Raw genomic sequence first — 119,951 nt, forward strand, 5'->3', positions numbered from 1 at the left:
CCCAATATTCACCCTGGACCCTCGTGTGCAGCTTCAAGACCATCACCTCTCATCTCCAGCTCACCAAGCAGCAGGGGGATGAAACTGTTTTAGGGAACTGCTGGCTGCATCCCACCTGTTCTCATCTCATGGGACTGTAATTGGGGATAGGAGGTGCGTTTGGGATCCCAGAAATGGAGATACAGACACTGCTGATGGGAACAGGCAAACCCAAGGGGAGAAGCCTGCAAGCATTAAACAGCACTGAGGCTTCCCCCATGGCTTAGGAGCTCCTTCCACTGCCAAGATGGTTGGAGGGAAGGTTGGGAGCAGGTTGTGGAGGAGCTACAAGCACTGCATGTGGGAAGATGTGTGACTGGTGGGCTCATGGAGGTTGTGCCATGCTGCTGCTTGCTATGTGAGTACTGTTCCTGCTGCAGTATCTGCAGATATCTAAAAACCCAAACTAACCCTGCTCCTGGGGCTGTTCCCCTGCTCCACATGACCTGGGCTGATCTTCCTAGTACAGCTCAGGTCATGTTTCTCGTTCCCAGCAGGTCTCTGGTTGTACATTTATTGCTTAAGAAGGTGGAAAAAGAGAGATTGTTGCTTCAGGGACTGAAGTGCGATGCTGCACCTGCATCCCTGCTCATTGGGTGTGGGGTGAACCTGGGCAAGCTGCAAAGCTTGGAAGGAACTGAACAATTTCTTTGTAACAGTAATTATTGACCGGGAGCCCCTGGGGCACAGGACCAGAGTGTTCAAAGCAAATGAAAAATGGAAAGGCAGTACAGCTCTGCAGCTCTCCTTGAAAGCCAGGGTTAGCAGAGTGCTGGCGAGGTGTGTGTGCCCCAGGGATGTGCTAATGGACTTGGACAAGGTGTGGAGCTGTGGTATGGGGGAGTCAACTGGGGTGGTAGGATGGCGTGATGGAAACATGGGGGCTCCTGGCTGAGACCCTGGGAGTGGGGCTGCACCCCAAAACCTGGATCTGGGGGTACTGGGGTGGCACTGCTATTTCAGAGAGCTGAAGTATTCCAGCTCTGCTTCCTCCATCCGCTTTCCTGTGTGCCTTTGGGTTGCCCTATGCTTCACAAAGTGGAGCTGATCCAGCAAGTCAGTTTGGCTTTAAAAAAATGAAATGCTCCTAATGCCAAAACCGTTCTCTTTTTTATTTTTAGGTGTTTTGTTGTTTTTTTTTCCAGTGGAAATGGAATCGTTGCATGGTTTAGGGAAGGTAAAGCTGCACTCAAGGCTGCTTCACATTGCTTCACTTGACCCGTGAGTAAGTGCTTTTCTTTCCTCTGACCTGGAAGGATTTCTTTTTCTTTCCATTTAGCAAGAAAAAGGGAAAAAAGCACATTCACAGCACAGGTCACTGCAGAATGAGGTCTTGAGCCAGAACTGCCTTTTCAGCCCCTGCACAGTGTCAGAACCCATCAGTGCTTCCCTTCCCCAGCATATGCGCTGTCTGCAGGGCTCCCTGTGCTCAGGGGCAAACTGGAACTCCTTGCTCCTATTAGCTGGTGCTGAGCAGCTGCAGGGGTGGCTTTGGAATGAGCGCGGTGTGGGCAGTGCTGAGGAGCTGATAGCTTTTTGAAGGTGACCAAGCAGAATGAACGAACTGCACTGCTTCTGCTGAAGCATTACAAGTTGTCTGGGGTCATTCTTGTGCTGAGATGTTCCTACCTGAGGGGCGTGGAAGACTCAGAGAGCAGAGCTTCTGGGGCATCCCTTGGGGAAATGTGGGTTCAGTTGGTGCAGGGCTGTGCTGTGCTGTTGCTCAGTGCTGGTGCTGGGGCTCTGGGCACTGCACCCCGAGGATATATAGTCTCTGGGTGTCCTGCTGAGCACTTGTTTGCAGCCAGATGGGTCCTCCTGGCTCTGCTGATCCATGCCCAGCAGCCTGGGTGTTCTCTGCCATTCTTGCTCCCAGCAGTGAGGAAGAGGAGGGGTTCCTGTGGGCGCTGCACAGTGCTGGAGCTGCTCCCCAGGGCAGCAGCCTATGTGCATGCGTGCGCGCTCCCTCCCAGTACCCTGCTGCCAGGAGCTCTCCTTTCTGGTTCAGCTCTTTAAAGGCAGGAGCTGATTGCAGAGGGGTTGCGATCTCACCCGTGCTTTTAATCCCACTGCTGTCAAACTCCATTAGGAGGTTCAACATCATCTTGCTACCTCTGGGGCTGGACCGTCTCTTGCCCAGCCTGAAATGAGGCCAAGGCTGGGCTCTGTGGGGTGGGCAGGGCCTGCAGTGGAAGGGTCTGAGCTGCATTGGAGGCTCTCAGCCATGCGCTGGGCTCAGGGTTAGGATTGGGGTCATGTTGGCACCTCCACATCCCCTCTTTGTTGGCCCCCAGTGCGGCACTGCCTGTCCCTGCTGGACCATTACAAGCTCCTGCAAGGTGCAGCCGTGCCATGTGAGTGGCTCCCCACTCACTGTGTGCCCCAGTCCATGTGATTTGGCAGGTGAGACAACCTGCAACAGCAACTGGCAGCTGGCAGCCCCACGGGGTGGTTTCCTTGGGAGGCAGAGAGCCTGGGATTGCTCAACCCCAGCAGAATCCCCTGCGTATCCCAGTGCCTATGGCACTGTGCTGGCACCAGGAGGAGACAGCAGGGAGAGAGGGCAGAGAGGATGAACCATAGCACAGTGGGAGGGGGGGGTCATAGAAAGGGGGGTCATAGAGAGGGGCTCATGGCTCTGCTCTGCCGCATTGAGCTGCGTTTCCTTCCTGCACCGGAAAAAAGCTTCTAGGCTTCATCAAATATTGAGGCTGAGGACTCGTGGGGGCTGGGAGCAGTACTTCTCCTGGTGCAGGGGGGAGGTTTGGGGGGGAGAATCCTTCTTGGGCTGGAAGTGAATGTGTTTTTGTTATTTTTTTTTTAAACTTCTTGAGGGTTTTTTTTTTTTCTTTTCCCAGCTGTTCCCAGGAGGAGAAGACACATGGGGCTCCTGGGCTGGGGCTGTGTGCTGCTGAACTGCATCCACCACCCAGGAGGGGAATACACAGCCTTGGGTTGTACAGCATGCAGGGGCTGTCTTCAACATCAATCCCTATTTGGGCAGGAGGTGGCATTTCTGTCACCCAGCAGCATTGCTCCATGCTCCTGAGCACCCCTGGGTGCGTTGGGATGCGTGCAGGACAGAGAGGTGTCTGTGTTCACAAGTGTCCCAGCAAACACACAGCTGAAGAGCCAATGCTGGGAGTGGAGTCCGAGCTCTAATTTTTGCCAGAGAGCACGGGCAGGACTGGAAGCATTTTCTGGTTTCAGTTTAAAACTCTTCAGCAAATTCTCTTGCGGAAGCAGGCAGAGGGGATCCTACACCGCTTCTACGAGTTGGGTTGCAACGTCTGCATGCTGTAAGGGTGACTGCACTGGAGCCCTGGGATGTCTGAGGATGAGGGGGAGTGAGATTTCCCCCAAACTGTAATAAATAGGAAGCATGCTCAGCTTGTGCAGTGCATTGGATCAGGCTGCTGCCGTCGACCCTAAAACATGCTGGTGGGGCTCCCCGACCCACGTGCTTCATGTAAAACTCCATGGGTTGGAAAGCACAGCGCTGTTCCCCACCTCCTTCCTTGTTCCCAAAGGAACTCCTTCCCAGAGAAATGGAAAAAAGGAGCCCTGACCCTGCTGCCATCCGAGCGAAGGTTTCCTTCCCTGCAGCCTTATGGCCAAGGCAGCGCTGTGGGACGGGTGATGGAGACGAATGGCTCCGTTCCAGAGCTTCTCTATAGGGGGGGGACACCCCGAGGTTGGGGCCGGGGGCGGTGCGGGGCCGGGGGCGGCTCCACGCAATCGGGCAAACTCCTCCCCGCTGCCTCCACCCCCGGGCGGACACACGGCGCCTCCCGGGTTTCGGTGCGCGCTCCTCTGCCTCTCCTCCTCCTCTTCTTCCTCCTCCTCCCCCTCCTGCCCGCGCCCGGCGGCGCTGCTCCACTCCGATCCCGCTGTGTGCCGGCTCCCAGGTAAGGGTCAAGGATTTGGGATAAAGGATCTGGGATAAGGGAAAGAGGATTGAGATGAAGCGCTTGGAACCCCCCCCCCCCCCCGGGCAGGGGATGCTCTACGGGGGGCTCCGGAACCACAGGACCCCAGTTCATCTCCTTGGGTTCGCACTGCCCAACTTTGTGGTGTTGACTCTTTGGGGTGCGGATGGTGCCCGGCCCCTTTGTTTATCCCTGAGGATCTCTGGTTTGTCTCTGGCTGAGCTTCAGTAATTGAAGGAGACCCGTGCTTGAGTTATGGGTCTGCCTTTTGTTTTCTCCTAAGGTTATCCTGGAGGGTTTGGTTCCCCACAAAAGGGCATGTGGAAGCACCTAGCGTTTCCAGCCACTTTTCGTTGTGTGCTATTGATTGCCTCTGCAGCGGAGAGGGTTTCTGATAGGCCGTGGAATATTCCACCCAATGGAGCGCTGTGTCGTGGGGGCTTCTATTCTTCTTCCCCACGTTGGTCCTCGTGCATCCGAGGTGTGGAGCTGCTGTGTGATGCTGTTTGTGGTGCCTTTGGGCTGCTCATTCACATCGAGCATCATCCCATTGGGGTCCTGTGGACTCAGAGCTGGGCTTGGGGGGAAATTCTCCATCTGAGAGGGCTTCACTTGTTGAGCAGCTATCCAAGGCATGTAAGAACCACAGAATCATAGCATCGTTTGAGTTGGACTGTGATTCTATGAAGATGCCATTCCCAAGGGGGAATGATTCCACTCTACTGGGACATGGGATGTGCTCCCACACCTCTCCAAAGCGCTGTGTTTCAGCCCCATTGTTCCACCCTGCGATCCCAGGTGGAGCACCCTGTGGCCATTGCACATGGAGTGGTTTGGATGGACTCACCTGGGTTTTGGGTGCTGGGCACGGTGCTGTCAGAAGGGACAGCTGAATGCTTTGTGGCCAAATTGCTGCCGTGGGATTGGATCTGGGGGCCCAACTGCTGTGCTTTGGCTATGATCATCCCCAACCTTGCCTGGAAGGCGGTGTTTGGAACGGCCAAATGTGGTAGAGGCCTTTCCAGAAATGGAGATGCTACTTCAGCTTGAGCAGCACCGCTGAGCTTGGCCATGGGCAGGATCAGCTCTACAAGCACTGCTCCTTTGTGGGTCCGCTAGGGCTGCACCCAAACCCAGCAGCAAAGCATTAGAGAGGTCGGAGCGCTCCCTGCTCTGCTGCCTCTTTTTCCCTGCAGCCGCATCACCCCACACCGCATCCCAGCTAGGTGAAATATTCATCGGGGCTCTGTTACCCGTGTTCTTTTGAAAGCACATTTCATGCTTCATTTGTGGCGAGGCTGAGAGGCTTCCTGATGTGATTCCCCTGTGACGGCCCTGAAAAGTGACCGTGGATAGGGCTGGTGGAGTCTCCCTTAAAGAGAGTGAGGGGAGAGGTCAGAGGGCCTTAATGCTGCAGGGTGGAGGCTCTGTTGTGATGCTGATGCTCTGGCAATGGGTATCCAGGTGCCGGCTTCCCCCTGGAGCTCAACATCCCCCACGAGGAATAGAAGGAAGCGCAGACCCGATGCTGCTCTGGGGTTTTGGGCTCCCGTTGTTCTGGGGATGGATGGCAGCGTCGCTCTGTCTGCCCCGCGCTTTTGGGGAGGGGATGGTGCCCGGCTGCTGGCTGTAGTACTGCTGCACGTGGGAGGCTGCTTCCCTGTATTGCTGGGGGAATGCAATTAGATCTTAATGAGTCATTACAACAAACCTCTGTTTATGCTCCCAGCAAAGATGCTGGGAGCTGCTGACAGCCGGGCAGCAGCGGTTGCATCATGCACAGGGGAGAGGCTGTGCGCCCTTCGCAGCCCTTTCTCCATGCAGAAGGGCCATGGGTGTTACAGTGGGGTTATAGCTGCTGCCAGCCCTTGGAGTGCTTCTGGGAGGTGGCAGCAGTCAGAGAGTTACCTGCTGCCTGCTGCAGCCCTGGCCTGGGCTGCTGGTTCCTTCCAGATGGTGGCTTATGGATGTGGTGCCCTCTTCTAATCCGTGCCCCAAGTGAGTGGGCAGAGGTCCCACACCTCCCTGAGCTCCCTGCTCAAAGGCTTTGCCCCACAGCCCCCCCTTTCCTTGCCCCACCCAACTGTGCAATTCTCCATTTCGTTATCCCTTAACGATCTCTGCTAATTGAATCCCACTGGCTCCCTGGCATGTTGTAGGGCAGGAAGGTGTCTGGGGACATCTGGGACATCCCTGTTCCCCAGCCATTTTGCCCTGTAGGATGCACACCGGTTGTTCTGGCTCAGAGGGTGAGAAATAAACCTGAGGCTGAGCTTCTTTTGGTAGAAGTGGTGAGAAAGTTGGACGGGAGCTGAGATCACAGGAGGATGGAATGTGCCTGCAGACACAGCGCACAGGTCCTCCTGCGCTCCAATGCTCTGGTGCTGGAGGCCACTCTGCTTTGTTGGAGCCTTCTAAGCTTTTCCTACTCTATGGTTTTCTATGTTGCTCGTTTCTTCTGGTATTTGCAATTGATCCATTCAGCCATGTGCTGCGTGTGCTCAGGAATTGTTCCCTTCCCACCGAAACTCTGGGACATTTGGGAACTGCCCAGTCCCAGCAGACACCAGTGGGTCCCTACAGCTGCTTCCCATCCCTGTGCCCATCACATCCCTCCTGCGAGGCCATGCAGGGCAGCCCTGATGGGACAGGGAGAGGCACTGGGGTCTCTCCTATCAGGGTTATCTTTGGGCTCCCACCCACTGCCGCGGCCCCTCAGGGTGCTCAGCCCATCCCGGCGCTGTTCTGTTCCAATTAGGCCCTGTGAGAGGATGGATGCTGGTGAGGCCACGGCAGCTAATTCACCAGGCAGACAGCTCATTGAATTAGCCCAGGCTGCAGAGCGGGGCTGAGCCACCCGCACACAGCCCCACGTCTGTCCGTCTGCCCCACATGGGGTTGATCCACAGCTGCTGCCCTGCGGGTGCAGGGATGGGTGTGCGACAAAACAGACTGGGGCTGTCCAGACAGGAGAAAGCACTGGCACGCATTGACCCACACCAGCAAAGGGAATGTGCTGCCCTGCTAGCTGTGCGCGTCCGGCACGGACGTCATTGAAGGGAAATAAATATAGCAGCCGCTCGCTCCAGAGCCGCTGCTCAGGCTGTAAGTTTGTGCTGCCGCACGGCATCAATTAAAGAAAATGGATCTCTGCGCCAAGCAGCCCCACGCCTGCCCGCAGGGTCAGCCTGCTTCGTCCCCACTGGGGACAGTGGGATGGCATGGGGCAGGGAGGGCCCCAGGGGTGCCGACAGATGTGTCCCCGTCTCTCTGCATGAAGCACTTGGTGGCTCTGTGGGGTGTCCCCGAGCCATCCAGGGTGCGGTGTGGCTGTCACAGAGCGTGCTGTCCCTGTTGTTAGCTCCGTGCTGGCGTGCTGATGGATGGCCCTATCAGCTGGCTGGTGGGCATATCGATTTCTTGAGGTTTTTTTCATTTTTTTCCTGTTTTGTGTGTGAGAGTGGCTTGAGAAAGGAAGTAAATCCAAACCATCCTTCTGGCTTTGCAGTGTGCCTTTCTGAGTGCTGGAAATCAATGCGTGGCTGCTGGCAAACCACGCTGAGATGAGTTTTTGGGGCTTTTCCCGCGGTTCGGGCACAGGAGCAGGTTGGCAGCTGTGATCTGGAAGCTGCCACCTCCCCGCATCAATTAGGGTCGTGTGACTGAAGGGTAATTAGATCTGCTCAGCTGCGAGCTGCCAGAGCTTGGGTCCTATCAATTAGCGGCTCACAGAGGGCCGCTGATGGGACACGATGGCAACGGGGATGATGGCAGGGATAGGGCTGAGCTGATGGCTTCTTCTCCTCCTTGTCTCTGCTCCCAGAGCCGCAGGCATCTCCCTAGAGCCATGCAGAGCTGCCAGCCCCCCCCAGCCATCCCGGGGCCGGCGTGACCGCCAGCGGCCACCGCATCCCTGGGTAAGTGCCAATGGGGGACGTGGGGTCAGAACGATGATGCTTTGGTGGTGACTGTCCCCATGTTCTGCCTTTCAGAGTTTGATGGAGAATCGGTCGGATGACAGCGGGAACTGTTGTCATCACCGGGGGAATCCTAGCGACAGTGATCCTACTGTGCATCATCGCTGTGCTCTGCTACTGTAGGCTACAGGTGAGTGTGGGGACATCCATCGTGCCGGGGTGCAGGAGGGGCTTGGGGGGCTTTGTGCCCGTGCTGGGCAGGGTGAGGCTGCCCGACTGCCTCCCGCAGGAATCTGAGGAGCTGCAGTGCTTGCTCACTTAGGTGTAGGCTTGGCTGGATTTACAATACCAGATGAAGAGCTTTTGGGTTGTTTTTTTTTTTTTCCCCTGTAAATTAGACGAGGAAGCTTTCAACGGCGGCTGGCTACAACCTCTTTAAAAGTTAATGCTGAGTCTGTGCCATGCAGCAACGTGCTGGAAAGCACAGAGGCTACTGGGAGGGTGGCATCCCCAAATCCCTTCCCCATGCAGATCTCACTGTGAAGGGAGGGGACACATTCCCCTGCTAGCCCCCATCTGCTCCTGGCTGGGTCTCACCCTCAGGTCCCAGTCTGATGGAGCCAAGCAGGCAGCTCCAGCAGTGGGGAACTCCAGCATCTCCTGCCACGGGGCTGAGAAAAGCTGCCCCACTCCTGCTCCAGCACTTTTCTCACTTCTTTAATTTGTATTAATTTGTTAGTAGAGTCAACATTGGTTTTGCTCAAACTGGAATTATAGAATCATAGAGTCATTAAGATTGAGGAGGACCGCTGAGATCACCAGGTCCGAGCCCAACCCATCCCCACCACTGACCGTGTCCCTCAGTGCCACATCTACCCTTAAGTTATGTGTCCCAGGTGGGTGCCTGGGGCTGCCCCGTGCTCACCTACCCCATCCATCTCCGCAGTACTACTGCTGCAAGAAAGATGACCCCAATGACGAAGAGGAGGAGGAGGAGGAGGAAGAGGAAGAGTCCGACCTTCCCACGCACCCGCACCCTGGCACGTGCAACGCCTGCAGCTCCCGCATGGCGGACGGGCAGGGCAGTCCCACTCCCATCCCCGAGCTCAACCAGCACGGGGCCCATCCCCGCTGCCCCACCTGCTCCCCGTACGGCTCCCCGTTCTACATACGGACCCCCGACATGGTGCGCAATGGGGGTGAGCGCGTGGCCTACGCGCCCGCCTGCTACCCCGAGATGGGGCCGCCTGTCGGACTGCAGGGCTTCCCGCTGAGCCGGCACAGCTTCCGCGAGGGCTTCCCCCCATCCAGGGCCATCAGCACAGATGTGTGACCCCCACCGTGCACCCCGCTCGAGGGATGGGGCTGTCAGCTTGCAGACAGTGGGGGTCGTGCAGGGAGAGCCCGAGGGCGACGTGGCCCTCCTGATGGAGGGGAGTGGCGGAGCCTCACGGGTCACCGTGGAGGAGGTTATCCGGACGGCGACCTCTGCACCTACAAGTGTAATTATTTCTCTATCTCCTGAAGGAACTTGTCTAATGAGGGCTATGTACAGTACAGACTAACTTTGTTGCTCCCCGGAGCAGCGCCTTTGGTGTCCTCCATCTCCAGCTGAGGCTGTGCCCACGTCCCCTGCACACAGGATGGGGATGGGAAGCACAGTGCAGTGGGAATGGGAGTCTGGGGGCATCCTGCTCCCCCTGGCCGCAGCACCGCTGTCAGCAGCTCAGGTTGTGCTGGGGACTAACACAGGGCTCGGCTCGGGCTGCTTCACCCACTGCAGCCTACTGTGCTGCAGTTGTAGGAGAGGATCTGGATCACTGCGAGGGGACGTGAAGACCGTTCACCCGTGGCAATGAGCACAGGCAGATCTCTCTGCGGCCAAAGCCCCCACTTTGACTGCTCACAAGCTTTCTTAGGAGCGATTTTAACTTGGGCCCATAAGTGACCGAGGTTTTGCTTACAAGAGTTGCACCGCCAGATGACTGCAGTGTGATCACCTCAAAGCCCTGCCCAGACCCCATCCAGAAGGATGCTGGTTTAGAATCGCTTTGGCTTGCAGCAGCAGAGCCCACCAGGTTGCATCCCCTCCTTTGTGAGGAGCTCCAATGGAGCACGATTTCCCCCTTTGCCTTGGGAAGAAGACCCGAGCCAGACCCAGCAGTTGTGTGGCTGTGACGACAGCTCAGCCAACAGCTCCATCTGCGGAATGAAGATGGGAAAGTTCCTTCCTCCTTCACAAATCCAATTAGGTGAAAAATGACCAAAAGGACATCTCCATCATCCATGGGCACTTCCATAGCAACAGCGCAGCACTGCTCCCCGCTTGCAGCAGGGAGGAGGGATGCAGCCAGCCCACAGGTGCTGCCAGGAGCAATAGCAGGAACTGCTTGCCTTGCCCTTGCAATACTGGGTAGAACTGCTCTGAAGTACAAGTGGGGTGTTCTTTCACCACCACCATTTGGAGATTGGCCACCTGAAGGATTTGGACCAAGTCTTGGTTTCCCCACTTAAGCATGGGTGAAGGAGGTCTTGTGAAGGCAAACGCTGTGTCAGCCTCAGATGTCTTGGTTAGCAGGCAGTAGGCTGACTGACACTCTGGACCTGCTGTTGGTTTGGCACCTCTGCTCAAACAACCCAAAGGAAAGGAGCCGGATGAATGCCAAAAATGATGATGGTCCTTGCAATCCAGACACCGTGCCCCAGCATGCATCTTACACAGAGTATGAGCAAACATTATTCACCGTCTCCCCCATCTCTGGGCCAGAAAGACCTTGTGTTTCCATTATGCTGAGACTCAGTCTAGCTGCACCTCTTTTACAGTCTCCTTCCATTCTCCAGACAGCGATAGGAGGTCTTTTCGTGTCCTTTCACAATAAGGGCAGGCAGGACGAAAGAAGAAAGTTAGCAGCAGCAACGCTCTGTGGATCCCACTGGCTGATAGCACCTGGCTCCCATCCAATTCTCTTCCCTGATAATATCATCTCTCTGTTTTTCTTGGCTAACTCAGCAAATGCTGTCCTTTCCCACTAGAGCATCTGCTCAGCTTGGTCTCCATCCTGCTTGGAGCCACACAAAGTTAATGTCACAGCATGACTGCCGTAGGCATGGCCATTCCCACTACCCAACTCTACCTCTTGGCATGAAGCAAGGCTTCCCACCTTGCAGTCCCCAGGTGGGGAGAGAATATGGGGTTCTGCTTCTACAGGTCACCCCTCTGATGTGAGGAAAGCAACCATTATCATCATGTGCAAATGAAATATGACCTGTCACCAGCTGATGAGGTGAGGCAGCTCCGAGGTAGATGGATGGCCAAAGGTGAGCGTCACCCTCACAGCCAGCACAAAACCCTGGGCCTGGCAGCTGCAGATGGATGGGTGAGTCCGAAAGGGCAGGGAACAGAGATACAGCTGTGGGTTGTAAGGTTTGGAGGAACGGGACAGGGTAGGGGCAAGCATCTCAGATTTTTTCCACTTCAGATTTCCTCTGTTGTTATTCTCTGTCTTTGTTGCTCAGCTATGGGTCCAAATTCCATGTCAGAAATAAATGAGGACTTTGAAATACAAAACAGGAGTGATTTCTGTTCTTTTGGTAGGCAACACAAAATGGGGTTCAATCAGAGCTGCCCTGGAAGCTGTCCTGATGCTAAGATTTCTCCCTGCCCCCCCCCCCGGCCTAGGCACGTGCATCCCCAAAACACAGTTGACAGTTTAGCTCTTTATTGTGACACAGAATTTTTTGGCTGTGTTTGGAAATCGCCCATGTAGCAGAACAATCTGCAGGGCAGGACGGGGTGACTGCAGCCTGTGCCCTGCTGCGGGCTGGCTCTGTGCCCCACTGCCTCCAACCAGAGCTCTCTGGAGGCGACTGACAGCAGGGACAGGCTCTCCCAACTCACTTCTCAGCTTTCTAGGAACTGGTGGTTTGTCTTCAGTAAAATCCTCTTGGTGGAAAGGGAACGGTGATGACTAAGCCCTAGGAGTCCTTTCTTGCTGAGCAGGCTGCTCTACAGGGACTGGCTCCACGGCCAAGCCAAGTGAGGTGGCTTTAAGTGGTAAAGTCTGGCTCAGGGGGCCCTGAACTTGGAAGGGAACTACAGCCTGGCAGCAGTCACAGTGACTTGAGGCGACACGACCAGCAGCAAGCCTTCCTGTAGTACCAGTGAGAGCACAGCTTCACCTTCAGCACAAGCACACAGTTGGCTGTCGCTTTGTCTTCACAGTCTTCTTCTGGGGAGCAGAAGCAACCACAGAAGGGGTTACAAAGCAGCCACGCTTCTCCAAGCTGAGAGCTGGAGGGAGTGAAGGCTTCCCAGGGCTCCTCCTCCCTGCCCTCCCAGTCTCACCTGGGGCCTCTGTGGGGCACGGCTGGAGCTGACACGTCTGCCTGCCTTCTGGTTTGGAAGTGGGGTCACAGCCCTGGGCCAGTGCTTCCCCCTGGTAGCACTTCACCTCGCGCAGTCGCACGCCAGCACCACACGTCTTGCTGCACTGTCGGGATCAAGGGAGAGGAGAGAGAGCATGAGAGGTGGGTTGTTATTGAGCTGTAGGTCCCGAGCCCTTTCCTCCACTGAGACCTGGCGGTCTGTGCTTTGGAGACTGCTCTTGAGGAGGTTTGGGTCAGATCTCACACTAAGCCCAAACTCAGGCTCTCCTCCGGTTGCTTGAAAAGAGCCTCTCTAAGCTGGGGCAGGAGGTTGCTTTCTGCTTCTTAATGCAGCTCAGAGTTGGCTCTGCTTTGAAAGCTGGTGCTGTTTTAGAAGATGGACAAAATGGCAGCTTCGCCTCCCCCCCCATTCACTAAATGCTAACTAAAGCAATCAAGAGGACAGAACATCAGCTCCTGGCAGAGGAGACCTGATTGCATCACCTGCAGTGTGGTGCATGCTTCTGCCTGAGGCAATAATCCACGAGCTCTGAGGTTTTCTCCACCTGCTGTGGGCCAGTCCTTCCTTTTGCTGCCTGGTCTGCTAAAAAGCAGAGCTCGTGGTCCCACCCAGACCCAACGGAACCCTCAGCAGACAGAACTGCTGGAAATCCTCACTGCAGGTCATGCTTTACCACCCAGGGTTAGCTCTTCTCCCACTTCCCTGCCACACTGAGCCGTACCTGAGACCAGGAGGTAGTGAACCAGGTTGAACACGGCCTCATGAAGCAGGCAGCTTGCTCCTCAGGCTTTTGTGCAGCCTCACAGCGTTTCTCAGGGTACTCCCTGTACACCCCGTTCTCCAGCCCTGCACACAGGACAACCCGGCTCTTCGTCCCTCGTCCGCAGCTGGCATCACACTGGGAAGGAGAACATAAACTGCTGCTCTGCTGTAGAGCTTCAGGTAAGGTGGCATCCTGCTCAGAACGTGCTGAATGCATGTGCTAACACTAGGCTGATGGAGGTAGTGCTGCCCGGGTCATGGGGGTGCCTGAAAGGGAGCTGGATTCCACTGGAATGGGGACAGGAGATGGTTATGTGTTCAGCTAGCATGGAGGATGCTGAATTGAGCCTGGCTGGCCTGAGAGCAGTTCCCACAAGGGACCTGGAGCAGCCAAGGTAAGACTGTAAGAGGATGTTTCTGTCTTATTTTATATATCTCTATGCCCTAAAAGACCACGTAGCGTGTTTGTGCAGTAATCTACATCTTGGAGTACTGACAAGCTCTGTGAAGGCTCGAGGGGACCAAGCTGGTGCACTGCAGGAGATTGCATGGACAAATACCCAAGCTCAGCCCAAAGCTATGCAGATACAGATGGGAGGGATCGACCTCTCAGGACAACACCGAGAGAAGCAGGCAGTGGGAGGCAGAATCTCATTCTAGTTGTGTTCCCTGGTGTCCTGGGCAGCACTTAGCAGCGTGAGACTTCACTGCTCAGTGCCCATCTTCACAGTGCCAGGGCCAGCACAGCTGGCTCACATCCCTCCTGAGTCATCCTGCAAACAGCTCACCCGCAGCTGAACAGCTGAGAGAGCACAGCAAAGAAGCTGGCACAGGCAAAAGTGGGGAGCCCAGCTGGCCTTTCAGAGTTCAGGTGAGTTTAATCACTCAGGCACAGCTCAAAAACTGCACTGCAGCATTGGGTGTGACCTACACCACAGGACAGAGCAGGAAAGAGCTACAGGAGTGCCATGGGTCCCCAGTTGTAAATGATTTCTGCTCGTTATTTGTGCTGGAGGGACTCTCAACTGAATGCTGTCAGCAGCTAGGAAGGCTAGAAAAAGGATTCCTTAGAAGCCCTCCTTCGTGCTCCGTGAATGCCTGTTTTTCTCAGGACTTTACAAGGCAAAGCCCAGACCCCACAGGTCTGTCACAATGTTCTCTCTGGGTGCTCTGGGATTTGGACTGGCTTGTAATGGAAGCTCATAATAGCCTCTCTAGCAACAGAAGGCAAGCTGGCAGGCAGCAATTGCTGGCTTAATAGAACAGGGCCCCTGGGCTATGTTTATTGCACCTGGGGCAAGTAAATGCTCTTGGGCTGGAGGTGACTCCCAGGGCAGGAACCTAGGCTGAGGCCTTACCTCTGGCTCTTATTAACTGGAGATGCAGTTGTTTTTTGTAGGGCTTTCTCTTTGGCAGCAAGACCCAAATCTTGGGGGTGTAGTTGCAGATTCTGGATGGGGCTCTGCTGAGGTCCCTGCAACTGCCAGCTGGGAGCCAGAAGTGGGAGAGGAGGAGGACTTCTATAGGACACTACTGCCTTCCCTGCGACCTCTATTGGAGGGCCACAAGTGCCACAGACTGGGGTATGGAGGGGACAAGCTGGGGTATTTTCCTCTGCCCTCGTTTTGGAAGGAGCAACGATGCAGCTGGTGGTGACACTGTACAACTTTGCTCCACCAACGGAGCCAAAAGTGCCCATCATCTCCTGTGGGATGCAGTGGGAAGGAGGGCTGAGGACGGAGGGCTGGGTTTGGCTTTACCTGGTCCCACTCCTGCTCCACCCAGTGTGCAGGGCAGTCCTTGTCTCCACACGGATGGACGGCCAGGGGCTTGGCAGCTGGGTCACACTGTGTGTCAGAGATCACCTTGCCCTCCAGGTTGCGACAGGCGACGAAACGGCTTATGCGTCCTTCTCCACATGAACCTGAGCACTTGGAGGAATAAAGGGCATTTAGACACACCAGGGGGGTGGAGGGGCTACGGTCAGCAGCGTGAGCCTGGAGACCTGGATCTGGGGCTGTGGTACTTGATCCCAAGGGTCCTTAGAGGTGTTGGAGAAATGTGGAAATGTGGCAGTGAGGGACGTGGTTTGGTGGGCGTGGATGATGGGTTGATGCTTGGATTAGATGATCACAGAGATCATTTTCCAACCTTAATGATTCTATGATTCTAAGTTCCAGTTAGGTCTGAATGAGCTCCATTCAATAATTTGAGGAGCTCTTGGCACCTGGAGAATGGAGCTCTCTGACCAAATGCTCCTCCAAAGACCCTTGGGCTCCACCACTCCCACTGGCACAGTCTGTGCCAGTGCCTCCCCACTGTTACTGAGGAGAAATGTTTCCTAATACCCAACCTGACCCTCCCTTGGTGCTGAGGCCATTCCATCCCATTCTGTCACTGTTACCCGGGAGCAGAGGCCGATCCCCCCTCAGCACAGCCTCCTTTCAGGCAGTTACAGAGAGCAGTGAGGTCTCCCCTGAGCTCCTCTTCTCCATACTGCCCCATCCCATTCCCTCAGCTGCTCCCCATCATACTGTGCTCCAGACCCCACACAGCTCCCTGCCCTTCTCTGGACATGCTCCAGCAACTCAACGTCTTTCTTGTGAAAGGCCCAAAATTGAACACAGAACTCAAGTGCTGAGTACAGGGGGATGATCCCCTCCCTACTACTGCTGGCTGATGCAAGCCAGGATGCTGCTGGCCTTCTTGGCCACCTGGGCACACCGTTGGCTCAAAAATGTACATTATCACTATTTCTCTAGCCTCTGCCAGAGGAAAGCCAACAGTGAGCAGCAGCATGACTGCTCATCTGCTCCCTCTTGCCAGCCCTGTGCCCTCAGAAGTAGGGATGTGGAGGAGCAGCCCCTCTGCACTCACCGGGCCCCAGTCCGAAGCGGTCCAGCGGCGGTCGCAGGGCGGCCCTGTGCACTCCTTCTCACTGCTGGGCTTCTGGGACTCATTGCAGAGGGCTGCTTCCACCGAGCAGCGCACCTCCCTCTTCATCGTTCCCTGGCTGCCACATCGGGCTGAGCACTGCAATGACACCGAGTTGGATTCCAAAGCAGAGCACAAGAGGAACAAGCAAAGGCGTTTTCCTCCTGCTGCACTGATGGAGAGGGGAAGGGTCCCAGCAGGGAAGGAGAAAAGTGAGTAAAGGTGAGCGTGCAGCCGGGCAGGGCTTCCTCAGCGCTCACCAGAGGGAAGCACCCAACATCTGTCATTTTCCTTCAGGCCCCAGCTCATCCTTGGATGCAAAGCTCCCCCAGTGCCTACCTCAGACCACTCTGAAAGCTCCCACTGGGGTCCGCAGGCCTTGTTCTTGCAGGCTTTTCTCTCTATGGGCCTGGCCAGCCCAGCTGACTCGCAGAGGTCATTGTAAACAGAGCTGTCGAAGCCTGGAGCCAGCATCTTCCAGCAGCGCACGGTGCGGTACTGGTAGCCCTCACCACAGGTCCTGGAGCACTCACTCCAACGGCTCGTTTCCCACCTCCACAAGCAGCCCCCAGGAGAGAAAGAGAGAAAACACAAAGCAAAGCACAGGTAAGTGATCCGGGGATGGAGGGTGGCTGGGGAGTGTTCGTGTGCCTGGGACTCCCTGACCCACTAACTGCTGCTGTGAATCTGCTCATCAGGTGTAGGTCTGTGGTCTTGAAAAACAACTTTGTGCTTAGTGGGTAATTTAAACACAGAAAATTTCTTCCCTCTTTTCACTTGCATGAGGATGCACAGGTTTAGCTGTTTAAGTACGTCTTCCAGACCAGAAATGGTTGCATACTGTGAGCAGGAGATGATCCTTACAAAGATGTGTATTCCCCAGGGGGAGCAGATGTCATTTCCACTCACCTAGGCTGGCAGTCTCTCCCTGTACAAAATTCATGTGTAGGTTCTGGTCGGGTCAGGGCATCGCAGTACGCTTCGTCCACTTCCACTCCGTCGTACCGTACACACATTGCATAGGAGGCACTGATACCTGCTGGACAACCAAGATCTTGTCTAGGTCAGGCTCCACCAGAACCAAAAGCCTCCCCCAGCTAATAGAAAATCACTGAAGAGCATTCACTGCCTCTGAAAACCTACCTGTAATTTAAAAATACCAGTGGCCTAAAAGGTCCTGCCAAGATCAGTTGCCCTTGAAAAGGCTTGAACTGAAAAAAGCCTCCAGACAAAAGTCAGCCAGATGCTCTGAATAGCTCTGCTTCTCTTCCTGGACTCCGAGTGTTGGCATATAAACCTCTCCTAAACTCTCATATAAACTGATGCTAAAACTCACTCTACAAGCTACATAAATGTATGATTGCACCACTGCTACAAAAGTCAGTAGCTTCAAGATGCCACTGTAAGACCAATGGAATTTGAAAATGTGTTTTCATGGGAAAAGAGCACATCTGTCCTCTTTAGATACCAAAAAAAAAGGGAACCAAATAGCAAAGAAAGTGGAGGCTGCCAGGTGGATTCCAACTACAGAAGTCACCAGGACAAAAGCAGTCTTGAAAATAAGCACTGGGTCTTTACCTACCTGAAGTGCAGGTGGAGCTGCAGGGGGCATAAGCTGAGACCTTCCACCGATACATGTCAGCCAAGCTGATGTCATCGTGGCCCACGGGGCTCACATCAAACTCATTGCTGCAGAGAGAGGAGGGGGCAGGAAATAAAGACATAAAATTGCTGTGAATGTAAAATATACTGCATTTCCTCCTTTCCTTCTTGGAAAACGGGAAGAAACTCACTGTTTCTGTGCTCCGTCCCTACCTCCCCCATCATGGGCAAGATGCACACTGTTAAGCAGAGCGTGAAGCCTTCACAGAATCATAGAACGGCCCGGGTTGAAAAGGAGCACAATGCTCATCCAGTTCCAACCCCCTGCTATGTGCAGGGTCGCCAACCACCAGACCAGGCTGCCCAGAGCCACATCCAGCCTGGCCTTGAATGCCTCCAGGGATGGAACATCCACCTTCTGTATTCAGCTAGTAAGACTGTGAACAGCCATAGCCCCACAGGTCCTTCAGAACACATTTAAATGGATCTCTCTGAGGCAAAGGAACACAACGCATGTTCCAGAAGCTCTGTGTTGGACCACGAGCTGAGCCAAACATCTGGAAGACACATCATTGCTCAAGCATCTATAACAGATACCATGGAGAGTCGCTGGCAAATGGGGACATCAAGGACAGCGGTGAGACAACTAGATTGGTTCAACCCTCCCTCCCCAGCCAACCATGCTCCTGTTTTGCCCAGGAAACCAAGTGCCACCTTTCAGTGCCGGGGGCCCGCAGAGGCTCTGCCTGGCTGACGTCCACCGCCGTGCTGGCACCCAGCAGAGAGCTCTCCATCACACTGTAGTTGCTCGCTTTCCCCTGTCTCCCAGCAAACATCTCCACCTTCAAGTCCTGCAGCGAGTTCTTACGGGACGGAGCTTTGTGGAGGCCCTGTGGCCACCGGGCGGCTGTTTCAGCCCATAGTCCTGCTGTGGTGTTCCTCTGGGCCAGCCTGGCAGCCAGGTACTGTAGCTCCCTGCAGAAGGCAGCGTGGTGCTGGTCCTGGTGGCACAACCTCCTGAAGAGCCGAAGCCTGGAGGATGCGACGCGGCTGTTCTCCGACAGCTCAGACCTCCTCATGCTGTAGGGTACAGCTGTGCTGATGGAAATCTGGTTGAATTTGAGGGCTGCAGGAAGAATATTGGGATGCGATAACTATCTTGCACAGCTTATGCTTCAGCGTGTGGTTTAGTGGTGTCTGGTAAGGCAAAAAAACACTGAATATTTGGCCTCAAAACCCTAAGTTGCCATCAGGGTGCATCAACAGGCTTTAATTATCCTGAGCAGCCTCACGTGAGATCCCCACACCTGCCCGTGGCCCAGGAGCTGCATTAAAGCTCAGACCTATGCTGTAAGTGCACTTCACTCCTAGTCCTGCCCCTTAACTGTTTGGCTTTCCCAGACAGACTCAGATTTGCTCCCCTTCTCACAAGGAGCAACCAGCTGCACTCTGATGGTCTCCACCCCTGCTATGAACCATCCTTTTTCCCTGTCTACCCGATGGAAAAGCCACCCTACATTTCAAGCAAACCAACGTGGAATGTCCCAATGCCCCTTTTCAATGAACTAAGGCTTGGGAGAAAAGGAAAAACAAAGCAACCAACCCAATTCTGTTTCTCCACCAATTGCTGCTCCTTCCTCTCCTTCTTCCTCTCCTGCTGCGTTTGCGTGGTAGACCTGTCTTATGTGGAAGTCATACTTCTCCTTTTCTTCACCTTGTTCCCAGCCCCAGTCCCGATTAGTGGAGTTGGTGTGGAAGAAGTGTGGATGGCTGAAGCCTAAATCTTCGTGCCTATCTTTTAGAGGAAGCTGTTTGTTGGTGTCATCTGGTGACAGGGAAAGCAGTGTGGCATTGGGGTCCTTGGCAGCTCTGAAGTTGGCTGGAACAGGATGGCTCTGGCTGGTCTCTATTGGGTGATGATAACGAGGTCTGTCTACAGCAGGGGCTGCGGTTCGGAGAGGTGGTGGTGTCCGTGGTACAGTGTAGTCATAAGTAATATGGGGCATTTTCCCATTAAAGTTATAGTACTGGAGGAAACAGGGAAGGAAAACAGAACCTCTTTCATTCTAAGGGCATGTGTTTCTTCTAGTCGCTTTGTGGCAGATGTTAAGAGAAGATAGCATCCTCTTAAACCCAAGAGGAAACCCCACAAAGCAATATCTGGCTTCCTCAGCCACGGGGTTGGCATGAGAACAAAATTAGGAAGCAGTTTGTCTGAGGGAGGCTCACAGTTTGGGACAGGCAAGACAGGAAGGGCTAAAAGTACCTCTTGACATACCATGGCATTCAGAGACTGGTTAGTGGGCCCGTGAGCTATGATATACTCCAGCCCATCTGAATTCAGACTCGAAGGCCGCCTGTACTTGAAGATCGTGCCAGCTACCCTGAAGTTCTGGGGGTTGTCAATGGCAGAGTTGCCGTTGAAGAAGAAATGCCCATATTCATCAGCGAGTGCTTCAAAGGAAAAAAGAGACAGATGTGATGCTCCGTGCAGAGTGCTGAGGCTGTGCTGGCACTAAGGAAAGCAAACCCTGTGCTACCCAGGAGGAAATGCTCACAGGGACGACTCAGGGACCTCCACACCCAGCCAGACCCCCTGCTTACCCAGGATGTTTTCTGTCTTCCTGCGCTCCATGATGAGGATGTCCATGGCACCGGCAGGGATGCTGGTGATGAACACGTAACCTGAGGAGCAGGAACAGGAGGTGAAGAAAATCCGAGGATGGAACAGAAAAGTGCTCACAGGCAAAGCATCTCATGGGATAGGTGTGCATGTAGGAGGGCAGCGCTACCCCTAGCAGGATGTTAAGGACCTAAACATGCTGTGCCAAGCTGTGAGCTCTAATCCCAGCTCCCTTCTGAAACCCCTCTGCCAATGACCATTGCAGGTCTCTAAGTTTGACCAGTGCTGGGTTTGAAGTCAGAAAGGAATTGCGTGAGCTTAACAGCGTGGCTGTAGGTGCATGAATGAATGTGCTGTCAGGCTTTTCCTCACAAGAGCACATAAAAAGCTTACTATTGATCAGCACTGGTGCTGAAGGGTGCAGGGAGAAGACTGTAGGTCCCCACAGCTCCCGACTCAACAGAATTTGTCTCAAGAGGAGCATAAAGATTGACCTTTAAATGGGTAGGAAGTAAAAGGCTCTTAACGTTGTGGGGCTTTGCCAGCTTGCCTTTCCTGTTAGAAAGTCTGTTGATTGTTTTTTTCCATCCTGTAAGATTTTATGAGGCCTGGAATGGAAGGCCAAGACTGTCTGTGTGCTTCTAGAGAGGTTAGCACTATTACCACACCCTGGAAAGGAGCCAGAATACTTCTCTGGTCCGGCGTCTGTGGAGAATGAGGTAGACTAGTGGAACAATAGCAGTGTAAAACGATGTTCCAAAACATCCTCAAACCACAGTTAATTAATTACTAATGAGTATACCACAGTCTGTTCCTTCTTGGTGGAGGAATGGGCCATGAGGTTGCAAGAGATGAACCATTAATCTCAGCCCAGTTTCAGAGGGACTGTCCCTCAGCTGCATCAGCCACAGGACTGGGGAAAGCTGGAGACGAAGTGCAGGCTGAAACAAATGCTGTGACCCTCATCAGAGGAGCCTAATCTTCCAGTGAACACCTAGCACAAATAAAAGAAGATTCATTGACCTTTTCACATCATCTGAGGTGCGCGAGATGCCAAAATCAATAGGAACAAAGAGATCCCCAGCTGCCTCCTACAGTGAAGATGTGAAAGAAAACCTTGCTGGCCTAATTTACAACATATCATCCCCAATCTCCTCTGACTGATTGATCCAAAAGGATAAAATGTCGGTATTTAAGCAGAGGTGGCACTCTTCAGCTTTTTCCACCAAGCAGCTGGGAAACTCCTACCCTCATTCAAGCCAGTCACCCTTCGTGCCAGTTAGTGGTAAGAAGTAGCAGGTGAAGTCTCTGAACTGTGGTAGCAGGGAGTACCTATCTGTGAGATTGCCTTTCGGAAGCTGCCTGAGACACGGTGACAAGTGCTGCCGTCCCCTCCACACACCCTGCATCTGTCCATCGTCCGGGCTGAATACAGGCTCCCATCACACCCCACTGGCTGCAAGGAAGAGTAAAAATAAAGAGTGTCTCTTAGGGGACAGTGTCTTTTCAAGGCAATGTTACCTTATTCTTTAGGTGAGCTCCTGGGTGTGGATGTGGGGTAGTTTGTGAGCATGTGCACTGTGGCCCTGAACCTGGGGCAGGGTTGCACGTGTAGGTGCAGGAAATAAGATTCAGCAAGTCTGCTTCCATTTATTCAGTCTCCCATCTTTTGGCCAATCCTTCTCACTGTAGTAGTGATGTACAGCATCATCTTCCAGGAGATGCTGCATCAAAGGCAGGCAGGCTGCTTGAGGTTTTAAGACACCTCTCTCTAACAACTCCACACACACATCCTTTACCCTTGTTCTACAAGGGAAAAAATATCCAATCTTTTTCAGTTTGGCTATGAACACAGACCTTCAATCCTAGCCTTCTCTGTGCTGGGAGAAAAGTTCTGTTACCCACTGTGAATGCGGATGTATCTAACTCCTTTTGTGCGAGTCTCTCTGCTCTGCTCTAGCCCACAGGCACTCAAAAGTGAATGTAATCATTCTTGCCAGGCCTTGGTTTCACCTCTCTGCTGGGACCCTTGGCTTCACAGTGACTAGGCAGCTCAACAAGGCATTTATACCCCTGGTTTCTGTACTATTTCCTTCCAGAGCCTCACCTCGCACTTCCCATTGATGCAGACCCCTTGGTAGGTCCTGTCCTTGCAGGAGGTACCATCCTGGGCTCGGGCCATCAGTTGCCTCTCTCCATTCCGCGTGGTGCACTGGAGGTCACACGGCTTGTTGGAGATGCTGGTGTAGTCATCTAAAGGGACAGAGGCAGACCAAGGGGATGGGCAGTGAGGGAGGGGACTTTCCCTTTATGCACGCTGCTGGTTTGATGTCATCTTAGATGTTCTTGCTTCTCAAGATGAACTGCAAGGCTACAGACCTTGTGGTAGTAAAGGGATCATGGTATGAGGCTGCACATGGGGCCATACATAGAAGTGCTTCTTGATGGCAAAACCTCTCCCCTTTGCAGTGCCATCCCCTGTGCCAGATATGGGAATCCACATCAGCAGATCCCAGGCCACACATAAGTACACAGGAGCAAGTATGACCCGCAAGAGAGGTACTGACAGTGGGGCTGTGGCCAGCTGCACCCCTTCCAGCTGAGCAATGGGAGTTAGAGGTGCAGATGTTCTGTGTTCCCTTAGCAGCTAATGGAAAAACAGGCAGGTCCAGAAAGGCAGTCATATCTCAGGGGAGCTGAATCTGGGCCTCAAGGGCCATCTGGCAACCCGTGTGAAGCAATTTATCTCTTCTATGCAGGAAATGGATGGCCATCCTGTTCAGAATAACCCACCGCCATCCCAGTGGGAAGCATGCTGGATGACAGAGGTGGCTGAAATGTTAGGAGGCACACACAGACCGAACACCCCATCTGCCAAGGTGACTGTAGGTGAGTCAAGACACCTGGCTGTGTCCCCTGTCTGCTCACCAGCACGTTCTCACATAGGATCCAAGCCAGTGTGAGAAGAGGCCTGGCTGGCTGGGGTGGTTCTGTGAAGAGAGGGGACTTGCCCCTGGGTTCTCCTCCTGTGTCTGAGAAAATCCTGCAGGTGTTTTCTCACCCTGAAGCTGTGAAAACCCACCTGGATAGAGGGGCATCCAGTGGTAGTACCGCTTCCCAAAGGCTTTGGCATTGAAACTGGAGCACTGCTGTTGTTTGAAGCTTGCTGTGTTGGCTGGGCAGGGCTACGGAGGGAATAAATGTGATCAAAAGCTCCCTATGTCGCAGCCATGGTTGTGACAGCTGCTTGGCCCTGCTGCATCCTTGGGGGATGAAAATGCCCTGTCCACCCTGGAAGGAATCAGTGATGGACTCTGATGTGCAGTAATACAGGCAGAAAGGCCAGGCTTCCATCGCCTCAGCCAGCTGTATTTAACAGAACTGCAAAATCTACTTCCAGCAAAAGGAAAAACATACCAGGAAAACTTCTTCCTTCCCCCCACCCCACAACAAATGTGTTTTATATCCTTCTCCCCCACCTTTCAGACCCAGAGAGGAGAGCCCAACTCCCATGTTTTCAAAGGCAAGCTGGCAACTCCCCCAAGAGTGCACCGTGCCTCTTATCTGCACTCCTCTGCCAGACCCTCACTGCTGGTGCTCCTGCATTTGCTGGTCCAACCTCACATCCCCCAGAAAGGACCAGTGAGTGCTGGAAGCAGTTCTCACCTGCTGCTGGCACAGTTGGTAGTGCTTGGCTTGGCCAACACACATGGTGCTGTTTGTTCCCTGGGGCATCTGGAGCCTGCAAAACAGAATGTGTGAAAGCAGAAATAAGCTAGAGGTCTGCAAAGCACTAAGAAATCACGGATAATAGAGAAGTCAGGGTGGGATTTTATCAGAGTAAGGTTTTCAGGGTTTACACTAGTCAATGTCTCCTCTGAAAGGCATTTTCAGTGCTGTTAGCTTTGGAGTGTGATTTTAGGCTACTCTCATTACGGAGCAGTACAAGTGGATGGGAAACAACTGAAGTATTTCCATGGCTGGGTCTGCCCAGACATCTCTGAGCTGCAAAAGGGTTGGTGTGACAAAAGGGCAATGGGGCCTGATGATCCACCATTTCCACGGAAGCACCTACAATTTGGAAGTGAGCTGGGGAACTGATTTCAGAATTCACTGAGCAGCATGCAGAGAGATGGCACCTCTTGTGAGTACTGAATGCCTTTCAAGAGAGGTTTGGTGATGAACAAAAACCATGGGGATTTCTCAGCAAGTGATGCTTTACCTCTGGCCAGCAGCACTCGTCCAAGAGATACTGAAGTTCTCGACTAATGCAAAAGCTAAAAAAAATTCCTGAAAGCTGGGAAGATGCAGGGAGAATGGTCAAGGTTACAGATGGGAACTTCACTGTGTAATGAAGAACCACATTCAAGCTGGACTGCTCAGATGCACTGCAGCTATTCCTGCAGAGCAACAATTTACACAATGTTGGTAGAGCCTAAATTCACATCATAAGGCTTCCAAATTGCCATCTCTTTCAGCTGAAGCAGGGGCAGCCTGCAGACTCCAGCAAAAACTGTTTCACAGGGCATGGCTGGCTCACACTTAAGCTGCCCTGCTGGAAGCTGCAGGAGCCTTTTGGCTGGGTTTGATGTCAAGCAGAGGCAGAGACATTGGCAAGCCTCGTTAGTGGGGAGGCGGTGTCCAGACGGACAACGTGTCACCACATCTGATGGTATGCTGCCAACCAGCCCACATAAAAGAAATTTTCTTCTGGAGGAGGCAGAGCAGGTGGGGGGCCCTTGTCTGAGCTTCCTGCCCTCAGGAGTGCAGTCACGCAGAAGGGAAAGAGGCTGAGCAGCCCCTATGCCGTGCTGTGCAGTACGATGCTGGCTCTTGTTAGCAGCTCAGGCTGGCGAGGTGCCTGATGAGGGCTGGCTGGTGAGGTGATCGAGAGGGAACAGCTGGGTCCCCGCGAACCCTGTTTGACCAATTCCAGGACTGTGGTAGCTGCAGGGGATAAATGGAGGTTGGGGCACTGTGGAGGACGCATGCTGGGACCCACCGCTGCCGCAGGCAGTGCCGCTCCCGGGACATCACGCCTCCCCCGCAGGATCGCGAGCAGGTGGACCACGAGCTCCACTCTCCCCACCACTTGGTAACTTCTTCATCCCAGGGGCCAGCTCCATCTGCTGCCTCACTACTGTCCTGACAGAAACAGAGAACGGTTAGCTGGGGAACCTGGCGGCCTAACTCCAGACAATGGATGGATGGATGGATGGATGGATGGATGGATGGATGGATGCCTCTGGGATCTCGTGGCATGGGCATGACATGCGTGGCACTCAGTGTGGCTGCAGCCCAAGCTGCGAGTTCACTACCAGCCCAGCTCAGCCACATCAGCAGCACACAGCCCCAGCTGCCAACCAGCACGGAGCAGCAGGAAGGCTGCGGCGTCTGGCTGCAGGGAAGGGGGGTGGGGGGAGACGCATCTGTCCTTTGGCAGAGCTGTATCACAAGGAATAAACTCCTCTTTGTGCATAAGTCGGCTCAGGTCCAAGTTCCTCACCCTGCGTCTGTCACAAAAGTCATTTTCAAGAGTGCTTCAGAACCGGAGCCTCTTGCAGGCTGTCTCAGCACAGCTTTGCTGGCCTCTCCGTGCTCAGCAGAGGACTTTCTCCCTCACCCAGCATGCTTTGCTGGGGCCAATCCTTTAAATTTGGCAAACCTGAGCTCTCCCAGCCCTACCTGTTCATGACAGCAGGCTGCTGTCGACTGCACCTCTGAGATTCCCAGCAGGTAAGTGAGCATACGTTTCAGCAAGATCATCTCTTGCAATGTTTTTCCTGCTCTGTGATGCCCTAAAAGCTCCAAGGACTTTTGCAAATTGTGTGCAGGAGCGAAATTGCTGCTTACTGCAACACAGCTGTGAGCAGAGAGTTAAATGCAGCAATGAGCTTACCATGGGGCAGTGACTAGAAGTGATTTAGCCAGCTGAAAATGCTGACAGTGTATCAGGAGCAGCAGATGAGAACAAATAATTTGTGTGTATTGTCTGTGTGGCATCTCTTATGTTACACTGAGGGCATGGAGAGGCTGTACCTGTGCTACTCATAGCAAAACCTGCTGATCGTGGCAGTGCTGATAGTCCTGGTGGGAAGAACTGGTCTGCAAAACGTAATTGATGGATGTGAAAGAAAGCTCAGCAGTCTGCTGAGCTCAGTTCACTATTTTGGTTGGCTGCCTCTTGGCTTGATGCTCTTTTATGGTGTAATAAAGCCAAAGTGTTCTTCATCTTGCAGTGTAATTCCTGCCTGAGCATTTGTTTCTATAGCACCTGCCAATAGCATCCTCTGGGCAGAGGAGATGCAGAGGAGCTGATTTTGGGTTAGAACTCAGCATGGTCGAGGTGCACATAGTGACCATACTGCCCACGGAGTGTGTTGAAAGTAACCTGCTCTGCTGCAAAAAAAGCACCACACCACCTGATGCTGTACAACAGTACAGCTGGTGGCGAAAACATTGCAACCAAATTCCTTGCAACATAGGTGTGCTGGCTGCATGTGCTTCTCTGACAGAGAGCAAGTGCTGTGTAAAAACGAAGCATAAAAGAAACAAGCAGGTTTTCAGCAAGACCTTTCCTTCTGCTGCCAGATGCTCATTTCAACCTGCGTCCTTCGATGGTTTCTGTCCGACTGCACACGATCAGACTGCAGGTGGAAATGCTGGCTGTGCAGCTTCCGTGGTTACAAAGACAGACACGAAAGGCTGTCTTTTCAGTTCAGATCTCCCCCTGACCCCTGCGATAAGCATCTCCAGGCCTGCGGAGGAAGCTCCCTTCACAGCTGCTGGGAAGGAGAGGACAATGATTTATCTGTCTGTGCAAAGAGCTCAGTGCAAAGCAAGTCTCTCAAGAGCTGGAGCATCAATCACAGCTGGCCCCTTTCCACGTGACTGAGTGGCCACAGAGCACCAAGGGCTGCACAGACTGCCCAGGGGGAGGCGTGTGGGCCAGAAGTAGCAATATTTACCCAGCCTTTCCCCAGGCTTTGCCCCACTCCATCCCTGAGAGCTCTGCTGCAGCAGTGACAGCAGTTTTCAAATGAAACGTGTTCCTCTACCTCTGTAAGCCCCTGCTTCCTCAATCAATCACACATTAAATAGATTGATTTGGCTCTCAGGTTTTCCATGACCAAGCACTCTTGCCAGCCCTTGCCCAGCAGCACTTATTTATCTGTGTAAGCAAGGACAGTGCTGAGCTGCAGCCTTTGCAAGCGAGGCTCACGGTGTGACAGCAGCTGAGTCCTCAGCCCTGAGATGTGGAGGTGAAACTCAGGTGGGTGCAGCTGGTTCCAATCTGGGCTGAGTTTGCTGTGTTGTCAGAAATAAATCTGTGCTAACCATGACACACAAATGGCTCTTGTTTGTAATTTTCCAAATTTCCAGATAATAAATGAAGGCCTGTGAGATAGACTCCAGATTAGATAAGCTCCCAGCTTCAGTTTCCCAAGCCCCTCGGCAGACCCTAAGGGTTACTTCTGGCCAAGCAGATTTCCACCCCCCATTCCTTGGAGAAAGAGAAGCCAAGGAGCTTTAAAACAACACCTCTGCACTCTCCTGGTTGTGGGAGATGCTGAACTGCTCTAACTTGTGCCATGCTGCAGAACCGTGCATGGAGCAGACTAAAACTGTGGGGCAGGAGGTGGGTGCAGGTGCAGGATCTGTAAAGCTGGCTCTGCCCGGGCTTGGATATGGGAGGAGGATCAGGTGCAGTTCCTCAGCTGATGAGAAATGTTAAAGGCTAGAAATCACATCAGCAGAAAAGACAGGCCACCGTGCAGCGCAGCCAGGTGCTCTCCTCAAGAATTCCCCTGGAGGCACTTGTGGCTTGGCACGCAGGCTGTACAGCTGCAGCTCTTCCTCTCTGAGGCTAACCACGGTATTCCTGTGCCTCAACACCTACAGGGAGGCTGTGCACACGCTCCGGTGAGGGCTGCCCTCCTGTCCTCTTGCTCGGGGCTGAGCAGAGCCTCCAGTGATGCTGGGGAACTTTTCCAGGATTTTCCAATATTGCTGTCTCTAAGCCAGCATCACTGAAAGCTTTTCCTGCCTACCCAAAGGCTCAGCAGCTGTTTCCCTTCTACCCCCCACCAGAGCCAGACAAAGGCTGCCACAAACTGCCTCAACCCCACGAGGGAGGGAGGATCCAGGCTGACATCCTATCAGTTTTCCAGGCGGTCTTTCTGAAGAACAGAAAGGGATCAAATAAACCCTCTAATGATTCTCTGCTGCGTGTCAGATCAACTCTAAGCTACAATGGGTTTCCCAGAAACCTGGGAATAATGGCAATTAGTGTGTCATTGGCTCAGTGTCCCACACTGCGCACTGGGTCCTGGGACTCATTAAGCCCAGTGTCTCAGGGGTTTGAAATCTTTCTAGGAAGAGAAAACAAATCCCTGTTAGTTGCCCTTAGTGGAGAAGCTTGCAGGGGTATGCTATGTTGCAGTGTGACGTGCCTTAGGGCCCTGTGCAGCACTGCAGGGCACAGGGAGCCCTCAGAGGACAAAAACAGCAGCTGAAAAAGAACTAAATTCTGAACAGCCCTTTTCTGAGGTCATTAACTCCATGTCCTCCACAGAAATCCACAATCCTTTACCTAAGGGCTTCTCTCTATGGCAAACTGTGCTACTTGCTTGAGATACTGAACAGCTTCAGATGTCCTAATGCCTCAAACTGCCTGCAGATGTTATCTCGTGCTCCTGGAAATGAACAGCCACGTTCAGCCCCCAGGTCTGGGTGCTCTGTGCTGTGCTCTGATCAAAGCTGTGGCTGAAAAAAAACAACAACTGTGTTTTCAATTGTGCCCTCAGAAAAGAGAACTCTGGTGCACCGTTGATCATCCTGCTGCGAAGGGAAAGAGGAAAGGAATACGGGGTGTGCACGAGGAATCCCTACCATCTGTTTTTTTCAGAGGCACTGCATCCAGAGAGCTTGGTGCAGGGAGGAATTTGCTTATCTAGGGACTGAGGCTCCCTGTGGCATTCCCTGCATGCATGCTGCAGCAAACGCAACCAGCAGGTTAATCCCTTCATGACCGCTGCCTTCACAGCCTGCTGTGCGCGGGGTGAAGGAGTGCACATCTGGCAGGCTGACCCTGGGAAGCCCTGCTCATGGGGGAAAAGCAAAGCAGGCAGAACGTGTGCGAGGCTGCAGATGCAGCGGGAGCGGCACAACTGGGGCTTGAACCCAAAGGCAACCCCAGCTCAGGTGATGCCGCTGCTCAAAGCTGAGGTGTAGGTGAGGCTCAGGTTGGGAGGGACCTCAAAGATCATCCACCAGCCCTGCCGTGGGCTGGCTGCACTCAGCTCAGGCTCAGCTCCATGGCCTGGGGCACCTCCAGGGATGGGGCACCCACAGCTCTGGGCAGCAGTGCCAGCTCCTCACACCACTCAGAGTGAAGAATTCCGCCCTAACATCCCATCTTTTACAGATCCCCTCGCAGCAAAAAGCCGTCGTGCCCCCCTCCCCCAGTCCTATCGGCAGCAAAGCAGGTAAGAGATGGCGCGATCCCACCTCAGCCACGGCTTTGTGCGGGGAGCAGCGCATCGCTCGCAGCCCTCCTGCGAGCCGGGGGGGTTCGGGTCCCACCGCGACAGGCCGTGGGGGCAGGGCTGGAACGGGCGGGCAGGGCTGGAACGGGCGGGCGGCCTCCGCGGGTCGCCGCGGCCCTTTGTCGGCGGGGAGGCGCCGTTCCGGGCGGCGTGAGCCCCGAGGCCGCGCTTACCTTAGCGCCGAGGGGGGCGGCGGCGCTCAGGAGGAGGAGGAGGAGGAGGAGGAGGAGGCGGCGGGGAGCGGCCATGCCGCGCTGCTGCTGCTGCTGCCGCCGCTCGGAGGAGGCGGCGCGGCGGCCCACCAGCGGCCGGGGCAGGAGCAGCCGGCGGCGGGGCGCGGGCCGGCATGGCTGGGGGAGTTAATGACTTTACAACGTGCCGGGAGCGGCGGCCGCCGGGGGAGGGAGGAGGAGGAGGAGGAGGAGGGGGAGCCGGCGGACAAAGGGGAGGCGGCGGGGGGCAGCGCTCCGGAGGCGGGGAGCCCCGCGGCACGGCCCCGTCCCGCCCCTCCGCTGGGCTGCGGTCCGCGCTGCCCCGGGCTGCTGGCACGGAGCGCTGAGCATCGCGCTCCTTCCGCTCGGGATCCGCCAGCCAGCCTGCGGAGCTTCTAACCAGCAAGGAGGACCGGCGTTTCTTTCTTTGAGGAGGAACCCGTGCGATCCGAGGCTTCGCTCTGCAGCAGAGCTCGGAGCCGGGAGGCGACCGCTCCTCCCTTCTGCCGCTCCAAGCGGCTCAGCTCCTTTGCTGCGCCGTGGCTCCGTGCACATCAAGCACGTCTGCTCCTCTGCGGGAATGCCGTGACCTGAAACTGCTGCTTGGATACGCCCGAGCGGTGCCGTTCGCAGCTCTCGTTTGGAAGCTGTGCCGCGGCTCTGAAGAACGTCAGCTCTCGAGTGCCCTCGCCAGGGACCGGCCGAGCCTTCCGCTCAGAGGGAGATGCTAGCATGGAGCTAACGTTCGAGAGGGAAGGACGGCGATGGGGCTGCTCGGTGCTTTGCCCTCTCCCGGTGCTGGGACGGCTGAGGTCACTGCCCGCCTGTCTCCTCTCATCCTGCCTTCCAGCTTTACTGAGTGCAAAGAGATGTAGGTACAGTCCAGCCTGAACTCCCAGAACTGAATTTTGCCCCTCAGCTGAGCAGCTTCGAGGTAATTTTCAGAGTCGTCGAGCACTTTGCTGCAGCACATCCTTCCCTGCAGAATTAGTGCTGCAGGGACGCTTTCCACGCTCCTCCGCTTCCCTTCAAAAACCACGGCTGTGAATTGCTTTGCGTGGGGCTCTGCGAGGACAGAGCCGGTACCTCCCACCCCGCAGATCCAGATCCTCGTGTCCTGTACTGACGCAGCCAAAGCGACTCCAGAGTGCAGGACGGAGGTTTGGGGGGCTTGCAGGTGGCTCTCGCTCAACGTGCATTGAAATCATTGCGTGCAGAGAACACACCTCAACAAGCACGGCATCGGAGGGGAGGGAGCATACAAAACCAGTGCTCTCCTCCAGCCAGAGCTGCTCTCCGAGCCCAGCAGGAGTTTGGCTGCTTCTGAATTCAGAGGCGAGACCAAAAAAATGCTCTCTGTTTAAGCCAGGGCTGGGCAAGATAATTCAGCACAAATCTTAAAATGCAGATATGCAGAGGTGTTGTGAAATTGTGTAGAAGAGACCTACTTTTTTCCCCCCCAATGAGTACAGTGTTGAAATGAGAAATATTTGGTTTCTAAAATGTTGCCAGTGGGTTTTAGTTTCAGTATTACAATGGAGTGTTTTGCAAACCCCAGCCTGTTTCAGCTGGAGTTGCATTTAGCAGCTGGGTTGAGCTGAAGCATTCCTTGATGGGTTTGTTCTTAGTTTTGGGCTTAGCTAAAAAAGCTGCCTATGATTGTCCCAAACAATTGAGAAAAGTATCCACTTTGTTTGCAGAATTACAGACGTGACCTACATAAATCTTTGTCCAATATGATCAGCTCTTCTGCTTTATGAAATAAGCTAAAGAACAGAAAACAGTAAGGCTCAGCCTCATTTTGCTGCTCTCTTTCACAATCTCATTTATTTTTAAATAGAGGTCTTGTTTCAGAAGCAAGCAGGATTTGTGGGTTTGTTGTTTTTTTTTTTTTCTTTAAAGGGTCATAAAGATGTATTAGAACAGCTTTGCTGGATGATGCTTACAGCGAGGTACCCAAGCAGCATGAAGTTGCCACTGCATACCCTGACCATGCATTATGCACATGGTATATAAAACTGGTAGCGAGATAACTTTAAAATACTGATTTCTCTCAAAATATGAACACGATTAATGCTACACCAATTCTTACATCAGTGCCAATACTTAACCACGAAGAGCAGAAACAGTGTTTTTTGTTACCAAAGTAGTGGACAACAATAAAAAGGAGGAAGAGGAGGAAGCAACCAGCATCTTGCCCATATCTTGCATAAAACCACACCTGGAGCTGCTCTGCTTATGCTGGGCTGTAGCGTGCCTAGTTGTGTTTGGCATGGTTAAAACCTCTGCAACAGGATGCTTCATGTCTAATCCCTGGCTAACGCTGCGAGGGTAACTCAGCTCCCTATTGGCCACAGGGGATAAACGTCAGTAAGTCTGGGACAGTGGATAAAGTGGTGCAGCACTCCTGGATCTCATCTTCACGTGACCAGCATTGTAAAGAAATCAAATCTCTGCTCTTTGGTTCAAACTGCATCCCTCTCCTTTTCCTTCTCTTTGTCCCTTCCTCCAAGTCAATGGCCACAGATCTCCCAGGAGAGGCAAGGCACGTGGTGGGAGGATGAAGATTCAGGTGGTGATTTCAGGCACTGGGTGAATGGCTGAGCCACCAGTGGAGCAGATCAGCAAGGCACCATAGGCCAGCACGGGGGTCTGAAGCACTTGGGTGGACTGCTTGTAAAAACAGCACACTGTCTTTGATTTGTGTCTTGCTCAGGTGTAGTCTCTGCCTCTGCAAGGCTTCAGTCTCTGTTGTCCATACAAAAGCAAGACCTGCTTTGCTCCAGCTTCTCCATCTCCAGTAGGCATGATTGTAGGCACAAGGGGCTGACACCTGGGGCTGGCTGCTGGGCTGTAATAGATACTTCAACCTGTGCCTGCCCCCAGGTGTTTCCTGAGTTAGCAGCTCTGCCCCAGCACTCCTGCAGTAACTCTGTGTGTAGGAGCACCGTAGACTGTACAGGACCTGGATTTCTCTTCCTGGGGTGCAGAAGAGGAGGCACGGTAAGAATCCATCCTGCTTAGATAAGGATTTGGGGTGTTAATGCCAGAGGTTTTGTCCTTGAACACTCAGTATCAGCTCTGCTCCTTGTTGCTCTGACATTAGCCAGAGTACCACCTGCCTGGCAGGAAGGCAAATGTACTTTTGGTGGCAAGGACCTGGTGTGCTGCCTCACATGGCTTGAAATAAGTATCAGTGTTAACATCTACATTCATCGATAAAAGCTGGGGAGAGGCAGGCAGAACAAGGGAGAGCAAGGCAGGGAACTGCTGGGCTCCAAACACTCTCAATCTCCATGAAGGGGGGCTTTTCCAGGGGCCCTGGAAAAGCCATGGAATGGCTCACGGAGGTTTTTTGTCATCTTGCTCGTGTCCTGACCCTGAGGGCTCCCCTCCGTGCAGACAAATGATGTAGAAACACTTCTGATGGCTTCCATCAGATCTGGGTGAAGAGGAATCACGTAGGACCAAAGCTGATGCATCTGCCCAAAGAGATTCTTGTAGCCTCATGGTGGTAAATGGATCAAGAGTGAACTTTTTAAGAGGTAGCATTAAGTTAAATCATATTATTAATTCCGTTGCCTCAGGGCTTCACACCATCAAAGTGACAACAAAGTGTTTTGTGTTTCCTTGTTCTCTTTCAGAACGGCCACTCCATAGGATTCCCTGTTCTGTGTAGTGTTTAAGTGCTGATAGCTTAACATTCTTTGTCATTGGTGTTTGAGGAATTTCTGGATTGCAGATTTGTTTGCACAAATTCTGAATTTAGGATCTGGTCTTTAGGTGTAAATCAGTCAGTGGAGCTGTACCAGGACTGGCTGGTCAAACTCTTGAGTAACAAACCTATTTTCTTTTTGAAGCATGACTTCCAAATGTTGGGCTTAGTGAGTTTTACCTTGCTTTGTTCTACTTCCTGCAACACGCAGGTTTTTTTCCCTCCTGCATCCCCACATTGTAATGTGCTCCTGTGCAATTAAAATATCAGCTTTTCCCACCTCTCAGAAGGAAGCATACAGTCTATTATTACCTTCAGTTGGCCAGGAGGCCTGGATCAGTTTGTACCTGTTGGACTCTTCCAGGAAGGTACAGGGAAAAAAAAAAAAATTGTAGGGAAACAGTACTGGTGTACTGTGTTAAACAAAGTGAGTTCTTCATTCGTTTGTGTCTCCACCTACCCCGAGGCTGGCTTTCCAACCCTTCCTGGGGCTCTGGTGGCCTGTGCCCTTAGGGTTTGGTGTGGCAGCCCCCCTTCTCGATGTTCTGCACTGGGTGGATCGGTAGGACCAGGTGGGAGATGCGGCTCCACAGCCCGCTCAGTTTGTCAGAGTCCATGTGGTCATAGGAGCTGGGAGTCCTGGCGCTGGTGAACTTGGCCCAGAGGAAGTCACGAACCCTCTCTTCCACCTGTTGGAGTCTGATGTGTGTCTCAAGCATCTCCTCCTCCAGCAGCACGGTCAGCAGCAGGGCCACGTCCTTAAAAGCAGCGCTCTCGTGGTCACAGTACTTGTAGAAGATGAGGGTGGCACCCGCTGGCAGCAGCTCGAAGCGGTGTATCACCGCAGCACGGTCCCCAGCCTGGAAAGCTGAGCTGAGCTCTGAGTCCACCTCCAGCTTGGCCTGGTCGCTCTGGAGCCCGGATTTATCCTTGCCATCGATCTGCACTGTGCTGGCGCGCAGGGCGGCAGAATAGGTGTCAGCTACACGGGTGCTGAGGCATCGTAAGGTCCGCTCGCCTTTGCGGGCGGCTGTGAAGATGATGATGGCCGGCTGCGTGTGCTGGGATGTGTTGAGGTGTTTCTGCAGGAATTTGCGACTGCGAAGCCACAGGTCGGGACTCTGCCCTGGAAAGCTGTCCTGCAGCTGGTTGAACTGGGACAGGAAGGCCTCCACCGTGGGGTTCCTGGGGGCTGGCTGGGACTTGGCAGTTGGGTTGCCGAAGCAGAATATGCAGAAGCCAAGAAATACGAGGCCCAGAACGACAAGTCCTGCTCAACAGGGAAGAGATGCAAACAGGGAACAGAAGTCAGTCCCAAGCGACCCATGGCAACCCGCTCTTTATATCTTCCTTGTCCATCCCTGCTACGATAGGAAAGTGGTTCTGGTTGTCCTGGGGGTCCCAGGAATAGTGAAGAAACCACTTGCTCCATACTATGTTGAACCCATGCTCCTTCACACCACCTGGTGGGGCTACAGCTCCAGAGACAAGGGCAAAGCTACAGTCTCCCAGTTACAATGCAAAACACCAACTGAAATTATAGCAGCCCACGAACTTTCTTCTCTTACCCCACCTCATCTGTTTTCTTTAAGGTTCGTGACCATTTGGAGCACCTGCCTCCACACATGGAGGTGGCTGACCCAGCTAAGCTATTGTGTTTGCTGCCTTCCTCCTACCTATGCTGGGTGAACAAGGGCTACCCTGCTGTCCAGAAAGGAGAACAGTGGGGTTCAGATACTGCTGGTGTTCCCAGGATCTCTTCCTGCCAGGAGAAACATATGGTACAGATTGGGTCAAACTGGGCTTTTCTTTAAGGGCATAGATTGCTTTCTTTGTTTGTGATCTGTTTCCCCCAAGTCTGTAGTGTCTGCTGAGCAATGGTTCCCTCAAACCTTCAGAAAAGACTGTGAAGGGTCATGAGAGAGAAGAATAATTAAATGTGCTTCATTACTTGTTCCTGGAGGATCGGGGCCTTCTGGTCGATGAGTAATGCACAAGGGAAGCTTCTTTTCCTCACCTTTCACTAAGAGGGACTCTGTAGGTTTCTCCTGTTCTACATTCTGAGCAGTGATGTTCTGCAAGCAACGCTGAGCCTCTGGCTGTGGGGCTGCATGTCCTACAGTGAGAAAAATACATTTTCTATTTGCTGTTGAGAGAACAGCTCAGTTGGGCAGTTATGAGAAATGCAACAAATCATCCTGGAGCTCCCAGCTGTGGGAAAGAGTTAAAGTTAATGCTGCTTTGGGAAGTCTTGTTTCTCTTTGCTTTTTAGGCAGGAAAAGGAGAAAGATTCAGCATAGTTTCAAGCTTTTGAAAAGAGAACAGAAGCCGAAGGAGAAGGAGACAAAGAGGAGCCAGTTCACTTTGTGCTAAGGAACAAATACTTTCTTTCTTGTTTGACTCCAAAACAACTGACAACAGGCACAAGGAATCTCACTGTATTCCAGCACCTAAGCAAAGCAAAGGCGTGTGCATGATTGAGCAGCAGCAGTGTGCAACCACCAGCTCACCTTTAGTCCCATGCCTGCTCCTTAACATGCCTGAGTAGTCACTCTCCAGTGTCATTTGCTCTGTGTGCTCTCCTGCCTCCTGGTCTAGGAGAGCAGCACTGGAGCTCTGCTGTGCCAAGAGGTCCTTGGTGACATCTTCTGGGGCGTTCAGATCTGAACGTGTCATTTTGCTGTCAGAGCTCAATGACTTGCTTCTTGGTAAAGCATCTTCCCCTGCTGTGTCGGAGCTTTCACACTGCCTGCTTGTCTCCTGGTCCTCCTGGGCTTCCTGGAGGCCATGGCTGTGTCCATGTGCACAGTCCATTTCGTTTTGCATCAGCCTGGCTGTAAGGAATGAAATTCACAGACCTAAGCTTAGTTTCTTTCAGCGTAAGAAACAAGTACCTTTTCTCCTGTTCTGTCCCCTCTAGGGAAAGGCCCAGTTTCTCAGCATTTTGGAAACGCAGTACACACAGATGGGGAGAGACTCACCTCTGTCCAAGTCATTTTCTTCCTGAGATCTTTCTGACGCATCATCTTTTGTCTCCCCAGATTCTTCCAGTGATACTTCAGTTTCCTGAGGAACTTGAGTCTCCTGAGGAGACTCCACTGTGGGGTTATCTAACTCTGTCAGAGTCACCTCTCCCCCATGAGCAGCTGGTGGATTACACACTAAAGAGTCCTCCTCTGGTGTGCAGGAAGTCTCAGGCCACGTGCTGGTCACTTGGTGCTCAGGAGGTTCTTGGGGAGGTTCTTGGTGTACAGGATGCTTGGCTGTGCTCTCCACCTCCTCTTGGGCTGGCCCAGCTGTTTGGATCAGAGTTTGTGAGCTCAGTTAGCCATGCAGGAGATAAGAACATCCAGCACTTTACTACCACCCCCTAAAACTCCCAGTTCTTGCATTTCAGATACATCTACACAAGCTGCTCTGGAGGAGAATTTACCACCATGGCCAGCCCATCATCACCAGTGAATCACACTGCCTTATGTTTACACAGAGTACTCTCTATTGCTTTGGCTGTAGTGGTAGCCACACAATGAGCAGTCACTTTCAGAGATGCAATCCTCTATCTGTCCTTTGATCTGTCCAACACCAGTAACTCGAAACACTTTTAATGCTCAAATCTTATCAGCAGTGCGTGGTGGGTTGGCCTTGATGCAGCTGAGCACCTGGGGTAACCAAAAGTCAGAATACACATGGGTTGAGATTGAGACACTTGAATAAGTGAAGGATGGGGATTGTGGGTCCCAAGTGATGCAAAGGCAATCACTCATTTTCTCCCACAAGCGGGCTGATGACCAGAGAGTCTCCAGACAATGGCTACTTTGGAAATCAACCCCATCCCACCTTTTTCTTCCTGTACCCCAGTTGTGTTGCTCATCATGATATTACAGTGCATGGAATATCCCTTCAGCTAATTTGGGCCCATCTCAGCCTACTTCTTGGGAGAAAGAGAAAACCTTGAGCCTGTACGAGCATTGTTCAGCAGTAGTCAAAACACTGGTTTGTTATCAACGTTTTTCACTTGTGGACTTGTGGTTAAAGGAAAACAACACAGCACTCTAGAGGCTGCTGTGCTGAAAGTGAAGTCTATCCTAGGCAGACCTTGTGCACACCATTCTATGAGGGGTGGCAGTCCCTTCATTACATGGAGGGTATGTTACCACTTCTTCCCCAGAAAGTGGTTTTTCCTAGGCTAGTAAACTAAGATAATAGACTCAAACCATTTGTAAGGCTGTTGTTGAATACTGTTTGTAACAATTATGGTGGTGTCCACTGCCTTGGAAGCCAACCCTAGATTATAGATAGAATCAAGCTATCACTGAAATGCTCCAGTGCAAGAAAAGATACCAGAGAATGGAAGTGCATGGTAGGAACTGAAAGGTGAGGAACCAAGAAGTATCCTGCTATTCAAGTTGGGTACAAGAAGTGTACCTTGCCCTGCCTCCTCTGTAGGTTTTACATCCCTAGGTGGTGGAAAACTGTCTTATTATTTAATGCCTATCAATTTTTGGCTTCTGGGCGGTACAGAGTTTGGATGCCACGGTCGAGCTGAACCATTTCATCCCTACCTGGTAGATACAACCTCGTGAAGACTCACTTCTTCACTGGAAGCATATTTGTTGTAAACTCTGAAATTCCTTCTGCATTTAAGATACTTTTGTGCAGCAGAACCTCCTCCTCCTTGATTGGTAACCCAAGGGAAGTGACTCTGTCACTGCCACCTACTGTGTATGGCAGTGCCAGTGGGAGCTGCTCTACCTAATTACACTTAAAATTGGCTGCTGGCCCAGAGGTGTTCTTCTCTCTGCACGCTGCATTACAAAGCTATTTCCCATGACGAAGCACGGGGATACCAAGAAGAAAGCTCTCCCAGCCTGAACTCTGTCTTCAGCCTTTCTTGAGTTGCATCCCAAACACAAAGCCTAAACCTGTTGCTGATAGGAATACAAAACTGAAAGTAACCTGCTACTACGTGGCCTGGAGAACAGTGGATTTTTCTTAGCTTTTTTTGGTTTCCATTTCCATTGTTAGTGTTGAAGTCCTTTTGCAATGGGATTTTCCCAGGAGGTGGAGCAAGCATAGATTTCACTTACCTCCGGGCAGACCCACACTTGAATTCTCTTCCATTTCTTTTCTCCCTGGAGTCCTAGCACTGTTTTGCTTCACTTTCTCCTTTGCTTGTCCAGGGATTCGTCTCCCCCCTGATGGGGTGGCTGACCAAGTCCTACCCCTGGCAGGGCCACCATCCCGCCTCGGCCTCAGGAACTGCAGCTGAATGCCTGTAGACCTGATAAGAGCAAACACAGCCGCAGTGATTCATGGTGGAAGGGGAGGCTCCTCCCTCTCCTCAAAGTTAATTTCGTTGCAGGAAAATGAGTGCATGTAACCGTTACGGTATGCCATGAACTCACAGCGTGCAATGCCTGCCAGCCAACCAGTGACAGGCAGTGTGGAAAACTCATTAGAAACTTTCCCTGCCGAAGATGAGTTCAAGCAGACCAAAGATCTCGATTCCCAGATGGAGTGGCATCTTCCCCCCACCCCGGGCTGCCTCTGTAGCTCAGTTTTCTTGCTAACTGCAAGAATTAGGAATACATGGGGGCAGAGTGTGGCTCTCCCAGCCTGGCTCCTGTCCCTCCCCTCCCTGTGCTGTTCCGCTCGCAGAATAAGGAAGTACAAAGATGACGTGCCTTCGGACACTTACCAGGCAGGGCTGCAGCCAGTCAGGGAGGCGACTAGAAGCAGCGAGGTGGCCAGCAATGGCCTTGGGGCTTGCCCTCACCCTGGGGCTGGCTGAAGAGTCCTTTCCCTGAATACACTCTGAATCCTCTGCTGCGGGTGCAAAGGTGAACCCTGCCCTTCCTCAGGCGCCCGGGTAGGCTGCTGGGAGCTGTAGTTTTCCTCCTTCCTCTCCCTGAGAAGCAGCATCTCTGTCAGCAGGGCTGTTTGCTGGAGCGTTCCGTATTAACCTTCGGGGCTGTACTTCTGAATACTGGGTTTCTGTGCTGTAGGTTTAAATACATTTCAGCAGTGCTTTTCGACAAAATGATAATACGTGTTGCTGTGCCTACATGGGATAGGTATGCTCTATCTTTTCTGCCCCCTGCCCCAGGACCTATTTCATAGGAACTGGTGACGTGGGAACATCACACCAAGGGAAAGGTATCAGTGCAAGAGCAAGAGGCTGCAGCCCCCCAAATCAGGCTACAACCTGCATACAAACACCCTCAATACAGCCCAGCACCAAATGGCTGAAACAAAGCACAAGGAGAGGCAACTGAAGTGACGCTGCTATGAAGCAGAGGCTGCGTCTGAAGGTCTTCAGTTTGGAGAGCAGAAGGCTGATGGTTGGGGTTTGATCCATGTGGAGCTGTTGCTCACCAAACCCTTTGTTGCCAGAACTTTAGACACCTACGTACCAGACAGCAGGTCAAGTTCAAGAAGGTTGAAAACATAACATTTTTAATTCTGTGTACAGGAGATCTCCAGTCCTTCTTGGCACTAGGGCAATGAAGGCAGAGTGTCAGAAAGGACCAAATTCATTTCTGGTCACCAGGTCTATAAACAGCCAGTGCAGGACTTGGCGGAGATGTACTTAGCGATAGAAGGTGTCAATGAGGTGAACAAAACCTGTTCCATGGTCTGCTCTTTGTGCTCCTGCACCCAGAGCTGGAGTATGAGGGACATACAGGGTCTGGATGGGATGGAGATCACTCTCTTCGTGGCAGTGCTGTGCTTTATAGGATAATTGATTTTTTCATTGCTTCTGTCAGCAGATTTGGCTTTTATCCTGAGCCTTGATGCTTATTTTTCCTCCTATCTCCTCCCCTTGTCTTGCAGAGGAGCAGGACTGAGAGAGTGGCTGGATATACACCTAGTGACCAGGCTAGGCTAAAAGCCAGAAGGTGACGTGTGTGCCATCCTGTTTGCAGTCCTTTGGTTGGGAACAGCCAGTGGATGTCCTGCTCTCCCTCCTGCAGTAAAACAGGCAGCAGCTCCCTCTGTTAACCACAAAGCCTGTGAAGGTGCAGGGGACAGAGTCCACCTCCCTTCTAAGCAGACTCAGCAAATTCTTTTGTTGTGAACAATCTCTCACCGGATGCAGTAGAGGGCTGTAAAAACAGGAAGAATGACAAAGCGTAAAGGAAAAAGCCTAAATGACTTATCTATTGCGAGCTGCGCTCCCTTCGTGGCTCTGTTATGCAAGAAGCCAAGGTCAGAATCTGCATAGAACATCACCTCTCCCAGGGTTTTGCCCTTGGGTGCCATCCATCTCGCACCTGGCCAAGGGTGTATTTGACTTGTTTCTGGCTATAGGTAAAGAACAGCATGGTGGCACAGCGGACAGGAACTGCAGAGCTTCTTTAAGACCGCAGAATTCCATTCCGCTCCGCTCCATCCATTCATCCAACCCCGTGCCGGCCACTTCCGCGTCACGTGGTGCGCGGCCGGAAATAAAGGCGGCGCAGCGTGCGCCCCAAGCGCTGTCTCACGTGACGCGGAAGTGGCGGGCGCGGAGGTCTGCCCGCCTCGGGAAGTGAGGTTGGCGGAGCCGCCCCCGCCGCGGGAAGGCGGCAGCTTCGGTGCAGCGCGGAGCGGGGCAGCGGACGGGATGGTGGGGGACGGCGAGGAGCAGGCTCCGCCGCAAGCCCCGGAGCTGAAGCACAGGCGGAAGAGTCCCCGGTTCGCGGCCGAGGCCGAGCCCGACTCCGGTGGGGCGCCGGAGGGTGAGCAGCACGGGCGGGCGTAGCGCGGTGGATTCTGTGGTTTAGGGCGCGGTGGGGCGGCGCGGAGTGGGGCGGGCGGGCGGAGTGGGGAAGCGGGCGGGGAGTTTTGATAACGGAGTCAAGAAGCGGAATCTCGTTGCAGGAAGCGAGCCGTTCTTCGGCAGCCCGGGCAGCCTGACCCGGCCACCGATCCACGCCGGCAGGACGGCAGGTGAGTCCCGGCCCTGCTGCTCCTTCGCCCGCGAGTTTTGGTGCCTGCTGAGCTGAAGCTCCCATCTGGCAGCCCGGGTGGGATGGCAGGAAGGCGGTGGCCTTATCTTTTTAGCTTTATCTTTTCAACACCCCCCCTTTTTTTTTTTTTTTTTTTGTGAGCACCCCTTCGGTGCTGCTTTTGGCTGGTCAGCCGGCCCTGACCTTTGCTTTGCGACTTCTGTCACCCTACTGGACTTTATTCTTCCTGTTGGCAGCACTATGTTGGGTTTTGGCCTCTCTGTGGCTGCAGGGTTGGACAAACACTGATGGTGTGGCTTGGTGCTTTCCCAGCTGTCTGAGGGGTTCAGTGGGTGCCCTGGAGAGAAGCAGCATGTGGTGTTGTGCTCTGAAGTGATTTCAAGCCAAAAGATCTTTAAAAAAATAAATCAATCAATCAAAATAAATCTGTGTGGCAGCACGGACAGCTGTCTTTGCAGTGGATTTCAATCTGCCATAAGCTTTTCAATTCTTAGTTGCTTTTAGGTGTCAAGAAAGTAACCCTTGGGAGGTTGTAACCAGAAAAGCACAAACATAGATCATATACATTCAAAAACTGTATCTTGTCCACTGGTTTTGTGATGTTACAAGCACTAGTCGTACTGTGATTATATCAGGCCTCTTATCTTTTTTTTTTTTCCTACCTAACAGGTGGTTCTTCAGCTTCCTTCCTTCCAGAGAGCCCAGCAAAGGAAAAAGTGAATGATTATGATGTAACTGAACCCAAGAGTCCAGCAGGGGATCAGCCTAATGTTTATACACCACTGAAAGGTAACAACGCTAGTTTTGTCAGTGCCTTTCCTGTGATGTAATAAATGATTGCTTAATTGTACTCAAATGATACCAAAGGAGGAGTTGAGCTGAAACCTGAATGAATGAAGATGTTTAAAATGTTTTTTTTTTGGGGGGGGGGGGGATTTGGGGGAGATGATAACTAACCATTTGAAGAATCAGGGAGTGGTTTGAAATTCATGTGATCAGTAATTGTTTAATCACACAGTTAAATTCATTGCTTGTGGGAGAACACTGAAAGCAGTTGTGAGTGCAGACTGAAAGACATAAACATGAACCAGTGAACCAGGTGGCAGGCCCTTCCTGTTAGATGTGGTAGCTTTCTTCCTTTATGGAGGGGTCTGAGAGGCTCACATGGAGATTGGTTTGGGAGTACACTGTGTACTCCTTCCCTGATAAGCTCTGAAGAAGACATAGCATGACCTAAATGTGTGTTGGAAACGCCTTACTGTTGTAAACTCGGATGCAGTCACAGTTTCATTTATAGTTTTTGCTTTGGTTTCAGAAAATAAGGCTGACTTCTTTGAGAAAACTCAAGAGCACCGTTCTACAAAATCACAGAGTAAGTGGGGAAAAATAGATACCAAGTCCTTCCCTGTAAATATGAGAATGCTACAGAATTCTTTTCTTTCCCTCTGCTTGTATTTTTCTTGTGCTTTTTAACTCTGTCTGGGAATGCAGGGAGTCAGGAGGCAGGCCTACACAGAAGCTGGAGAAGCTGCACTGTTCCAGAGCTGGACTTTTCTATTTTATCAGTTATTCAACTTGCTCACCCAACAGAAAATGACCCCTCCCCCCTCACTTTTTTTGATTTTTTTTTTTTTGGCTGAGTTGGGTTGACTCATAGGGCAGTCAGTAAGTGCAGAGCACTGAGCTGGGCTTTTGTGGGGTTGAGGGGAAGAATGCAACCTTCGCTTTTGGTATCAGTGAATCAGGATGTACACAGGTCGCCTTCCTGGGGTAACAGTGGCCTGCTGTGGTTGAGCTAGCTGTCTGATATGCCTGGAGAGGAACAGCATTCTTCTGTGCTGGTCAACTTCAGCCTGTTCATCTAATGACTGCTTCCTTGTTACAGATTTTTGTGCTTTTGTATGGGAGAGGGGGGTTTTTCAGTGGTTTGTTTGCTTGTTTTTTTTTTGTGTGTGTGTTGGTTGATGTTTGTTGGCTTTTTCTTCTTGGGAGACTGCTCGACAGGGTCTGCCTGTGCCCTGTTGAGGGTGTCAGAGAGTTGCAGAACAGAGTTGCTCATTTAGACATTCAAGCTCTAGCTTAAACCAGAACTGCTTTTAGCACCTACTGTCATTACATTCATACAGAAGCAAGGCTGTTGCATTTCTTCTGGTGTTCTTGAAGTAACTACTGCAGGGTGTGTTTGTTCAGTTTATTCTCAATAGTGTCATTGACAGTATCCTGATTTGGTTATATATTATTAAAGAGCCTTCAGCTTTGAAACCAGTTGCTGTAGTTTTCAAGGAGCCAGAAATTCTCACATCTTCTTAATTAACAGACTAAACGAAGAAAACATGCTGACCAATAATTGCACTGTATATATATATATATGTATATATTCATGCAGGTCTTGGGAAAGTTGCTCATAACACTCTTTGATGGATAATGTCTCTAGTATTTTGCTGTCTGAACCCATTTAAATAAATAGACTAATAGTTATTGGTGCACAATATGGGGCTGTGATCTGATTGAAATAACAGGCCTGCCCAACCTGCATTACGACCTGCATTAAATTTATTGGCACAATGCCAACTTGCTATTGTTAATTAGATAGAAATAAGATTTAGAGAAGGAAATGTGACCGTTCCTAGGTGTTGCAGGTTTTTTGGAGAATGCATATCCCTGGTTACAGTGAGAGTATAAGCCCTCTCCCCACTGGAATTGGGTTATAGTTGTTGTCTTATTTCTCATGTTCCTTTCTTAGTCTCGACAGGCAGAAATAAATTCCAAGATCAGCCCAGCACAAGGAAGCTGTCACAGCACTTGGCCAAAAGTAAGACTTCTGCTTTCACTTCTATTTCTTACATGCATTATTTTAACCACTTGCTGGCCTGCTCAAACTGAGCATCCTCAACAGAACCGATGCCTTGCTCACTAGGGCCTGTGTTTTCAATACTAAAGAAGGGAAGAATCTTGTGTGATGGATGGGAAGTGTTTTCACTGCCATTTGAACATCTTGCATCTGTACTGTCTACAAGATATGCCCTGCAATTAAAATTGAGGCAGACCTAGTCGTATTATTATTTAATAGCTGTTGTGTAGCTGTTCTGATGAAGGTTAGAACATTAAAAGACAAAACACACAAAAAAAACCCCAACAAAATCCCCAAAAATCTAGTATAAGTTCTTTGTTGCCAGAGAACTTGGTCTGTTTTATTATGGGTTTTACTGGGAACAGAATCAAGCCTTATGCTTGCAATAGGTCAAACACATGTTAGTTTAGCTGTTCTAATTCAGAACCAAAACCAAGTTTCTGATACTCACTGTGCTCCTGTGCACTGTTTGCCATGTGTCTTAATTGTGAAGCTGGTTGAGAATGCATTCTCTGGTATATTGAGATACCTGTGTTTGAGATACAAATAATGCATGTTAATATTTAAGAGGATGGGGAGAAACAGCAACAGAAATTGTTGTGGTACTGCCAGGTTTTCTATCAGGCTCTTTCTATAGAAACTAAATGGAGGAACAAGCTTGACCTTTGTGAGCGCTATTTTAAGTTTGGATTTGGTTGAAGGAAGGGTGGAGCTTTCAGCTCCTTTTTCAGAAGAATGTCCAGTGTCTTGGTTATTTTGAAGCATTTTGAGATTAGCTTGTAATGATGACATGTTATGTTGCTGAAGAAGTGAGGATTTCACGACACTACTTTTAACCTGAAAAATGAAATTGGAAAGGTTCTCTTTTAAACTAGAACGCTTTTGTTTTCCACTACTGTACCAGTAGCTTAAGAGTGAGATCAGTTCATTAACTTCTGCTGTATTTTTTCTTTTTTTGTTGTTGTTTGCTCCTCTTTTCTGTAGAGGATGGATCACAGAGTGGATTTTGCAAGGGATGGACTTTGTTATTTGTTCTGTTAATTAGTATCTCATTGTTTGCCTTCCTGTGGATTAAAATACTAAGCCTTCCAGATGCAACTTTGTCAAGTAGAAATACTCAAATTCTACAAGCGTTTCGGGCCCGGATGAAGAAACTCAGAAATACGTACCAAAGTCAGGACCCCAATCTGTGGAAAAGAACCCATGTGTTCCTTGAGAAGCACCTGAATACTTCCCACCTGCAGTTGGAACCAGCCATCTTACTGTTCACAGCTGGTCGAGAAGCAGAGAAAGCACTGAGGTGTCTTAGTGATGAGATTGCTAATGCTTTTGCATTCTCCCAGAATGCAACTACAATCAAAATTAATGGGGCAGACAAAGCCATATTGGACAGTGACGTTGTTAAGCTGGAGGTGGATGATGAGCTCAGCTCGGGGTTCAGAGAAGGCAAGAAGGTAGCAGTGGTGCATCGTTTTGAGTTACTGCCTGCGGGCTCCACCTTGATCTTTTACAAGTACTGTGACCATGAAAATGCAGCATTTAAGGATGTGGCTCTTCTGCTGACAGTCCTCCTGGATGAGCAGTCGCTGAGAACAAGCCTCACCTTGCAAGAAGTTGAGGAAAAGGTGCGGGATTTCCTTCGGACCAAGTTCACAAGTTCAGATGTTCCTAGTTCTTCTAACAGCATAGATACGGATAAGCTGAGTGGATTGTGGAGCCGTATCTCTCATCTTGTCTTGCCTGTTTGGCCTGAAAAGGGCCTCTCTATGGAGGGATGCACATAACAGGCTTCAGAGTGGCCTTCGGAAAGGAGGAAGACAGATGTGGTGTGATGGCTGAACAAGGAAGAACTGTGGCTGTTGAGCTCAGACACACAGTTTTTGTGCAAAGAAACTTCATCAAGTGGCACGGTTGCTTCTGCTAGAGTAGCTGGAACTGGGACTCTGAACAAAGCCTGCAGAATGTAAGCAATCAACTTGCTAACTTTTGGTAAGTTGCCTTCAGTAACTTACTCAGGTTTGGTGTCTCGGAATTAGAAGCAAGCGTGTGCCACTGCAGAACCACTCATCTGCTTGTGAAGTTGTCTTGTTGGCTTTGCTCTGAAGATCCTTTTCTGCTGGCAGGTAAAGCTAGAATCATGTGTGATAAGGTAACGAGACAAAAATATCACCTTCACTGGACAAAATTTACTTTTCTTGTAACACATTAGCAATGATAAAGTGACATGAATCCATCTAATCACAGCATAGATGTCAGCTATCTATGGAGACTTCTTGAAATGGCAGAACTGCCTGAGAGATTTGTGACTTGTAAAGAATCTTCCAGCAAGCATTTCTTCTTCAAATGAGCCTGTCCTGACCAGTTTGGAGAGTGAGAGAAGCTGAGGTACAAAGTATTACCTTGACACTGGTAGTAGATGTTAGTTAAATTATTCCTCAGCCCCTCTTTGCAATCACTGCTTCAGAAGTTCTGCAAGACTTAAAATTTGGGGAGAATTGAGAAAAATGTCTACCATGTGTGTACTAAATGTTACATCTCCTTTTCAAATAAAGCCTTAGCAAGACATAATTATTTCTCACCTTAAGAAGATAGTTATTTTTGCATTAAGAGGATGTATTTATTTGTGGTACCTTGTAAACTAGAAAACAAATCTTTTCATGTCTGTGTATAACCTGGTGCTTGCTGCATAAGCTTTTAGTGAAGAACAGATTTGCAGTGCATGTTTTTAAAATACATTTTTAGAGTGCCTCCTGCCAAGAATCCCTCATACCAGACTAAAAACATGTGTCTTTCTGTTGTAAATATTTTTTGTAAAAAAAAAAAAAAAAAAAGTGAATTGCAGCACTTCCATTTCATTACTGTTAGTGTATGCTGTTGAATTTGGTCTACGTGTATTCAGTGTTGAGTATGAAGGAATGTGTGAATACTGCTCTCAAATTAACAGGTCATTTTCTTGTAACAGCTGAGAGCTTAGTGGTTCTTGGGCCCATTCTTTACTCACAAGTCCCCTGAGCTGTCACATTGTCAAGGAGAACATCTTGGAAGTGCTGGAGCTTCTGGCTTCTTAGTGCAAGCACAGATTTGGGGTGCGATTGGGTGGAATTGACCAAAATCACCCTAAATGTATAAAAGAGTGCAGTTGGAGAGAGAACTGTAGTTGTTTGAGCCAGTGGTGGAGTTGTGTTAACCACTGGGAGCCAGCACTGGATACCAGTTCTTATTTTAATGAGAAATACAAACTGTAAAAAGACATGGAAGCGCTGTTGTTCTGTGTTTAAGAGTAGCTCAGGAAGAAAAAGATGGCATTTACATTTTGAACATTTCACTGGACAAATGCTTTTTTTAAAGAAAAAAAACAAACTGTGACTTATTTCCAAGTGTATCCTGATAGAATATCTACTTGTATGTTATTGTAAACTATTTTAGTAATCATTAAAAATAAATTCACTTGTTTTATAAAACATCATGAGATTTACCTATTGAATGTTACGTGGTCAGAATTCCTTGTTCACGTACTTAAGACTGTTCTCTTTACCTTTGACCAGATACAGACACCTAAAATAAAACCTTTTGCAAAATTTAGAAGCTGTAAGAAACTTGAGTGGAGTAATAGCTATTGGGATGCAGATGTATGTATTTGATAGTATCTGGGCACGACTCAGGAAACTGTAATAGCTCTGAATTTTCTCATGCTTGGTGTCCTTGTGCTATTTCTCAGTTCTGATTCAAAGTTAGGATATGGTTCACTTGTTTCATTTGTCTGATATCAGTCAGATGACTGAAGGGATGATTCCATTGTTGGCCCATTTCTGGCTGGACATTCTTGTACCTCTGCTGTGCCAAGTTAGTGTGCTGTGATCAGGCATGAGGGACAGGTCTTAACTGAAAACCAGCTTGAGGGGGGGGAAAAAAAAGGATAAACTTGGCAGACTAAGCCATGCCACAATGGTGGGAGATTTATGCTGTTATTACTAATAAAGCGTATGTGATTCAGTTTCTTCTTCTAAAGCTGTCTCTGATGAGATGAAAGGGCTGTGTTCTTCTATTTCAAGACAAAATAGGAAGGTGTCTTGAAACTAAAGACTTAGCACTCTATTTAGTGTCATGTCAGACAATAATTGTGGGGTTTTTTTGTTAATTGCAAGAAAAGTGAGGTGTATTTCCAAATCTATGCTATGCTGCTTAGTCTGGAAAAATAAATTAAAAGCAAAATGCTATACACAGCCCATTCTTGAGGAGTGGGAAGGGCTGGAATTAGAAGACTGTTCCCACTGCTGAAGAAGTAGGTCCAGTTTGTGGCTTTGTCCTCTAAAGGCTCTTATCCAGTATCCATAGGTACTTAATGCAGATCTTGTTAAGTAACTCCTCCTCAGCCAGAGGTGAAGAGTAGTATGTCTGTTGCTTGCAGGCAGTTGATTATTACCCTCCATGTCTTATTATTGCATTGCCTGCAGTAAACGGAGCCTGTTGATGTTTTTGAAACAATAAAATACTTTGGCTTCTTCCAGAGAAATCTCATTTGTGAAGCTGCCTGTCCCTAATTGTCAACAGCAAATTAAATAGACTGTGATAGCAGAGATGTGGGTGTAGACAGCAAAGAGACTAGGTCTAGACTTAGGGCTGGAAAGGAGATGATTCATGTTCTGTGGACCTAGAATATATAAACTTTGGGTACAATGTGATTTTAGAGGAGCAGGACCAGTCAAACCAATTTGCAAACAACACGCTTCAGAACACTTATTTTCCATAATGCTGTGAGTTGGCTTGGAAAATGGGAGTGAGGCACATAGGAATGAGAAACCTGGTTTTGTCCTGGTAGGGTTCTTAGCCCAGTGCAAACTGCTCCTGTTGCAAGAATACAAGTGCTGGGGAGCTGGTGACAGTGCCCTGCAGGCAGCCAGGGCATACAGAAAGTAGAATGTGGGCCTTCTTCTGTAACTCTTGCTGTCGCCTTTGTGCACCTAGAGGAAGGCAATACCTGTTTTTGCCTTCAGCAGAGCATGGTTTAAAAGGGATTTAGAGCAATGCACTGCCTCATCTGTTGTTACCTTGTCTCTCACACCCTGCTTTCAGTCATGCTGCACTGAGCAGAGGAATTCTGAACAGTTTTTCCCCACATTTTAAGAAAAAAAATCATGGATTCAATATTCTTTTTTGAAAGTTTGTGTTTGTTTAGAACTGATAATCAAATCAGCTCAAATTGGGTGCAGAAGGCAAGGTGAGCTCCCCGTGAAGGTAGACATACAAGTACTTGTTGTACAGAGCAGAGCTATATGCGGTAGCTATTATGTACTTGGAAAAAAAGTCTGACTTTAGAGATGCACAACAGCATATGAACAATTTGCCAGATTCTGTGCTAAGACCCTGTAGCCCAGCTGGAAAACTATGAGAACAAATCTGAAGTGATGCGTAGTGAGCCCTTCTGTTTTCTAAGCACAAATCACACAGAGAACAATTTTTCATGCTGCTGTAAGACAAACTGCAAAATTGTACCAGCATGTAGAAGGAAAAGGGGTGTGGGGGGGGTTTCCTGTAGTCCTCACAGCTGTCCTGTGTCCTGTTTTATTGTCAGTGCCTGACAGTTGGATTTATAATGGAGAGCCTGGACGACCTCATACCATGTTCAACAGGTGGAAGCACCCTTCCCCAAATTCCTCTCTGGCTCTTGGGAGCCATGCCAGTCAAAGAAAGCAGGGAGGGAGGCTGGGGGGGGGAGTTGGATCTAGCAGCTCTTTTGGCTGCAATAGCCAGCTGCCCCTTTTCTAATTTTAGAAGGGGTGTGCAATAGTAGTATGGAGTGGAAAACTTTCCAAACCTCTCTCTTAAAGCTGCAATAACAAAGTTAGTGTAAGATGAGATTGTGGCTGTTTAGCCCTGACTTACTGTATCCATCCACCACTTCCAGCGCCTGGGGAGTGCTCGCAGCAGTGTCTCCATTGCTTCACAGTGTAACAAGCAGTTCATCAAACTGAATTGGGATGAGAGTCCTTCCTTTTCTCCCAGCTGCAGCTGTTTGCAGGTAAACGGCCTCCTTTTTTCTTATCTTGGAGAATTTCACAAGGGGATTGCATTTGTTGTGAATTTCTCTCTTGTTTCTTTTAGCATGAGGACTCGCTGTCAGAGCTTTATGCCCATTGGTAGGGAGTTTAAAGAAAGTAATATAAAGTTTTATGATTAAGTTCCACGGATAAAGAGAATAAATAGAAGGTGTATAGAAGCAAAAACGCAGTAGACAAACACTGCCTTATAATTTTGAATGGCTGAGAAATGATTTTCATGTTTGAGAAAATTCTAATGTGATTCCCCGTTAGCCTGAAAATGAAAAGGAGCCTGAAACTAGATGAACTGCTTCCAAGCAGAAATGAGAAGCTAACTTTAAAAGCATAATTAAAAAGGTAATGCATTACAAAAGTGCTGAATAATTTAACTAGGCTGCCAAGGCAGCAATATTAATGACCGAATTTAAGCAAACACGAGGTGATGATGGAGAATGGAATAATGCAATCTGCTCTTCTCTGTGATCAGGGCTCTCTTACACTGCAGTAATATCGCCCGCATTGACTGAAGTTGTCATTATTACTAAGAGTCTTTTCCTTCATTTGGAAGGTGCAGGTTTGTTCTTTTAGGAGTTGGGAGGGGATGAGGCACTCCCTACCACTTTTTCCCATCAGAGCTGTGCATGTCTTTTTGTCCAATTATTTTTTTCTCTTATCTGGGAATAAAAACCAAAAACCAAACCAAAACAAAAAACATTTCCCACTGCCATCTCAAGCTTACCTCTTGTTTCAAAGGAGGTATGCTTACTCTGGAAAATACACTCTATAATTAGACTGTGTATGTAAAGGAGCCAAATTAAGGCTCAATGGGTACCCTGTAATTGTGACATCGTTAAGTTCTGAGTTGCTCAAGCTCTGCAGCTGCAATGGTCTCAGCGTTCGGGCTGCTTTCCCATGTTGTTCCCATACTGGGATTGTTTATAGGCAGAACATTCGCCATTCACAAGAGGGCTTATGTAAAAATAGTTTAATCCTTAAGGAAAAAAAAAGAAAATCTCCAGTAATTTTCAGTGCTCCTTTAGGGGCTGTGGAAGACTGCACTCCACCCCCGTGCTCCCCCAAGAAATTTGGCATCTGTAATCAAACCATCACGCTAATTACTGGAAACCGGAGTCTGGCGAGGCTGCAGACAGGCCCTCAAGGAGACGTTCCCAAAATAACCAGAGGAATAATTTCTTTTTTTTTTTTTTTTTTTTTTTTCCCTATCCTAATGGCTTTCCTTCTTCAATGGAAATTATTCTGCAGCAGCCGGATAACATCTCAGACCTATTTGTGAAATGTGGGTTAACTGTTAAATTTGGAAACAGGGAGTTCGGCACTCGGAGCTGCCTTCATTGTGGGAGGAAAAAAAAAAATAAAGAAAGAAAAAAAGCGTGATTTTTATGAAGATGGTGCCCCACTTTGGGCTGCAGCCGCCTCAGGAACACGCCGGCATCAGCGCCGGCGCCGCTGCAGTTAACATTACAAAGTGCCGTCCTTGCATCAAACCCGAGGCACCGAGCCCTGCCGCTTTGCATGAAACGGAAAGAACACAAGCCGTGAGGAACGCGTTGGAAAAAAGCCTTCGCGGCGGCTGCGTGCGGCGCTGAGGGCACAGCCGCCCCGTGACAGGGCCGTGCCGCCCCGCCCGCAGCCGGGCGCCGTCTCGCCCCGGGCCAGGCGCGGCGCTGCGTGGGCTCTGCGGGCACCATGAAAGCGGCAGCGCCGAACCGGCGCCGCCCTCAGCCTTTCCCCCGGCTCGGCCCGGGCTCCCGCCGAGGTAGGAGCGGAGCCGCTCGCCGGGCCCGCTGCGAGCCGGGAGCGGGACGGGCGGGCCAAGCCGCAAACAACATGGCGCCGAGGTGAGAAGCGGCGCGCCGCGAGGCCGCCATCTTGGGGAGGTCGCGGCGCGCCGGTTCTCGCGAGACTTGGCCCTCGCTCCCGCCCTGCCCCGCGCCGCCGCCGCCGCCGTTCCGTGTCAGTCGCTGGCCGGTAATGGCGGCGGGCCGGCGCCGTTGAGGGAGTGCGCGTCGGCGGGCTGCGGAGCCGAGCTCGGGACGCGCACCTTTCTCTCTGCTTTCGCGGGATGCCCCGGGACCCGGGCGGTTGGGCGGCCAGGAACCGCCGCCACCAGGTGAGCCGGGCGTCGGGAGCGGCCCAGGCCCGGCAGCGCTGCCGGCCGCGTCCCGCTGCGAGGCCGGGCGGTGCGGCGGCTGTCAGCGGGCCGGGCTGCCTCGGGCATCTCTGTTTCCCTCCTCCTTTCGGTGGTTTGCCTGGGGCCGTGGAGGGAGGGACGGGGTAGGCTCTGTGCGGCACTGCTGCTTGTCGCCTCGCGTGGGGAAACGCCGGACGCGGGTCTTCCTCCCGAGCCGCCCGCTGCCCCGCGTTGCTGCCGGCAGCCCCGGCCCTGCGCCGCCGGTCCGTCACGGCGCTCAGCGCCGCTAACCGCCCGCCGCCGGCTCCGTCCCTGCTGACAGCCGCCCCGGCGAGCTGCGACCGCGTTCAGCTGGGCGCACGGGGCTTTGCGCTGATGTGACTGAGGCTTTTTCTTCCGTGGATGTGGTTTGCTGTGAGCTGTAAGGCCCGCTGTCGGTGTCTGGCATAGTTTGGCTGTGAGCCGTATCACGGCAACCGGGCGTCTCCTGGCACATCGCGTGCCTGCCTTTGGAGCTGCCGGTCCGGGATAGCTCTGCCGCTGCATACGCGCTCCTGTGCCTCGTAGCTGAAAAGCACACAGCCTCACCGGCCGGCCCTGTGTTTGGTCCTTCACAGGGCTGCCCGGCACGCACATGAAAGCTGGCTCGGTAGTCCGTTGCTACCGAAAGCACAGCACACGCTGCTACATTACAGGAGTTCAAATCTGCCGTCCTGCCCGGCTGCTTGGCCAGCCTGCTGTGCTCGCTGCTCCTCATCATTCCGGTTGCTACAGCAGCTTCATTAGGTAATGCTTCAGATAATTAACTACAACCGAGGGTGTGGCCATTCTGACAGCGTTGAAGGCTTCAGTTTCTGTCTGTGACGCTACAATGAACAAAGGTGTGTTCCATCCACTGGATGCAGCAACTGAATTTGTGCAGCGGTGACACGTTTCTGCAGGGGGCTGGGGTGCTGTGGGAGCTGCACTGCTGTTGGTTCAGGTCTTCTGGTATGGCCCCTCAGTGCAACGGGTTGCTGGAGAAACAAAGCGGTGCGTCACTTCTAAATCAGGTTTGCACAAACTTATTTTGCTAAGCTGGTGTGGAGCTCTGTTTTGTCACTGTGAGGCTGGAAAGACTTTATGAATATAAACAGTCCCAACGTGGACAGCATCTTTCAAGCCTTGAAATAATTCTGGTGGTGATTTGTGCCACTGCAATAAAAGCGTCCGTTGAGAACTAAATAAGTGGATAAGAGTTACTGGAACTGTAGCTGTAAAGAATCAACTTGTGATGCCTCGGGTATGATATGTTTTCTGGCTTTTTCTTGCTCTCCTCTACCAGATGCCCTGCTGGTTTCTACAGGGGTGGGTACTCTCTGTTTGACAACTGAGCATCGAGCTGTTGACGTGGTGATTCTCCTTGGATTTGAGTGCTCAGTTGAGGCTGTAGTCCTGTTTATCTTTTAAATTAGGCATGTGTTTGGTATCAGCTGAAGTCTAGACTGTTGGTGCACATAGATCTGTATTTTCCAGTATTGTATTCACAGCAGGTAAGCAAAACTGCCCAGGGTAAGGTGAGTAAGTGTGATGTTTTGCTGATGCTTCTTTTTCCCCACTCTGACCCACACTGGCACTGACCATGTGGCAGCTTGCTCCAGTTTGCTGAACTGGTGGAGAACCAACAGAAAAAAAGAATGATGTTCTGCAGGGTTAGTGAGTCGACCTGGCTTAGTGAGCAGTTGGACGAGCATTGCAGCTATCATGGGAGAGCAGCATCATTGCTAGAGAGAAATATGTCTATTCCTTCCTCAGTGTCAAGTTGCTAAATGCGCTCCATGTACCTTATAAACTCATGGTAAGAATAGGACTTCTTTTTATCAGTGCAACAGCGTTGTTTAAAATGTGCTATCAATGTACTCAGTAATGCAGCTTGTGCTATTCAGTATAGGTGGTGTTAGTGAGAACCAGCGTAGCAGTTTAATTATGATGGGAGAAGTTGAGTGTAGAGAGAAAACTTTCCTAGTATCTCAGGCACGTGGCTGGATCGGAATGTCTGAATGCAAAAATTATCTGTAGATAAAAGTGCCTGGAAAAGATATGTGTATCATTGTGCTAATGATGTAATAGGCTTTCATGGAATGCTCTACTGAGAATAAAATTACTTGTATGCGTAGCTGAGAAACCTTTCTCGATATACTGCAGAAAGAATAGAGCAAGTAAATTAATGGATCAGTTATACGAGGTCGTTCTTACTGAGTGCTGAAAGAAATTGTCTGCATTGTAAGAACAGCTTCACCAAAGGGTGATCTGTGGCAAAAAGGTTTCCAAAAGTGTTACATTTGTTAATAGGAAAATACATCAGGTGGAATTGTTATGTCACATCAGAAAATCCGGATTTAATGCTTAGGCTCTTGAAGCATTTAATGGAACAGCACAGTAATTATTTAAATACAAGAGAATATTTTATTGTTTTCTATCCAGTGCAAGAAAAAGATCTTCTCAGCAGAGTCCTGGTACCAGTCTTTGCTGGTCACTGGCCTTTCCAAGGCTGGACATGCTGGAGGACTCAGGCTTATTCTGCTGAATGGATTTAGTATGGGCTGCAAGAATTGCAGTCTTCTAACATGCAGTTTCCAGTAACTGGAGATGAAACGAGAGAACTTCTCTTACGAAGGCTGAGGAAACAAAAACAGAAGTGTTGTATCTTTCTGAAATTAGAATGTGTTGCTGATTTTCTTCTCTGTGATAAATGCAAATATCTTCATAGTCAAAGGCAGTACAGAACTCCTGAATGGATGCGGAAACGCTCGTGTGCATCTCCTTAATAAATGGATGCATTGTCTGTGCCTTTGTACTCTGATTTCTTCACGAACAATGAATCGAGTTACGTGAGCTGTCACAACATTCATCTCAGTAGATCTCCTCAGAGTACCTCCTAGTATGTGATGCAGCAGAGTAAGATATTCAACGCATTTTACTTCTGGCTAAACCACTAATTCAATTTTTAGCTCCAGCCATTGCTTTTGCACTGCTTGTGATGAAGCAGGAATACTTTTGCAAGCTGATGTGGCTTCTCACAGCAGAAGAATGTTGCAAATATCCATCCTCAGCTTATACCTGGAGAGATGGACATTCAGTAGTGTTTCACGCAGCCATAGAATGAATGAATCACAGAATGGCTTGGGTTGAAATGATCCTCAAGGATCATCAAGTTCCAACCCATTTGCCACAGGCAGAGCCACCAACCTCCAGATCTGGTACCAGACCAGGCTGCCCAGAGCCCCATCCAACCTGGCCTTGAACACCTGCAGGGATGGAGCGTCCACAGCTCTCTGGGCAGCAGTTTCATTCATTGGAGATTCTTCAGCGTAGTCTGGATGCAAACTTAGTACCTGACTGATGTCAGTGATTTTATCTTACAATTCATGCTTTGTGTTTGTGTTTCTCAGCTGAATTTTCTGCTGTTTGTTGGATGTGGGACAGTTGATGTCATTTGTTTTTCTGGTTGACAGCTAGAGGTAACAATGTGAGCTTCACATTTTTTCTTACTGCTTTTCTGTCTGTGAATGTGTGCTGTATCTTGATTGCTCTCTTTAACTACTTTAGTATCCCTAAAAGCTTTTAAAATATTTTTCTAGCTTAAGACAGACCAAAAGTCACACATACATACATACATAGATAAATGAATCTTTTTGGTTGATAGTTTGTATTTTCTTAACAACCAAAACGTGAGATCTTCTGGTGTATTTACTGCTTGCACTGCAAGACTAAACAGTATCGCCTGCAACATTACTCATTCAGAGCAGCTAACAGTTGTGCCTCATTGCTTACTTTCAGCATTTTTTTGCATTGGCCTCACATAATTACCTGTTGTCTCACATACAGCCTTACTCAATGGGGCCCAGAGCAGTGTGGACCAGTAAATAATTTCTGAGTCATAGCAATAGCAGCTGCTTGAATGCAGTAGCAGGCAGAGCTACCTGTGCAGGCACTCTGGGTAGTTTGAAGCCAAGGACTCTATCATTAGGCACAACTAAATTTCACAAGAAGAAAAAAACCCCAGCTGTCTTGCAGAATTCTCTTTGGAGGTCTGGAGAAAGACTGTGAGTGATGTGTATGTGTTGTTTGGTTGTTGGTTGTTTTGTTTTTTTTTTTTGCTTTTAATGTATTTATTTTGGGCAGGTGTGTGTTTGTTGCATTGGAACTTGTCCCCAGTGCTGAGGAAGGTCAAGGAATCACCTTGAAATCTTTCTGCTTTGAGGGAGGAAGCTTTTTCAACGTGTGTCGAGGCAAAACAAAATGCTGGTTATTCTTGTATCAAATGAACATTAAAAAAAAAAAAAGTCTTAATGTATTATGGATGTTTTGAGCTCCTGTTTATTTGGAATAATGCAATATGCTAAAAGCTCAGATTCCAGAAGATGGAGTGGATGAATGTGTTTGTATTCTGAACTCAAGCACATCATTAGAAATTGTACTGTGTGGCACTTAAGGAGTCATGGAAAGTGTTTCTGGCACCTTTAAATAGAAATTCCATCACTTTCAGCAGGCTTGCTCACAAAACTAGTTTGTTTGACAAGGTCTGTCTGGCTGTGAGTGTCTGTTCTGGCAGTAGCACAAAGCTGTAGCTGAGCAGGCAGGAGTTCCAGCGGGTCTTAAGGATTCAGAAACCAACTTCCAGTTATTTGTAAGCAAAGACTTAAAACAGGACCAGTCTCCCCATAGCCTTTCCCCGTGTCTGTTTCCCCACAGACTCTACCTGCGCCACGCAGGACTGGGCACAGTGGGAGCCACTGGAGTGGGATGTGCAGCCTCTGTCAGGCCTTGGAGCCCCAGCTGTGCCCTGTAGGAGCAGGGGTGGCAGTGGTTCTCCTGTCCTCAGCCCCACACACAGTCCTTGAGGAAGCAGCAAGAGCAGCTTCAAGCATTTGCCTTTGGGTAACGACTAGGGAGCGTGGTACAGGACTGGGACTGATGCAGCTGTTCTTCCATCTTCCATTCATTTTCCTTTCTTCAGCTTGCATAGAGGTTGGAGGGAATGCTAAAAGAGGATTAGCTTAAACTAATAAAAAAAGAGCACAAAAGCTGCTTACCCAATTCACAGTCCACTTCTCTTTCCATTGACTGGCACAGGTTGCCCAGAAATGTGGTTGGTGCCCCATCCCTGGAGACTGTCAAGGTGAGGCTGGATCAGGCCCTGGGCAACCTGATGGAGCTGTGGTGTCCTGGTCATTGCAGGGGAATTGGTCTAATGGCCTTTAAGGGTCCCTTCCAACTCTAAGGATTCTAAGATTCTATGACTTTCTGCCTGCTAAGGCAAGGAAAACCAAGGTATAGAGCAAGGGGAGGATGGCTCCTGCTGGTCTGCTGCTTTATGGTCGCTAAGCTGTGCAAAGTGCTGTCCCTGTGTATTCCCAGCCTGGAACAGAAGCTCCCACTCTGTGGGTTAAACAGCTAATATCAGCCCTTAGAAAGTCAATATCAATCATTTGTTTCTCTCCTTCCTCTTAGCAAGCCTGCATCTTTTCTGTTGTGTGACTTGATTTCCTTTGGCATCCTTGTGTTTATATGAGAAACAAGGTCCTGAGGGATATCATTCGCTCTACATACTGTGGGTGTTTTTTGTTTTGCAATTACCAACTGCTAACGAGAGCTGTGGTCAGTCTTTTGCTCATACTCTCTGCCTTCTCTGAATCCATATGATGCAGTTTCCTCTCCCGTTTCCTTGTTTCAGCGTTTTCTGAGTTCCCTCCTTCCTTTACTCGAGGTTGTGCCACCAGGGAAAAAAATCATACTGTTTTGTACAGTTTTCCACTCGTGGAAAACTGAACAACAAAACCACTGTTCCCATTTCCTTTCCTCCTTTTTGCCATTCATTCTTCACAGGTTTGTTCCATTCCTGTCCTACCTGTCTTTCCTCAGTCTCTCTCTCTTCTACATCCTGCTTTTCTCTCTTTTCCAAGCCCTGTTTTTTGTATCTTGACATTTTTGAAGTACCTTTGCTAAGCATATTCTGCTCTTACGTTGCCCTGTCCTTTCAGAAATGCTGTTCTCTTAATGTTTGACTTGTTTTGTTATCTGCTGTTCCTTTCAATGCTATCTGGTATGTATGACAGTAAATTCAGTGCTGGTTTCTCTTCTTTTTCTGCTTGGCAGTATTTTTCTCTTAAGTTTCCGTTTCCTTGTTTGCCATGTCTTATCATGCCCATAAGAACTGTCTGTGGAAGATAGTGGTGTTTTCTCCTCATTTTCTTGCAGGAATTTGCTTTTCTTGCTAGTTTCCCCTTAATGCACTCATCTGCAGCAGTTCTACTGCACCTTTTGGTATATACCTTTTTCTTTCTTGGACAAATGGGCAAAAAATGAGATGGGCACATGATGTGGTCACGGAATGTCAGACCACGTTTGCGTCTTAGTCATCCACCCAAGGCTTGGCAAACCAGTGTTTGGTGACCCAGGGCAGGCTGTCCGCCTGCTTGGGAGTCATCACACCACCACATCAGCTTTGCTGAATCTGCAGCCTTCCAGTTTTTTCCATGGCCTTATCCAGGCTGCAGATAACCTTTGGCATCCAGAAGTTCTTTGGAATTTCGGTTGTTGAGCTGCTGTTTATCCCCTGCTTCCTCCAACTTGCACGCAAAAATGGGGATGGACCATTCTGTTTTTGAAACATTCATTTCAGAATGCAAGTTTTGCAGTGCGTTTATTCTTAAAATTGTTCATGGAACGTTGAGGCAATTTTTAGGTTGATGTAAAACAGTATTTTTAAAAATTATTTACACTTCCTTTGCATCACATTTTAATGTAGTGTTATTCTATGGTCAGTATTCATGTCAGTGTATTTTAGTGCCTAACTGGTCCATTCCCCTGTGTGTAAATCTTATAAATAGTGTAGCTTCTTGCAGAGACAGGGCATTGACTTAAACACTTGTTTTTCAGAGGGCTCTGCTTGTTCATGTGAGCTGTAACGATAGGAAGAAGTTATTTTAGGAATTCAGAGGTTGGTGGAAGTCAGCATCATCTGTTGGTGGATCTTGAAAAGCTGCTGAATTCTTCCCATCCTTCCAAAAGAGGGGAGAGGGACACCTGAAAAGCCAACCCTTACAGTTACAAATGGCATTGTGATTGGAAACTAGAGCTTTTTTGATATTTATTTGATATTAAAATTGGGCTTACTGTTTCAGTCTGACTTGTGATCTGCTCAGCTCAGGTGCAGGGCTGCCAACCCTTCCTTGAGCATCAGGATGAAAGACACCACAAATAATTTCATGCTTCTTTTTTTTCCATCTGAAACTTCTTTAAAGAATCTAGGAATACATAGAGAATATTACCATACTGTGTTCTCAAGGGCATCATACAATAAGCTGTATAGAGCTGTGTGTTTATAGTGAGGACAATTCTAGTCCCAGACTAAGATCCTATATATATATATATTGGTAATTCAAAGGATAAGGGTAAATCACAAGTAATTACTTGAAGAGGGTTAATGAGTTCCCTTAAGAAATGGTTGCAAGCTCTCTTACGCTAAATGTATATATTGGGTGTGTTTTCTTGTGTTTCTTCTTGTGCCAGAAGCCTGATAATGGTGATTTAAAACATTGCTATCAGCTCTCAAGCTTGGTTCTTTATGGAGAATGTCCCCACTTCTGTTCATGTTTGCTTTACTATTTATCTAGCGCGACAGAAGATGGTTTCTGAGGCAGAGCAAGGCAGTGCTTCCCAGCACAAATGATGTGATGCACAGAGCTGCAGGTCTGTGTGAAGGAGCTGTGCAGCACCTGTCCTAACAGCAGAATTCTCTGACTTCACCTGGCTTGCTCCCAGTAACAAAATACTAGAATACAAAACAGCCGGTTCCCCTTCTTTCTCGAATTTCATCCTAGTGATCAAGGTCATATTACCTTTAGCATGCAATTTATTTAATTTTTATGTGTTTTTTTTCTTTCTTTCTTTCTTTTTTTTGTAGATAAATTGGCATGATGTGGACCAACAAGTCCAGTGAGGTGGCTAAGCGGAATCCGAGGCATAACCAAGCCAAGGATTCGACCAGAGGTACGGATTTTCTCTACTGTATTTCTTTGTTTTAAAAAGTCTTTTATCATGACTTCTTTGAAACTTTGTGGAGCTTTTATAGACAGCATTCTTCTGCCTCGATGTGGAAGCTAAGACCATGTATTATATGACTTATTTTCTGCAGAGGTAGCAGTTTTGTACTGTGATCTGCAGAGTATTTGCTGATCTGTGTTAGGAATTGCCAGCCTGTGGTGTGGCAGCCAAGATGGCACAGAGACAGATTTTTTTTTTTTAATGTTGTAGAGGAGGAACAGTGCAGGAACAGAAATTGGGAACTGTAGTCTCTTGAAAGAAGCATCTGATAAGCAGTTACTCTTGCCTCTAGCTCAGTTCCAGTGTGTTGAAGAGCTGCGGACTGTTGACTAGAAGCAGTACATCACCCCTGGCAGCACTTAGGTTGCCTAGAGCTGGAGGAATCCAGTGAGCTTTTTACTGTTTTGATTAGTCTGTAATTGAAAGGGGGGAAAAAGTATACTACATCCCTAAGAGGAAGAAGGCTCTCATCTGGTAGAGCAGCTGAGTCACATGCTGAGCCTGTGGTTCGAGATCAGGCATATGATCCCCACTGTGACAAAACTGACTCCAGAAATTTAAAAGTAGATACAGATGAATGATTTATCTACAAGAGGACATTATTGTTGATTGTCTCCTGTGATAGGTTCAGTTTCTTTTCAGATTATATAAGTTATGAAACCGAGGGGTTCTGTAGACATGAAACACCATCCCTCAAAGACAGAGCAGTCATTTTTATCTTATTTTCTTATCCCTCCTATTCCTTAGCATTGTTTTATCCTGCCCAAAATGATATTGGCAGCTTTTTTACTGTAAGGAAAAAAAAAATTTTAAAAAACTTCTTAATACTACTGTCCTCCATGGCTCTGATCCACATAAAGTTTTTGGATGTTGTGTTTGTAAGTAATTTTATATATTTATATGTATATAATTATTATTTCTTGAAAGAAAGAAGTGAACTGAAGAAGTAAATCATTTTAGAGGAAAGCACTGCTGTATCCTGCTGACCTGGGGTTTCCGTGGAACTCGTGCTGTTTGTATTAAAAGGCTGAAGTTGATTAGTGCCTTGTGCTTGCTCTTCATGAGCATTACTTCATCTAAGATATTTGTGTTGGGGTAGACAACTGGCTTTGTTATCTTCTATAATGTGTGGTAGATTTGGTTTCAAGTCTTGTAATGCATTCAGTGTAACTTAGTGAACTCATTAAATTTGACATTAAATATTTTATTGCTCCGTTCAGATGAATCATGGCTGATAACAGCCTCTTACCGAGGGTATTTACAGGCTGAAATTGAGTCATTAAAAGAACTCGATTAGCAAGCCAATGAAAATTGTTCTCAGGCAGCGTTTTCTTTCATTATTTTCCATTTAATAATAAGTAACTTATTTCTCTTCTTCTGCTGTACAGATCCAAATGCAGCATGGGCTACTCTTTCTCAGACTAAGGCTGCTGTAAGTACTCCTCCTTATCTGCTTTTCAATTTAGAGTAGTTTGAATGAAAATATTATTTTGCTCAGTAGCTTGCTGTTAGACAGGTTGAAAATAGAGCAAGTGATTGTGGTGTGTGTGCATGTCAGACAGTCCTGTATTTCAGAAAATACTTTCCACGTGTAATAAAAGAGATTTTTGACACAGCAAGCTTAGCCTTGAGCACAGTACTACCTTCTAAGTCTCAAGCATAGTATTACCTTGTTTCCTATCTAAGAAAATGCAGAGTTCTCTTATTTTTGAAAACCTGAAAAAAGAGCTCACCCCTGCTTTCCCAAAGAAGTCAGAAACTGGGGCTGTACCAATGTACTTCATCATTTTTCATCTTTGAGCTTTGGAATTGCAATATTTCTGGGGGAACTTAACTTGGATGCTTAAGAAATTGCACTCCGTTTTCTAAAAAGCGGCGTCAGTGAAACCAAGTTGTGTGAGTCTGGGGGGAATTTGGCTCTTTCCTAGGCCCATATTCCTCTCTATTTGAATACCTGAGCATCAGTATAGGATTTTTACATGTGGAATTCTATATTACACTCTCTTTTTGGTAAGAGTATTGTAGAATATATTCCAGGTGGAATTAATACTTCATTGAGGCCAAGCAGAAAGACTCTGAATGGCATGTTATCATTCATTTATTCACAACAGCTTACTTACAGAAACATATCTATATAAGGGAACATAATTCAGATAATCTTTTTAAACAGATCCTAATAGTCCTGCATTTTCTGGTCTGAAGGCTCTCTAGTTTTGCAACACAAGCATTGTAAAGTTGCTTTTGGCCTGCAGTTTTATTCTTTATGAAAATGAGGGGGAAAAATGTCACATGGGGGAAAAAAACTTTTTTTTTTTTTAATTGAAAACAGTATTTTAATATGCATTATCTTCAAATTCTAGCTACGGCATATAGAGAACAAATTGGAAATAGCTCCCACCAGCACAGCTGTGTTTGATTCTGTCATGGATGCTAAGAAGCCCTCTGCTAGTACAAGCAGAAAAATAAGCAGGAAAGGTATGTATTATTTAGGGTATAGCATGCAATGCAGGGATAAGCCACAGCAGTCTGGCAAGCCTTTATTCTTTTCCCCCACCAACCCAATCTTGTATGTGTCCAACATGTCTTTTGCTAATGATCTCTACTGATGAAAAACTAATTGTTCAGGATAACCTAATATTTTCTTCTCGTAGTTGGGAATGAAAATTTGCTGACGTATACATACAGCTAGAATGAGTGACAGGGCTTGCCCATTGTTATGAATGAGCAGTGCTTATCTCATCCTGATGGCTTGCTTTATTGGGGTTTTGATAACAATTGTATATGCCTATGTTTGTATTGGAGTAGCTGTTTACATTTTTTAGCGTTGTCAACTTTTACACCCTGATGGAACGTTAAATCTCACGCTTTCTTTATTTTAACCTTAACTTTTTTGAGTGTTCTGGTAACACTCTTTTTCTTCTGTGCATATAGCAGATCAACTTCGAGTGGCAACACAGCATACATAGGTTTAATTACATCTAATTAATGTTTAAGCATTATTGTCTCTCTTTAAATTATAGAATCGTAGAAAGGGTTGGGTTGAAAGGGATGTTAAAGCTCATCTAGTTCCAGTCATCACTATTTCAAGCACTTGCTAAGCACGCTCCTAGTTGTTGCAATCGGACTGTAGTAAAAGAGTGGGAGAACTTTAAATGTTATTTTGGAGTCCTGCTTGAATTCCTCAAAATTGTTTGCTTACTCATTCAGCCCCAAGAACTCTCTCCATCTGGAGAGTTAAGTATATAAAGGGTTTTTTTTGGTTTCTGTTTCAGCTTCCCGGTCTTCCAGCCAAACTAAATCAGGCAAGGAGAAGTCCTCACGTAGTCCTCTCAGAGCAACAACCCTTGAAAGCAATGTGAAAAAAAGCAACCGGGTGGAATTTCGTGAACCGTTGGCTTCATACAGGTTAAGTTGGAACAACTGACTGTTAAAAATAGACTCAAATAAAAATTAAGCTAATGCTGATATTGTTTGATGATGACTCAGAAATTTACTTCTTCCCCCCACCCACGAGCATCATGTGGTGTTGGACAAGTTTCTTCATTTTTAAGTTAGAAACTTATTTTTTGTCCTGAGAATGACTTTAAAGTCAAACGTGTTGAAATGGGGTCACACCATCAAGTTGACTGTAGCTTGATTGGTTTGAGTATTTAGTTTCTATAATAAGGACCAAAAAGAGCATTTCCTCATGCTTTTCCAACTTTGGTTTGTTAGTTCTTAAGCACAAGTTTCCAAATATTCTTGTTCCATGCTGTCCTATCATTGAAGGAGTAAACTAGATCAAGAAGGAAAATGGCAGGGTAATTTATAGGCCGTAGAAGATGGTGGGGTGTGAGGAAAAAGAAAATACAGAGACCTGTTCTTCGTATGCATTAATTACTGTAATGCTCCTACAAGCTACTATACTATAGGGGAAATGTGGAGCTGCTACATTAACGCATCATGTCTCATCTGACAGTTGCTTGTGGTAGTTGCTTAAGCTGTGCATAGGATAGATTTATTTTGTTTTATACATATATATATATATGGAATTAAACCACTCATCTTCTATAGTTACGTTGCTGGGTGATGCTTTACTACGCTAAGTAAGAAAAATATGTGGAGAGAGAGAATTTATTGAGTACAGTGTTAAGGGTTTCTTAAATGAGTTCAATAAACACACTTGCTGAAGAAGAAAGCCAGCTAGCTTAGATGATGGAGATTCACCTCTTGAACCTCAGTAAAAATATTAAGTCAGTTAAATGAGTAAAAGTATTAAATAAGTTTGTGTCCTGACAGTATATCCACCGCAAGTCTATTAAAATCCTATTCAGAGCTTGTAGAAAAGTACTTCAGATTTGGAATAGTAACTTTGTATGATTTCTTCAGACTTTCCTTATTAAGTGTATCATGGTCAAGATTTAAAATAACTTTGAAGTGGAGACGAGTCATTCTGTTTAGTTAATGAGCGTGTTTATAGCTGATTTGGAAGGTCCTACAGTTGCACTTCTGATGGTGACTTTTTTCTTCCTTTTATTACAGCAGGGATACATTGAGTTCTCTGCCACATCACGGTTCTGGCCAAGTGGAAGCCAAGCAACTTCTGTCTTATTTGGACTTCTGTGAAGCAGAGGGGAAGACAGAAGTAATGGGCCGTGTGATACATGACAGAGATGAACGGGATCTCCACAGAAGGGATTTTGAAAGTCCATGTTCTTCTGCTGCAGATGAGACTGTTGTTAGGTATTTAAATGATGGACCAGCAATTGACGCCTTGCAAAATAACGAGGCATTTCTTAAAGCTGCAACACCTCCAAGATTGGAAGAGGAAAAAACTAGCAGCTCCAGAGGAGATGAGGGTAACATTAAAGCTCCTCTGAGTAACACATCCCAGGACGGTGATCTGAAAGTATCTTTCCCTTCTGCCACAAGTACTAATGCTCGTAGGCTGGAAATCTTGAAACGGCGGCAGCATGATGCTAAGCTGGAAAAGCTGAAGGAGCGGATTCGTAAGCAGTGGGAGCATTCTGAAGAGCTGGGTGGCAGAGGGCAGCACTCAGGATTTGCTGAACAGCCTGTAGTGATCACAAATGTGGAAAATACCGTTACTCCCAAAGTCAGGAAAGTGACAGCTGCACCTGCTGCTCCAGCATACAAAGGTATGGAGATGCAGAATCCCTCTTTGTCACTTGTAGCAAAGGAGCAAAGTTCAATTTTGCAAAGTATCAAAGCATGGAAATGACTAAGTGCTGTGCTCAAGCAGTACAGGAGTGGATAGAATGGTATTATCACAGATCAGTGCAAGAAAGAAGAGAAATTCTCAACAATCCTTAGAAGTGTGAATTCCTTTTAAAATCTTCCTGTCTTTTCTTATGAATTACTTCTAAAAAATAATCTTGCTGTATTATTATTTGGGTTTATTTTGATGTTGTTTTTTTTTATGTTCCCAGGTGTTAGCAACATGTTATTGACTGAGAAAGCCTTTTCAGTTTTTTCTTCATACTTTTCTGCAGGTTTTGATCTGATATTTTGCTTTCTTCTGGTTTATTATTAGTAATTCAAGTAGTTTCTCTTTTACTTGACGATTTCCCATTCCTTTTGTACCCCAAAAGCTTTATTTACATTTTACACAATCATTTAAAACTCTTCAATTGTTTACTTCCAGGTTTTAATCCTGCTGAAGCTAAGATTTGTGCTCCAGATGGAAAGATCTGGCATGAGCAAGGATTTCACATTGGTTGGGAGCTGTACACAGATATAGAAATCCAGTTGACAGGTGATATGCATATTGAATTTATTAAGCAACACAGCCTTTAGGCTTTAGCACCCCTATAGGCTGCTAAGGGGAGATGGAGTGCATCTGCTATGAAAAATCTGTTGGGATCTGCTTATTTAAAATGCATTAATTAGGTTGCCTGCAGTAAAGGGGTGTGTCTTCAGCTATGTGTGGTGAGGAGATGATATGGCAAGAGGTTGGTTTCATATTTGTGGCTTTATAGAACTGTCATGCTTTTACATCAGAATAATCAAAATCTTGGAGTTGTAGGAGAAACTTATGTCCCAAAGATTTGTTTGCAAGGACCTCTTTAGAGGCTTTCTGTGGTCTCCTGACAATAGGGAAGGTTCAATTGCACCCAGCTTTCTTTCAAAGTGCTGGAATCCTCTGCAAGGACCCAAGAAAGAATCAAGCTTTCTGCAGAGGCAGTTAGGATAACAGCTTGGTTTTATGAAAGTGCAGCTTCTGTTGAAAAGAAGGATACAGGTAGACCAAAAAAAAGGTATTAAAAAAAACTTCTAAAGTTATCTAGATTTAGTTTTCCCTGCAACTCTGTACCTTCAGTGTTGTAAGGCTTACTTAAGTATGGGAGGAGGTGCTATGTAACTCAGCAGTGGTAATTAAAAGAGAATTACCATTGGGGTTTATTCTGTATTAGATATAAGAGCAAGTGTTGAATGCTAAAAGCTTAAAAAACTGTTATTTGTTTACTTGGAGGCCTTTTGAAAAGCATTAAATACCGTTGTTGAAGAATAGAAACGTGGGAGAAATTATTTTTTTTTTTCTTTGTGATGAATTTATTTAGTAGCACAGCATTTTGATGATAAAGACTGAGAGAAGATAACTGTAAAACAGTTATTGCAAATTTAAGCTGCTGAACAATCAGAAGTGTAACACATGCTTTATGTTTTCATATTTATGGCTCCGAGACCCAGTCTTTATTCATTTTTTCACTCTGGAAAACTGTATTGCCATCGACAGCTCTTTTCTCTGGGTAATCTAGATTAGGATGTCCAAGAATGTTTTGAAGTGGTTACAGTGAAGAGCTGTAGGGTTGAATTGCTTTTGACTCGCCTAATTGGAGAAAGAGATCAAATTATTAAAAAGCAGTGGAGTGGAAAATTATATCCCCCAAGAACCACTAGTTTTGACACTTAAGAGTTTGCTTATTACACATTAAAAATAACATTTCTAATTTGTCAAAACATATTTAAGGTTAAAGGGAAAGGCACTTCACTGCATTGATAGTGTAGTGGCTCATATGGAAATGATTAGACTTCAACTTTGGTTTGCTTATATGGCTTGACAAGATAGTAAGAAATTCGTTTGGAGTCATTCAGAAAAAAAATCAGAAAGGGCAACCATTTCAACAAAATAGTTCTTCAGATATTCCATTCAGCATTTGCTCATACATCGAATGCCAATATTCTGAAGGTATTTTTGTCAACGCTACCATTGTTTATTTTTAATTTTGACAAGCATATAGTTTGAGTAGTTCATGAGGTCCTTATATAAATCCAAATTTTTTGAAACAATTCATGCCTCCAGTTAGGAGATCCAATTAAAAAGGCATTTGGGTCATGTTTTCAGTGAACTTTTGTCCACAAAGAAACGAGCTGTGTGTGTGTGTTCAACCATATTTTTGTTCTAATGCCTGTAGAACAGCTGTAGTGGAACGTGTCTCCTTGCTGACCTGAAAAGATTATATTCAATAGCTGATACCAAGTAATCAAATGCTGGAGCTGCATATAATATGTACTATAAATGTATTTTTAGCCCATAGGATTATCTATCCATGTGTTAACTCTGTAATGAAGTTACAGCATGTAGAGTTCTGGGTGTGTATAATGACTTGAAACTGCTCCACGGTCTTCTGTTTCTTAAATAAGCTGTAAGATTTCTAATAACTGCAGAAGCTTTTCTCTTTTGTTCAATGAGGTTTCTATATGTTAGCACAGACCATACAGAATAACTTTACATCTTCAGCAGATAGGCTAAAGGATATTACATATGGATCCCAGACTTCCCATAATCCTGTCTTAGAGGTGTTCAGACTTTGCCTCACTGAACAAATTTGTTGTAATATGAATAGAGTGAGTGGGAAGTAATTGCAGTTTCCTGGTATGAGGAAAGAGCTGTCTGGCACTCAGAGCGGTGAGGAGACTATCTTGGTTTCTGCAAGTGCAGTCATTGAGGTCTCTGATGCTTGCTGCCTTCATTCTCTATGCTTGTCAGGCTCAAATACGAATGGAAAATTGGTGAGGAAAGGATACAGAGGGCAGAACAGGCCTCTTAAATTTCCATTTAGTATGACCTGTTGATCTGTCTCTCATCCTTTCTATAGGCCTCCATCAGTGAATTCAGCTGAAATTAAGTGCTGAAAAAATTAGTATTGGCATCTAAGTAATAAAACATCGTCTCTATCCGTGTTGAATAGGGAAGCAAGCAAACAGTAATGGCTGTGGAGTTCCATAAATGCAGTCTGGTTGTAACAGGATTAGGAAAAGCATCTTCAAGGCACGTAAATTAAAGTGCTTCTAGAAGTCCATGGTAGGCTGCTGGAACCAAAGGCATGGCTTGCCAGGTGTTCCTCAGCAGTGCTTGTCTCTACTTTCTACCAGGGCAGCTGGGACGTCCTCTCAGTGCAGTTAGTGATGAAGCCACATCCAGTTTTCCTTCTTGTTCAATTTACCCTAATGTAAAAGCATGGTAGAATACAAGTTCATCTTGGGGGAGTGTAGTTGGCTTCTCTAAAGCCTCAAACCTAATTGTGTTCTAAATGAGGGCTTAAGTGATACAGAATAATTCTGCATCACTGGGTGAGTAAATTTTGCAGAAAGTAGGGCACACGGGTATCCTGTCCTGCACACTTGGGCACAGAGACAGCAAGTGGATTTTATGACATGCATTAACATGGAGGCAGTAGCCCTGGTATTTCAAGAGTGAAGGAACTACGTGTTTGTGTGGGATGTTAGAACTGTGGAATGTCTGTAGTAGAAGAGAACAAAGAATTGCTTCTACCTGTCAAAATAGCATTTAAAGTGGAAAAGAGACTTTGTAAAGATCTGTTACAGTTTTGCTGTGGTTTGGCTTGGCTTCTGCACGTTTCAGTGCATAGGTAAGCAATATTTGATTCAAAATCTTCATGCTGTAATATTGTGCTTCTGAGCTTCTCTTTTTTAAGATAAGTGTTACATGTTTTTTCCCATGGGATATCACTTAACAACTCTTGCTGCTTTTTTGTTTTGTTCTGTTTTTTTAGAGAATTCAACAATGAAAGAAAAACTTAGTGAGAGAAACAAAGAGAGAAAAGCATCCAGACCAGTGCGGAAAGTTCAGAAACTGCCACAGTCATCAAATCCAGATTCCAAACAAGGTGACCTCCCCTACTGTAGAAGGAGAAGTGTTGCATGTGTATGCTTCACAGATGAGCTTTGTTTCAGGAAATAATAAAATAAAGCTTGTAGTTTTCAGAGTTTTACCTCTGAAACAAAAAAGTTTTACCTTTGCAGATGGTGCAAAAATGCAATTGTAGTGATAGTGGATGGTGTTGAGGATGTGTGTGTTTTTGGTGTTTGCTTGGCTATGTAGGCTTTTTTTTTAGTTTTGGGATATTTTTGATTTTTCACTTTTCCATTTGGAAACTGCTCATGAGTGTATGTGTCTCAGGGGATGTCCTCAGGTGTCCATCAGGCCAGTGCAGACAGAAATGGATCCTGCTTCTGTTTCTTGTGGAAACTTGTTAGTGCCTGACCTGTAGCTCAGTGAATAATGCTGGGAGTTGGAATGGAGATGATAGTGAAATGCTAGCAGTTGGGGAACAGGTAGGAATGGAGCTGTTGAGTCTTGCTGAGTTGTCCTCCTCCATGAAGAGTCTGTTTCTGGATGGGATTTCTCCCAGTTTTTCAGTTGGGAAGCAGCTGAGCTTCTGGTTCTTTGGCTCACTGCTCTGTTGCTCTTCCACATTCTGTATCAAGTTGTTGTTGTCCTGCACCTTCTGTTCTGGCTTGGCCTGTACTTGTCTTTTTCATGAAGTGAAAGATGCTCAAGCACATTCCCTGACAGGTCTTACAAACCTTGATGTTTAAAAAGGAATGTTTATTTCTTTTACAAAATGTATTGTTAAGGTTAATCATCTCTTGCACCTCTTAAGGTATTATGTACAGTCACCTGTAATCAGTGAACACTTTGTTAAAGAATGTCTATTAAAAAAAAATAATAATTGGAAAAAAAAATAAACTATTATAGAGGGTTTTTGAGAATGAATTTGCATTTCTGCATGTAAATGCAAATATTTTGCTGTGATGGTGACTGCTAATACTTAAAAGCATTAAGCATGGATTTTCTGCTTCCTATGTTGGTCGATTCATACTTAAAGAAACATTCTAAGCTAACTTAAATTCGTATCAGTCCCAAATGAGGGAGGAGTACAGGTTGCTTTGAGTTTTAATGGCATCGAATATCCTCTGTAATGGAGTAAAAATGGGTAGAATTATGTTCTCAAATCCGTGGAAGAGACAGATCTAAGTGGCATAGCTGTGGTGATCCAGCCTCCTCCAGTCATAGTAAGAAATTGCTTAACATAGCCAAGGCTATAAATAGCCATAGCTCATGTTCTGTTCCATTCGCTTGTTTTAGTTCTAACAGCTGACTTGAAATGGAAGATGAGACTTTACACTGCCTTTTTAAATGCACACAGAAGTAATTGAGAACAGCAAGTCAGGCAGGAGAACCCCTTTGGCTGATGAATCTGTAAAAGAGGATTGTGGTGACATGTTTCAGCTGACAGATTTGTAAAATACTTGGACAGTTTACAGTACAAGCAAGGAGGGGTGTTAATAAATGAACAGTGGGTTATAGACTTCTTACTGAATAGATTTGCTGCTTTTTTTTCTCCTAAGCATAGAGTGTATGAAGAAAAGAGAGGCAGAGGACTGGAATTGCAAAAAAAGGCTTTAAGACCATTTAAAAATGATTAATGATGTTTTAAGTCAGTAATAAGAAGGATGAGTTGACTAAACCTAGCATTTTAATCTAATTAATATTAGGTAGAGATATTCCAGCACCAGTTTTTTATAATTTAATTATGTGTAGGATGATAAAATAATACTCATGCCATTATGATTGCTTTGCAGATGGCATAAACTCAGTCTGTATGTGAATTAACTGTGAGCTTGGAGGGTAATGGCTTTTTTTCTTTTTTCAGTCATGGTACAGAAATGTCAACTAGAGGACAGTGAATTTGCAAGACAACTGCTGCTCATTATTATTTTATCTCTTAACAAGACACCTACCTCAGCTCTGTTTGAAGTTCTTTCCAGGAAACCATTCATCTTCACGTTAAAAAAAACACGAGCCTTTCTTAGCGTTTCTGTTTCATTTTTTTTCTGCTCTTCTTATTGAAACATTTTACATCTTCTATCTATTGTTTGCCTTTAAGTTTTAGGCACGTGTAACCTTTTTTTTTTTTTTAACCTAGTTTCATAGGGCTCTAATGTTCTGCTCCATGTTATGTGTAGGCATGAAGCACTGACAGTTATGTGATTCAGCTGTTGAGTGTCTTAGTGGTACATCGCTTTTATGAGTGTGTAACTGCAGCTGTGCCCCTTATGTAAAATTAAAGGGTAGAGCAATGATTGAAAGTTGCAAGAAACACTTCTTTTTAATGCATCAGAAAATTCATCTGGTGCTTGACTTTTATTTGTTATTTATTGTGCAGGTGGAAACTATGTAATAAGTGCATCCTCCTGGCGGGAGGGACAGAAGCTAGTCAAAAAGCTACTGGGTCCAGCTCCCAAAGTAGAACACGACAGAAGAGCTGTATCTAGTGACAGAACGGGGCGAGAGCGAACTGCCAAGCCTGGTAAATTCTTTATCACTGTACTTTCTTTCATTGTTTTTAATTTATTATAGAACTTTGCATGTCTGCTGGATTAAGTTAGATGCCCGAGATGTAGTGTAGTCAGTTTCTTAATAAAATAACTTGGAGGCAGCCACAGGGAGAATTTAATTCACTTCCGTAGTTGGGGTGCATCACCTCACTTCCTATGCTGTGAAAGTGCAAAGGAGCTCTGGAAAAGAGGGGAAAAGGGTTTCAACAACAAAATCTGATCACTTGTATTCTGTCTTTGCCTGTTAAGGCTACTGAGGAAAGGAATGGCTGGAAATCGTCTGTGGCCAGATTGACTTTCTAGGTGTGCTGCATATAATTTGTAAGCTATGTTTGGGCATTTATCTTTCTACAGTAATTTTAGCTCTTACAGGTAGAATATAATATCCTCTGCGGGCATTGTAATTCTTCATTTTTAATTCAACCAACCCTTTTCAGAATTTGTCGAAATGTCAGACAGGTTAACTAAGAGAAGGTGGTAACTGTTGTGCTGGTTATGCCTCTGAGGTGGTGAGGCTGTAAGAATATAAAGGGTGTGAGCTCAGTGTAAGCAGAGGCTGCTGAATTCAGGCTGTGACACTGAATATCTGAAACATAAGCAAATTTACAGTGAGATCTGCGTAGGTAACATCACACTGGAGAATTGCAGTTGAGGTGAGTAAGCAGATGTTTTGCTGTAAGGCAAAGAAAATTTTCCCAAAATACTGCATTAAAATCAGTGGAATTGTTTGGTTGTACGTGCTTCATGGTCATTAGAAAAAGAGGAAGGTATACTGATTGTACCAGTTCAGTTAAACGGGGAAAAATGTTAAAGACTGTCAAAAGATGTGCAGAGAAATCTTCATGTGCAGGGAAGGGATAAGACTCTAATAAAATCCTCTCTGTTATTTTAAGTATTGCCATTTCCATGATGATTGCATCACTTTCCACAATCTTTTATCACCTCCCTCCTCCTCGCTTTCCCTGCTGCTTCAGTTAGAGTGTGTAATTACCAAGTTTGATTTTTACCTGCAATATCTGACGAGTTATTTTTTAACAGGTCGTATTGGAAGGACGGGTTCAGACTCTAGACGGGTTGTCACACAGAAAGCCTCTTCAAGAAGTTCTGAGCGGTCGAGGAGTAAAGTACGATCTGAGAATAATCTGAAGAAACTGGAATCTGCTCTTCCAGGTGATAACCAAGATGATCATGCCTCTGTAAATAAGGACTTCCTGCCCTTGGAGATACGTGGAATTCTTGATGACTTGCAGTTGGATTCCGTGCTTACAAAGCAGGAAAAAAATGTGGAAAAGCAGAATCCGAAGTCTGTTTTGCCTACTCAAAATACCAGGAGCCACAGTCCGACCAAAAGGAAACCAGACAAGGTAGCTGCCAGTGAGGAGCCTCAAGTGATCTCTAAGAAACGTCACTATGATACGGATGAGGTTCGTCGGTACATCATCAGGCAGCAAGAGGAGAGGAAGAAAAAACAGAATGAAGAGAAGAAAGCCCAAAAAGAGGCAATGGAGCAGAAGAACAAAAGACTCCAAGAACTCTATAGAAAGCAAAAGGAGGCTTTTAAAAAAGTCAAGAGCGTGCCTCCTCCTGAACCTCTGGCAGCTAAACGGTTACAAGAAACTTACTCTGAACTATTGTTGGAACATACATTTTTAAAAGAGCCCTCTCAGCAGCCTACAGCGCAGGAAACACAGGTATAGCTGATTCACTAACTTAAAGTGCTGCAGTTGTTTGCAGGAATAGGAGGTCATATATCTAGGAAGGTCATGAATTGTCCTGATCTAAGAGCTATCCGAAAGCATGCATAGAAAACAGTGTTTTTTAAGCACAACAGTGCTTTTGATTCAGAACTAACTTGCTGCTGATGGTAGCTTCTCTTTGTAGCAAGGTGAATGGAAATCATCTTTCTATTATAATAGAAGGAAAGTTCAGAATATTTACTAAGATCAACTATAATAGTTGACTGCTAAGAAAACTGTAAACATCAGTCGAATGGTGAATTGAAAGGCTTTGTCTGAAGTTGTTCTCAGTCAGTGGACAAACTTAAATCAGTAATGAGTTAAATTAAAAGTCTGCTAATCAGAAACTGACCATGAAAAGATCAGTAGTAAAAGACTAATATGAATTTGTGTTCAGTTGAACAAGTTCAGTATATGAGCGAAGTTCTTTTCCCATTACATTCTGCTGAGACAAAAGCATGTATGTCCTGTATTTTTAAATCTTTGCACGGTAGGAAAGATGTGATATTGCACTGAGAAAGTCAAATCTTTTTCAGTTTTAATAAGACAAAAGCTTCTAAATTCCTACAGACTTCTGAAAATACATTTTTCTGGTTATTTTCATTTCTAGCCCAGACCTGGTTATCAGCCATCTGGAGAATCTGACAAAGAAAACAAGGCTCAAGAGCGTCCTCCTAGTGCATCTTCAAGTAGTGACATGTCACTGTCAGAACCGCAGCAGCAGCAGCCACTACTGAGGTGAGCCATTGTAGGCCTTCTGAGAGAGAGGAGGGTACTCTGGTGTTCTTCTCAGGGTGATGAAAATAGACTGTTCCTTTATGTTCATGCCCTGTGGAGAGTAATTGTCTTTCTGGCAATTACAACGTTTTCTCAAAGTAAGGAGGCAGATGATGCAGAAAAGCATATGAAAATGTTGGCTATTAGCATTTATTGAGTCTATAACGAATGATTGGTGGATCTTGTTAATCTTTTGCTGACATCAAAGGATGTGAATTTCAAACTAGGAGGCAATGTTTTCTCCACTAGCTATTACCAGCAGGCAAGAAGAGATGATCTTATGAGAAAAACAACGCACATATTCATCTGATTTGTTCAGTGTTTCCATTTCATCTATTGTCGTGTTTTTTCTTTTTAAAAGAAAACTGTGTCTAAAGTACCAAAAGCCTCCATTTCAGCTTGGAACTAGCCTTTCCCTATTTCCTTTCATGCCCTTTTCTCCACTTCTCATTTTTTTCATGTCTGATCTGAGTTTTTCTTAGCAGAAGTTAATGTGCTTAACCACACTCTTAAAAGTAAGAAGCTAAAAACCAATACGTTTCTTGCTTATCCTTAATTGCCTAGTTGTGCATGTCTCATTTTTAATCACACAATCAATATCTGTGGCTTAAATATAAATCTCCTTCATTATGTTTACTTTCCATTGGTCAAATCCACACTTTGTAAATATAAGGAGGCCTTTCTTTCTTTCTTTTTCTCATGGCACCACCTGAGTGGTGGTGTGACAGTTCTAGCGAAGCGTGGTCTGAGTACAACTGAATGGGGAAGAACGGTGCTAAGAAATGCCATGTAAAACAGGGGGACAAAGGAAGTGTTTCCTCCCTTATGAAGTTGGGAAACTTTCAGAAAATGGTTGCTGCTGATTATGAAAACATTCAGCTCTTTATAGGTCTACAATGCAAATTGCAGCATAAACAACATCTAAAATTTGGGAGGGGCTCTATTTTTAATAACGTTCTGTAACTGTTTACTGGCCATTGTCTGCCCCTCTAACTCTCCCAGGAAGTATTCATTTCCAGAAAGCAAACTTGTGTCAATGAGACTTTCATCTAAAATAATGATACTTATTAGTCATTAACTTAAATGTTGACTTTTTGTTTCAGAAGTGACTTCGTGGAACATTCATGGGTACAACCAGACCGGTTGAGCCCAAGAGTCCAGCTCTCTCATCCACAGACTCTCATGGACTTAAGTGGAGGCCCTTGCTCACAGCCTCGCAGTCTGGAGCAGATGGGACTTTTGTCAAAGGAGTGTGATGCAGCGTTAGCAGGCAGGAAGAGCCATGCTGCACCCATGGGTTTCCTGACCCTCATCGCTAAGCCGTACATGAATTCAACTGCTGCACAGCAAAATCTTTTAGGAAAACCCTCTACTAACCAATATAAGAGTAAATTAGATCGGATTGAAGCTTTAAAAGCTACAGCTGCTTCCCTTTCTAGCAGAATTGAAAATGAAGCCAAGAAGTTGGCTGAGGCTGGTCTCAATTATGGTACCATTTGGAAATTGGACCATGAATTTGTGCAGGAAAACCAGGATGACAGACGGTGGGCAAAGGCTGTGAGTCCTCCTGTGAGGGAGGAAAATGAAGATGCTTTTTCAGCCAGAATTCAAAAGATGCTGGGTACCTGTGTGTCTCATACGGCCTTTGAAGACAACCTCCCTGGAGTAGGCAACCTTAGTGAATTTAAAGAGCTTCCTGAGACAATCAGGCCTCATACTGCTACAGTCAGCCTTGGAATGAGGTCCCCCACTGGACATTTGTCTAAGAGACTGACTGACTCCCTGGGACGTGAAAGCCAGGCGTACGGTCAGAGCAAAGCTGTAATTTCTCAAGAGTCCAGCATTGACTCCATCAGCGAAGGGCCTTTCCTGAGTGACGGAAGCCTCTCTGAAGAGGAGGGAGGCCAGCACAAACAGCTTCCACTGAAGATTCTGGAGACATTGAAAGAGAGGGATTTCTGTGTTCGGGAGAGGAATGCTTCTGAGCCCATAAAAGAGTTTCAGAAAGAAGCTGAGAAGTATCTGCCACTTCAATCTCAGACAAGCGGCGCTCACAGCAAGGGGTCGTGGGAAGAGCTAGCCAAGGGAAGCCCACACAGTGTCATCAACATCTTTGCAAAAAGTTACCACCTCCATGGCAAGGGTAAGGAGAAAAATGGAAAGGTTACTCGGAGGTCTTTTAAAAAACTTCTCAATTTTATGATTCCTTTCATTTGATAATTCACAAATGAGGAGTGTGCGTTAAGATGTATTGCTTTGAGATATATCAAACATTAATCTGTGTAATGTTTAACTTTTGAAGGCTAAATGATCCCCTCCATTTCCTCCCTTCTTTTTCCCCCACAGCCTAATCACGTAAGGAAAAAAATCATCCCCACTTTTGAGGGAAGGTTATTGGTGTGTTAATCCTCTTTTCTTTTCATTCGGATCTTCGTTTTTGAGGAGGAGCCTTTTTTGAGAAGTTTGTTTTTATCTTTTTCTATCTTGTTTTTTTTTTTTTTTCCTTTATTATTGTTTAAACAGCCCTTAACATTAAACATGACCACAATGAAACTTTCTGCTGATGACTGTCAAGGAGTATGTTCTTCAAAGGTGTTTTGGCTGGAGTTTGCTAATGAGGTATTCAGTAATTTGTGGAAAGAGCTTGTTTTATGTTAAAACTGCTGTGAGATACCTGTACTGTTGTTCTCCTAATGCTTCTTGTATTCAAAAGGAAACATTTTGAGCTCAGTGTGGTTAGGAGCTTTTTGACCTCTGCAGCTTTATTTACTGACTTGATCCACATTGTATTCAAAATTATTTTTATCTCCAGTGTTTGATGAAAGATCAAATGGAGGATCTTCCCTTCTGCGCCCTTTACTCCCTGCCCTGAGCCCTTCAGAGAGCGTTGTTTCTTATGAAGATGACTTTGCCTACTCACCAGGAAGCAGCACTTTAACAGACAGAAAGATTGCACGTGACCTCAGGTAAGGGTGTGTTTGACCTCCTGTAGAAATCAAAATGCAGCATTTGAGAGAATGCGGTTGATGCAAATTTTGTTTTATAATACACTGCACATCTTTCCTGGTATGCTTACTATAGTCCTACTGAAAGTGGTCGGATAGTTCTTTATGATCTTGGAGTTAATGTGGCAAGCAACATGACTTTCAGTGCAAAGGTTGGAGTGGAATATTCCCAATCTTTGCCTGATTTTTGTTCTGCCTTGTTCTGGCAGGTAGCTTACCCTTTGTAGCTGGGTGAATGCTCTTGTGTAGGTGTTAGAATGCTTTATTGGTTAGTGCTTGTAAAAGTTAGGAAAGAAATAAGATTTGAAAGTGTTATAATGCTTCCACTACTTCAAATTAGGACTGTCTAATGTCTTAGCTGTAAGTTTTTAATTTCAGAATTGGTGTTTTTCAAGATGAGCTGTCCGGTGGGTAGTCCTTTCTTGCAAACTTCTTGTACACAATGTAACAAAGGACTTGAAAGTTCACAGTTAATCACTGTCAGTCTGTTCCTTTTTAGTGTTGCAAGCAGCAGTAATTCAAGCATTCAGGAAGAACTTCCTAGTGGAAAGTCTCCCCGTGAATCTCGATCTGTCGAACTTGCATCTCAGCATTCATCTGGACCCAGATCTGCAGCATCTTCTCACTCATCTACTTCATCTAAAAAGAGAGGGAAAAAAGAACGTAAGTGCAGCACTTGACTGCTTGTATTTTTTTGAAGAAAGTTCTAGGATTTTCTTGTTATGAAAGCTGCAGTCTTTCTGTGTATCCAGTGACAATAATCTCACATTGATAGGATGTTTTTCTCTAGTGGTTCTTTGCTAAATTTTCTTGACTCTTATTTTTCTCTGATGTTAAAATGCAGCTGTCCAGAACTAGATAGGCAGAGAAATTATAAAAATAGTGAAGAATTGTCCCCTTCCTAAACTGTCTGACAGCATTGTTCATTCTTAGGGTTGGAGTCTTTCAACGGAAGTTCTCACCACATTCCTGTGGGAGAAGATAAAATTCAGTCTGAATTAGAGTGGGGATCCCAACAAGCAAAGAAGTCCATATCAAGTAGCAGACTTTCTAATAAAGACTATGAGCAGAACACAGATACTGACAACACAATAGAAAATTTGTCTGGACACTCCATGTTGAGGTAATGTGAACTTACAAGATTGTATGCAAATATAAGTAGCATGGCTTGTGTTGTGGCAGGCTATCAAAAATGATTATGTTTCTAGATATGTAAATGGAAAGTAATATAAGTGTACAAATGTTAGTGAGATGCAGTAATCTTTTCCTGTATTTTAAAAATTATGGAAGGCCAAAGTTGATAGCCGTTGTAAGTGAAAATGGCAAATGGATTTCTACATTCCCCTGCACCCCTCAGATGCTCCTGTTTTTATAAGAAAAATTGACCAGCATAAGCATTGTGGCTCTTTTAGTACCTTAAGCATTGAAATATGATTTTATTTTCCTTTCCAACAAACGCTCTGTAATGAAGAGCGGAAAAAAGTAGGTTGTCAATCTCTATAGTTATCTTGCTCTTAATTGTATGAAACAGATGTTTTTGGCTAGACGTGTGTATGCTTAATAATACTCATAAGTCTACCCAGCTCTATGGGGTGATGCTTTTAATGAGTGAACAGCACCTCAGGAAAGAGTATAAAGTAAGGAAAAAAAAAAAATTTCCTGTTTGGCTGGCTATGAATGCAGCTTATTGGCTAATTGTGCAATGAAAACAGTTATGAAATACACTCAGTGTAATTTTCACTGCACGTTTTTCTAAAAAGCAACAAATAATGGTTTTACGCTCACTGTATGCTTGTGGAATGGCTCTGAGGTATTAACTTACACTAATGGCTTTCACTTATACTTAGTATTTGGTTTGAAAGGTCCTCTGTCCTCTTAAGATGTGCCAAGCATGCACAGCTGAACCTCTTCCTAAGGGATTCAAGCATCTGCATTTGGTCCTTCTTGGCATCATAAATAGGGATAATATATTTAAGAAGTGTCTGCATCTTTTTCTGTATGTTTTTTTCTTGCCCTTGTTTTAATGATCATCGCAGATTTTGTTATAATTGGATCAGAATATGTAGATACTGAGTTACTTGATTTTTGCTGTATGCTGAGTGCTTGTGAGAAAATACTGTGCTGTAGGAACTTGGCTCTAAATTGGAATGTAGGTACATAACCCATTTCATGAAGCCATTTCATACAGATAGACTGGGCCTGTGCAAACTGTAAAAGAATAGACCCCTACATAGATCTGTTCAGTCTGTATAAATGAAAGAGCTGAGTTGCTGCTTCTTTTGTTGTCTTATCAAATGACTGGAATTAAGACAATACGGATGCCTTTCTTTCTTGTTTTCTCTGTCAGTTTCTCAGACAAGGGAAGATCTCAGAAGACGCCAACTTCTTCCCCGTCTCCAGGCTCCCAAAAAATTATGCAGTTTGATTCTGTAGTCAATACAGCAGAGAGAGCCAAGTCACCTTCTGGCTTTTCTGGAAGCGCGGCATCAGGGCAGAAGCCTAACCTAGCCTTCTCTGACTTGAGTCTGGGAGCTAGCAGACCTGCAGCAGGAGTAGCCTCGACGAGTGGTGAGTTCTCTTAAAGATGTACAAATTCAAGAGCTGTCCTATTTTTTATCATTATTTTATGATGTGGGGCACTGAAGTTCAGCGGAGTCTGACAGTTAAATCCTGTCCTTCAGGATCTATGCGATTCTCCCCTGCTGCTCTTCAGCAGCGTTTGTCAGCAGAATTGAATTACCTTACTGCCATTGAAGAGACTGTGCGACAGCTTTCAGATGTGGAACGAGTACGAGGCATATCACTGGCCCAGCAGGAGAGCGTTTCTTTGGCTCAGATTCTAAAGGTAGTGGGGAAAATACTTCCTTGTCTCAGTATTTCTAATTTGATTAATTTTCTTGTAAGATTAAAGAAAAATAAAATAGGACGAATCATGCTTTTGTCTTTCAAAAGTAGTTGCAGCAAGTGGCGGGGGCAACTAAGCTCTTGCATTTATCCTCTGTGCTTAAAGCATGTTTTTCTGATCTATAGGCACAACAGCAGCGTCATGAACGGGACATAACTCTTTTGAAAATCAAGGCTGAACAGGAAGCTTTAAAAAATAAGAGACAGCTGGAAGAGGCAAGGCAGAAGGCAGCTCAGGTAATGCTGCTCTTAAAAAATGTGGAGTGTGTAAGAGTGAAGTGTTCTAAGAAAATCTGTGCCTATGAATGCTCTTAATTGGAAGCTTTGGTGAAGGGGCTTAAGATAATTGGGGGAAAAACAAACAAACAAAAATCTTGTGGTGTCAATTTCAAACTTTTGTCCCAGGCTTATAGAAATGCTATATTACACTGTAGACAGTACTATACTGTCGTACTTACTATAGATAGAAGATTTTGAAGGGCTGAACTATTGTGTTTTTTGCATAGGCCCATGCAGAGACACTGCATCATCTGGTCCAGTCACGACAGGAGGCCGTAGAAGTGCTGCAGGAGGCCGTAGAAGTGCTGCAGGAGACCAGATGCAAGGCTGCAGCCAAGCAGGTGGAAACTGCACTTCTCACTACAGATGCTGGCCACCAGGTCCGCGAGGTGAGATCCTGAGTGAAATAAAAAGCTATTTTAATTTCACCGTTGCTTCAGATATTGCCTCTAGGCTGCGCTCTGTTCAGTACAGCTTTTTCATGTTCATAACATGCCAAATAATAGGACTTCAAAGGAGCAGTTCTAACATCACTACTTAGAAGTTGGTTGGCAGTTCTAAATCCCTTATTGTGCTTCTCATGATCTTCCCATTAACTAACCATGCAGAATTTTGTTATTGCAGGACGGAATGGTGATTGTGAGCATAACGTCTCTAATCTGTAAGCATTGTAACTCCATCAGATTGAATCTGTATCTATTTCATACAAAAATCCCACTAGAAAAGCAGGGGAATTTGTGAGAAGATTTAAACATGGAATTTTGTACAGTGTTGGAATTTAAATCTGTTGCTTCCATTGCAGTGAAAATAATATTTTTACTCTTTGAGTAGGATGCATTTTCTAATGGAAATTAAATATTTTGGGTTTTTTTCATGCTTTTAAAAACTAACTGTAATAATAGGTCCAAAATGTTCTGCATGTTGCATGGAGATCATTCTAGTGATCAGAGGTTAAGTTGATTAGAATACAACATAGGTGATGTAATGCATGTCTGTAGCGTCACATTAATAATTCTGCTCCCTGTAAGTTAAATTATATACTTACAGAGCATCTCTTAAATCTAGAATTGAAATATGTGTAATTACAAACATCTCAGAACAGTTATATGCATTCATTCTAGCAGGAAATTTATACTGAAGGACAATTTTTTCAAAAACATGTTGATAGTTAAAAGCTCATTGTGTTCCTTTGTTGTTGTACTCAGATGACAGAGCTGGCACGAACCCAGATCTCAGACACTGTCAGTGCTCCAGCTGCTCCAGTCACCACTTTGTTTGACCACCAGCGGCAGCATCACTCAGAGTTCATGAAACAACTGAGAGCCCGAACTGATACAAACAGGTTTTGTCAAATGTTTCCTAACTTGGGAGGTGGGATATAAGATTTGATAGTTTTTGCTTCACGTACTTCTGAAGAAAACTGTAGTATTTCATACTAAGTGAACATTTAAGAAGAACTTAGATTCCAACTCTGTTTTTTTTATAGTGTACCCCAAAGGAGGGATACTGATTTTTTTTACAGCTCTTTATGAAAGAGTAAGAAAAGATACTCTAGGTATTTCATGGGATGATTTAACTTATCTAGGCTTGAAGTACTTTCTTACAAATTTTAGGTATTACTTCTTTTACTAAACTGATAAAAGCTTATGGAATCTATATCAGTATTTAAGACAGTGTAGGTTTACCTCAAATGCTTTCTCTTTTCAGGAAATGTGAGACTGCTGCCATGTCACAAAGTAAAGAGTCAGGTGACTTAAAACAGACTTACTCACCAGCGTTTGATAGTTATTCAGAGTCCTCGAGGTCAAAGGTTCATGATCGGAGGTAAGAAAAGATTTGGTTTGTTCTGTTTTCTGTTTACCTGCTGTAAATAAGAACTATATTTTGAAAATGCTTGCAAAGTAATTTTGAGACATGTTGTTCCATTGTTTTCTTTTTAAACAGAGAAAGTGGGTATCAAACCTTAACATTGCTGGGATGTTATTCACTGATGTAATGTAAAATAAATATTTTTAAATGCGCGAAGTAGTATCTTAATTTAAAAGATATATTTTTTGATGAAACAGTAGTACCAGCAGTCGTCAAGAGAGTCCTTCTGTTCCATCTTCTAAAGAGAATGAGAAAAAACTTCCCCGTCGTGAAAAGATAACTAGCAGCATTGAAGAGCAGGCTCATACTGGTGCGGACGATTCCTTGCCTAGTGATAGTATTTTGTCACTGCCAGATGAAAAAGGTTAGCTGTACTTGTGTGTAATGAACCTGACAGTGGTAAGGGGGGGAGGCGGATGCTGCTTCAAAACTGGTTTCTGAAATCAGTGAGGGAATATGTGTGACATTTGAGTCCCAGCTGAATTGATAATCTCTTAAGCAGAAGATGGCGTAGCGAGATTGGAATATTTTGAAATTCTGCACATTACAGTAATGGAGTCTTATCTACTTTTTGCTATGGTAACTGTAGCTAGCCAGATGTTTACTTGCTAAATGTGTAGGCTGAACACCAAATGTTTTGGTAGACTCAAAATGTATTTATACCTGTATATAGAATTCTGTTAGTTTTTTTTTTTAAGCTAGATAACAGTATTGCAGTGTCCTCTAACTCAAGGTCACTTTTCTGAAAGTTAAGATCTTTTTTTGCATTAGAGGAGTCCTCTCCCTGTCTTTTTCTGTCCTTGTGGTTTTACTGAGTTGAGACAGGGTAAAATGACCTGCATGGTACATCCTTGCGCATTAACCTGCTTCCCTCAGATTCTGCTTCCATTGCAACTGAGTATTCCCTGAAATTTGATGAGTCTATGACAGAGGATGAGATTGAAGAGAAGTCTTTTCGGTCTTTGCTGCCCTCTGAAAGTCATCGTAGAATTAACTTGGAGAAGAAGCGCGGTAATCGTGATGATTCTGATGATGAAGTCTCCCCAGAAAAAACTTCTTTGTCATCCATCAAGGTATGTCAAGTGATCATAGTTAAGGTTATTAACCATTATTCTTCAATTATGCTCATGAATTTGTTGAGCTTTTCTGTGTTGCTTGTGCTTACAAGCTTTGGTTCTTTGAGCATTTGAAAACATTAGAGTTGTATGAACATCCTTTATGTCACTGTTACGCAAGTAAGGTGTTTTGTTTTGTGGAACAGTCCTTACAAGGCCTCGACCTTTTCTCCTGTGGCTTTAGAGAAGAGTGATGTTTTGAGGTAGATTATAAAAACCCAGTGGGTGAATTCTTCCTAACACTCCTACTCACATCCAAGAGATAAAAGCAGATGCTGCTGCTTATTCTCATGAGGAGACGTCCCAAGACTGTCACGCAGCCCAGGGTAGAAAAAGCTGCTCTTCTAGTAGCTCAGAGAGGAAAAAACATATTCCCTTCTTATGCTTAACCACATGCATACCACAGTTTGTACTTGAAAAAAGCTTTGAAATTTCTTCATTAACAAACCATGCTAAATTTGTCCTGCCTTTCAGGAGCTAAGCATGCCTTTCTCAGGAGGGCAAGATAGTTTCTCTAAATTCACTATGGAGATGGTAAGACAGTACATGAAGGAGGAGGAAGTGCGAGCAGCTCATCAGTCCTCGCTACTTCGGCTCCGGGAGAAGGCTCTGAAAGAGAAGACAAAGGCTGAGTTAGCTTGGTTGGAACACCAAAAGAAGTAAGACAATGTTGAATATACACTCTTGCTAACTGCTTGTTTTCTTATGAAAGTCTCCTACTTTCATTGTTTTGGTAGTACTTCTCTTCTACCCCACTCCTCTGTGATTAAGTATCAGTGGTTGAACAAATCTTCTGATGTCTGTAATCTATGCAGATGTTATTGTCATTTGGAAAGAACAGAACTCAGTTTGTAAGTGTGCTTTGATGTTTAAATCGATCATGGTTAGATAGAAGAATTTCACAGAAACAGGAAAACATCCAATATTTGTTCTTAGAGAAGGTAGTTCCCATCCTTGCTCCACAAGTCTTAATTCAAGAATGTATGTATTCTTCTGCAGATGAAAAAAAAGTAATTTTAAAGGGTAAAAGGCTGTTGTGCACTTGTGTTGTTGATTTTGTTTTTTTTTCCTTATTTCATCATCTCTTCCAATCTGTTTGCAGGCATTTGCGAGACAAGGGAGAGGATGATAAGATGCCCCCTATTCGAAAGAGGCAGCGTGGTCTTCTGCTGAGACTACAGCAGGAAAAGGTAACTGATGCTTTCTAGGAAAATCCTATAGAAACTTCTGTGATGCTTTGGACACTGTAGAAGTTAAGAACTGATAGCTCTGTGCCAGGTTTTTGGATAGAAAAATAACATTATTTCTCACCATGCAATAATTCACCTTTTGATCATATTTAACATGTTTTAAAAGGTTCTTCTATATCAATAATCTCATGGGTTGAGACCTGAGTGTATTAATTGATTCTCTGGTGCCAAAATTGCAAGCTAATCGCTTCATCACAGTTTTGCTAACTTTAATCTCATATTGTGGACACTGAGAATTTCAGAGCGTGTTGGAGAGCTGTCTGTCAAACTTACTTTGCTTAATCTTTTATACCTGAAGGCAGAAATTAAGCGTCTTCAAGAGGCCAACAAGGCTGCTCGGAAGGAGAGACAGCTAATCCTTAAACAGCAGGCAGAAATAGAACGAATCCGTCAGACTACAATGAAACTGCAGGAAAAATTGAAATCTGCAGGAGAAAACAAGCTCGTAAGTGTTCCGTACAGAAGTTGGAGTCTTCCCTCTTTGACTATATGCTGCTGGTATTTGACTCAACTACTAGCTTAAAAGCTATTAGATTACACCTGTCACTTGGAAAATTTATCTGCTCAAATTGTCTTATCTTGTATATTTCAGCGATTTCATTTGTTTAAATTCTTCAAATCGTTTGAGGAAATGCATATGGAAAAGTATTAGAAAATGTTTTAACTGGACAGTAGACAAGAAAGAAGGTGACAGACTCCTCTGCAGGGTCTGTTGTGACAGGACAAGGGGAAATGGTTTCAAACTAAAAGGGGAGATTTATTTTGGTTGTAAGGAGGAAGTTCATTATAATAAGGGTGGTGAGGCACTGGTACGGCCACCCAGAGAGGTGGTGGTGCCCCATCACTGCAGAAAACCAAGATCAGGCTAGACAGGGCTCTGAACACTGATGGAGCTGTGGGTGTCCCTGTTCACTGCAGGGGAGTTAAACTAGATGGTCTTTAAGAGGCCATTCCAACTCAAACAATTCTGTGACTCTGTGGGAATGACTAATTCTCTAGCTTAAGTAATGACTTTGGGAATATCAGCTTTTGCATGTTTGAACATCTTGGACTCTGATTCTATTAATCTGATTCTGTTTATCGATAAAAGACATAAAATGTAAGCTCCAAAACCTAAGCTTGCTGGTTTTTGTGTTTCAGTGTTATTAAACAAAGTTTCTCACATCTTCAACACTGGAACAGATTGTCCAGACGAGTTGTGGATGCCCTCTTCCTGGGGCGTTCAAGACCAGGGGCTATGAGCAACCTGGTCTTGTGGGAGGTATCCCTGCCTACAGCAGGGGCTCAGAGCTAGGTTTTATCTTAAAGGTTCCTTCCAACCCAAACCGTTCTATGATTCTGTGATCAGAATCCATCAGCAGCTGAATCCTTAAAAAATTCTGGAAATGCAAATGTAATAATAATGAGAGGACTGGTTTCCTGTTTGGGTAACTGTATTCTTGTAGGATTTTTTTGTTCTAGCTACAGTCAAGGGAGAATTTAAATTGTGGTGGGAAGAAGAGTACAAAAAATGATGTCTAATGAAAAGAAGTTGGAGAATAAAGCTAAAATATGTAGGCGGACAGACTTAACCTGAAGTATTATTTGATGTAATCTGAGGATAAGTAAGATGGGTTAACACAGTTTAAAAATAAATTCTAAAAAAAGGATAACTTTTCATGCTTTTAATGTTTGTTTTTTTTTAAACATATATTTGCAGGAACTTCACAGTGAGGATGACATCAAGCAGAGCAATGGTTCTAGCCCACTTCCAACTGATGCAGAAACACGCAGCCCTTCCCCAATATCGATCTCCAGCAGTGAGACTAGTAGCATCATGCAGAAACTTAAAAAGATGCGCAGCAGAATGGATGAGAAGTAACTAAATTTTCTTTTCTATTACAAAGCTTTACTATTTTAATGAAAACAAATTGGCTCAGCCAGTATCTGCACTGAAAACGCTTATTCAAAAAGTCTACAGTGGTATTGATATCATATACAGTGATGTCTTTTCAGAATCAGCCTGAAAAAGAACTGATTATAAGCATTGATAGAGCTATATTAATCTTTGAAGTGAGTATTTTATAGGATATGTTTTTTTTCTTGAGTACAGAAATTCAAGTCAGTAAAAGCATATCAGTTTAAGAGATTGTGATATCTGTACTTGGCAGGAAAATTGTTTGACTTGAGCTTAACAGTGTGTCTTGTCAGACTTCTTACAATGAAATACGTTAAGGCAAATGATCAAAGTGATGCCTGTATCTTGTATTTCTGCTTTTTGCTTTTACATATCTGGTTCACAGAAGGTCAGGGAGCTTGTGTGTGACTGAGAAGACAGTAAGACTTTTTATTTTTCTTACATTGTCCACGGTTGGGGAAAAAAAGCTGAAAACATCTGTTAGTCTTCAGAAGAAATAATCAAGTATATGTAAAGTTGCTGGGTCTAAGACTGAATCTGTTGATTTCACCTGTTAAATTGTTCTGTATCAAATAAGTTGTTTCTCTTCAGTGCAGGAGTTACTCTGTTTGCTTTATGCATTTCAAATATGTTAGCAATATGTTCTCATTAGTTTGAAGTCCTAAGTTCTTATTTGAGACTAACTCATTCAAAGTCTGACCTGTGCCAGTTAACCCCACATAATAGTCTCTGCTTAAACATTTTTTCTGAATTTTGAACCAAGGTAGGTCACTACATTTTTGTTTGTGGTGATCTTTGTAATGTCCTTTCTCTTCAAACTCATAGCAGTTAGAGTAAATATCAAAAAAGCAAGATTGCCTTTTGTAAAGACAAGCTGTCTGTGGCTCCTTAGCACCTGGTTGCTTGTGATCATTTGGGAAGGACATTTCCTATATCTGCATACGTTTGTGTATGCTGGAGATTAAAATGCCCAAAGCATCAAAACAGTGAGAGAGGATTGGTGTAAGTAGTGGGGGGAGGAAGAACAAATCCACGTTCTATTTAAATAGTCTCCATGTTCAAGCCTGAATTGGATGCTTTGTTATTCAGACTCTTCTGAGAGGAACTAGTGAACTGAAAAGACAAAATCACAAATGATAATCCAAGTTTCTGAAAGTCTGTATTTCTAAAACTTAACTCCTAGCATTCCAAGTTGTGTGGAAAACCTCACTTTCAACAACAAAAAACAAACTTTCCCTAAGTATGTGTTGAGGTTGGCAAATTGCATAAGAGAGGGGAATCAGAAATAGGCTCAGAAGAAAGATCTTGGAAACCTGCGTGGAAACTTGTGTGCCTGCAAACAGAGCAAGTTCTTTGTCTTCTTTTTCCCTCAGTTTCAACATACAAAGTTTAGAATGGTAATACTGTGTTACAAAACTAAATCACAGCTTACGAATTTGGGTATTATATTAATGCTAATGTTAATACATTATGTTAATGTAAAAGATTACAAATATATTTGTGTTTATGTCTTCCTTTGCCACTTTTTTTCAGGAAGCCTTTTTAGTCAATATTGTTTCTGAAATCTTTGCTTTTTCCTAAGCAACAGTAAGAATTACATGTTAGTAAATGAATCTCTTTAGTACTGCAAAGGATAGTAACAGATACAAAGTATGTTTTATCCGTAAGAATATTTTAATTACAAGTCCAAAATGTTTGTCATCTGGGGTATATCTTTCAAAAGAGTAGGCATCAGGATTTCAGCTGCAGTAATTACTGTGAGGAACATCAAGTGCAAGTTGTACTTGTGTGTGATGCAGTGTATGTGGTCATGCATTTTTGATTTTATAGTTTTGTCTGATTGCTCTACACGTTCAGAGTATTTTGTGTAAGCATAAATAATTCCTTAGAACTTCAGTCTTCCTGATTGTATAGCTTTTGCACACGTCTTGCAGGTTTTCTTGATAGTGGTAGCTGTGCTTATTGACTGAAAAACAGTACCTAATTTTTACGTCCTTGTTTATAAAATACCTAAGAATAACATTAACGTAATATTTACTTAGAGTATGTTTAGGGAACTGTCTGCTTGAAAAACGAGTTGTGTGATCCTGCAAATGGAAAGAAACTGAATGAGTAAAATACAAGAGAACTAGAGAAACACTTTATCTCTGAGACAGCTTTAATATCTCTTCTGTTAAAAGGACAATGAAAGAGTTGTTCTGTTTTAATTATAACTCCTGAATCTGCATAGCCTGCATGTGAACAGGAGCATGCTCTGTCAAAGAGAATTAACCCTTCTGCCCATGCTTGCTTTGCATATGCAGCTTTAATGATAATTCGTACAGAAGAGGAACTAATTAAATGCTCATTTGCTTTTGCTTTCTTTAGCATGCTTCTTACCCTGCTTTGTAGTTGCTACAGAGCTGTGCAGAGCATGATATTTTGCTATAAATAAGATAATATGCTAAAATTAGCTTAAAACAGTCTTCCATTAGAAAGTAACACTTTAATCACAGTGTTAAGGTAATGTAGTTTAAAAAAATATATAGGCATTATCTTTCTGCAGAAATGAAAGTGAGTATTCTTTCTGCAGAAATGAAAGTGAGTATTCTGAGACCAAGTCTGTGCCTTATTGCAAAATCGAAGAACAGCTGGAAGTTGAATACAGATATATTTCAGACTTTTTCTGGATTTGCTTGAGCTTCTTTAAATAAATTCATCCTTTTTTAAGTTTCAGACTGGCAAAGCTGTCTATATTACAAAAGCAGCACTCTGTTTAATGCTAATAATATACTCTATTGAGGATTAGAACAGCAGAAGTTGCAAAAAGCTGAGGTTGAGATGTTAGCAGGTGTGTGTGGAAGTTTGTATCAGACTAATAAAACTTCAAAGAATGAAAGAAAAACAGAGCAATGTGAAAATAGCATGCCTTTAACTAACAGAAAATGAAGTGTTATAACTTATGCACAAGTGTATGTGTTCTTATTACCTTCTGCATAACTATGTTTCTACCCAAGGTGTTAGGTTAAATGCAATTAATTTCAAAGTTCTTTGCTAGATGCTGTCCTTTTCTCATTCTTTCTGCCTTTTTTTTTTTTTTTTGCTTAGTTTTAAACTCTTCCTCCTTATTTTGTAGACACTGCTCTCCTGTTCACTACTTCTTCTCTGTCTTTACGTCTCACCACTGGGCCTCTCTCAGTGTCTGTTTTCCCAACCTCCACCCCAAATTCCAGCTGTATATCTACAACCAATTGGTCAGGTAACTGTACCTTTCTCAAGTGATAGACTCTTTGATAGAGCATGCTCTGTTCAGTCCTAAAAAGCCAAGGGGTTCTTCATCACTGAACAGTTTTGACACTTTTTCTACACTAATTCCAGTGATTCCTACTGTGTTCTGAGTAGCACACAGACAGTTCACTTTGCTTTCACTGTCCAGTTGCTACTTCAGAACAGCTGATGAAACTGTCTAGTTTGGCTTTAAAAGCTGTGTGTATTAGATATAAATGCAGTTCAAGTGTAGGTTAACACTTCCAGGTTGTTATTTTTGGAATAGGCAGACCAAATATGTGGCCTTAGCACCAGATAAATAGTTAGACTTTGAAAAATTACAGTGATGTAATCTGAGTGCTTCTGCTTCCCTTTTGCTCCTGTAGATTTCCTGCATTGAAGATAGATACCAGATGTGGTTCATGCTTTTCTATTTATTTTTCCTCCCTGTGAAGGTGCTCCTGCTGTTGAGGATGAATGTGTACCCTTGGTGTTGCAACTGGAACCCTCTAGACTGTAGTAAATGCTAAGACACTATGCATGCTACCTTGTGGTGGTTCTGACCTTTTAAACCCCTGGGTTATAAAAGGGTCTGCATCTTTAGCTATGCTCATTTAATCCTCTTCTTTCTAAAGCACAAGTGTTTGAGCCTTCTTTTTCTCTCCTTAGTGCTCTTTTTGACCAATGTGTAGTTTTCTTATTACTTGGTCTTTGTATGGTGATTATTTTCGTGATCATTTAGTTAGCTCTGCTCTCCTGCTCGTGGCCTCCTGGGTTAATTCATTTGACATCTGCTGTTGAAGAGTCTTGCACCTTCATATCCATTTATTTCAGCTTTTCTCTTGAACTTTACTCCAACTGGACTTGCCTCCCTCAAGACCCAGTCAGACATGAAGATCCAGGCATTCTGATGAGATGAAACAACTAGTGAAGGAAGAAGAAAAAGTTTGCATTGAGATCATTATTGTAGTAATGGCCTACATAACAAGTTCCAAAGATATGACCTACCACATTAATTGGGACTGATGTGTATCTGAAAGTAAGAGCTGATAAATCTGGTAGTGCTAGTGAAAGACAACACAGACAAACACAGCTATCTGTCATGTTTGTAGTGCAATTACCACTGGCAATCTAGCTTCTTAATGTTATTAATCTGTCAGTTTTCTGTAAGAGCAGATAATGCTTGATGCCTATCTCTAGGAAGTGATTGAAAAAGTACAGAAAATCCTAGCATCTGTTAGCTGAAAGGTGACAGGTATTACAGATATTCCGGACTGACAGAGGTGCTGCTTTTCATCTGCCCTTGCTCTGACTATAGTAAAGAGGTGTGTGCGTGTCTTACTGGCTTCTGAAACTTTTATCTTTGCATCATCACTTTTCCACATGATCTGAATCTGTCTTAAAGAAAGAATCATCAGAATCTTAATCCTTCTGATGAGCTGCCAGCTCACTTTACCTGGGAACAGAGTGAGCAACGCTGAGTGAGCAAACAGCCAATGTCATTCAGCAGGCAAGACCTGCAGCTTACCCAGTTGGCCACTGCTCTGTATTTATAAAGGTTGTTTGAAACACGGGAGATTAAAAAAGCACAAATGGAATTATTAACTGCTTCGTAGCATAAGAACATCGATGCTAAGTATTTGGATTGTTTAAAAAATTACAAATTTTAAAGGCACTTTCAAACAGAAGTCTCACGGGACTTGGAAGACTGCATTTTTAGGCACCCATTCTGTGCTTCTTTACCCATTTGAGCACTCTCTCTAGCTGCCAAAAACCGTCTTGTTTTCAAAGAGTGATTCTGTGACATTTAGAATTTCATTGCAGGGGATGGATGATGTACACTCTTCTCTAGAGTTGGCATGTTAGAAGTGTGTACAGTTGATATTGACCTTTCAGTTGTTATCTTAAAGACTGAATGCTATCTTCTTGATAACTTCAGTATCCAGATAGAAACTAGAGGTGATTCTGTTCAGTAGCTGGCAAAGAAAACTAGTATACATGCACAGACTTATTCATGCTTGTGACATTTTACATTAATTTCCTCATTTCTGAGGTTTCATGCATAATTTGAGAAATCTTTGTCACAAATCAAGAAGATCTGCAGATTTTCAGCATGAGCTTGCTTTCTTTTCTTAGTTAAAACTAGTAGCCAGGACTGTTAGTAGGTGGAAGAACAGTTCTGCATCCTTACTCTCTTTATGTTGTTAGCTGATGATTAACATTCCTATCTGTGTGGCAATCCAGAGATGATACTCAAAGGAAGAAGGATAAAAGCTCCAGTAATTCCAGTAAATCTTTCAGGTGGATTATTACTACAGGAACACCTCTTATAATTAGTTATTTAGAAAGGTCTGTGGGGCAGCTGGGGTCACAATATTTCTCTGTCACTGGAATTAGCAAAAAGATAGGTTCATTTTTCAAACAGTCACTGCTTTCTTGAGGGTTCCAGTTTCATGCCACAGGTACTTCTCATGTCCTAAATTTAGGAGCTGACCCTGTTCATTTTACTGAATATATTATTAGCACTTTTAAAGATGTTGAAAATTCTTTGAATGTTAGTAGCAGTTTTACAATATCTTGTAGACTTTATTTACTGAAAAAAAAAAAAAGAAAGTGTTCTCTATATGTCAGAAATCTGGGAGATAGTAGTTAATGTGGCAGTTTCCCTAGAAAACAATTTGAATAGCTAAAATTCTGGAAATTGTGGCAATAGAGCATCTGGCTTTTGGGTCTTTGACTATCTTCTGCTGTGTCTGTCAGGTTCCTAACTAAACGAGAACAGAAGCTGATGCAGCGTCGACAGCATGCTGAAGAATTGTTGGAGTGGAAGCGCCGCCTGGATGCAGAGGAAGCAGAAATACGGCAGATAGAAAAGCAGGCTTTGGCTGCCTGGGACAAAGAGCTGCTTAAAACCAAAGCAGCCAAGAAAGAACTGGGGGATCTGAGAGCTGAGCCCAAAGGTAGTAGAAACTTTGGGAGGAATGTGGCAAATAATGCAAGTCAAACATAACTGGGCAGAATGATTGCTTAAGTTTGCACTTCTTTTATTCTGTGATCTTGTGGTGGTCCTTTTCTCAGTTTCTGCAGTCTGTGACATCTTTGGCCCTGTTCTTTTTATCTCTGTTTTAAACCTTGGTCAGACGTGAATTCCAGTTCTGCTACGTATCTTCTCATGTGTTTCTATGTACAATCTGAAATCCATTTCTGTCTTCTCAGAACAAAAATAGTACGTGATCTTTTGCTGATCTTATCCTGAACTTACCCTTGTTCAGTAGATGTTTGAAATCTGCAACAGTACTGTAGTATGCTAGGATGTAGTTAGTATACATAATGCTATTCTGAGAAAACAAGTTCCCAAATTTTAGGGGCTTCGGTTTTATCATTCTGTCTTAAGTGGAATCTGCTTTGAGCATGAGCCACAGAAAACTGTATTGCAATGGGAGAAAATAATGAAACTTCAGAGACTGTTATCAAAATAGTATTTTTTCCTCCCACCGTTGAAAGGGGGTGATAGATTCACTGAAGGTCCAAAGGGAATTTAGAATGATGTCCTATCACGCTTGTCACCGAAAAGCCTTGTGGATCTTAGGCATGTGGAAAACACTTTAAAGATGTTGTGTGTGCAAGCCACTAAGTTCCACGGAGGGAAAATTCAGCATGCTGAAGACAGAGACGTGGATGAGAAAACACATTTACTTTCTGTTAATTGTTTCTACCAGTGAGCACTGGAGCGTGGCCCTGCTTCAGAAGAAGTTCCTCTCCCTAGCCTTTGCTCAAATATTAAATAGTTCTTCATGGCTGCTTCCATAATGCTGTGACTGCTGCGGAATTTAGTAAACAGGAATATTGAAAACCCAACTTATTATTTTACTTGTTGCCATTTGAGAGACTCATGATGAAATCATGACATTAAAATGTTCTCTGCAATGGCTGTAAAGGAAGCAATCAATTCTAAATTCAAGATCTGACTTGTAGATTATGTGCTCCGCCATGACTTCTTCAGACTAATAGTGACTCTTGCTGTTGCATGGCTAACTGGAAGGACAGGTTTCCCTAATAATCTTTCTGGAGTATGTTGTCTGGAAAATGTTAGAATATTCTGAGGAGTTTTTTTGGTTTTGACATTTGGCAATCACTAAGACTGGTAATCTTAAATCATAGTTCTCTGGAAAACATCCCTTTTTCATACTAAGTATTTCAAAGTCAATTTCTAGATAAGTGAATAATGCATACCCATTTGACTTATACTGATAGCAGTTACTACTTTATATGCAGACAGTAGTTACTCTGAAGGCATCTAAGTCAGTGAAGATTCTTATGTTGTTTCTTTTCTCTCATTATTCAATCTCAGAAACAGCCAGTGAAGAAGAGTCTCCAGTGCCTTCTTGCTCTTGTCTGAACAGTGAAAGCTCAGTCCAAGAAGAGCTTGGCAGTCCCGCTGCAAAATCTGTCCCATCAGAGACTATGGGCCACGGACAACCAGAAAGCCCAGATCAGAGTATAGTTAATGAAGAAATTATTTATTCTGAAGACTTCAAGTCTTCTACCTTACCTGGCAAACTTGTGAGTGAGCTTTTTATGCTATATAGATTCTTAAATTTTTAAAAGGGGAAGACAAGTAATAGTCTTTCCAACTGTTGAAACAGAGGTTAAACTGTGGTATGTAATACCACTGTATGTTATTAGAATAAACATTGTGATCAGTTACGTTCTTCAAAGTCTTGATGAAAAATTGCTTGAACACAGAGTTTCAATGTTTTTAAATCTGTAGGTAGTCTTGCAAAATGTTCTGCGTGTGTCACGTAGGTATGCAGTATTAAGTGGCGGAACACTGACCCAGTTAAACAATGTGTATTAGCTGTAGGCGAGCTTGTCACCATTGTATGAATTCTTTGAGGCTGAGGAAGCTATGCCATGTTCTTCTGCCTTGCTTTATTTGCATATTTCCCAAAGTATAGCTATAGGATGAGGAAACATAGCTGTAATCTGGTACACAGTCCCTTGAGTTTCAGATTATGACTGCTTTCTAGTTCATACAGCCTTATTTTTCTGTTTCAGTAGGTACTCCTGCTTGGTTGACAGTTTTGATAAGTTTTGTCCTGATAACTTTGCTTTGCACTGAATCAGACAGAAAATGCACTTTGTGGAAAGTCAGAAGAACTGCTCGTGTAGACTTCCATTACAGATACTTTCTTCTTGTGAAGTTTCCTGAGAATATAGTACAGTAAAATGTCAGATATGCACTAGAGGTTACGACTGAGATGTGTGAAAAGTTTGTAGCATGATACTGAAGCAGTAAGCAGAGTTTTGGAAGAATAATTTCTCTTAGAATTTTTTGCGTGCCTACAGAGAAACAGGGCTCCACTTTAGTGATTTAGAGTGGCATCTCTCACCCCTTTTATGAAATTGTCCTTTTGGATTCGCAGGTGTATTTAGTAGGTGTTCTCATTCCCTTGATTGTTACCTGTGAGTACAGATGTATTGAACACCTCTGAGTCACAGCCATGTCTGTTCACCTAAGTGGTAAGAAGGTAGCCTGAGCACGCTTATTGAAGTCCAGCCTCAAAGTGAGCAGTCCATTATTGCTACTGCTGGTATTTTTATTTTATTATTAATTTGACAAACTAAGATAAAAATTGTCTGGATAGGTAGCTTTGCTTATGAGGTGTTCTGTAGTCATGCCAGTCTCTCCTTGTAACTAGCTCCTGATGGCAATGATCTGCTACTTTGAGAGTGAGCTTTACAAGCAGTTACTCATTTGTCCTTTTCTTCTCACACAGACTCCTCCCAAAAGCAGCATATCTGTATCAAGGCAAGATTCCAGCAAAGGCAGCCATAGATCTGGGGGACAGCTCCGTTCTCCTGTGAAGTCTCATCAGATATCTCACAATTGGTCTGATGAGTCTTTATCTATGACACAGTCAGGTAAGTATTTGCTTGGATTTAAATTGCTGTTTCAAAGCTAGTCATTTTAATAAGTAAATTTGCAAAGCAGACCTAGATATGGGAAGGCAGGCAAATTCCTGCAAAATGCTGGGTTTTGAAGTTCTGTGAAAGCACTTTCCCATGATGTAATTTGATCATTTCAGCATAAGAAGGCCCATATATCTTTGCACAGATTCCTGCAAACAGTTGTGAAGAAGAGTCAATAGTTAAGATGTCTAGAATTTAAAAATACCAAGGTTGGCTGTGCGTTTAATAAATTACGCTTCTTTGCTCCGCTTGTTTTAAGAAAGCAGAATTTGGTTCAGCAGCATAGAAACATGATTGTTTTCATTCTGAACACAGCCTTGCTTCAGAAGACACATAGCCCCGTTTATCATGGCAGTGCAAGTGAGCCCACTGGACCTATGCTGGCATATGCTTGGTGGTTGGACATTTCATGGCATATCCAGAATGACTTTTTTTGTGGAGGAGTTTGAATTGTGTGCAGTAAAATGGGGCCTCAAGTTGTGTTTTGAGCTCCAAGTATAAGATCTACTACATAGACTTTTTATAGAAGTTTTTTAACCCAAAGTCCAAGTGGGCTACCAGTAAATACATGGAGAGAGTATATACAAAATGAACTGGCCTAGAGCGGTCCTTTCTCTGGTGTGCTCTTGCAGTCTGTTTGTCATGTAGACTTCATGAACAGCCATAATCTGTGGGGTCACCATCATAAGCTCCATTGATCTGTGAAGACAGTTTTGATCGTTTCTCTGCTTTTAGTCTCTGAATCACCTTGCATTCCACAGTGCAGTTGTTACAACATCCCAAATACACTTCCTATTGGCAAAAGAGATAGCGTTTTTCTGCATATTTTTGTTTTCTTTTAATTCCTTGAGTGAATTATAAGTTTTTAGTGGAAGAAAAATGAGGTGGTTCTTTCTGTTGTATGTCCTGGCTGTTTGACTGACAGATAGCTTCACTTGCATACATAAATCTCTGGTCTTCCTAGTGCTTAATGTAGCAAGCTTAATAATCCTTTCTGCTGTTTTTAGGTTAATATGTATGTAAATGCAGTAATAATAATTTTAAAGCAGATATTCTGCTGGATGTAGAAATGAATACATACCACATAGATACTCACACTGAATAATTTTTGTTTGCATTCTGGAGCGCAACCCAGTGAAGCATTCAGCAAATTGATAAACCTATGTTCAAGTTCTGACTGAGAAACCATATAAGGAAGCCATTGTGAATAGTATAACAGGCAACAGTGGTCATGAAAATAATGTCTTTGATTTCAAATGCTAGAGAGAGATGGAAAACGGGGGAATTCCAGCGAGATGGTGCTGGTTTCATAATCATTGAATTGAAAAGAGGCAAATCTTCCAAGCTGCTGAGTAGTAGTGATGTCATTGTTATGTCCTGATGCATGCAAAGGCAAGTTCGTCAAAGATGAAAGCATGCACAGTTTTTAATTTAATGAGTTGATCAATAAAAGCTATAATTACATAATGGTCACTTAGCATTCAGGAGGAGTTAAGTACAGTGGCATCATAAAGTACTTATGATTAGCAAGTGAGATTCCATTCTTTTCATGCCTTTTTTTTTTTTTTTAATTCTGTAAATGCTACTAACAGTTGTTAGTGGAAAAAGAATATAGTAGTGTGTATTTGCTGGATGTTGGTGAAGTCCTTCTTGATTGTTTGTTGCCTGTGAAATAAAATTGATTAGCAAAATGTGCTGACTAGCTATGGATAACTTATTCCTAGGACCTTCAGTGGAGCAGTTGGGAGTTCATGAGCATCCAAGCCTCTTGTCTAGAAAGCAGCATAGGTGATATCAAGTGTTAGAAAAGCAGACCAGCCTAGATCCTTCTGTTTGGAACTGCTGCTGTAGGTAGAAGATGAAAGAAGGCATGGTAGAGTGTGGTTATTCTGCAGTGAATTCTGCAGTGAAGCTAATCAACTGCAAGGTGTTCCATGGGAACAGAGGCAGAAAATCATCAGTGGGATTGAAGTCCAGACTGCAGGGGATGGAGAGGAAAATGATTAAGAAATGTCAGGTAGAACATGGCTGTAGTCAGTAATGGCATCTTAGGAAAGTCTGTGAAGTTGAACTTGGAGCAAGGATGTGCCTCATAGCTTTGTGTAAGCAGTCACTGAGTAGTCCACTGTGTGCCTAAGCTCACATCTACCCACTTCACTCTGAATAATATGTCACCCTGAGGCCTGACAACAGTGAAATCAGTGTTGTTCGAGTTAGCTTTCCTTCCAGCTGTCAACCACTCAGCTTTCCATTTCATAGATGTACTTAGTTGAGGTGGCAGAAAATCTAAATTGTCTGGAAACATAATCTGCTTTTGGAGCCCACTACCAAGAAAAATTCTTATTAATAAAGTGTACCTTGTAGCTTGAAATTTTGCATGGCAATTTTAAACATGCATTTCAGATATGTTTTTGGTATGCATCATTGGGTTGTTATATTTTTTAATGTGTCAGCAAATTTTAATGTCTGCAATAAGCTGTTAATGCGATAGCCATGAATGTGGGAGACAAGTATGTGAACCAGTTTGCTAGCAAGTTATTACACATATCAGAACATCTTTCTTGTCTAAAATGTTGTACAGCAGTGTTGTGAATCTAAGATTCCACTTGGAGTCCTACTGCGTTGAAATCAACATAATTTCTTTGCTGTTTCACTTGGGTTATATTTTATATTTACTCTGTGACTATTAATTGCTTTACATGGGACTGTTTTCTAATAGGCAAGCTATTTAAAGGCTAAAACTGAACTTTTTCAGAAACAACTTCTGATCAAAGTGATATTGAAGGACGGATCAGAGCCCTGAAGGATGAACTACGGAAAAGGAAGTCTGTGGTTTACCAGCTGAAAAAGGAGCAGAAAAAGAGGCAAAAGGAAAGACTGAAAGCACAGGAGGCCAGTCTGATCAAACAACTGGAGGTTAGGAATAGTAGAAGGGCAAAATGAAAGCCAAGTCTGTTAGCTGTGAATACATCATTATTATATGGATATTGTTGGCTAACTGTTGTGTGAACAGCTGTGAAAGACAAGTTACTGCAACGGAGACATGGCTGTGTTTTGGCTGATTAACTGTTTTCAGTAATGAACCATTGTCTTTGAGGCAAAACCATGCGCTTTGAAATGTGTACTCTCCTGAATACTGTCTAAAACTCCTTACAGACACATGTTATTATCTCAGCTTGAGTTGCTTGTGAGTGTTGCTCATGTAATTTGACTTTGACAGCTATGGAACTTTAGGAAGTTAAGCAGATTGCTTTACAGAGAAACTGTGTGTCCTTAAGCATTTGAGACTGAGAATTATTTATTTGATAAGTTTTGTTTACAGAATTGTCGTTATGGTTTAGTACTTTAACAGCCATAACTGTTTCTCTTGCTCAGTCATATGATGAGTTTATCAAGAAGACTGAAGCAGAGCTGAGCCAAGATCTGGAGGCATCACCCACAGCCAAACCTCAGATTAAAACTCCATCCTCTGCTGCTGCTGAAAAGCCTAAGATCAAGGCACCACCACTCCATAGGTAAATGGGATTTCTTCTTTCTGAGATTATTCTGAAACCAATAGAGTGCTGTTAGAGCAGAAATCGTTTGTGCAAAGAAAGCACTTCCACAGTGCTCTTCCTCAAACACTGGACTATGGCAATGTACTGCCGACGCATGTGCTGATCACATCAGACCTAAAGCAGTTAAGATGCACTGTCCCTGTAATCATAACTCATTTCTGTCCTGCCCAGCCTCTCAGGTCCTATTTCCAAGTTCTTTCTGCGTAACGATTTTTGATTGAGTGAGAATTTGCAAAATGGTTGTTTGAATTACTTAGCTAAACCATTCATCTTTGCAGCTTAATCTTGGTTTGGATCTTATTTTTAAAAGGCAGATGATTCAATTGACTTCACTTCCTACAATATTTTAAGTGTTTCATTTTCTCCAGCAGATGGTGCAATTTTAGTTCATTTTTTCTTAAAAAAAAAAAAAAAAAAAAGTTTTGTTTCAGTTGTGTAGTATTGGATGCTTGTATTTCTATTTTTATTTGTTAAAAACAGCAACCAAAAAACCTCAGTTCACTCAGTTTAATTTTTCAAATTTAGGCAAGAGACAGCTAAAAACTGGAAATCACTGACAGAATCAGAGAGATCAAGAGCATCTTTGGAATCCATTGCAGAGCACGGAGGTATGTAACTGGAAAAATCAGTACTACAGGTGAAGATCTCGAAGCCTGACTATTTTAAACTTCTTTGATGTTTTACTTCTTGATTCAGGGAGGGGCTGTAAGAAAACATGCAGGCTTCATAAAACCTTAATGATGAAGCTGCATTTTCCATGTTTTACTTTTAGGAATATTTTGAGGGTATTGTTTTTTTAATTATGGCTCCCCCGCCTGCTCCCCTGCTCAGCTGTTCTGAAACCCCATAGTATTTGGGTTCTGTATTTTAAAGGAATTATCTCATTTAAAAAAGAAAAAATGTTGATGGGAGATGCTGTCCCTTTTCAGGACTAAAACCACTCTATTATAATCATATATTGCTACATTAGTTGTGTACTATAAATAGCTAAGGTTTTTTTTGTTGCTTTGTTATTTGTACTTAGTAGGCTTCTATTTTTGCTGTTTCCTGAATGCTCAGTATTAAGTTTTATTCTTGTTGAGGTTCTTATAAAACTGTAATTATGTGACAGCCTTTTTCCTTTTGCTTAGTTTCCTGTTCCTGTACTTGTTTAAGAACAGGTTTCTTTGAGATACTTTTCAATGTTTTGCTGTCTGTCATTAGATAATTGCTATATGCAATTCAAATCTTTGCTTTTTTATAGAATTGTAGAATGGTCTGAGTTGGAAGGAACCTTTAAAAATCATCTAGTTCCAATACCCCTACTTTCTATTAGATCACATTGCAGAGCCCTTATTGCGGGCTCAGTGTCGTATGGTATTATAAAATGCCAATACAAGGAACAGAATTAGGAAAACAAAGTGGTAGAACCTTGTTGCCCATATTCAAAGGCCAGGTAGAAATCCCTGTTTCCAAAATATTATTTTGTATTTTTTAAGGTGGGAACTTTGATGTTTAAATTTGTTGCCTATGGTTGCAGTCTTCACGAAGATAATGTGGGCTGTACCACATATTGTGATTCATTTTCTGTTTTCCTTCAAGATGCTGTATCATCAAAAACTGAGAAATCTGTGTCTTTGCACGCTAAGGAGGCTGTGATAGATGTTCATGCTGAAGAATCTTCTGAAACATCTTTGTCAGTTTCAATGCCACCAAGTAGTTCCAGAGCAGGATTTGTTGATTCCTTAGAGAATGCGTCCTCATCATCTCCTCTCAAAGACATAAAAAACATAAGCAGGATATCCCATGGGTCAGTGAGCAGTGTGGAAAGTGTATCCAAGGAGGAGGCTGTCCTCAGTCATAAATCTGAGATCCTGGAAAACTTGGAATACATAAAATCAGAGGAAAATGAGATTGAAGATTCTCATGTTAAGTCTGTGGAGCATTCAGATGTCTTGTTAACATTAGATAAAGAACAGGAGAGATCACTGGACATCCTTCCGGAGAAAATCCTCCATTCCAAAAATGAACCTTCTCTAAAGGAACCTTTTTGTTTGACTGTGGAAAGTCTTCATGGTGGGAAAGAAGTCTTAGACGAGAGACCGGCAGACAAAGATGCTGTAACTGTCCCAAGCGTACAAGAATCTTCTCACAAACTGAGCGTATCAGCAGAAGAAAAAGATCATCTGCTTTCAGAACATCTGTGTAGTCAAAAGGAGTCATCATACATTGAAGACTTTGAAGGATCCTCTTCCAGGAAACAGCCATCAATTGAAGAAGCACTTGCTGTGGAAGAATACAAAGATGATTTTGAAGCATCTCTTCTCTCACCTAAAGGGGACACTCAGTCACTGAAAGAGCAGTCCCTGCTCACGCAAACCAGCAGGAGCAGATCCACCAGCCTTGGCAGTGATGATGAAATCAGTGAATGCCTCAGTGACAGATCTCTCTCTCTCTCTGGCAGCGTGCATTCAGATAGGTTATTAGAACTCAAGTCTCCAACAGAACTTACAAAAAATACTGAGTGCAGAGGTGTGGAGAAAGATGAAGCCACTGTTCAGTCACCACCATGGCCCTCTGTTTCAGTGACAGAAGAAATTGATAGTTTGCCAAACTTCAGCGTAGGTGATAGGGTACTTGTAAGTAAAGTCCAGCCTGGAACATTGCAATTTAAAGGTGTGACTAAGTTTGCCAAAGGGTTTTGGGTTGGTGTGGAGTTGGATAAACCTGAAGGGAATAATGATGGAACTTATGATGGTATTAAATATTTTGATTGCAAAGAAAAACACGGTATTTTTGCTCCTCCCCAAAAAATCTCTCACATTACAGAAAGTATTGATAGCCATTTAGATGCACATGAGTACGAAGACTCATCCTTTGATGATAGACTGGAGAAGAAAGATAAAGATGAGCAGAAAGACAAAGGAATTTCCAAAACTAGCAAGGAAGATGAAAGCCAGAGTAGAGATTTAGCTGAGACCTCTTCTCAAGGTAAAGCTGCTGCAGACACAGCTGTTTCAGAAACCTCAGCTGGAAGAAGCATTGATGAGGTCTCATTTTCCAAAGCAAATGGCATAAGGATTTCTGTAGCTGCTGAATCCTTTGCCCGAGAGCAGTTTGTGGTGGCTTATCTGAAGCATGTTGTAACAGAGGAGATCAGCCTTACCCCTCCCATTTCTGATGTCACGGATAAGATTTCCTGTGTTCAGTTGGATGACATCTCAGATTTCTTTTCTGAAAAATTGGAGAGACAGAAAACACTGGGGGAAGAATGTTGTGAAAAGTTAAATGATCTTTCTCCTGGAGTTGTGGAGAAGCCTGCAACTCCGCTTCTGGATTTGCTGTCAAAAGAAAAGAACCAATTAGAAGCTCAGCTTAAAGTACCATCTAAAGAGGAAGAAAAATCCAAAAACCAACTGGAAAAGGTCAGTTTGCTCACAGACAGTCTGCTTACAGATTTTGTGAAAGATACAGTCAACCAGTTACAGCAAATAAAGAAGATCAGGAATGAGAAAATCCAGCTCAGCAACCAGGAGCTCCGTGATGCAAAGGAGCAATGCAGTACCCCATTCCAGCAGGTAGAAGAGCAGATTTCTGATGGACTGGACAATTTTTTTCTAAGTTCGGACTTGGAAGATGACAGAGAAGAACTTTCTTCCCCAGACATGTGCCCCAGACCAGTAAGTAACAGACATCTTGCTCTGATTTTAAGAGCTGGTGATTCCTTTGATTATAGAATCTAAAGAATGGCAGTGTGGCAGCAGTTTGTTTTCTCACAAGTTCTGTTCACTGATGTGATGATTGTTTGTTTGTATGTCTGTGTAATGCATGTTCTGGTGTTTCCTGGTTCACAACTCCCTTCAGTAACCCCACAGGCTTAAAGACAGATTTTGGCACGTGAAAGTGAAAAACACTTCATTTAGATTGCATTCTGCTAACGTTTTCATTTTCATTTAGTTGTTACCTTTGGCCTTTATTCTAAAAAGTCAAAATACAGTAGATTGTAAACTTACTTCTCTCTATTCTTGATATGAAGTAATCACCCTGTAAAAGAATTAGTTGCTATAGAGATCATTAAATTGTCAGACTGCTCTATCTGCAGAATTAATATATCATGAGCAGTGGAAGTTCAAGCTTCCTCGGAACAACCATTAATGAAACAGATTTAGGACTTGGCCTCTGCTGGAGATCCTAGTAAACCTGTCTCAATATATTATCACAGGAAGCTTCAGCTCATTTCACCATTGTGTGCACTGCTCAGTCACTAGAACAGCCATCACCTGCTAAAAGCTTTTAGGTTGTTAATGTAGATCTGAGAGTGCTGGTAAGTGAAGTAAAAAGTTGTATGTCACATTATCACTTTTTAAACTACTCAGCCTTTCATAAACAGATGAACATTAAGACAGACAGTGGGTTAGGAACACAATTGTAAGCTCTTTGGGAGCCCTCTGAAAGCATTCATCAGGAACGATAGAAGACCCAGGCATTTTAGTTGAAGCATCTCTAACTTCCCTGTGGGTTGTTTGTTATTGCTGGGAGAATTTAAGAGTAGTTGTGTATGTATAACCTATCAGTAAAGCGTTTGAAAATCCAAGCGGAATATCTTATAGACAAGAATGTGATGCTGCTTTTAAATTTACTCTCCTGCAATTCACAGGAGAGCCCGGTGTTTGGTGCCAGTGGTCAGGAGGAGCTTGCCAAGAGGCTGGCGGAGCTGGAGCTCAATCGCGAGTTCCTGAGTGTGCTGGGAGATGAACAAGACTGGTTTGATGAAGATTATGGCCTAAGTTCCCGGAAGGTCCAGCAGAAGCAAGCCGAGGAACCAGCAGTGCTGCCCAAGGTAGAAGCACAGATAGTTCCACCAAAGCCATGTGAGGAGCTTTTGGCGGTCCCTCATACTGCAGTTGAGGTGGAAAGTTTGGTGCATGCAGCAGCTGAAGAACTCTGGAAACTGAAAGAGCTGGGTCATGATCTTGAAAGTTTCAGCCTTCACACTGACTTTAGTAGTACCATCAAAGAGCAGGACACAGACTCGATAAACAAGCAGGTCTACAAAAAGGTACAGTCTTCAGGTGTTTTGCGTTTGTCCTTTGAACTGTTACTGTGAAGCACAGAAGCCTTAATTCTTATTTATTCTCTGTTAAGGTGGTATTTGATTTAACAAGAGAGATCTTTGGGGAAATCTTTGCTGAGGATCCTAATCTAAATCAACCCATTTGGATGAAACCATGTCGGATTGCGTCTGCTTACTTTCGCCGAGTGAAGGATCCAAACGATTTGGATGAGATCAAGGTAGGAAGAAATCCTTGTCATGCAGGGAAGATGAGATGGAGAATAGTGTATTGAGAATTGCCTGAAAGTAAAAAAGTCATAAGGGGTATGTACCAAGAAGATGTATTGAGAAGATAGATTGCAAACCTGTAAGAGTTTGTCAGAATGGCCTGCTTCACACTCAAAAGATTTGCCTCCCAGTCTTCTTGGCTGATATTAGTTGCTTTTAAACTGCAGCCCTCAACTGACAGGGTGTACTTGGTCTTACAAAGCTGGTATGCTCGCAGACTGCTGCTTTAGCAGATTTCAGTGGAACACTGTATTTTGGGTATAATGGCGTGGATCCAACTGTAGGGTTGGGCCAAATGGGATGAGCTGGATTACTACTCTTTTTCCTTACTGAGACGCACCTGTGCCAACCTCATTGAGGGCAGCAGAGAGTTGCCGAGGTTAATCCAAAATATAATTGGTGAGAGTATTGTGGTGTTTGGTAAGCCTCATGAGGTCTCCTGTTGCTGGTAGGAGTGCTCAGCAACAGGACAGAACCTCAAAAAGGCAGAGCCAGACTAGGACAAAATTGAATTTGTAGGACAGCTTGTTAGGAAGACACTCATCAGGACATAAATGAATACTATACTGTTTCTTCTGATTTTTTTTTTTTAACTATATTTTGATTAATTGTCTGCAGATAAAGCACGTTAACTCTATAAAAGTTTGAAATAGTATCTAGATCTACTTCTTAGTTGAGAATACTTTCAAAAAGCATATCTCAGAGAAGAGAAGGGGCACAGGACAGGGACACCAAACTCCCACTCTACTTTTCTTTAATATCTTCCTGTAAAATGAATGGTCATAATCTTCTGTTTACTGTACTGTTTAACTGAAAATTCTTCTCAAGACTGTTGTCTCAGAAGTGGGTGTCATTTCATTCTTATTTTTATTCTTCCCACTGCTGGATTTAATAACTGTTACCTGTGTAAGTCTGCCTCAAAGACTTTGCTGTAACTTTCTTGATCCATCCCATGTCTCTTGACTAAACAGAAACTTGCTACGCTTTCTATAATCTGACTTAAATATACACAAAGTACTTACCCTGTCATTTCTCAGCTCAAATATTATTAAATCTCATCTTTTCTGTTCTGTAGAACTTCATTGCAGCTGAAGTACTGAAGCTTTTCAGTCTAAAGAAAGAGCCTAATAACAAAACAGACTGGCAGAAGATGATGAAATTTGGGCGGAAGAAACGAGACAGAGTGGATCATATATTGGTGAGTGGATAAAAAACAACAGTCATGTCCGATACGGTCCCTCAGACTGAAGTATGACATGATCATATTTTTCAGATTTGATCATACTATTTATGGAATGCAGAGTATGCAAGAGATCTTGATAGGTGTTTAATTTTAGAGAGCACACTGTTGTCAAAACAAAGTAAACCAAAAATCAGGTCTGTTACCAATGAAGTGAGGAGACTTGAATGAATTCAGATTTACTGGATTTGGCTGGAGGATAGATTTGCACACTGACAGGTTTAAGGCATGAATTTGCATTGGAATATTTGACTGAAAGGAGAGCAGACTTTTTCTTTGGGAAGGGGATATGGGTTTTTTTGTTTTTTTTTCCAGTTTTAACTGTTTTTATTTTGAAGTAATATTATTTTTATTGGAGGCAGAGATACTGAGATCATAATAGATCTGATTGCTAACCAGATTGAGCGGAAAAGCAGCAAAAATCTTTAGGTTAGAAGAAAGATTTCCATGAGATGGTGTGGGACATGATGCTTTCTTCATACAAGACAACCAACCTGCCAGGTGGTACCCAAAGCTAAGCATTTCCTCAAAGCTAAGCAATGAACATGAGTTCTGCTCCTGTAGCACTTGACATAACTGATGAATGCATCTGCAACTGGGCAGAGACTTAGAAACAAAGTATTAAAACTGTAAGATGGAACATATCTGGTGCATACTAGTTTTGGAAGGTTACTTGTTGGCTTGTATTGCAGGATGATTAACATCTTTATTGTCTGTAATGATGGTGAAGGTTCTATTTGGGAATATGAGTTGTCATTAACACCATGCTTCACTTAATTATACCTGAAATTGATTCCACACACGTGCACACATAACTTCAGGTCATGGGTTGTGTGGTCTTTTAATTGCCAATCAGTGGAAGGTTTCCAAAACAGGCTTTTTCCATAGGGAGAGTGTGGAATGCATGTAAATAAAACATTTAGGTATAGGACTTGCATATCCTAATACTTTTGATTCTGAGTTATAGAAGCTGTTCATAGTGTGTGCAAAAAAGTCCTATGCTTAAATCCAGGGGAAAGTTAATAGTTCAACCATTATGCTTGTGTACAGATTTAAGACATGCTCCTAATTTCTTTGAGTCACACCTAGAAAGAAAGTTTCCTAACTGGGAAAAATCCTTCCAGTTGAAGGCATCCAAAGTACTTCAGATGGGATAAGTTGGAAGTTTGCACTTGGTGTGTGATTTACATGCAGACCCAGACATCAGAGACTAATAGCACTCTGGCAGTTTTGGCTTAATAAATAATGTGTTTAATTTTATTTTGTTCTCACAAGTGCATGGTAATAAAATTTTAGCTGAAAGCTGGGAGTAACTGAAGATTGCAGTTTACCATGCTTTGGGATTAAGGCTGTCTCAGGGGCATTGCTACCAAAGCCATACTGTAATGCTGCTGCTATCAGAGAATCTTCTAACTAAAAAACCTAAGGAGATACTGTTTGGTTTCTTTTGTTTTATTAATATTTCTATAAAACATGAGCTACTTGAATAGCTTTCTTCTGTCCCCTAGTCAGCCTTCAACTTGTGCTTAAGCTCATGTATTCTGTGGTAACACAAATGCAAGGTCATAACTGGATATACAAGTCTGTAAAAGGTCTGCAGCCTATCTGCTAGTAACTCAGTGCAGCTCTGAGCAGAGGATCCAGTTCTGGAGTTTCACGTGCATTGTTTGAAATGTATTTAAATAGTACAGCACAATGATTTTCTGAAAAAGAAATCAAGACTTTTTGGTAGGTTTTAGGTATAGTAGAAACTTCTTTAGAAATAACAACTGAAAATGCTTTGTTTGTTAAATTTGGGAGATATGCATCCCTTGCAGTGTGCAGAATCTGCCTCGTGACTTACCTGTAAGAGCTGGCTGACTCTCTGTGTTCTTTTGCTGCTTATTAAGACAAAGTTAAAAATAGAATGTGTTCTTTTTTTTTTAAAGGAGAGGTAAACTTTCTTTGTCTTCTATTACTTGCATTTAAACTTTGAGCACAAGTTATTCCCAGTTTCTTCCTTCAACTAAAAGTAATTTTCAGATGAAAACAGCTTTTGACAGTTCTTACTGAGACAACTATGTATTTTAGTGACTTCATGGGGAGTGAATGCATGTGATGGCCACTATGGACACACAGCTGACTGACCCAGGAGCACAGTACGATTAATGCAGGGGTTTTGATTCCAAGGAAGAAGAGTTTGTTGCACACCAGCTTCTCCAGTACAGCAGCAAAGGCTGTCAAATAGCTATCTGCCATCACAGGTGGCTCTAAAACCTAAAGCCAGGTCTGTTTGCTGAATGGCCTTTTGCTTCTTCTGAAGACACTGAGCAAGCACCAAGCTATTTTGCCTGGCTTAATCTCTCACTGATTATTCCTGGATGTGTCCCTGGTTTATCACACTGAACCCATTTCCTGATAATGCCTGGCTCCAGCAAAGTTCAGCCCCATGACAGGGGCACAGCAGTTTGAGCAGCACGTGTTCTGGAGGGGCCCTGGGAAGCAGGGTGAATCAGCCATGCACAGCCAAGAATCGAGGGGAGAACTGGATGGATCAGCAACTTTCACCAGCATCTGCATCTTCTGCTCTTTCTTCCCACTTTCATCTGCCATTTCCCACACCAAAATAATGACAGTTCTTTCCTGCCACCAACTGAAGTCACTGTGCTTTTCTCCTTTTTTGCAGCATTAACTTCGATCAGGCTGGCAGATCTTTAAGGAGTCTTTCTTTAGAGCACAAAAGCTCTCCATTACCAGATGTAGCAAGTCAGGAAGGAAAGGCAGGAGACTGGCGTGGCTGAGCTGGGACCTGCTGGTCAAGCTGAAGAGCAAGAAGAAAATGCACAGGCAGTAGAAACAGGAACAAGTACCGTGGGAAGACTGTAAGGAAGCTGCTAGGCTGTGTAGGGTCGGGGTCAGGAAAGCCAAGGCCCAGCTTAAACTGAACTTGGATGGAGATGCCAGAAAGAACAAGAAAGGTTTCTACAAGTACCTCAGCCAGAAAAAAGAAAGTGCAGGAGGGAGTATTCCCCATAGAGAGTGACATGGGCAAGCTGGTAACATCAGACAAGGAGAAGGCTGAGGTACTTAAGTTTTTTATCTTCCCTGATAACTGCTTACCATACACCCCTCGAACATTTGGTTTGGTAGGAGGTGATTGGGGAAGCAACGTCCCTCCCACTGTAAGCGAAGATCAGGTTTGTGACCACCTGAGGAACCTGAACATCCACAAATCTATGGGTCCCGATGACATGCAGCCGAGTCCTAAGGGAATCAGCTGATGTAGTCACCAAGCCACTTTCAGTGATATCTGAAAAGTGGTGGCCACCAGGTGAAGTCCCTGGTGAGTGGAAAAAAGGTAACATCACACCCATTTTCAAGAAGGATAAAAAAGAATGCTCCGGGAAATACTGAGCTGTCAGTCTAACCTCTGTGCCAGGGAAAACAGTGGAACAGGTCCTCCTGGAAGCTATGCTAAGGCACATGGAAAGCAGGAAGGTGATAGGGGAGAAGCAGCATGGTTCCACCAAGGGCAAATCCTGCTTGGCCAACTTAGTGGCCTTTCGTGATGGTGTCACTGCATCAATGGACAAGGGAAGAGCCATGGATATCATCTATATCTGTGAGCAGCGTCCCCCAGGGGTCAGTGCTGGGGCTGACACTATTTAAAATCTTCATCAGTGACACAGACAGCGGAGTTTGAAGTGCACCCTCAGCAAGTTTGGGGATGCCATCCAGAGGGACCTTGACAGGCTGAGCAGTGGGCCCAGAAGAATCTAATGAGGTTCAACAAATCCAAGTGCAAGGTCTTGTGCCTGGGTGGAGGCAACCATCACTACCGATACAAACAGGAGGGTGAAAGGATTGAGCACAGCCCTGCTGAAAAAGGCCTGGGGGTACTGGTGGATGGCAAGATGGACATGAGCCAGCATTGTGCCCTCACAGCCCAGAAAGCCAACCATATCCTGGGCTGCATCAAAAGAAGTGTGGCCAGCAGAGCAAGGGAGGTGATCCTGCCCCTCTGCTCTGTGCTGGTGAAACCTCACTTGGAGTACTGACTGCATTCAGATGCGGAGTCCTCAGTACAGGAGAGACACCAGCCTGTTGGAGAAGGGCCACAAAAATGATCCACAGGGTGGAACACCTCTCCTGTGAGAACAGGCTGAGAGAGCTGGGGCTGCTCAGCATGGAGAAGAGAAGGTTGGGAGGTGATCTGATAGCGGTCTTTTGGCATCTAAAGGAGAGCTACAGGAAAGAAGGGGACGGACTCTTTAGCAGGATCTGTGGTGACAGAGCAAGGGGAAATGGTTTCAAGCTCAAAGAGATTTAGGTTGGATATAAGAAAAAAAATTTTACAGTAAGAGCGGTGAGGCACTGGAACAGATTGCCCAGAAATGTGGTTGGTGCCCCATCCCTGGAGACTTTCAAGGCCAGGCTGGATCACGCCCTGGGCAACCTGATGGAGCTGTGGTGTCCCTGTTCATTGCAGGGGAGCTGGACTAGATATGGCCCTCATGGGTCCGTTCCAACTCTAAGCATTTTATGATTCAATCTATCTCCTATGAATTTGTAATAGCATTTGTTACAAGTGTTTTCTGGTCTGCAGGACAGTTGCTCAGCTGTTAATATTTACAGCGAATCTTCACTTTCAGTAAACAAGCTCAGAAACTTCACTTTTATGAAAAATGACTTAGTTTCAAATCAAGTTAAGAAATGTTTAGATGTTTGCTTTTCTTCTTCTTGTGTCCCTTTCGTATTGCCAGCTTTGTCTTGTGTATTCTATCTGTGCTCCATGGGAGAGTCTTAAATGTATACCTAGGCAGAAGTGCCACGTTTGGATGTACATCAGCACGTCCTACACCTTTCAAAACCTTTTTTAGTGCATAGTGAGAACCCTCAGTCCTCTTTATTTAAGTTCAGGTGCTAACAATAGGCTGTTTTCACTCCTCTTTTTCCACTTGGGTCTTCAGCCAAAACTCTCTGCCAATTTGTTTGCACAGGGCTAGAACACAATCTGCTGTTGCTTTTCCCATGCTGACCTGCCACCCCTTTTCTTTTATCCTGAATTTGAGAAAGTAAAGCTCACATGATACTGCCAAACCAATATGTTTAGTTTTTGAACCCTGTCAAGAGAGTGCAGAAAACTACTTGATCTTCTGGCCCATCCACTCAAGGGCTAAAAGGTTTCTGTCCATGTGATTTTAAACTCTGCAAAAAAGCCAAGCTGTTCCTATCAGGCTGCCTTACTCAGAGAAAGCCTGCTTTTGTGTTGCCCGAGGGAAGTCCACTGTAAGAAGAGAATCAAAGCCTGCTCTTGTGTATAGATGTGCATCTTATTTCCAAGCACCGAGAGCACAGTGCTGTGAGAATGCACCTGCCTGCCATCCTCATATGGGCACTTTTCCAAGGCAGTGGTTTATTTTTGTGTTTCTGTTATTTCTAGGCTCCTAAATGATCTTTTTAAATGTTGTTTACTTTGCAAATATTAATGCAAATATTATTTGGCATGAGAATCTCGAGAAACCAAAGCTTATCGCCTAAAGTTTCCATCGGATTTCATTCTTCTCAGTGTTGTTTTTGGATCCCATGACATTTATTAGCTGGCCAGGAGGATCACAGGCCCCTGCACAAGTTAAGAATGGGTCCATAGGAGAGCCATGAGGATCATAAGGGGCTGGAGCACCTCTTCCATGAAGGAAGGCTGAAGGAGTTGTGCTTGTTCAGCCTGGAGATGACAGGGCTCCGGTGAGACCTCATTGCAGCCTTCTAGAACTTGAGGGGAGCTTATAAGCAGGAGGGGACTTACTTTGTACATGGTCTGATAGCGATAGGACGAAGGGGAATGACTTTAGACTGAAAGAGGGAAAATTTAAGTCAGATGTTTTGGAAAAATTCTTTTCTCAGACATGTTGAGGAGCTGGTACTGCTGCCCAGAGCTGTGTGTGCCCCATGGCTGGAGTTCCCCAGGCCATGGATGGGCTGTGGGCAGCCTGAGCTGCTGGGAAGCAGCCAGCCCACGGCAGGGGTGAGGCTGGGGAGAGCTTTGGGTCCCTTCCAACCCATTCTATGAAAATGTCTCCGTTGCCTAGAAGCAGTTTGTGATAAATGGATCAACAAAGCAGTTGCAACTGCCTCGGCTCAGATGTCCTCAGCTAGAACTACAAAGCAGCATGGTAGGCTCCACACATGTTCTGAATACACTGTAAATGAGACTAGCCTGCAGCTGCACATTGCACCTTCCAGAAGTATGTTCAAGGAAGTCCTGCTGATACCAGAGGAAATTGTGCCCTGTGCCTCAGAGAAAGAAGGGCATGATAGAAACAAGAGAAAACCAATCACTTATACTGTTTTTCTTGATCTCTCCAATGCTGTTGAACATGCAGATTTTCTCTGCTTGTATCAAGTTAACTAGTCCTTTCCTAAGTTCTTGTTTCTTTATCTTATGCATCACTTTTGCCTCCTGTAATACAGTAAAAGCAGTGTTCCGTCGCAGTGTTGTGGGTGAGGCAGAGTAAATAGCAGCTTACAGTGAGTCTGGATGTTGGGGTTTGCTTAAGAGCTAACAAAATTACAGCTTTTAACCTACCAAGTTGTTTTACTTGCTTCCAACCCCGTGTTCGGTTCATGAGGTCTGGACTTACCTTCCCAGCACGGAGGTTGCTGCTGGCCTGGGGAAATCCAGCAGGGAGCTGTATCAGCTGGCAGTGGGGAGCTGTATCAGCTGGCAGTGGGGAGCTGTATCAGCTGGCAGTGGGGAGCTGCTCCAGGTACCAGTCCTGGTGCAAGGTCTGCTGGCACTGGTCTCCACCCATCTCCTTCTCTTCCAGGATCTTCCTTCCAGCCAGGATCTTCACTGTTTCCTTTTTGAGACCCGTTTTCTCTCCAAGACCATTCTGTTTCTTGGAAACCCTTCTTTTTGGCACAGTCCTTTCTTTTCAGGATCCCTATCTCCTCCCTTTCCTCATCTAAATGGTCTCTTTGCAGGCATGCAACACGTGACCAGCCTCCCAATTGGTGCTTGTCTTATGTCTTTTTAATAATGAGAGGGTATGGGACATCCCCTTTTCTTGTTTACTCAGGGCTTATCTGAACATACAGCCAGCACATATGGGTTGCAGGCAGCAAGCTTCTGCTAGAGACTTCAGACGTCTGTGTGGGGGTGGATGCCTGGAACAAACTTACACCCAGTTATCTGCCTCCTGTTAGCTTTCATAATTTAAACTGTTTTTCACCTAGGACACACGTTCAAAGTTTGGTTGCCACTATTGTTACTTCTCCCTTACTAGCAAGAAGTATAATTAAGCCATTAATCTCTGACAGCTGCATGGAGTGCTTTTTGTGGTAGCACAGAGACTTGTAAGCACGTGATGTGGCTCTTGCAAAGCTGTTTGCAGGCTGAGATCCCTGCCCTCCCTCCCCAGGCTCTCTTAGGAGAAGGAGAAAAGAGCTGTCAGGCTGAAAGCCTGTGTGTGAGGCCTTACAAACAGCTAAAAACCATGACAGCAGTGCAAGTTTCCTGGAGTTCCCAGTGCAGCCTGCTTTTGGGCTTCGTGCTGTGTTTGTGTTATTGAGTTATCACTATGCTATGGCAGCTGTCACTTTCAGAACAGATGAGTTTCTGTGCAGCTTAGTTTCGGATGAAAGGGAGGAAGTGTTGGGGCTATAGTTCTTGTACTGTTTGAGATAACAGCACGTTACATATTGATGCTGGATTAGTAGGTTTTCAGTATGCTTTAGCATTCTTTCAGCAGCACCTAGATGCCTGGCTAACTTTAAGTGGCTAGCAAAAGCATATTTGGAGTTCAGAGCTTAGGGCGTGCGGTCAGAGGAGCTCTGTGCTGAAGCTGAGCAGAGGAAGAGCTTGAATCAGGTGTTCTTTGGCATTTTAAATGAGCAGTGTTTGTATCCACTCTTCTTTTGAGAAAGCTTGAACTTTGTTGGGATGTGTCTGTAACACTAACATAGTCACTAATGCACATTTTTGATGAGCTTAATTGGAGGTGGGCAATTTGGAGAGACTGCTGATTAGGCTTTATCATATACCTCTGTTACTAAAACACCTCTCTGCCAGCAAACAGCGGGCAGCAGTTTAAAAGGACATAAATAGCCATTGAGTTACTCTTTGGGCTGAAATAGTACAATATTCATTTTGTATTAATGATGACAATGCAAATGAAGCATGACGTTGCCTGTGCAAATGAGTTTAATTCTACCATACAGCACATGCCAGTGTTTTGTCTTCCCATATAGAAGAATTGGAGAAAAGTTAGTAAATTCCTTCAGGTTTTCTAATTTTTATGCAAATAATCTGAACCTGCAGTAAAGTCTTTTTTCCTCCCCCTTTTGGAGCCCTTTGCGTGATTCTGTACCAGCTTAAGCTGCATGAAATCAGTGTCTTGCAAATAGGCAATTAGGGACTTTTTAATGGAGCCTGTGCTGTTGGGCACAAATATCCCATTAGCTGAGTTCTTTCAAGTGAAAAACTTGGTCAGGAATATAAAACCCTTTGAAACAAACTGCGGTGGAAGGTGGATAATGTTCATACAGTGGAATAGCCTGGCTCAAATAGAGCTGTGTCCAGTGTGCTATTCCAAGCATTTCCTGTAATCTCTTGCAAAGGCAGGTGTGTTGTTGGCAGGTGGGAACTGTTTGTGACTCTTTTTGGAACTTTGCAGGGGGTATTATCCTAGAGCAACAGAATTGTAATGCTTCCTTTTGTTTCCCTTTTTCCTTTTTATCCCCTTAGGTGCAGGAACTCCACGAAGAGGAAGCCCAGTGGGTGAACTATGATGAGGATGAACTGTGTGTAAAGATGCAGTTGGCAGATGGGATCTTCGAGACCTTGATCAGAGACACTGTTGAGGTACTGAACCAGATAAATGCAAAACAGCAGAGATGGCTGCTTGTCTGAAGTGTCAAAAATAAACCTCTAGCTGCAAGCACTGAGGCACGGGCCTTTCTGACTCCTGATGTACTCTCCACCCTGTAAGCACTGCTGCTGGACTTCGTCGTGTGGGTTTTAAAGTTGGCTCAGATGCGACTACAGGAACCTGAATTTGCATCCTCTGCCACAGGATACCTTGCAGTGGATTTGTTGTCTGGGACAAGCTGGTCCCTTGCTGAGGCTGCGTTGTGGAGTGCTCAGACTGTGCGCCGACACAGTTATGCCATGTAACTGTCAGCAGCTGTCTGTGCCCCTTGCCTGGGGCTTTGACTTTCAGCCTGTGCCCTGAAAGGGCTGGGTTAAGTAGGGATATTGGCTATTTTGCTGGAATGGCTGTCAGCCATCAGTACGAGAGTTGTCTTAAAACGTGAGTAATTTGGAGAAGAAATGATTCGGTAAAGTTTTAGGTATAAATGATTTACTGTACTGAACAGTGTTAAAACCTTAACACCTGCAGCCCTAATAATGTGCATCAGTTTCTTCTGCTCCAGAGCCCGGTTAATTCCTTTTCCTGTGAAGTTGTTTTTCATCTTTCTTCCTGTGGCGTGGTACCAGACATGGTGCCACTCAGTCCAGGGAAATCAGTTGATGATGCTTTTTGCATTCAAGTAAAGAGTTCCTTCTGTTTTTCCTATGTAACATGCTTCAGTCCAGAGGTGGAGCAAGATAGAGGCCGCCTAATGACAAACGTGAAAGAAGAGCCCATGGACAACTTTCCTCCAACCACGTAGCACTTCTTGACTTCCTGGAGCACCAGTTGCTCCTAGATAACAGATACTCAGGATTCTCTCAGGCACGGAACATGCAGGAGTAGCAGATGTTTCATTGCAAAGATTTGGCCTTCACACCCTCAGCTTTCTCCCCTCTGGTCACCTAATAAATAGGAGAAGCCATTACTTGAACAATTTAGAGAACAGAGTGTATTCACCAAAGAAAGCAGTGCTTGACTGTCTGCATGTTTTGTGCTTGTGGGCTTTTTTTTTTTCTTTCTTTTTTAATTTATTTTTAGGTAATTTATTAAGTGGGTTATAGGAGAGTCTCCTGTGCAGTTGGTTGTGCTATCTTATATTTTGAGACGGACAAATTTGAGAAAATGCCTGTTCTGGGAACTTCCAGAGTCTGCATTCTTTGCTCAAATCCTCCAGCTTCTTGAGATGGATACAAGGAAGAACCAAACCTCAGTGACTAGGGTGGACAACGAAGGCAGGACTAGGAATGGAGCTTCTCTGCATCCAGTTCAGAGACAAGGAGAGAGTTAAGGGGGCTGAGCTTGATGTGAAACTTCCCTGCTGCATCTGTTTCTTTTCTTTCCCAGACCTTCTATGTCACGGGCAGCCATTAGTATGTGTTTCATTCAGTGCTGGGTTGAACTGCAGTGTCTTTCTGCCAAGTTTTCTTTCCTAATCTGTCCCTCCCACTCTGGTGTTTTTCTTGGATGGACGCAGACAATCTGGGGTTGAATGCTGATGCCTTAATAGTGGATGTCCCTGTTAACATGGGACGAGATGCAGGAGAGAGTCAGATTCTCTGGGCAGCTGGAGTGCAGAGAGATGCTTTGAAGCACTTTAGGAGGTCCCATAAAGATGCTGCTGCCCACGATAGGGATGGTGGGGGGGAGGGAGTACCTTTTTTCTTTGATCTGCTTGGTCCTTGGGCTTCTGGGCTTTTACTGTGCAGACCTCTGCTCCTGCTCTGTTACATTTTCTCTTTTCCACTTTCTTTTTTTGAAAGCTGTCATTGGAATATTTGCATTTTGCACAACGACACGTGGCTGGTAATTCTTCAGGGACAGCACTGGGAAACGTTGGACTTACCAGAGGTCCAAGCAAACTCTCAGATGTAGTATTGCCAGCGCCTCACTTGCGAGTTAATGGGGAGCCATATTCATGGAAGCTTAATAAGTGGAAGAACAGAGAGGACCTAATGGCCTATAGGAACAGCTCCGACAGGGCACATGCACGTCTGTCCTGCAGCAGTTGCCTTCCTGGCTGGCTGAAAGTCAAATGGTCTTGGTGGAGCCACGTTCAGCCTTTTTTCCCTAAGTGACTCACTTGTCCATCTAAAGTGTCATGATGCTGAACTGTGAAATTCTGGACTGCTTAAAATAGAAGCAAACTGAAGCTGCTGCATTTAACCAGCATGGTGTCACTGATTGGGTCACTGCTGCAGATTCCCTTTCCTGGGCGTATCTTTTTCAATAGAGTCCATTGTTATTTTTATAGGTAGCAATTACGAAGGCAAAAACCCACAATGCAGCTCTGTGGCTGGAGTATCAGAGAAATGCAGCTGGCTTTTGTCCCCTGAGTACCACGGCCAGTGCTGAGGAGGGTGCCAGGCATCAGGGCTCTCCAGCTGTCTTCTGGGGCTTCTCTGGAATATCCAGCAGCAGGGAGAAGGTTGTGCAGCTCGCCTGCCGGGGACCATTGGAGGTCGTATGCCTGTTGTCTGACTGCTATGGACCAGCAGTAGATCAGTACCCTCACCAGACGTAGTGAGTAGCTGTCTTTGCAGCTGTTTGGGCAAAAGAAAACTGTATAAACAATGGCTTTATTCCTGTGCAAACATCACCGTTTATTTTTGGTAGCCATCCTTGACAGGAGCAAGCCGAAAAAGACTTGAACATAGCTAATTTATCTTCTCAGTACCTCACGTGTGTTGAGCTTCTTTTAGTTGAGTGTGTGCTCAATACCTCGGGTGTGTTGAGTTCCTTTTGGACCAGTGATGACAGCGACGAAGCGATGATCTGTCTGGGTCGTGTCTGATAACAGATACGGAGGAGCCTGGAGTCTTAGGAGCAGAGGCTGAGTTCTGTACGTCTCTCCCCTCCCAACCTTCCTACTTAAAAGAACAAGATGATACTGCTGGGTCCCAGCTATCACAGCACAGCCACGTTAGGAGCTTCAGGACTGAGAGGTTCTCCTGTAAGCTCCTGGAGGCAGCGGCTGCTGGCACTGGGGGACGTGGTTCCCTTTTGGAAAAGATCTCTGTGGCGGGGGGAAAGCCCAGCTGCCTTTTGGAAGAGGCTTGTTGCTCACAAGGGGGAATGAGGGATTGGAAAATTCCATCTTGTTCGCTTTCCTTTCTTGAAAAAAGTGGCCTTAGCTTTTTGCAATACTTGAATAAGTGTGTAGCTGCAGAAGATCTTCAGTAGCACAGAGATAGAGATCTTTTAGGTGACTATTCTGCACGGAACTGAGCGCAGTTCCGACTTTCATATCCCTTTGCTACCTTAAGAACATTAGGAATACAGAGTACTTTTCAGCAGAGAAGCAGTTCAATCTTATAAGGTATTTAGTGCATCTGAAGTGTTTACAAATCGACTAAAATGGAGAAAAGCAAACTATTGAACTTATCTGTAATTTAAACGCAAAATGCAAAAATATATACAGATGAAAGAGGAATACTGTAATTAACCTGCATTTAATAGTTTATTTCCTTGACTTTGCAGAGCCTTTTGATATACACTTGCAAAGCCGCCTTCGGGGAGGCACTGTCTCCCCATGTACTGTGTTGTGGAGATACTCAAAGGAAACCTGTTTACTGTGTATGTGTAAATAACCTGGTCACTTGGTTCTTGGGCCAGTTTCAGCAGACGTTCACATCCAGAGCAGTTTTGCACAGTAGACAGACCCAAGGATTTGGAGGGGTTTTTGTAATTAAGAGCTGTAAAATAACCAGGGTGCTCCCTGTGTACACCAGTGTAAATATCTTTGGTAACTGAAATGTACTTTAAGAGAACAAAATCTGTAAATAAACTGATTTATAAATTAATCTTGTTTCCTGGTTCTTTCCGAAATGGAAGCTTTATAATTACCCAAATTGCTGCTGACTCTGAGGGTGTCCTGTGGATTTGTCCCTTGCCCGCTCCCCTTGCTGTCTGATGCTGTACTTGCGATGCCAATCACAGTCCACAAAATCCCATTAGAGTTGCCTTAATGATAATCACACGTTATTAGAATTTCCTTCTTGCTGAAGCTGACTGATGAAAGCGAAAACAGAAAATAACATTGCGTCATCATTGCAGGATTGCACTCTGCGCTCTTGCCAGGAGAAACATTATTCCTTACGTTTATTGAAAACAGGTTTTAAAACTTAAGGTGTAAAAAACCTGTAGTAATGAAATTCTCCAGACCTTAAGCTTTGTTTCATATGAATTGTTTCCTACATTTTTCCAGCTCAGCTCTGCTGCCACCAGCTCTGATCTCTGTGGACAAGTGTTGCTCCCTGAAAACTTCATTTATTGGTGAAACCCTCCTAAATGTTTCTGATCTCCTCTCCCTTGGATTGCGAACTGTCTTCAGACCAGCAAGAGGAAATGCTTTGACAAGTGAGAGGTACCAGAGCTCTGCCAGGGGCTGGCTGACCGGCAGCCATGCCAAACCACAGCCGTGTGATCATGAAGTGCAAGAGAGGAGCAGCGCGGCCGCAGTGTGGGCTGTGAGAGGCAGAGTGCATTCATCAAGCT

At 45.2% G+C, this 119,951-nt stretch overlaps 5 protein-coding genes across 21 annotated transcripts; 3 read left to right on the forward strand and 2 right to left on the reverse strand.

Moving 5' to 3' along the window:
* Positions 1-3,806: 3,806 nt before the first annotated feature.
* Positions 3,807-11,502, forward strand: LOC116230445 (protein FAM163A). 2 transcript variants are annotated; one of them, XM_031595604.2, is made up of 4 exons: positions 3,807-3,947; positions 7,792-7,885; positions 7,961-8,075; positions 8,832-11,502. In XM_031595604.2, the coding sequence occupies exons 3-4, from the start codon at positions 7,983-7,985 to the stop codon at positions 9,216-9,218; spliced, it is 480 nt and encodes a 159-aa protein (XP_031451464.2). In that variant the 5' UTR covers positions 3,807-3,947; positions 7,792-7,885; positions 7,961-7,982; the 3' UTR covers positions 9,219-11,502. The 2 variants fall into 2 exon arrangements, with proteins under 2 accessions (XP_031451464.2, XP_031451465.2); XM_031595605.2 differs by lacking the exons at positions 3,807-3,947; positions 7,792-7,885 and having other exon boundaries at positions 7,898-8,075.
* An 88-nt stretch (positions 11,503-11,590) lies between these two features.
* Positions 11,591-30,338, reverse strand: LOC116230444 (ADAMTS-like protein 2). 7 transcript variants are annotated; one of them, XM_090146015.1, is made up of 18 exons: positions 29,915-30,338; positions 25,196-25,338; positions 23,860-23,935; positions 23,276-23,378; positions 22,301-22,446; positions 21,526-21,649; positions 20,175-20,255; positions 19,849-20,024; positions 19,174-19,597; positions 18,285-18,696; positions 17,551-17,657; positions 16,878-17,007; positions 16,308-16,521; positions 15,912-16,067; positions 14,795-14,965; positions 12,994-13,170; positions 12,231-12,375; positions 11,591-12,114 (listed from the first exon to the last, which is right to left on the reverse strand). In XM_090146015.1, exons 1-18 carry the CDS (start codon positions 29,987-29,989, stop codon positions 11,996-11,998), a joined length of 2,979 nt encoding a protein of 992 aa, XP_090002141.1. In that variant the 5' UTR covers positions 29,990-30,338; the 3' UTR covers positions 11,591-11,995. The 7 variants fall into 7 exon arrangements, with proteins under 7 accessions (XP_090002141.1, XP_090002142.1, XP_031451463.2 ...); XM_090146016.1 differs by having other exon boundaries at positions 11,592-12,114; positions 25,196-25,333; positions 29,915-29,987; XM_031595603.2 differs by lacking the exon at positions 29,915-30,338 and having other exon boundaries at positions 11,592-12,114; positions 16,878-17,004; positions 25,196-29,883.
* Positions 30,339-31,566: 1,228 nt separating this feature from the next.
* Positions 31,567-41,095, reverse strand: LOC116230446 (uncharacterized). Of its 3 annotated transcripts, none has more exons than XM_031595607.2 (7): positions 40,902-41,095; positions 39,367-40,774; positions 38,756-38,949; positions 36,650-36,964; positions 36,179-36,502; positions 35,620-35,784; positions 31,567-34,938 (listed from the first exon to the last, which is right to left on the reverse strand). In XM_031595607.2, the coding sequence occupies exons 3-7, from the start codon at positions 38,787-38,789 to the stop codon at positions 34,178-34,180; spliced, it is 1,599 nt and encodes a 532-aa protein (XP_031451467.2). In that variant the 5' UTR covers positions 38,790-38,949; positions 39,367-40,774; positions 40,902-41,095; the 3' UTR covers positions 31,567-34,177. The 3 variants fall into 3 exon arrangements, with proteins under 3 accessions (XP_031451467.2, XP_090002146.1, XP_031451466.2); XM_090146020.1 differs by having other exon boundaries at positions 40,943-41,094; XM_031595606.2 differs by having other exon boundaries at positions 35,686-35,784; positions 40,902-41,094.
* A 52-nt stretch (positions 41,096-41,147) lies between these two features.
* On the forward strand, positions 41,148-47,934 carry LOC116230369 (torsin-1A-interacting protein 1-like). Its single transcript, XM_031595488.2, has 6 exons — positions 41,148-41,389; positions 41,532-41,600; positions 42,290-42,409; positions 42,936-42,992; positions 44,364-44,432; positions 45,456-47,934. Exons 1-6 carry the CDS (start codon positions 41,275-41,277, stop codon positions 46,253-46,255), a joined length of 1,230 nt encoding a protein of 409 aa, XP_031451348.2. The 5' UTR covers positions 41,148-41,274; the 3' UTR covers positions 46,256-47,934.
* Positions 47,935-52,190: 4,256 nt separating this feature from the next.
* On the forward strand, positions 52,191-119,257 carry CEP350 (centrosomal protein 350). 8 transcript variants are annotated; one of them, XM_090146014.1, is made up of 39 exons: positions 52,447-52,640; positions 60,610-60,695; positions 62,138-62,181; positions 63,110-63,224; positions 64,022-64,154; positions 65,271-65,887; positions 66,394-66,504; positions 69,767-69,880; positions 72,224-72,367; positions 73,434-74,086; positions 74,742-74,869; positions 76,012-77,051; positions 77,721-77,874; positions 78,413-78,576; positions 78,847-79,036; positions 80,261-80,481; positions 80,595-80,758; positions 80,944-81,054; positions 81,324-81,485; positions 82,302-82,438; positions 82,804-82,920; positions 83,163-83,329; positions 83,842-84,038; positions 84,555-84,739; positions 85,183-85,270; positions 85,629-85,775; positions 87,030-87,187; positions 90,343-90,465; positions 93,234-93,433; positions 94,825-95,036; positions 96,254-96,398; positions 99,202-99,362; positions 99,822-99,961; positions 100,529-100,611; positions 101,585-103,662; positions 104,640-105,041; positions 105,128-105,274; positions 106,399-106,521; positions 115,289-119,257. In XM_090146014.1, exons 2-39 carry the CDS (start codon positions 60,620-60,622, stop codon positions 115,451-115,453), a joined length of 9,516 nt encoding a protein of 3,171 aa, XP_090002140.1. In that variant the 5' UTR covers positions 52,447-52,640; positions 60,610-60,619; the 3' UTR covers positions 115,454-119,257. The 8 variants fall into 8 exon arrangements, with proteins under 8 accessions (XP_090002136.1, XP_090002140.1, XP_031451469.2 ...); XM_090146010.1 differs by lacking the exons at positions 52,447-52,640; positions 90,343-90,465 and adding an exon at positions 52,191-52,368; XM_031595609.2 differs by lacking the exon at positions 90,343-90,465 and having other exon boundaries at positions 52,448-52,640.
* Positions 119,258-119,951: the final 694 nt, after the last annotated feature.

The sequence above is a fragment of the Phasianus colchicus genome, chromosome 9 (genome assembly GCF_987193195.1).
Source record: "Phasianus colchicus chromosome 9, bPhaCol1.hap1.1, whole genome shotgun sequence".
NCBI lineage: Eukaryota > Metazoa > Chordata > Aves > Galliformes > Phasianidae > Phasianus > Phasianus colchicus.

Bases quoted from the DNA above. Each gene is read 5' to 3' on its own strand.
- LOC116230445 (XM_031595604.2), top strand. From the start codon at position 7,983: ATGACAGCGGGAACTGTTGTCATCACCGGGGGAATCCTAGCGACAGTG. The intron at 8,076-8,831 runs GTGAGTGTGGGG...CCATCTCCGCAG, and splicing joins TCTGCTACTGTAGGCTACAG to TACTACTGCTGCAAGAAAGA.
- LOC116230444 (XM_031595602.2), bottom strand. From the start codon at position 25,530: ATGTGGCTGAGCTGGGCTGGTAGTGAACTCGCAGCTTGGGCTGCAGCC. The intron at 23,379-23,859 runs GTGAGAACTGCT...TTCCCTCCGTAG, and splicing joins ACCAACTGTGCCAGCAGCAG to CCCTGCCCAGCCAACACAGC. The intron at 14,966-15,911 runs GTGAGTGCAGAG...TATTCCTCCAAG, and splicing joins CCGCTTCGGACTGGGGCCCG to TGCTCAGGTTCATGTGGAGA.
- LOC116230446 (XM_031595607.2), bottom strand. From the start codon at position 38,789: ATGGAAGAGAATTCAAGTGTGGGTCTGCCCGGAG. The intron at 36,965-38,755 runs GTAAGTGAAATC...TGATCCAAACAG, and splicing joins AAGTGTGGGTCTGCCCGGAG to CTGGGCCAGCCCAAGAGGAG. The intron at 34,939-35,619 runs GTAATGAAGCAC...CCTGTTGAGCAG, and splicing joins CCCCGATCCTCCAGGAACAA to GACTTGTCGTTCTGGGCCTC.
- LOC116230369 (XM_031595488.2), top strand. From the start codon at position 41,275: ATGGTGGGGGACGGCGAGGAGCAGGCTCCGCCGCAAGCCCCGGAGCTG. The intron at 41,390-41,531 runs GTGAGCAGCACG...ATCTCGTTGCAG, and splicing joins CTCCGGTGGGGCGCCGGAGG to GAAGCGAGCCGTTCTTCGGC. The intron at 44,433-45,455 runs GTAAGACTTCTG...TCTTTTCTGTAG, and splicing joins GTCACAGCACTTGGCCAAAA to AGGATGGATCACAGAGTGGA.
- CEP350 (XM_090146014.1), top strand. From the start codon at position 60,620: ATGATGTGGACCAACAAGTCCAGTGAGGTGGCTAAGCGGAATCCGAGG. The intron at 65,888-66,393 runs GTATGGAGATGC...GTTTACTTCCAG, and splicing joins TGCTGCTCCAGCATACAAAG to GTTTTAATCCTGCTGAAGCT. The intron at 72,368-73,433 runs GTAAATTCTTTA...ATTTTTTAACAG, and splicing joins AGAGCGAACTGCCAAGCCTG to GTCGTATTGGAAGGACGGGT.